Here is a 144,179-nt window from a genome sequence, read left to right as displayed (position 1 = left end):
AGGGAGAGCGGGAGGGAATCATAGAAGTCATTGTTAACCCAAGAAAATCATCTAGTCTGCATTATTCAGCAGCAGGCAGAATGAACCCTAGGGGGACTGAAATGTAATTTAAGAATTGAAATAATACAGCAGCAGGGAAGTCATACGAAAAGAAACTTCGAACAAGGCAGAGAAGATCAGAAATGTTAGTGCTGCAGAGATGCACTGAGGTCAAGGAAAACAAGGAGAAACAAAAAGGGACAGGAGTTAACAAGTTAAAGACTACTTGGGAAACTAAAGCTAGAAATCAAGTCCTGGAGGGTGAGTGGTGAGGAACTGGAGGCAGTGGGTGCAGAGGGAGATGAGAAGGCAGCAGATTAGACCCAGGGTCATTTGCTTCATCCTTTGCAGAACAGGGGATATGGGCGTGAGTGTGGAAGCAAGAAGGGGGAAAGAGACAGAAGATTGGAGATGTGGAAACAGCCCAGAACCATCCTGTCCCCTGCGCCCCCAACCATCAGAGGCTGCCCATGTACCATATATGGCTGTGCCTGGCACGGAAGTGCACCTCAGCTGGCTCTAAACATCTTTGAGACTTTATCTCTAAACCATGCCTCACCACAAGTCATCTCTCCTAATCAAGCCATTCTTGTGCTACTCCCCACCTTCACACACATAGCCTTCTCTAACTCTGGGAATGTTCCTCCTCTGCCCCTTTCTCACGTCCTCATTTCCTGCTATCCTTAACTGTCAGATTCCAGGGCTCATCCGTGGTCCTTGTATTAATCTTCTAGGCCTGCCATAACAAAATACCACAACCTGGGTGGCCTAAAACAACAGACATATTCTCTCACAATTCTGGAGGCTAAAAGTCTAAAATCAAGGTATGGCAGAGCCATGCTGTCTCGGAAGGCCATAAGGAGGGTCTTTCCTTGCTTCCTCTTACCTTTTTGGAGGTCCTGGAAATCCTTTGTGTTCCTTAGTTTATACATGCATTACTTCAATCTCTGCCTCTATCTTCACATGGCTTTCTCCATTGTGTGTCTGTATCTCTGTTTTCTCTTCTCACAAGGACACTAGGCATTGGATTAGGGCCCACCCTAATGCAGTATGACCTAATTTTAACTTAACTAATTACAACCGCAGAGACCCAATTCCAAATAAGGTGACAGGATATGAGGGCGATCTGGCCGCAACATCTGTCACCCCATTGATCACCAGGGCTGATTCGGCTGATCTGGCTGGTTAGGCAGGTGTCCCCTTCCTCCCACAACTCCATGTGCATCCCTCCAGAAGCTGTGCACTCGGGGGAAGAAGACGACCATCTGGATAGAGGAGAACCAGTCTTTGGTCAAGGATATACAAGTAGCTGCATTCCCTTGCTAGAACCTCCAAACAACCCCAGATAAGGTAAGAATCTTAGGTTCTGGGTAGACATAAAATCAGGGGTTGGCGGGGGCGGAACCCTTCAACTCAGTACAGTCCTCATCCAGCCCCAGAGAATGGCCATTCCCCTGTGGTCTCATCTGCTCCCAGTCCATCTATTCTCTGCTTGTTACTATGAAATCTGAATCCCTGGCCTCAAGCTCAATGCCACTCTTTAGAGCCATACTTCCCACTGCCCGCTGGACATAGTTGATTCAGAAATCCACAGGCCCTTTAAACAAAACAGCCACTTCCAAAAGAGAGTCCAAATCCCATCATGGCTCCTGTGTTCTCTATTTTAATTCATAACAAATCTATCTGGCCTCCCAAGTTAAGAAGCCTTGGCATTATCTTCAACTTTCTCTTCTTCCTATTCCCCTCCTACCACATCTGATCAGAAAAATAGTCCCTGTGGATTCTATCTCACAAACCTCACTCAAATTTGACCTCTTCTTTCCACTTCCATTGCTAAGGCTTTAGTTTGCTCTCAACCTTTCCTGGTTTGCTTTCCAACCTTCTAAGGAAAGGTTGCCTATATAGGCAACACAAAGGCTCAATTCAGTAAAATACAGCACACCTATGTGCTAGGTGCTGGACATACCAAGAAGAATTCAACACAATCTTGCCCTTGTGTAGCCCTCAGCCTCTTATCTGGTCTCCCTGCCACTAGGCTTAAATGTATTTTCTTGTCAGAAAACAAATCTTATAATGTCATGCTGTGGCTTCCAATTCTCTTTTCACTCTCTTTTTCCTACAAGGTGAAATGCAAATCCTTCTACAGTCATGGAAGATGTTTCACAATCTGCTTCCCCCTGTGCCACACCCTTCTCATCCAGTACTTCATCTCTGCCATGGTGGGCTTCTTGTTCTTTCCAGATTTATTCCTGGGAGCAGTGTTTTCATTTATCCAAAGAGCCTTTTCTCCCTTCGTGCCCTGGGAAGCTCCTACCTACCTTTAAAGTGCTGCCCAAATGACCTGTCCTTTCTTACCTCTTATCAGAATCCAACAGAGTTCCTCCACACTCCGTGCCCCTATAAGACTTTGTTCAAATCCCTGTATAATCACATTTGCCAGATTGTTGAAATTTATCTTTTTCACTGTGTGTCTCCATCACTAGACCAGGAGCTCACAGAGGACCAGTACCAGGCAGCATTCATGTATCTCAGTCTGAATGAATGAAATTATGAATGCACCCTGCTCTCTGTGTCTTAATCCTACCCAAGGTTTCAGGCCTGGCTCAGTCCCAAGCCCCTTCCCTGGACTTTCTCAGTCACTCACTCCAGGCTATGAGTGTCTCCCTTCTCTGAAATGACCACAGTACTTACTCTACGTATCATCAGCTTGATGTTTACAACATGGTACTTTGTGTGACTGAATGTCCCAGTCTTCCCTTTTGATACACTTCAAAGTTTCTTTTCCAAACTTAGTCCAATAATTTGCACCATAGTAGATGCTCTGTGAATATTTGCTAATTGGTTTTTCAGTTTGGCAATGAGGGGGTAGAGTCCTAAAGAAAATGAGAAAGGGTAAGTCCCAGGACAGGTGGTAGTTTGGGCTATAGAACAGGTAGAGTATATTTTCTCCCATGAAACTAAAAGGAAGGGAAGAAAATTATAGGAAAATTATAGAGGAGAATACAAAAGTCCAAATTAGGATAGCCTTGGTCTTATTTTAAAAATAAGCATGGAAAAACAACATGCCGATTTAAGAACGCTACATAAATCTTAAATACAGCCAAATAAAAACAAATCAATATTTACCATCTACAGCTAGAAAAAGAGAAGGCAAGAGTGTGCGTAGTTTATATAAAATGGAACACATCATGTACACACTTTATGTAAACTTGCCTCTACATGCTTATTGGAAAAGATGTGAGTAAAAGAACTGTAAAGTGTAGGCAATTCTTCCCTCCGGTCCACTGAAGGAGCATTCACTCCCCATGTGCCCCTCGTAGTCTAAGCAGCTCCTGATGCTGATAAAGCCAAGCCCACTTCTTTAGTGATCTGTGTCTATAGCAAAGGAAAAACTAACTGTACGGCACTTGCAGAGAGAGTGTTAGTATCTAATGTAGCACATATTTGTGATGGGATATACTAAAATTTATGAGCAGTTTAAAAAAGGATATTGACTTTGCATAATTTTCATATTGTATATTGACTTCAGTACCAAACCCCTAAGTAAGATGTGACTCCACTGTGTAAGTCAACTGGCCTCTACTGATACGTAACCCCCATTAGGAACTCTTATAGTATTTGCTCTTTATACTACTCATTTTGGCATTTAGTTGTATGTTTAACTGCTGGAAGTTCAGGTGTAAATATGATCTTGTTATCTAGATGATAAGTTCACGTTATCTAGACTGTAAGTTGGTGACTGTAACCACAGATTAAGCTTTTATATCCCACAGTGTGTATGGCACAATGCCAAAGACCAAACAAAAGTTCTTAATTACTGAAAGGCCATTTTATCAATGTCACTTTCTCTCTAATCAAACTCTGAATCTAAAAAATTACTAAACATGTCTTATATTCTCTGTTATGTTTTCTAGGGTCCATTTTTAAGGAAGAGGCCCTTGTTTAACTCAAGGTTACTCCTTAAATATTAAATAATTGGCTGTTATCATATTCAATTAGGGAGGCATGCAGAGGTTCAGTACAAAGAGTAATTTAAAAAGTTATTGTCATCAGCATTTTTCTAGAAAGATAATAAAAATCACTTGGGAAACAAGCCTGCCTTTATTGGTGGCCTGGGAAGAAACATCAAATCAAGCTAAGACCCACCCACTCCTTTAGAGAAAATATAAAACATGAGAGTAAAATCTCCATGGAATAATCAACGAAATACAGATATTTGAGAAGATGAATCAGGATTTCTTCAGGTTTAAATAAATTATCATGTATCATCTCTAATTTAAAAACAACATTTTTAAAGTAAAATTAGCCTTTCATTGCTGATTCCTAGCATACTATTTCCTTAAATCCTTTCACTTCATTAATATAACTCAGTTCACAGTGCAGTGGGGATCAGATGAAGATTGAGCAATTACTGAATGTCATGGGATTATAAAGATAAGCTATTTGGATAATTTAAGCTAAAAAAAAAAAAAAAAAAAAAAACCTCTCCTTTATCTCCAGGGTGGGTTTGGGAACTTTGGTTATTCACTGAATTTGGCCAGCCTACATTTTATATTACCAGAAAAAACATTCTAAATGTGCTTCCAACATTAGAAAATTATTTCTGTTTTCAACATGTTCTGTGATGAAGAGATGTAAGATTAAATATCATCCCAGTTAAAAGTAAGTTTGCTGCCATTTTTACTTTATTGGTCAGCTAGCTCCTTTTAACTCTTGAGTCAAAGTTTGGGGCATTAAAACAAATAAATTCACTGTTTTTTCAAGCATAAATGATATGCAATAAGCCTCAGAGAACAGAGGTTACTCACTCTGGTTATGTTTTACTTTCTTGCAAACACATACTCATGCTCAATTGAACTGCCTCCAAGTGATTTTTAAGCATTAAAGGTGAACACAGCCCTCATTTTTCAGGGATATTTTGGGCAGCTGTTGTAAAACAAAATGCAAATCATTTAAAAAAAAAAAAAAACCTGATGTTAAATTAAAAAGCACTAATCAAGAAATTACCCAAAGTTTAAGCTCACATAAAAACCACCTAAAATGAATGATGGGTAAATGCCTTGTAACACTGAACAGGAAAAACATTTAGAACTCTTGACAATGGGTTCAAATGTCCTGACCTGTTGGACAAACTCCCCTTTCCACATCTTTCCTAGATTCCATCAGATCCTGTTTTTCTCTATATAATAAACTGTCATTTATCTAGAATGCAATCAAGCAGAAAGTTAAAATAAACAGGGTGGTGTTTTCCTATGCTCCCTTTTCCGTTAATTTGCAGGTGTTTATTGAATGCCTACTATGTTCCCAACACTGTGTTGGACACTGGGCATATGAAAGATGTTGCAACTGTTGCTTAGAATTCTAGAATTCTCAGAATTCTTAGAATTCTCTTTAATGAGGAAAGAATAACAAGCAAACAAGCTTTCAGAAATGTAGTTCATAAAGCAACTTCTAATACGTCTGTAAAAGCAATCCTGTTTCCATCCAACCTCTAAACTGCCTTGTTCACCTATAATTACCAGGCTGAGCAGCAACAGTCAAAGCTCTCTGACTGTAAGTGGAAAATACTATAAAATCCAGAAGTTCCAAAGTGGGTCGAGTCTCTTCCATACAGCTTTAGTTTCAAATGTATTTCTATTTTTTGACTTTGTTAATGTGATTAATCATTCATATGTTCTATTAATAAAACTAACCTGTTCTCCCACATTATACATAAATAAGGATTGAAGTCTCTTCCTATTCAATGCAAGGCCCAGCATGGAGTTTCAAAGGATCAACAAATAATTTTTGAATGATAGAGATTATGTCCATAATGCAAAACCCACATTATTCTTACATGGATCTGTGGCAATGTAAGCTACAAGTTTCAATTAGAAGTTAAATTTTACTTCTCAGTACAGTGAATTTCTATTTTGCATGGAAATAATTCCATGGGTAAAGGGAAACTTGACAAAAAAGCACAAATTTAATCTATGAGGAAGGGCATAATAATATTCCATAGGAGTTATCCATGCACCTCTGTCTCCATCTTCATAGCCCTCATTCCTGGGAAAATAAGAAAGTCCAATTTTCCCCATCCAAATTAATACATATCTGTTTCTAATTCTCTACCAGACCACCAATAATTATGTCACATGGGTAAATTCAATATATACAAGATTCCGATTTTACGAAAACAAAAAACATGGAGTCAGCAAAAAATCTTTTGCTCTCCAGAGTCTCCTATTTTAATGTTCCATTTTATAGTATACTGGACATTTTTTAGAAAAAAAAATTTCTGGCCGGGCGCGGTGGCTCAAGCCTGTAATCCCAGCACTTTGGGAGGCCGAGATGGGCGGATCACGAGGTCAGGAGATCGAGACCATCCTGGCTAACATGGTGAAACCCCGTCTCTACTAAAAATACAAAAAACTAGCCGGGCGACGTGGCGGGCGCCTGTAGTCCCAGCTACTCGGGAGGCTGAGGCAGGAGAATGGCGTGAACCCGGGAGGCGGAGCTTGCAGTGAGCTGAGATCCGGCCACTGCACTCCAGCCTGGGCGGCAGAGCGAGACTCTGTCTCAAAAAAAAAAAAAAAAAGAAAAAAGAAAAAAAAATTCTGTTGGAGACACTGGTGAATAAACCAAGGAATTAAAAGTCCACCCTCTTCCAAAGAATACAAAGGACATCAACACACTTTTAAAAAACACAAAATCATTCATTTTCACAATTGGTTTTCCACATTATGCATCTAACAAGTATGCTTGTAACTTCGATTAAAACACAATCCTTTTCATTACTAGTTATACCTTTAGCCATTATCATTTTATATTTCTATTTTTTAACAAATTACCTAGATGTTGGGACAACAAGTTAACTATCTGAGAAAATAAAATAAAATTAGATTCCTACTTTTCACGTTTCATCGAGATTAACTCCAAATGAACTAAATATTTAAACACTTAAAACGTAAAACCATGCAACTACAATAGGAAAATATATGTGAACATTTGGATATTCTTGAAGTGGAGCAGGACCTCCCAAGCTTAACAATGAAAACAAAATTCATAAAAGAAAATACTGATACACCTGACTACCTCAAAATTTTAAATTTTTAAGTTTATAATTCTAACAATATGGTGTATCCCAAGGAATTTTTCTGTACAGGATACCTAAAAATTCTGAACAAAACATTTTTTAAAACCTTTTAGAAGCATAGCTTAGATGGCAAGAAAATAAAGGAATTTGCAGAAGCAAAAATGATTTAAAAGCTAGAATCCAAAAAGGTAACCAAGCACTCAACAGCACAGTTGCCTGGAGGCATTTGCAGAAATCTGTGATTTCTTACAGTTTGGAGATTTCAATTTTAATGAGGAATAGGAAACAGGACCAACCTAAAACAGAAATTAAGATCAAGACATTTCCACAAAGCTGAAATAATGAAAGGAGATATTCTCAATGGAAAAGGTAAACTAAACAAACAAAACAAAACTATCCCACTGACTCACAAAGCAAGGGCTCTGGATTCTGGTTTCTGCATAAAGGAAAAAAAGAAGAGAATTCCTAAGAGCTCACAGTCTCAGGCAAACTTTCATTTTGGTTTGGTAACAGGACTCAAATTATCTATGCAGAGGAAAATAAAAGATTACAGACTAAAGTAGCTCTTGATTTCATTTCCATTTGGCTTGCAGAAGCAAATTTAAATTCTTTCTATAGAAGGTAACTTTAACCCAGGCCTCAGATTTCCCACAGATAGAGTTCCAATGATTATGAGCTCACAAATAAAAATCACAAAACAAATAAGGAAACAAGCCACTATGAACAAGAGTTAGCAGAATAATTATGCAATTCAATCGGACTCACAAAAATTGCTGGTATTGGAATTATCAGATATTATATTTAAAAATACATGAGTTTAGTGTGTTTACAGAAAACAATACTGAAAATGATGAAGAAACAAGGGAGTATAAAAAAATAGACAGTCGTGAAAAAGACAAAACGTTCAACTGTAAAATATCGTAATATTAGAAACTTAATTGTCAAGCTAATCTTCAAGTTAGAGCTGAAGAGAGAACCCATGAGTTAGTAGATAAATCTGAGTACCCATATGCAGCAACAAGAATCAAAGATTGACATATAAAAGAGACGTCAAGAGACTTGGAGAAGAGAGTCAGAAGAGAGAGACATATTTAATAGGATAGTCAAAGATAACAAAGCAAATGAGGAGATGCAAGAGAGTAGAAAGGAATAAATCTTCAGATTCAGAATTATAACAACGCCAAGAAGGAAAAATGAAAATAAATCCACACCTAGAGACATCACGAGAAATTGCAACATACCTGAGTTCAAGAGATCTTAAAAGAAGCCAGAGAGAAAAGAGAGATTATCTACAAACGAACAATTATTAATAAAATGATTGCTGACATCTTAGATCAACCATGAAAGCCAGAAGATTGTGGAGTAACACCTTCAACATGCCAAATCACAATAACTCTCAATTTGGAATCTTATATCCAACAAAAGTATCTTTCAAGATAAGCATGATGAAGACATTTTCAGACAAGCAAAAAGGGAGAGTTTACCACCCACATATCCTTTCTAAAGGAACTTCTAATGGAAACATTATAGAACAAAGAAAGATCTGAAATTCAGAAGGAAATACCAAGAGAGAATATACTAAACATGTGGATGAAGTTAACAAACATTAACTGCAAAGACAACAATGTCTAAATTGTGGGATTTTAGAAAGACAGAACAAATATAAAACAACAGTAAAGGAGATGGTTATCAAAATTAAAGTGTTCTAAGGTCCTGAAGATAGTGATGTCCTTTGAATGTTTTTAAGCTAAATATGCATAATAAAAATTTTAAGATAACCACAAAATTAATAGAAACAGTAGGTACAACTAAAAACTAGAAGAGGAAAAAGTAGAATGTAAAAAACAGCATAACAACAAACCAATCTGAAAGAAGGGAAAAAAAAAAAGTGAAGAGAAAATGAAAATTAAGATGGTAGCAATGAATTCAAAAGCAACAGTAATCACTATAAATGAAAATGACAGAACACTCTCCTTCAAAGAATATACCAGACATGAGGGAAAAAAGACTACAAATTGGCCGGGTGCGGTGGCTGATGCCTGTAATCCCGGCACTTTGGGAGGCCAAGGCGGGCAGATCACCAGGTCAGGAGATCAAGACCATCCTGGCTAACACGGTGAAACCTCGTCTCTACTAAAAAAAATACAAAGTTAGCTGGGCATGGTGGCAGGCGCCTGTAGTCTCAGCTACTTGGGAGGCTGAGGCAGGAGAATGGCGTGAACCCAGGAGGCGGAGTTTGCAGTGAGCCGAGATCATGCCACTGCACTCCAGCCTGGGCAACAGAGCAAGACTCCATCTCAAAAAAGAAAAAAAAAAAGACTACAAATTGAGTTCAGTGTCTACTGCTCAGGTGATGGGTGCACCAAAATCTCACAAATCACCACTGAAGAACTTACTCATGTAACCAAATACCACCTGTTCCCCCAAAAACCTATGGAAATAAAACATTTTTTAAAAAAAGAACATATCAGACAAATACTAACCAAAGAAAACCAAAAGACTTGAGTCATTGCTATATAATAAGAGAGACAATTGGTTTTTATACAGGAAAAAATGAAATTGGATCAATACCTGTATCAGATAACTACTGTTACAAAACAAAACCACCTCAAACTCAGTGGTTTAAAGCAGCAATGGTTGATTATCACAGAAAACTCTACAAGTGACCCGGTTTTCAGTTGAAATTGGGCTTAGCTTAGGCTGTGTGGCCGGTATAGCTCACCCCCTGGGCCTAGTGGACTAGCTCAGACATATTCTTCTCTGAGCAATGGAAGAAGCAGAAACACACAAGGCCTCTTAAAGCCTGGGCTTGGAACTCATGTCTTTCTTGTCACTCTCTTAGCCAAGAAAAGCCATGTGACTAAAGCCAAGAGCTAGAGAAGTATCATCTAAGTTTACAGGAGAAATTTGAAACCACATGCCAGAGGATATGGTTACAGGGAGGGGTAACAAATCGGGATCAATAATACAACTACCACAGCATGTGAAACCATGTACAAAAATTGCAGATGTGTAACTGCAATTAAATAATACAAAATCAATAAATGTGAAAGACAAAATTTTACATCTTTCAGGAACAAACAGAAGAATATCTTTATATCCTCAGGGTGGAAAAAGGCTTTAAAAAATGAATCAAAAGCACAACTCATGAAGTAAAGCTTGATAAATTAAAGAACGACATCAAAAGATATCAAAGGAAATGGAAAAAATAAGTCATAAACTGAGAGATGGCATTTTCTGTCTTTTGTGGGGTGGTGTGTGTGTGTGTGTGTGTGAGAGAGAGAGAGAGAGAGAGAGAGAGAGAGAGAAAGAGAGAGAGAGAGAGAATCTTGCTCTGTTGCCCAGTCTGAAGTGCAGTGGGAGTGATCACAGCTCATTGCAGCTTCAACCTCCCAGGCTCAAGTGATTCTCTGACTTCAGCCTCTCGAGTAGCAGGGACCACACCCAGCTAATTTTTACATTTTTTGTAGAGATATTTTTATGTTGCCCAGACTGGTCTCAATCTCCTGGGCTCAAGTGATCCTCCTACTTTGGTCTCCCAAAATGCTGGGATTACAGGTATGAGCCACTACGCCTGGCCAGATGGCATTTTCACACATAAAACTGACTTAGGATTAGTGTCCAGAATTTATGAAGAATACTTTGGAATCAGAAAAGCAAAGGAAAAACAAACAACCCAATAACAAAGTGGTCCAAAGACATGAAAAGACATTTATCAGAGGACCAATAAATAGATGAAAAAAATGCTTGCCTAATCAGTAATCAGAAAAATGCAAAGTAAAACCACCATGAGCTAGCTTTACAGCCACCACTGATTTTAAAGTCCGAAAATATCAAACATTAACAATAACGTGAAACAACAAGAACTCTTAAACACTGCTGGTGTGAGTATAAAATGATACAAGCCCTTTGGAAAACAATTTGGCTATTTTTAAAGAGGAAAATATGCATCTCTTATGAGCCAGCAATTCTAATCCAGGAATACATCTTTTGCACATATGTACAAGAAAGTTTATTGTCGCATTTTTGTAATAAAAGAAACTGGAAACAACAGAATGAAAAGTGATATGACCATAGAGCATAATAGCATGCATGCATTAAAAGGATGGATGCATCAACATGGATGATACTGAAAGGGTAATGAATTTCCAGAAAAAAAGGAAGTCACAAAAGAATTTGTAAGATATGATTCTAATTACATATATAGTTCAAAAATGAATAAAATTAAATAAGACATTGTTTAGGAATTATCTATATGTGGTTTCTAAAACTACAAAGAAAATAAGAACAAAATCCAAAACATCCATTATCTCTGGAGAGAAGAGGAAATGCAATATAATAGGAGTTCATACAGGCTTCAAAGTTTTGAAAACGTAGTATTCCTAAACTGGAATGTGAGTATAGGGTTACTTGTGTTATTATTATTCAAAGAGTTCATGTATGTTATTTATATAGTCTTTTGTATAATTTATATATTTAATTTTAAGGTAAATGTTAAAAGTTTAAGCTGTATACAAAAATATTACAAACATTAAGACTAATGAAAAACTGAAAAATTTTTGTATGATGTCTAATAAAGAGTTGTTACTTTTTAAAATTCTACAAATAGATTCAATAGAAAAGTAGGCTAAACACTGAAAAAGATAATCCTTCACAATTACAGATATACAAATAAATATATGAAAAGGCATTCAACCTAGTAACTAATAGAAATCAGAGCAACCATGTATATGAGTGAGTATGAGTGATGAGTATGAGTGAAAATGGCTCTTGCCATTTCCAACTGTGAGAATATCTTAAAAAGAAGAGTATGGAATGAATGATCACTCATACTCAGGAGGAGGGATTATCCATGGGTGCAGTATTTCTGGGGAACAATTTGGTGAGATAGCTAACCTCCTGCCTTGGCCTCCCAAAGTGCCGAGATTACAAACGTGAGCCACCATGCCTGGCCTCCACTTTAAAAATGTATATATTTATATGGATAAATAGAAAGATATTAAAGGATGTATTTCAGAATGTTCACACTTGTTACCTCTGGATGGTGAGATTTGAGATGATTTTAACTTATATCTTTTGGCTTGTCATCATCTTTGGCATAATCATGTATAAAGAATAACTTTTATGATGTTAAATATAGTACTTAGGAAAATAATATTGTGTGCAAAAAGCACCAGAAAATACAACTTTTTAAAACTTCACACTTGTCTTTATGGTGAATCTGGCACTTTTCAAAGGGAAGGCCTTCAGGCTCAAGAAGGATTGTGGAATTTCAGAATAACTACAAAATATAATGAAGGTTACCAATGAAATGATTTTTAAATGCCTTAGCATCGTATGGCCACAGATTGAATATAAAGGAGCCAAGAAGTCATAAAAATTAAAATTCACTATCAGGGAAACAATGAGAAACTCTGCAGAAATTTAGCAAATTAAGAAAAAGTTATCTAGAGTTCAATGATGGCATGTATTAAATATGAACACCCTAAATATAGAATGAGGAATAATTCTAAGTTATAAATTGGTTATGCCTTGTGCTTCCATAATGGGAGTCTGATGTATCCCTTGATAAGACACTGTTAATAGTGTAATGAGGAGAAAAAGAGAAGGAACCTAAGAGGCTAGGGAGATTAGTAATAGGACCTATGGACTTTCACTACCAGTTTATTGTTTGGAATTTAGCCTAGATCAACAATGACTTAGAATTATAGCCTGCACTTCATTCCCAGCAGTTGCATGGCCCCCTGCTCAGAGAAAAAATATTCAATGCAAAGAGCTACCTACCAAGGTGGTTCTTCTACCAGTACCCCACAAACACTGTGGAAATAAAAAGGTCAGTCCTGACTTTTGCCCATTCTCTAAATAACTACACATATGTGAAAAGAGGAAATGAGGACATGAAAAGTTTGGTGTGGGTAGCATAAGTTCCAAGCAATACAATCATCCAGTTTTAACTTTTCACACAAGTATTGGTAACTTTTCATAAAACCATTCAATGAAAATGAAACAATTTTCATTCTAAACCATGCTATAATTAGAAGACAAGCCTGGTCAGTTCAAATTCTTTTTTTAGATGTCATTTCAAATTTGATGCCCTATTATAAAAAGTCCAAGATTTATATTGCATTTAAAGCATGGCATAAACTCCCCAATCATTAACTCCCAATAAGTATTCCCACTCACATATTTTATATTTTCGTAGCAAACATTTTCCCAATTGAATTAAAAGTTTTTTTTAATCAGATAATGAACAGTCATACTGCAACTTGCTAAAAAACATTCCTTAAAGTAAAAACCCAATTAGTTGAGTCCATTTGACTCATGCTGGTTTTTCATTCAGAGACTGAATTTATGTGGTTGAGACCTGTTCTTTCCTACAGATATGACTTCGAATGGTGATTGAATAATGCAAAGTACACATGGCTAGGATCCCAAAATCTGACTAATTGAGATTATTGCTTATAGAAATTTAAATTCCAGCTGAGAGCATCTCACAGTTCCCAAGGGCCATCACAAACTGTTATTTATCCATGACTAACTAAGGCAAAATTAGAAGGTAGGGGGTTAGGGAGCAGGGATGGGAGGTTATTGGAAGGATAAATCTGTCAGCTATGTAGGGTAAATATAACATTCAGAAGCCATTCTTTCAGCTATAAAATGATTTGGTAAATTTCTAACAGAAGACTTTTTTTCTGGTTATTTACCAAATACAAAGACCTAAAAAAGTATCATAGAATAAGATTATAGAGTGCCCTCAAAAATTCACTGGTTTCAAACCAATATCCTACCAAACTTCTCAAGAAAACTGTATAATCAGAAAAGAAAAGGAAAAAAGACAAAATCAACTAAACCTACTTAAAAGAAAGATGTTACTAAAACTAAGTCGATTTTGCCTGACCCCAAATGTTGACTTTTTATTTTTTTCCAAAAATCAGACCTCAAATTTGAAATGTAAAAATGAACTATGCTTGGAGTATGGAGTGCTCTTTAAAAATAAAGTATTGCTGGGAGAAATTGGGAGTGGGGAGTTTAACAGTCTTGAAAAGGCCTGTAACAAACAACTAAACCCTTTCCAGGCTTCTAGAAAGCATTCTGAAGACCAGGGACCAGCCTGAAAATACAATCACCACACAAGGATTCAATTAAACATACCCTTGGTTCTATAGAATAACATGACTCCATTTGGGCAATATAAATATTTTGATGGCTAGGCAAAAAATGGGATGAGCTGTTCTTCAGATACTCATGGATGGCTTTAGAATAAATGAGATTCCTACTCTGGTTATGTCTATCACAAGCCCTCCTCACACTGAGTATTTCAGTGACAAAATCAGTCTTAGGCTGTTTGTGTAACAAACATCTGGGTCATATAAAAAACTACTCAAGGGGATTTTTATTGAACGTTTTGTGTTTCTTTTTCCCATTACCATAGGTAATTTGGCCCCATTTCTTTCATTTTATTTTCCCTGTACCCTTCCTTTCTTAAAAAGTTCATTTCTTGGTAATCATTCAAATCTACTAACGAGATTCTGATTATGGACAACCCGTGGATTTTGGGGTTGTCTGATGCCCTCTTGGGTAGAAAACAACAAAACCCCTCTGGTATAAAAAAGTAATCTAAAATGTGCCAATGTAATAAGTTGTCTTTCATATAAGCCAATAATGCCACAGATGGCTCACTCTTAAAGAGAAGTATGTCTGGAGTCCCTTTTCCTGTGTGGTCATGGATACGCCCTGAATCAGCCATGGCCTCTAATAGTTCCCTCTGACCAGAGGCACTTGACTTTAGGTCCATTCTCCATGAAGTTAAGTTTCTTCAGGTATCAAACAGACAACGCTGACCATTTTAACAGTGTATATTTACCATTTGAATAATATTGTACACAGCAAAGTTAAACACATTCTTAACAGGCAGGCTCAGAGTCTCAGTCTACAGGCCTCAGCTTACTTGCCTGTATAATGCAGATAGTAGAAGGCCCCACTTCATAGCATTGCTGTGATTAACTGATGCCTAGCGAACAGTGAGCCTCAAAAATTGTGGGCTCTTCCCAGATAACAAAGCTATGCAACAATAAAATAAATTAGTTGTAGGAATTTCTTCCTTGTTTGTTTCTTTTTTTTTTTTTTTTTTTTTTTTTTTTTTTTTTTTTTTTTTTTTATATACTTTAAGTCTAGGGTACATGTGCCTGACTTTTATATCATGTATAACTCCCCAATGCAATCCCTCCCTCCTCCCCCCTCCCCATGATAGGCCCCGTGTGTGATGTTCCCCTTCCCGAGTCCAAGTGATCTCATTGTTCAGTTCCCACCTATGAGTGAGAACATGCGGTGTTTGGTTTCTCTTCTTGTGAGTTTGCTAAGAATGATGGTTTCCAGCTGCATCCATGTCCCTACAAGGATGCAAACTCATCCTTTTTTATGGCTGCATAGTATTCCATGGTGTATATGTGCCACATTTTCTTAATCCAGTCTGTCACAGATGGACATTTGGGTTGATTCCAAGTCTTTGCTATTGTGAATAGTGCCGCAATAAACATACGTGTGCATGTGTCTTTGTAGTAGAGTAATTTATAATCCTTTGGGTATATACCCAGTAGTGGGATGGCTGGGTCATATGGTACATCTAGTTCTAGATCCTTGAGGAATCGCCATACTGTTTTCCATAATGGTTGAACTAGTTTACAATCCCACCAACAGTGTAAAAGTGTTCCTATTTCTCCACATCCTCTCCAACACCTGTTGTTTCCTGACTTCTTAATGATTGCCATTCTAACTGGTGTGAGATGGTATCTCATTGTAGTTTTGATTTGCATTTCTCTGATGGCGAGTGATGATGAGCATTTTTTCATGTGTCTGTTGGCTGTATGGATGTCTTCTTTTGAGAAATGTCTGTTCATATCCTTTGCCCACTTTTTGATGGGGTGTTTGTTTTTTTCTTGTATATTTGTTTGAGTTCTTTGTAGATTCTGGATATTAGCCCTTTGTCAGATGAGTAGGTTGCAAAAATTTTTTCCCATTCTGTAGGTTGCCTGTTCACTCTGATGGTAGTTTCTTTAGCTGTGCAAAAGCTCTTTAGTTTAATTAGATCCCATGTCAATTTTTGCTTTTGCTGCCGTTGCTTTTGGTGTTTTAGACATGAAGTCCTTGCCCATGCCTATGTCCTGAATGGTACTACCTAGATTTTCTTCTAGGGTTTTGATGGTATTAGGTCTAACATTTAAGTCTCTAATCCATCTTGAATTAATTTTCGTATAAGGGGTAAGGAAAGGATCCAGTTTCAGCTTTCTACTTATGGCTAGCCAATTTCCCAGCACCATTTATTAAATAGGGAATCCTTTCCCCATTTCTTGTTTCTCTCAGGTTTGTCAAAGATCAGATGGCTGTAGATGTGTGGTATTATTTCTGAGGACTCTGTTCTGTTCCATTGGTCTATATCTCTGTTGTGGTACCAGTACCATGCTGTTTTGGTTACTGTAGCCTTGTAGTATAGTTTGAAGTCAGGTAGCGTGACGCCTCCAGCTTTGTTCTTTTGACTTAGGATTGTCTTGGCAATGCGGGCTCTTTTTTGGTTCCATATGAACTTTAAAGCAGTTTTTTCCAATTCTGTGAAGAAAGTCATTGGTAGCTTGATGGGGATGGCATTGAATCTATAAATCACCTTGGGCAGTATGGCCATTTTCACGATATTGATTCTTCCTATCCATGAGCATGGTATGTTCTTCCATTTGTTTGTGTCCTCTTTGATTTCACTGAGCAGTGGTTTGTAGTTCTCCTTGAAGAGGTCCTTTACATCCTTGTAAGCTGGATTCCTAGGTATTTATTCTCTTTGAAGCAATTGTGAATGGAAGTTCATTCCTGATTTGGCTCTCTGTTGTCTGTTACTGGTGTATAAGAATGCTTGTGATTTTTGCACATTAATTTTGTATCCTGAGACTTTGCTGAAGTTGCTTATCAGCTTAAGGAGATTTTGGGCTGAGACGATGGGGTTTTCTAAATATACAATCATGTCATCTGCAAACAGGGACAATTTGACTTCTTCTTTTCCTAACTGGATACCCTTGATTTCTTTCTCTTGCCTGATTGCCCTAGCTAGAACTTCCAACACTATTGGAATAGGAGTGGTGAGAGAGGGCATCCCTGTCTTGTGCCAGTTTTCAAAGGGAATTTTTCCAGTTTTTGCCCATTCAGTATGATATAGCTGTGGGTTTGTCATAAATAGCTCTTATTATTTTGAGGTACGTTCCATTAATACCAAATTTATTGAGCGTTTTTAGCATAAAGGGCTGTTGAATTTTGTCAAAAGCCTTTTCTGCATCTATTGAGATAATTATGTGGTTCTTGTCTTTGGTTCTGTTATATGCTGGATTACGTTTATTGATTTGCGAATGTTGAACCAGCCTTGCATCCCAGGGATGAAGCCCACTTGATCATGGTGGATAAGCTTTTTGATGTGCTGCTGAATCCGGTTGCCAGTATTTTATTGAGGATTTTTGCATCGATGTTCATCAGAGATATTGGTCTAAAATTCTCTTTTTTTGTTGTGTCTCTGCCAGGCTTTGGTATCAGGATGATGTTGGCCTCATAAAAAGAGTTAGGGAGGATTCCCTCTTTTTCTATTGATTGAAATAGTTTCAGAAGGAATGGTACCAGCTCCTCCTTGTACCTCTGGTAGAATTCAGCTGTGAATCCATCTGGTCCTGGACTTTTTTGGTGGGTAGGCTATTAATTGTTGCCTCAATTCAGAGCCTACTATTGGTCTATTCAGGGATTCAACTTCTTCCTGGTTAGTCTTGGGAGAGTGTAAGTGTCCAGGAAATTATCCATTTCTTCTAGATTTTCTAGTTGATTTGCGTAGAGGCATTTATAGTATTCTCTGATGGTGTTTGTATTTCTGTGGGGTCGGTGGTGATATCCCCTTTATCATTTTTTATTGCGTCTATTTGATTCTTCTCTCTTTTCTTCTTTATTAGTCTAGCTAGCGGTCTGTCAATTTTGTTGATCTTTTCAAAAAACCAACTCCTGGATTCATTGATTTTTTGGGGGTTTTTGTGTCTCTATCTCCTTCAGTTCTGCTCTGATCTTAGTTATTTCTTGCCTTCTGCTAGCTTTTGAATGTGTTTGCTCTTGCCTCTCTAGTTCTTTTAATTGTGATGTTAGAGTGTCAATTTTAGATCTCTCCTGCTTTCTCTTGTGGGCATTTAGTGCTATAAATTTCCCTCTACACACTGCTTAAATGTGTCCCAGAGATTCTGGTATGTTGTATCTTTGTTCTCATTGGTTTCAAAGAACATCTTTATTTCTGCTTTCATTTCGTTATGTACCCAGTAGTCATTCAGGAGCAGGTTGTTCAGTTTCCATGTAGTTGAGCGGTTTTGATTGAGTTTCTTAGTCCTGAGTTCTAGTTTGATTGCACTGTGGTATGAGAGACAGTTTGTTATAATTTCAGTTCTTGTACATTGCTGAGGAGTGCTTTACTTCCATTATGTGGTCAATTTTGGAATAAGTGCGATGTGGTGCTGAGAAGAATGTATATTCTGTTGATTTGGGGTGGAGAGTTCTATAGATGTCTATTAGGTCCGCTTGGTGCAGAGATGAGTTCAATTCCTGGATATCCTTGTTAACTTTCTGTCTCGTGATCTGTCTAATGTTGACAGTGGAGTGTTGAAGTCTCCCATATTATTGTATGGGAGTCTAAGTCTCTTTGTAGGTCTCTAAGGACTTGCTTTATGAATCTGGGTGCTCCTGTATTGGGTGCATATATATTTAGGAGAGTTAGCTCTTCTGTTGAATTGATCCCTTTACCATTATGTAATGGCCTTCTTTGTCTCTTTTGATCTTTGATGGTTTAAAGTCTGTTTTATCAGAGACTAGGATTGCAACCCCTGCTTTTTTTTGTTCTCCATTTGCTTGGTAGATCTTCCTCCATCCTTTATTTTGAGCCTATGTATGTCTCTGCATGTGAGATGGGTCTCTGAATACAGCAGACTGATGGGTCTTGACTCTTGATCCAGTTTGCCAGTCTGTGTCTTTTAATTGGAGCATTTAGTCCATGACATTTAAGGTTAATATTGTTATGTGTGAACTTGATCTGTCATTATGATATTAACTGGTTATTTTGCTCGTTAGTTGATGCAGTTTCTTCCTAGCCTCGATGGTCTTTACATTTTGGCATGTTTTTGCAATGGCTGGTACTGGTTGTTCCTTTCCATGTTTAGGGCTTCCTTCAGGGTCTCTTGTAAGGCAGGCTGGTGGTGACAAAATCTCTAAGCATTTGCTTATCTGTAAAGGATTTTTTTCTCCTTCACTGATGAAGCTTAGTTTGGCTGGATATGAAATTCTCGTTTGAAAATTCTTTTCTTTAAGAACGTTGAATATTGGCCCCCACTCTCTTCTGGCTTGTAGAGTTTCTGCCGAGAGGTCTGCTGTTATCTGATGGGCTTCCCTTGTGGGTAACCCGACCTTTCTCTCTGGCTGCCCTTAAGATTTTTTCCTTCATTTCAACTTTGGTGAATCTGGCAATTATGTGTCTTGGAGTTGCTCTTCTGGAGGAGTATCTTTGTGGCGTTCTCTGTATTTCCTGAATTTGAATGTTGGCCTGCCCTACTAGGTTGGGGAAGTTCTCCTGGATGATATCCTGAAGAGTGTTTTCCAACTTGGTTCCATTTTCCCCCTCACTTTCAGGCACCCCAATCAGACGTAGATTTGGTCTTTTTACATAATCCCATACTTCTTGCAGGCTTTGTTCATTTCTTTTTCTTCTTTTTTCTTTTGGTTTCTCTTCTCGCTTCATTTCATTCATTTGATCCTCAATCGCTGATACTCTTTCCTCCAGTTGATCGAGTCGGTTACCGAAGCTTGTGCATTTGTCACGTATTTCTCGTGTCATGGTTTTCATCTCTGTCATTTCGTTTATGATCTTCTCTGCATTAATTAGTCTAGCTGTCAATCTTCACCACTTTTTTTCAAGATTTTTAGTTTCTTTGCGCTGGGTACGTAATTCCTCCTTTAGCTCTGAGAGGTTTGATGGACTGAAGCCTTCTTCTCTCATCGTCAAAGTCATTCTCTGACCAGCTTTGATCCGTTGCTGGCGATGGGCTGCGCTCCTTTGCAGGGGGAGATGCGCTCTCATTTTTTGAATTTCCAGCTTTTCTGCCCTGCTTCTTCCCCATCTTTGTGGTTTTATCTGTCTCTGGACTTGATGATGGTGACGTACTGAGGGGGTTTGGTATAGGTGTCCTTCCTGTTTGATAGTTTTCCGTCTGACAGTCAGAAGGACTGTCTGTTGGTCTGTTAGAGATTGCTTGAGGTCCACTCCAGACCCTGTTTGCCTGGGTATCAGCAGCAGAGGTTGCTGAAGATAGAATATTGCTGAACAGCGAGTGTACCTGTCTGATTCTTCTTTGGAAGTTTCCTCTCAGGGGTGACGCTCCACCTGTGGTGGGGGTATCAGACTGCCCCTAGTGGGGGATGTCTCCCAGCTAGGCTACTCAGGGGTCAGGGACCCACCTGAGCAGGCAGTCTGTCCGTTCTCAGATCTCAACCTCCGCGTTAGGAGATCCACGGCTCCCCCAAAGCCGTCAGACAGAGTCGTTCGGGTCTGCAGCGGCCCGCTCTTTCCCTAATGGACTGCAGCTGTGCGCTGTCCGCAGCGGTAGAGTCTACAGAGACAGGCAGGCTTCCTTGAGCTGCTGTGAGCTCCACCCAGTTCGAGCTTCCCAGCGGCTTGTTTACCTACTTAAGCCTCAGCAATGGCGGGCGCCCCTCCCCCAGCCTCGCTGCTGCCTTGCGGATAGATCGCAGCAGACGGCTGTGTTAGCAGTGAGGGAGGCTCCGTGGGCGTGGGACCCTCCCGGCCAGGTGTGGGATATATTCTCCTGGTGTGCCTGTTTCCTTAAAGCGCAGTATTGGGGTGGGAGTTACCCGATTTTCCAGATGGTGTGTGTCTCAGTTCCCCTGGCTAGGAAAAGGGATTTCCTTCCCCCTTGCGCTTCCAGGTGAGGCGATGCCTCGCCCTGCTTCAGCTCACGCTGGTCAGGCTGCAGCAGCAGCTGACCAGCACCGATTGTCCGGCACTCCCTAGAGGATGACCCCAGTACCTCAGTTGAAAATGCAGAAATCACGGTCTTCTGTGTCGCTCGCGCTGGGAGTTGGAGACTGGAGCTGTTCCTATTCGGCCATCTTGCTCCGCCCCCCTCCTTTTGTTGGTTTTCAAGAATATTCTCTACTGATTAGCACCTGTTGAAAACTTAAATATGTTTCTCTCTTCAGCAGTCTACGTCTGTTTTCTTAAGTTCAAAGTAGAAGCATTAAATAATTACATAAGATTCTCTATCCAGGCATTGTCTGTTATAAAGAAATCAGGGCAGACCTAGATATTTATGGGTTTGAAGCATATGCAATTTGGAGGCCCTCTTTACAAAAAAGAATAAGAGATTATAAATACAAAATTAGGTACATACAAGTAAGGGGCCCTGAAGTTTCATTAACTTCATGGTAAATCTACCCCAAAAGCAGTTTTCACATTAGAAGCATCATCTATTAGTTGCATTTTTTTAATGCTTATAACCTGAAAAAAATATAATTTGTATTAAAAGGTAGGCAACATAGAACCTGCAGCACAAGTAGGCTGCTTTGCATAATATTGTGAAAGTGGAATTGCTGTTAATCAAATAATTTTACATGTATAAAAGAGCCAAAGAAATTCTACAGCCAGTATCTTTTATAATGTCAAAAATTCTTGCATGAAATGAGTTGTCTACTTTCAACAGTTAGATTTCTATGACTTTTTTTCTTTGTTCCTGTGTCTATAATCTACTTTTGAGTTCTCTCAATTAGTCACTATGAGACAGAACTTCACGGAAACTTATTTAATCTCATATGCATCATAATTCTTAAATAAAAGACATTAGCCTTGATCATAAAAAGATATTTGATTTTGGAAGAAACATTTTTTATCACCTAATTTTTTTAATAATGGTCTTGGAAAATAAAAGTGGCATACATTAAGAGAGACATTTACATCTTCTTCAGAAGCGGTCCATAAACTCTGATTCTGAGCTTATTTATTTCAGGTCAGCATCCTCCATTCTCATGCAGTTAGAAAAATGATTAAAATTAACAAATGACAATAAACTAATACAAACTATTGTGTATGATGGTAGACCTATCATTTGTTATTATAGTCAACCTGTAGTTCCATACCTAATTCTGAATATTTCATGACATACCAACCTTAAATATTTCATAAATCAAACAATTTCTGGACTTGACAACAACCACTATCTTTACTCCATCAATTTTTATTCACTTTTCAACCTGATACAGTCTTGTTTCCACTCCCAGTCCTCCATACACACAAACTGTTCTCTTCAAGGTCAACAGTGACCACTGTTTCTAAATCTAGTCTACACTTTTCAACTGAAAAAAAAAAATCTCCCTGAAACCCACAAGATCACCCTTTCCTGGATCTTCAACTTCATCCTCCACTATTCCCCTTACTTTGTGTCTACATTTAAACAAAACACAATACAGCACCTATACAGAACCATGCAGGCCAGCTTGCCTAGTTTAGCAAACAAGGGCCTTCATGACCAACCCCAGTTTACTTCTCTGGCCTTAATTCCCATTTTCCCTTCCTCAATCTCTCCCCTCCTTTCATGATGAACTGCTTATGGATCTCCTGAAGGGTCTCTGCATCTTCACGAAGTCCTTTCCTCCCTTGACCTGGTTGATGGTTAATACTGAGAGTCAACTTGATTGGATTGAAGGATGCAAAATATTGTCTCTGGGTGTGTTGGTGAGGGTGTTGCCAAAGGAGTCTGACATTTGAGTCAGTGGACTAGGAGAGGCAGACCCACCCTCAATCAGCTGCCAGCACCATCTGATCAGCTGCCATCACGGCTAGGATAAAAGCAGGCAGAGGAATGTGGAAGGACTATACTGGCTAAGTCTTCCGGTCTCCATCATTCTCCCGTGCTAGATGCTTCCTTCCCTCAAACATTGGACTCCATGTTCTTCAGGTTTTGGACTCTTGGACCTACACCAATGGTTTGCCAGGGGCTCTTGGGCCTTCAGCCACAGACTGAAGGCTGCACTGTCAGCTTCCATACTTTTGAGGTTTTGAGACGCAAACTGGCTTGCTTGCTCCTCAGCTTGCAGAAGGCCTATCGTGGAACTTCACCTTGTGATCCTGTGAGTCAATGCTTCTTAATAAACTCCCTCTCACGTATACGTCTATCCTATTAGTCCTGTCCCTCTAGAGAACTCTGACTAATATGCCTGGATAACTTGTCCCCTAGGACTCCTCTTAGACGTTCCTCCTTATGGGAAGCAAGCATTCCCTGGACTCCCAACGTTGAGTTGATTACCTCTTCCTTGCACTCTCTGTGTTTGCCCCATCAAATTGAGTTATAATTGCCTGCTCAGATGTTTGATAACCCCTCCAGACTGTAATATCATTAAGAACAAGGTGGTAAACCCTGTGTTTTCCAAGTATCTGTCGGAAACTAAAGGCCCAATAAATTTTTAAAAAACAATTGTAAGTATAAGTAAATAACACAAATCCACACAAACAAATCATCCAGATGATTTTACACAGAAATTTGACTAAGTTTTAATTCTCTTTTTTTTTTTTTTTTTTTTTGAGACGGAGTCTCACTCTGTCGTCCAGGCTGGAGTGCAGTGGCGCAATCTCAGCTCACTGCAAGCTCCGCCTCCCAGGTTCACGCCATTCTCCTGCCTCAGCCTCCCGAGTAGCTGGGACTACAGGCACCTGCCACCACGCCCGGCTAACTTTTTTGTATTTTTTTATAGTAGAGATGGGGTTTCACCACGTTAGCCAGGATGGTCTCGATCTCCTGACCTCGTGATCCGCCCGCCTCGGCCTCCTAAAGTGCTGAGATTACAGGCGTGAGCCACCGCGCCCGGCCCTAAGTTTTAATTTCTACTCATAAAATTCAATTACAACAACCAAAATATATTTAACAATTTCAAATAAAATGCATTAGCAGTGAGCCAGCACATAATCACCTAATTAATTCCGATTATCAAATTAAAAAGTGGTATCTCTGCATAGCAGTAAAACCAATAGTTTAATCTACATGACTGCCCATAAATAGTTTGACTATTAGGTTTTCTTTTTCACAGAATTTACTGACTTAATAAGCTACTTGAAGGTCATACAGTCATTGGCTTTATAATGATTTTATAATTTAGGAACGGCCTCTTAATCAGCTTCAAATCTATAACTCAGAGCTTTCTCATGTAAACCTTATTTCCACAAATTGGAGGCTAGTCAGACTTAATGCATTACTGCTTACAAATAGTATTGGAAATACAAGTTCATTTTAGTTTGCAAAGGACTTCTGCATATGGGTGTGTCTTAAACATTCTATGTGTTTTAAAATCTCACCATTGTCCAAATGAAATAGGGACTCAAAAGAATAAGACACATTTGGAAATATGCACTTCAAGAAATCTAACTGGAAAGACTAGGCCGGGCATGGTGGCCCACGCCTGCAATCCCAGCCTTTTGGGAGGCCAAGGTGGGCGAATCACCTGAGGTCAGCAGTTCGAGACCAGCCTGGCCAACATGGTGAAACCCCATCTCTACTAAAAATTCAAATATAAGCCAGGCATGGTGGCAGGCACCTGTAGTCCCAGCTACTTGGGAGGCTGAGGCAGGAGAATCACTTGAACCGGGGAGGCGGAGGTTGCAGTGAGCCAAGATTGTGCCACTGCACTCCAGCCTGGGCAACAAGAGTGAAACTCCATCTCAAAAAAAAATCTAATTGGAAAGACCAAAACATATACAAACTGACGCTACCACACTTCCAAGATCCATTAAGCAAGCAGTCTCTTCAGGTTTTTCAATATTTCAAAGAAAATGGTAGCAAACTGGAGTCACAAAAGGAAAATGATAAACATTTGTTAAAGTTAATTAACAAGGGAATGGGATAAAGGAAGCAGTTTGCTTGACAATATCCTCATGTTGTGCATTCTGTGAGATTCTTCAATGAAACCACAGCTTCTTAGACAAACCTAGCTAGTCACTCGATAATTCATCAAATAAATTTTTGTTGAGAACCTATTTCATGGCAATGACACAGAAGTAGACAGGACAGAAACAGCCCTTGCATTCACGGAGTTTAGATTTAGATGTAATGAATATCTGACAGCAGCTTATTAGTGCAAAAATCAAACAATCTCTTGACTCTTAGTCCAATAATGTGCCTTTGTCATTTTACTCTGTTATTATAAACAATTCCTCAGGACTGGATAACTATCTTTCAAATGCATATTATGTGTCTTTTTGTTTGTTTGTTTGTTTTTGGAGACAGGGTGTCACTCTCTCACCCAGGCTGGAGTACAGTGTTGTAATCATGGCTCACTGCAGCCTTGACATCCAAGACTCAAGTAATCCTCCTGCTTCAGCCTCCCTAGTCGCTGGGACTACAGATACACACCATCATGCTGGGCTATTTTTTTCTTTTTATAGAGACAGAATCTCACTATGTTACCTAGGCTGATCTCAAACTCCTGAGTTCAAGTAATCCTCCCACCTCAGCCTCCCAAAGTGCTCGGATTACAGGTATGAGCCACCGCACCCAGCCTACGTGTCTTAAAGCCAGTATTTTAGATCCATTTCCAATTAGGAGAATAAACAGTCCTCAGTGCTTGCTCATGAGACTTCAATGGCTTTTCTCTCCTTCTCTTTCATTCCCAACTCTTTTTCTTCTCTGGTTCTTCCTCTAGTCTACTGGCTAATAACACCACCATCCACCTGTTCTCCTGAGAAAGAAACCCAAGAGTCATCTGAACTTTCTTCCTCTCACTATCATCATGTCCTGAACAGCCTGCTTCCTTAACATACCCCAGCTCTGATATCTTCTTTCCATCCATTATCTGAAAATTTCAGATAGGTTTCCAACTGCCTCTAACCTCACACCTCTTCTCAAGAATTCACCCACCACTCCCTCTACCAGCAATGTAATATTATAACATTCAAGTCTGAGTTATCAATCCCCTTTCTAAACTCTTTAATGGTGCCCATCAACCACAGACAAAGTCCAAGCCATTCCTCAGGACCCACTAGTTCACCCTTTCCTGGATTTTCAACTTCATCTTCCACTATCCCCCTCTACCTTGCACCTATATTGAAACAAAGCCCAAGTGTTCATGGTTCCCATAAGAATGTTCCGATGTCTTTGTGCTTTTGCACATGCTGTTTCCTCTCTCTAAAACATGCAACCCTAGAGGGTTTGTGTGGTAAAACCCTATCTTCCTGTGAAATCTGTTTCTGAATGTGTTTGAAAGAAGACTAAGTGAGAGAAACTCCGCATCGAGCATCACTTGCTCTACTAGCCTTTGACTCCTCAAACAGAATTAAGCATTGTCCATCTCCCCTTCCATATTAGGATGGGCCAGAGACTGGGCCTTCTTCGTATCCCTCACACTCAGCTGAGGGCCTGGAGCAATGCAGGTGCTCAAAAAGCCCTCAAGCATGGAGGGAGGGATGAATATTATATGAGATAAGAAGCAAGAAAATGGGATTCCTGACCCAGCTCCGCTATTACATGTGAGAGTGGGTATGTGTCTGCCTGTCTGCCTGTGTTTCAGAAATTCTATACAATGGAGGAGTGGCATTAAAGCCTTCAGATCTGAAGTCGAATCATAAAAAGAACACTAATGGCTTAGGAGGTCAAAGAATTAAAGATCTAGTGCCTGTTTAATGTCACTGGGCCTTTGATAAATATGAGAACATTGGAATAAGAGGGGTCTGAAAAATGATCCTCAGGCTGAAATATAGGAGACAGAAAACCAGCTCCTTTTACACAACTATGAAATGTTTTATTTCACTTAAACTAATTCTTAACTTCTTCAACTCTAGTTTCAAGGTTATTTTTAGAGAAAGAAGTAAGAAAAAAGGAACAAAGGTAAGCCTTATTTTCCATGACCCAGTTGTTACTTATCCCATGTAGGTGCAATGATGTTGGTTTAAGAAACCTGGCATTTAGGCCAGGTGCATTGGCTCACACCTGTAATCCCAACACTTTGGGAGCCTGAGGCAGGTGGATCACAAGGTCAGGAGGTTGAGACCAGCCTGCCCAACATAGTGAAACCCCTACTATTTTTTAGTCTCTACCAAAAAAATATAAAAATTAGCCGGGCATGGTGGCATCCGCCTGTAATCCCAGCTACTTGGGAGGCTGAGGCAGGAGAATTGCTTGAACCCAGGAGGTGGATGTTGCAGTGAGCCAAGGTTGAGCCACTACATTCCAGCATGACAGAGCAAGACACCGTCAAATTAAAAAAAACAACAACAACAAAAAAAAAACCCAGAAATCTGGCATTCCTCAACAGCTAGTAGAAAAATTAATGAGGGGATAAAAGATGTTAGGAAGGAAAGACACATAGAAGATGCTATGAAAAGAAGGAAGATATAGTGATCAGGCACGGCAAATAAGAGCCAGCATATAGCCAGAACAGCAAAACTTCTCAAAGATAATCTCAACAGAAGTCTGAAATTCACAAATATTCAAAAGATCTTCTACTCTGTGATAAAAGTTCAAAATCCTATTTTTTTATCACCAACTAATAGGTCACCTTGCAGACTCAAGTATAATTTGATAGAGATAGTTAAACCATGTTTTCCATTATAATTCAGACATACATGAGTTTGAATTGAACCAGTGAGGTGGGCCTGCTGCAAAGTTATTTGCATTAAGAAACTTGGAAACCTCTTAGGGAAAACCCGCGCTTGATCCAATAACAAATACAGCTGTTGGGAAGGAGGAAAAGAAGGTAGCACCATGAACTGAGTGCAGTATCATCACCCAGATTTGTTCCCCTGACCAAAGCATCACACACTGGTTCTTAAGGAAAGGCGCTTATGGACCGCTAGGTTCAAGAAGGTGGTTCTGCTATTGACTATGTAAATAGTGACATCTAGTGCAATGCCACTTTGGTGCCTATGTGACTTTGTACATAGAAATACATACATAGAATACGTATGGAGAGAGAGAGGAGAAAGCCAATGGAAACACACAGAAACTCTGCAAACAAATACAACAATGTTAATAGTGGTTAATAGTATTAAGCCATTTTTATTATGGATTATTTTAATTTACATCTTTACACTTTTGTATGTTTTATAAAATGTCTACATTGAACATCTGTTACTTTTATAATCAGGAAAAAACAAATATTGCTAATGAGTCAATAGGAAAAAGAAAGCTACAGAATATTGAGAAACATAAGTTCATTTTTAAATGTTGGCAAACCATGGAAAATAAACTTTTAATCAAGGTGGTCATTTTTAAGTCTATTGTTATACTTGCTTAATATACTTCAGAAGAAAAAGAAGTACTATTTTATCTAAAATATAGCTTATTCAAACATTATTTTTAATTTGGCAGTTATTAGTTATGAATTAGCTCTAACCCAGGATTTCTGGAAGTGTTTGAAAGAAGACTAAGTGATAGAAATTTACCATGTATGTATAGTATAAACTCATTTTCTTCACTGATTAGATAATCCCTTGGAGAGAAAAGAAAAGAACTCCTTAATATAGCATAAATTTATATTCAACTAAGTCTTCACAATACACAGAGGAGAAAAATACAGTTATTCATACAATTTTCCAGATATTTAAACCAGCTATCTGGAATTTTAAGACTCAGATTAAGTTTTATTTATGAATCTGAGTGTGACCAACTGAACCATAAGCTATTTTATATCACACGTGTGGTATGTAATATGGTCTCTCCTAGCTAAACATTCAATTAAAAAAAAAATGAGGAGGATGAGGACAAAGATGACATCATGAACTATCTTTATGATTTATTTTTTTTTTTTTTTTTTTTTTGTTGAGACGGAGTCTCGCTCTGTCGCCGGGGCTGGAGTGCAGTGGCCGGATCTCAGCTCACTGCAAGCTCCGCCTCCCGGGTTCATGCCATTCTCCTGCCTCAGCTTCCCGAGTAGCTGGGACTACAGGCGCCCGCCACCTCGCCCGGCTAGTTTTTTGTATTTTTTTAGTAGAGACGGGGTTTCACAGTGTTAGCCAGGATGGTCTCGATCTCCTGATCTCGTGATCCGCCCGTCTCGGCCTCCCAAAGTGCTGGGATTACAGGCTTGAGCCACCGCGCCCGGCCTATGATTTATTTTAATAAACATTTGTGGAGTATCCATCAAGTGTCAGGTCATGTGCTTTTGCTCAGCAATACAAAGATAAGACTATCAATTTCAGCTCCCAGACAGGTGAGGCATGGGCATTAGTATGGGCTGGGGCCAATGTCCTGGAAGTTTGCAGCAGGGGCAGACATAAGGGTCACTAGCCCAAGGTCTGCAGAGCAGAGCATTGAGCAACAATAATGTCAAAGGTCATCTCTAGGAGAGATGCCAGAATTAAAGCCAGGCTGGCCCAGTGAATTGTCTTACAGAGGGGGTATAAGCTGAGAAGAAGACTCCTAGTAGGAAGCAATAGGACAGAAATCAAACAGACAACAGGATTCATAGTAGAGGGTCAGGTGGAGAAATTTCCCAAGCAAAGCACATTCTGCATGAAGCTTTGTCGAGCATATACTGCAATATGGGCTGCTAAGGAAGTAGACAAACATAGTCCCTGCCTTCCAAAAGATCACAGCCTAGCAGAAGAGAGAGATAACATCCATTTCATTCATGTCTACTCCACCCAACAGCTCCCTAAGGGCTGGAAACATGCCTCAGTCAAATGTGAGTTGGATGGATGGATGATGATAAGGAAGATTAATTATGTCAAATAAACAAAAGAGGCTGTAAATAAAGAGATAGGGCAGGGAAGTGGGGAAGTGGAATGCTCCAAAAATGAGGAATTAAGACTTGTGGTCCTACTCTTGGTTCTGCCACTTACCAGAGTTAACTTGGACAAGTCGTCTAAGCTTTAAATGTCATGAGGGAGTTGGAGAAAATGGCTGCTAAGATCTCCTTTTTGTTCTTTTTTCTTTTTACCATAAAATGAAATTCACCAATTTTAAAATCAGATTGAAAAGTCCTTTCTGATCCCAGCATTTTTCCAACTGAATTGAACAAATTGAAATGTTTTATAAATCTTGGCCCTTTTAAAAATTAACTATAATTGAAGCATCTACTTGAACAGAGTTATTTACAAAACACACACACACACACACACACACACTTAAATCCAAGCAATTTCCTTGCAATATCTCTCTGTGGATATGTAAACTTTTAACCTCTTACCTTGAATAGAGTTTCTACATTTGCCCTATTTAGTCAACAATAAAAGTCAAATATGCCATTTCTTATAAAATATCCGCTAGCAGCATATTATAAATTTCAAGCAGGGAAGTTTGTGGGTTATTTTTCAAGTCTTTCCACATTCTACAGTGAGACAGAAGTTAGAAGTTAATGCTAGTTTATCAAAATAATTTATGCTTTAAAGTTCCTTGAAGAGCAGACAGAAAATAATAACATCCATTCCATTTTTAGGCTTTGGTCTCAGCAGTTCCACTGGTATAGGATATGACATACTAAGAGGAAAAAATCATAAATCAGTCTTACTAATGCTATACATTTTTTTAATTCTAAATGTCAGCAAACACAAAATATCTATGATTTTGTTTAAACCATTGTTCTCTAAAAATTAATTTAAATATTTTCAAAGATATTTTAAAATCTGTTTTGTTATCTGAAATCAGCATCAAGATATAAGATTAACTATTCACAAAAAGACAGATGAAGAACATTTCTGTGCTTCTCATCCACTAACTGAAGGAAAAAATAATTCAGGTAAGGTAAAATAAAGTTGGAAAGTATAACAAAGAAAATTCTAAAAATCAACAAAATACTATGAAAAGGTTCCAAACTGGCAAAAGTGGAGTGATGATCCAGTTCTTTAAATTACATATTGAAATAAAATTATTAATTTTCATGGATATTATTTCTAATTTCATGCTCCATAATATAATCATCCTGAAACCCCATCAGCCTTGATTAGCCAAATGAAGTTTCCGGAATATCTAAGTTTGAAAAGAGAGAGGGAGGAATTTGTAGCTGAAAACAACAATTAAATAAAAAAAAAAAGTTTCACATCTGTGTTCGCATCTGAAGTTGCTCTGTAAGATCTGATAACTTGTTAGAAAGCAATCTTTTTGCAAGGCAGTGGATTTACATCATACATTTTTATCTCTCCAAGGAAAATCTAATTACTGGTTCCAATCATTTCTGATTGATTTGCTTTTTATTCTTCCAAGGTATTCTCTGCTTTATGATGAAATCAAGCCTTCAATAAAATCCCAAAAATTTTAGAACAATTTACAAGCTCCAGATGACTGAAAGTTTTCTCATGTCCATTTGGCATTCAGAAAGAGAGTTTCACCAAATATATTCTGAAGAAGAATACATCTGGCACTCACTAAAACAAAGAACTTACCAGTGACATACTTGAGGCAAATTAATGTTGCATAAATGCAAATTTGCCAATATTCTTTGAGGCCAAAGCTGCACTCCAACCTCCATGTATTTCAATGAGTCCTCTTCTAATGCGCAGGCCACCAGTCACATGAGTGAATGTTGGGGGCATATTTTAGCAATCAATTTAATAACTACACATTATCTTCTATGTACAAATTTAAAATTGCTTATGTGTAATGTGGATTTTTTAAAGAAAAGACTTAGCATCTGTTGAAGGCTCACTTAAGTTCATCGCTTCTCTTGGCCTGATGCAAACTCCAAATCACTGACAAAAAGACAATATAGAAACACAGAATTTTAGCCCTAAAAAAAAAATTAAAAACCATCTCTTTCAAAGACTTGTTTCAGTCATATACAGTATATCAGAAATCCAAATGTGTATTCATCATGAGAATATTTTCATGGATAATAATGGTAAATTCTGGTATTCAAAAATATTGAATTTTTACGCATCAATAAGAAAGCAGTCCAAGAAAATAAATAATTTAATCAACATTATTCTTGCAAGAGTCCATTACAGGGCTATCAGCAGTCAATGATCCATTTTTATCAATTCAGTAAGAATACCAGTGTTTTTAAATGAATTCTTTCTGTAAGAAGGAGAGGGTTTTTTCCATCAATTCTGGTTCCAGCCTTGGCTTCTTCTTCAGCAGTTTCCTAGGAGAATATACTTTTACAAATCAAGTGGACCCAAATGTTGCCTGGTTTGGATACATGGCCAGAAACTGCAGGCTAAGTCTGTGATTCATATCTTGGTCTCTAGCATGCCAGGGATACCCAATGTGGGTCCCTGTTGGACACAGTTATTCTACACCTTGATTAAGTGCTCTTAAGACTCAGCCACACTGATAGTACGTTTGATTCAGACACACACTCCAAGGGATACAGAGACACGGAGCATAGTGCTCAGTGTGTGATCATCAACATCTGTGAATCTCTTCTAAAATTATGAATTTTTGTCACCAAATACATCTTCAAATCTTTCTCACTCTCTCTCTTTATTATTATTATTATTATTATTATTATTATTATTTTTGATACAGAGTCTTGCTCCATCACCCAGGAATGCGGTAGCGCGATCTCGGCTCACTACAACCTCCTGAGTAGCTGGAATTACAGGCGCACACCACCATGCCCAGCTAATTTTTGTATTTTTAGTAGAGACGGAGTTTCGCCGTGTTGACCAGGCTGGTTTTGAACTCCTGGCCTTAAGTAAACCACCTGCCTCAGCCTCCCAAAATGCTGGGATTACAGGCATGAGCCACCGTGCCCGGCCCAAATCTTTAAAATCTCAGATTCCTCTGAGCTCAGAACAATTTAGGAAGGTGAATTTGCTGCAATCTCCACTTGCATTCTGCTCAATCCATGCATCGAGTTTGAATCCATAAAGTTGGACTCCATTAAATAAATCATCCAGCAGGGTGCGGTGGCTCACTCTTATAATCCCAGCACTTTGCGATGCTGAGGCAGATGGATCACAAGGTCAGGAGATCGAGACCATCCTGACCAATATGGTGAAACCCTGTCTCTACTAAAAATACAAAAATTAGCTGGGCGTGGTGGTCTGCACCTGTATTCCCAGCTACTCAGGAGGCTGAGGCAGGAGAATTGCTTGAGCCCGGGAGACGGAGGTTGCAGTGAGCCAAGATCACGCCACTGCACTCTAGCCTGAGTGACAGAGCAAGACTCCAACTCAAAAAAAAAAAAAAAAATCATCAAAATTTAAAATGTTTGCTCTCAAGAGACAGCATTAACAAATTGGAAAGACAAGACAAACACCAGAAAGAATGTTCAAAAAATGTAAATCTAAAGAGGACTTACAGGAAGACTATTTTTAAAAACTCTTACAACTAACAAGGCCAAAAAATAAAGAAATGAACAAAAATTTGAAAGAAAATATATTGATGGACAATAAGCACACGAAAAGCAAAATTCAACATCAGAGACATCTGGACATCAGAGAAATGTAAAATAAAACCACAATGAAATACCATTTACACACCCACCACATTGGCTAACATTGTAAATTACTGACAATACCAGGAGTTGGCAATATGTGAATCTCACATATTGCTGGTAAGAACATAAAATAACACACTCACTTTATAAAACAGTTTGACACTTTCTTATAATGTTAAACTTACTCCTACCATATGACTTAGCAATTTCACTCCTAAGTGTTTATCTAAAAGAAAACATATCCCAACAAAGACTTATATGTGAATGTCCATAGCAGATTTATTTGTAAACAATCCAAGTATCTATTAAGATATAAACAAACAAATCAGGGTACATACACACAATGGAATACTACTCAGCAATAAAAAGGAGTGTGCTTCTTATACACCTGATAACAAGGATGCATCTCAAACATGCTGAGTGAAGGAAGTCAGACCCAAAAGAGTATGTACTCTATGATTGCATTCATATGAACTCCCACTGCAAAAAGGCTGCAGGAGAACAAGGTTGTAAACAAGGAGACCAATTAGGAGGATGTTGCAATAATACAGGTGGAAAATGGTGGTGGTTTGGACTAGAGTGGTTGCAAAAGAGGTGATAAGAAGTGGTTCCATTCTGGATATATTTTGAAGGTGAAGCCAACAGAATTTTCTGAAGGATATAATGCAGGATATCTCAGAAAAAGAGAAATCAAAGATGACTCCATGGTCCTGAATCTGAGCAAAAGCAATGATGAAATTGCTTTAACTGAGACGGTGAAGGTGGGTGGAGTAGGTTTGGGGATGATAATAGCAGTTGCATTCAGTTTGAAACATCCATTAGATGCCCAAATGAAGATAGCAAGTTGGCAGTTGGATATATAGGAACAGTTCCAGGCTGGAGGTATAAATTTGAGAGTTTTCACCCCATTTTTCTGGAAAAGTGGCTGAGAACAGGTAGAAAGAGTTTAAGAGAAACAGGAAAAACCATGTGCACAGATCTTCTTACTGTACAAAAAGCAAAGATTCATTTAAAAAAATCTGGAGGTCATTAATGACTTGGGGAAAACACTTACTAGAATTTTTGTAGTAAAAATATTCGGTACCATTACCAAAACCCTGTATACTCAAGTAATGTTTACGGAGGGTTGTACACCTCCCCTCTGATCTCGTCCAATACTGTGTGGCTTGCTACCAAACTGGCAACGTCTAGGTAACCCACACTGGATACCCTAGAGATAAAGAGAGCAGCTTCCACTTGATAACCTCCCTCTCCTGCAGTCTCTACCACCCTCCCACCTTTGGTCAGCAGGAAAGGAAAGGAGCTGTTCCTCTCCTCCTAAGCTCTGCCTCCTGCTCAAGGACAGAGTCAAAGAAGTCTTTAACTCCTTCAGTTTGTAAGTTGTCTCATTCATGAAAATCTATTTGGCCATTTGCTTCCTAGAAGACAGATGCCTTAGAAGCAAGCTATTACTGTGACTTTAGAGTTGGAGCCTTCAGAGGTAACTGCAATTTGTGTGGTATGATTTGGTAAAGACAGAAAAAAAGATTTTTCTCTCCAGATTCCTGAAATTCCACTGAGTATGAAAGGTGAAAGTGAAATGCCCAACTTTGAAAAAGCAGTACTGGAGATTTCACTAAGTCAACAAGTGAAGAAAAGAGAAGCTATAGATGAAAAAAGAAAGCCATAAAAAGGGAGACTTTTTATTATATATTGACAAATTATAGTTGTATATATTAATAGGGTACAAGGTATTATGATTTTTTAATACAATGTGGAATAATTAAACCAAGCTAATTAACATATCCATCACCTCAAATATTTGACATTTTTTGTGATGAGAACATTTGAAATTTACTCTCTTAGTGATAATGAAATACACAGTACTCAATTATCGGCTTTATTCACAACACCGTGCAATTGATCTAAAAAAAAAATCAAACTTATCTTGTCTTTTTTTTTTTGAGATGGAGTCTCACTCTGTCACCCAGAGGGGCGATCTCAGCTCACTGCAACCTCTGTCTCGCAGGGTTCAAGCGATCATCCTGCCTCATCCTTCTGAGTAGCTGGAATTACAGGCACGTGCCTAATTTTTGTATTTTTAGTAGAGATGGGGTTTCGCCATGTTGGTCAGGCTGGTCTTAAACTCCTGACCTCAGGTGATCTGCCCACCTTGGCCACCCAAAGTGCTGGGATTACAGGCGTGAGCCACCGCACCCAGCCCTTACTCTTCCTATTTAATTGAGGCTTACATTCTGTTATCTCTCCATTCCCTGCAACCCTAGCCTCTGGTAATCACCATTCTACTCTCTGCTTCTATGAGTTCAATTGTTTTAAGTTACATTCAGATACTTGAGAACATGTGGTATTTGTGTTCCTGTATTTGGCTTATTTCACTGGGCATGATGTTCTCCACTTCCATTCATGTTATCACAAATGACAGAATTTCTTTTTTAAGGCTAAATAGTATTCCATTGTGTGTGTGTGTATACACACGTACACACACACACACACAATGGAATACTATTCTCTTTTAAATTTTGTATGCCTAATAATTCCTGGTTAAAGGACAAGATAATAACTATTTTTGAGTACCCTGCTGTGGAGACACCATCTCCTTTGATCCTTGCGGCAAAGTGTAAGGTAAGTGGCATCATGGTAGAACTGAAGATCAAAGAGACTGTCTAACTTTCTTAGGGCTACATAGCCAAGTGGTGAAGCTAAACTCAGTCTAGGCATACTTAATAGTACACTGACATTAAATGTCTACAAGTAAATACCAAAAACAAACTGCAAGTCTTCTCTATTTACCATACAGATTATTCCAGTGAACTGCCATTTTTGCCTGGCTTGAAAGATACTTTTCAAAAGAATGGGCTCATATACACACGCGCACACTCACACACACACAATGGAATACTATTTAGCCTTAAAAAGGCATATATATGTGTGTGTGTGTGTATAGATAATATATATAGATAATACACACACACACACACACGTATATGCCACATTTTCTTTATCCATTTATCCCTTAATGGACACTTAAGTTGATTCCATATCTTGGCAATAGTGAATAGTGCTGCAATAAACATGAAAGTACAGACATCTCCTCAACATACTGATTTCAAATCTTCCCAATAAATACCCAGAAATGAGATTGCTGGATCATATGATAATTCTACTTTCAGATTTTTGAGAAACCGCCATACAATTTTCCGTACTAATTTACGTTCCACCAACAGCGTACAAGCGTTCCCTTTTCTCCATTCTCGCCAACACTTGTTATCATAAAGGGAGGTTTGAGAGACCGTAAAACAAACCCCACCTCACAGTTTTGTTAGTGCAAGTTCTATTTGGCCTATTCCCAACACTTAGCACACAGTAGGTGGCAAACATTTGTTGAATGGATGAATTCTCATTTTTCTCCATTTGTGGAAGCAGACACCTCAAAAAAAAAAAATCTGAAAGAAAAGGTAAGGAAACAGTTCTATGAATGGGGTTAATTTACTCTCCTAGCATTCACTTATTGGGAAAAAAAAATTAACAGCAATTTCTAGAGACCCTCTGGTCTCCTCTTGTTCCTTGAAGAACAAGAAAACGCACTAGAGAGTGGGAGTATCCCCAGGCAGAAGCACACCCAGGACATCACATGTCAACGTGTCCTCTCTGGCCTGGGGTCCCCGCGAGTCTGGGAAACGAGGGGCTGGCAAGGGAGAGCAGGCTGGGGCGGCAGAGAAGGCCCCTGGCGCAGGGGGCGCAGACCTCGCTGCGCTGCGCGCTCTACCGCCGGGCTCCCAGCGCTTGGCTCAGCGCTTGCGCCTCCCTCAGCTCTCTCCTCCGCCCCCCTTCGCCCTCCCCCTTTCCCTCCCTTTCTCCTCCTCCTCCTGCCGCCGCGGCCGCTGCCAGACTTCGCCAGATCAGACCCACGGGGCTGCCCTCCCCTGCGCACTCCCCTCGCTGCCCGGGCCCGGAGCGCAGCGCGGCCGCGCAGGTAGGAGCCCCTGACGGGGTGTCGCCCCGAGCGAGCCCAGTGCTCACGGGGCCGCGCGCGGGAGAGTGAGTGAGGTGGGGTGACCTGAGGGGTGCTGAGTACTCGAGAACGGCCCTGGACTGTGCAGGGTGTCTCGGGCAGAGAGGGAGGTGGAGGTGTGCAGCCTCGGAATGCGATCTGTCAGCAAGTGCGAGTACTCGGGTGACATCTGTTGGGATGGGCATGTGTGTGCGCGCCCACAACCAGCCGGCAGGGCTTTGCCCATAAACGTAGTTTTGAAAGTTTAGGGGACCAGTGTGCGAGATTTAAGCCGCACCTGGATTCCACAGGAGCTGGTCAGAAGCTGGGACGGTGAGCAGCTCCACGGGACCGCCGCGTTAGCTTGCTGTTAAGAAACGGGACCTCATCTCCCTGCTGGACCAGGCCGCCCGCCAGAAACTGGTACCTCGGGTGGCGGTGCGATCCCTGGTTCCGGTCCTAGGCAGCCTGATACCGAAGGTAGCTTGTCGGGGACCCAAAGACTGATATGACAAAAGAGAACCACTCGCTTTGGGCTGCCCCTCCACACAACCTGGGACTTTTAAACAAAGCTGTGCGCAGATAAAGGCGTGGAAATGCCACTTTGAGAGGTTGTGCGGGGGGATGTGAGAAGCTCTGAGAGATGTGAGAAGGTCTAGTGTTCTACTGGAACTGTGAGATCGCTCTCTGAATTTTGTATTGTTATTTTGTTTAAAAAATGAAATGCCTGAGGCCAAGGCAATTCATATTGGCTCGCAGGTATTTTTGCTGATCTGTGCAAGGAACTTTGCTAGCTCAAGGTGAGCATACTGGGAAAGCCTTAACGTTCTAGAGAAGAGAGTTTTGCAGCCCCACCTCCATCCCCGGGGGTGTGGGGTTGAGGGGCAGGAACTGCACCGTCCCCTTTGAAATGTACTGTTTTTTCCTTTCGACCCCCTCTTTCTGCACCCTGGTTTGTAGGTGCAGTATAAAATGCACGCTGAATGTCTTTTGTATGTAAACAGTGTAGCAGGATGGAGTAACGTGAAATGCAATTCTGCAGCAGTTTTTACGTCTTTGCTGCCTTATTCGTTGGCCACCGAGAAGGTTCAGGAGGGGGAGGGGAGATGAGAAAGCAGATTGGAAGTTTAGTACGGTGGAGCCTTAGCCTCTCCCACCCTCCCTTCCTCGCTTGTGTTCACTGCTAAAGTTTTGTTACTTTCCCCGCAGCAGATACTAAACATCAGTTTGTCCTGTATTTTCTTTGAGATTCACAATGTTGAAAGCCCTTTTCCTAACTATGCTGACTCTGGCGCTCGTCAAGTCACAGGACACCGAAGAAACCATCACGTACACGGTAAGGGGTGATGGAATTTGAAATAAGTACGGTTCAGCGGGATTCTGTGACAAAAAAAAAAAAGATTTTACACACCCCTGCCAGTGTATTTGGGCTATACTGTGCGGAGGGTGATAAATTAAACAACACTTTATTCATGCTTCATATCTAAGATTCGTTGTAAATTGCCCCCTTGATCCTTTCAAAAGTTCACTGGGCTCACTACCTAAGATAGGAACCAACATGTAATCATTTGTGCAAGGCTAAAAATGGGATCCGTTTAAAAACTAAAACCAAAGAAAGTTACATGTTTCCAAAACATTCAACAAATTAATGGGTGTAAGGAACTGGAAAACCTGGATTCCTACCACATGCAGATAAAACCAATACGTGCAGAATAAGACTCAAGTCAAGTAAGAACATTAAACACCATAAAGACACATGGCCTCCTTTGTGTACATGACATACATTCTCATGTAAGTGGCCTTTATTGAATTTATAAAGGCTGTATATTCATTCTTTTTTGTATAACTGATAATTCTAATAAATAAAGGCAGACACACTTTATGTGTTACTAGGATGCATATTGGCTAAAGTGGTTTTCAAACATAATGTGTGCAACTCTGTTTTGCATTTTCTAATTAGCATCTCTGATATCTCCAAGTAATATTTGATTAGTTAATTGCATAGGTGTAACCAATGTTTAATAAAATATTAAAAAGATCATCTGACCCCTCCCGCTGCTACAAATAGCTGTGGTGAGAATAGAGAAGGACGGTACTGACTTCACTTCTGGTGAGTTTGTTTGCACCTCTGTTTTGTGTTTTCTTGTCTTTAATCAGTGTGAGGCAAATGACATTTGTCCTGGATTGGAATATGAAAAACACATTTTTCTACTGCTCCCAGTTTAAAATTAAGTAATCCTACTGGAAAGAATGTGAAAAATTTCTGAAAAGAAAACTCTTAAAAATGAACTAATGTCAATTACTGATAATAAACATTATCTCACTTTTTGGTACCACATTATCCCTAGAATGTTAGTATTCATCTGGCAAATGTTCCTTTCTGTTGTTCAGATCCACTATAAATAAAATAGCTTAATACAAATATTTTGTTAACTTCATGTTAAATGCAGTTGCTTCCTCTGCTGAAGATAAATAAAGCAAGAAAAATGAAGGCATGTGCTGTTTATCTTAAAATGAAAATGTTTTGTTATTCAGACTAAACTTACTGCCTTCTCAGGGAGCTAAAATTAAATTCACTACCCACTTTTATAATAATCTCATAAAAGATTTTACTTCTTTTCCAATTGCTTATCTTCTATGCCCTTCCCTTTGCTAATCACCTAAATCTTACTCATTTTTACCAGAGAAGGTTCCCTGTGGCTTAAACATGATAGTTTTAAGACCACTAAGGTTCATTGTTATTGTAACAAATTTTCCAGATATGTTACCTTTTGTGCTAAGATTGGGCCTATTCTCCTTTAAATTTTATATGCCTAATAAGTCGTGGTTAAAGGACAAGATAATAACTATTTTTGAGTACCCTGCTGTGGAGACACGGTCTCCTTTGATCCTTGCGACAATGTGTAAGGTAAGTGGCATCGTCTTCCTTCTACTAGTGGTAGAACTGAAGATCTGAGAGAGTGTCTAACTTGCTTAGGGCTACATAGCCAAGTGGTGAAGCTAAACTCAGTCTAGGCATACTTAATAGTACACTGACATTAAATGTCTAGAAGTAAATACTAAACAAACTGCAAGTCTTCTCTATTTACCATACAAATTATTCAAGTGAACTGCCATTTTTGCCTGGCTTGAAAGATACTCTTCAGAAGAAAGGGCTCCACAAAATAGCCTCAAGTCCTCTTCCATATTAAATATGGTGTCCATTCAGCTATTTACTCAACAAGTATCTGCATAAGCAATTCTCAACACTATTAAAAGAATTTATTTGTTTACTAAGAAAATTCAGCCCCCTCTTGGAGAATTTACCCTGGAAAGACAGTGTTAAAAACTACAAAGTTCCTAAGCAAGTACAAATGATACTATTATACAGATTATACAAATTGCCAAGGAAAGGCCGGGCGTGGTGGCTCAAGCCTGTAATCCCAGCACTTTGGGAGGCCGAGGTGGGTGGATCACGAGGTCAGGAGATCGAGACCATCCTAGCTAACATGGTGAAACCCTGTCTCTACTAAAAAATACAAAAAAACTAGCCGGGCAAGGTGGCAGGCGCCTGTAGTCCCAGCTACTCGGGAGGCTGAGGCAGGAGAATGGCGTAAACCCGGGAGACGGAGCTTGCAGTGAGCCGAGATCCAGCCACTGCAGTCCAGCCTGGTCGACAGAGCGAGACTCCGTCTCAAAAAAAAAAAAAAAAATTGCCAAGGAAATAGAAAAGCAAGGAGGTGATTAATGTTGGTGCCGGCATATTAGAGGAGACAGAACTCTGTGCTGGTTCTTGAAGGAAGTGATGACCTCGGTTGGATTGATCTAGAAAGCCTGAAGAGGCACCTGAGTCAGAGAGTGGCATAATCAAAAGCTGGAGCTGAAAGCACCTGAGACCAATCCAGGTGGTGATAAGGTCAGATCAGCTGGAAGTGGGTAGTGGAAAGAACCCAGAGATGGTGATGATGAGAGACCTGGAGGTCACTGTGAGGTCTCAGAGAGAGGAGCAACATAACCAAGAGCACAAGAAAGACCATCATGGGGTCTGTATGCAGCATGTAGAGATACGGGGCCTTGCCTACTCACGGGCCAGCAAAAGACTTATATCTACATGGTAGATGTAGAAATGGACACAAAGTCAGCAGAGATGGAAGGAAAATAAGTGGAGATTCAGCACGAATGTTAAAGTTGGAATCCTGGGTTTCGAGAAAGGTGGTAGTACCTTGAACACTGTTTGGGAAACAAGAAAAAAATTAGTCTGAGAGACAAAGTGAATTTAGTTCTCACTCCAGTAAGTTTCAGACATCAGTAAAGTATCTAAATGGATCTCTGGGCTTCCATTCAGCTATTTCCTTGTCAAGCATCCATTGTGTACATAAGCAGCTCTCAGTTATATTAAAAGAATTTAAGTTTATTTGTTTGTTTACTCCACTTTTGCTCAGTCCTTCCTTAGGCTTCTTCCTCACAGTGACTTTCTCAAGTGAGCGTCTGATCAGATTGCTTTCTGAGCTTAAAAGTTCTTCAGAGGCCTCTTATTGCCTATACCTACATTTCTCAAGTAGTTCCTAGACAACTTGTATGGGAATCACCTGGGATACTTGCCAAGCATTTAGATTCCAGGCCCCCTACCCAGACCTACAGAATCAAATCCTTTGGGTGGGCCCAGGAATCTTCATTTTAACAAGCACCCTGAGTGATCCTTAGACACAATAAAGCTTGAGATTCATTGACCTTCAGGGTAGAATTCAGGCTTCCATTCCTAAAGAAAGGCTTTCTTGATTTGGCTCTGCTACCTCTGTAACCTCGTCCTCCACCTACCCAGAACTCCTTGCAGCTCCTTCCCTTTTCAACAATTTTATGCCTTTGTCACACTAGCCTGTCTTCCTAGAATTCCCACATTCATCTGGAAAAATCCTGCTCATCCTGTAAAGCCTGATTCACTGTCACCTCCTCTGTCAAGCCTTCCCTTCTGCCCTGCCATGCTCACCCATGCCCCGGAGCAGAGTCCATCACTCCTTCCCGTGTACACTTGTAGAAGGCACCTGCCATCTTACTGCAACTTGTCTACCTATCTGTCTCCTCTTCTGGTCTTTGAGCTGCTTGAGGACAGGGACAAAGTCTGCATCATCTTTGCATCCCCAGGCCCTAAAACTGCCTGGTTTCAGAAGGTGCTCCATAGGCTGTTTGTTCAGTGGGTGAACTAGAGAGGAGACTGAAGCTGGGAACTGCTAGGAGGAACACATTTGTTCCCTAGGAACTGAAGCTAGGGAACAGGCCAGGGTGTGAGATGGAGGTAAGAATGGTAAAGAAAGCTAGGTGCTTGCATGCTGTAAGAGGATTTAGAGAGAGAGAGAAGAGCCCAGAGCTGGTTGGGGACGGGGGCGGGGGAGAGGGCAAGGAAAGAGAGAATTTGGTCTTCTTTTTTTTCACATTTACAATGTGGGAAAAAGGCAAATTAATAAAGAGCAGTCAGAGAAGTTGGAGAAGATTAGTCTCAAAACAGAAAAGAAGATGGTACTGGGCAACTGTACCAAAAACAACGGAAGAGTTTAGGCAGCTGATGATTGAGAATGGACCCCTGAAGTTGTCCAACGCACAGAGTTGTCTTTTAAAAAAAAGCGATAGAATGCTAAACCACCCATCTCATCGTATAGCTAAGACTTTAGCGCAAGGATTGTTGCGATAAGAATGAAGCTTTTAGAGTGATTTCTTAGGGAATGGACACACCAATTAACAGTCTCCTGGCCCCACCTTTGATGTTTTCTTTGCAGCAATGCACTGATGGATATGAGTGGGATCCTGTGAGACAGCAATGCAAAGGTGAGCCAGCTTCAAAGACTTCCCATGTGATCATTGCCTTCTGTCTTCATCTCTTGTGTCACTCTTCCTATTCTGTCTGTGTTATACCAAAAAGGCATAAGCATTATATTTACATGTTTGATTTTTCCTTCTTAGAAGATTCCTGACTTATTTTATTACTGACCACAGATATTGATGAATGTGACATTGTCCCAGACGCTTGTAAAGGTGGAATGAAATGCGTCAACCACTATGGAGGATACCTCTGCCTTCCGAAAACAGCCCAGATTATTGTCAATAATGAACAGCCTCAGCAGGAAACACCACCAGCAGAAGGAACCTCAGGGGCAACCACCGGGGTTGTAGCTGCCAGCAGCATGGCAACCAGTGGAGTGTTGCCCGGGGGTGGTTTTGTGGCCAGTGCTGCTGCAGTCGCAGGCCCTGAAGTGCAGACTGGCCGAAATAACTTTGTCATCCGGCGGAACCCAGCTGACCCTCAGCGCATTCCCTCCAACCCTTCCCACCGTATCCAATGTGCAGCAGGCTACGAGCAAAGCGAACACAACGTGTGCCAAGGTAGGAATAACTTATTTTCCTAACCATTGAGAGCTTTTGCCCAAGTGCACCTCGTGGTGAGGATGATAATAATTCACATTTATTAAGGACTTCCCGCATGCCAGACATCATGCTAAGTGCTTTGTCTGCATTATCATATTTAATCATCACAATATTCCTAAAGGGTAGTTGCTGTAGGTGTCATCATTGTTTTAGAAATGGGAAACTGTGGCTTAGAAAGTTCATCAGTGGTTCCCAACCCTAGCTGCCCATATTTAGAGTTACTTGGGAATCTTTAAAACTTCTCAATGGCCAAGCTACACCCCAGCCCAGTTAAATCACAGTCTCTGAGGGTGGGTTCCAGGCATCGGCTTTTTTTTCAGTTCCTCATGTGCGGCCAAGTTTGAGAACCAGACGTCACACAGGTGCTAAGTGCAGAGCTGACCTTCCAACCCAGGAAGGCAGGTGCCAAAGTCACAGCTGGCAAAAGTTGCTGTCAGGTTATTCATTGGGAATTTGAAATTATGCTGTCAAGCTACTCCACAGATGTACCCCTTTGGTTTCTCATGTTTCTTTTCATTGAACTTGCCACAGACTTATTTTCCTCATTCAGGAATAAAGAAATGGGGCTCCTGCTTCTCATTACCTTGGAGGGACTCTCCCCCACTCACATTTATATCTCGTTTAAAGCTCTCATTTGACCACATTTCACTTATATCAATTGCACCATGGCATCATCTGCCTAGGTTTTTCTGTTTATTTTCACAGAGCATACACATCACTGTGTATTCTAGAAACAGCTATAAGCTCATAGTAGCAAAGTGATAAGAATCTGGGGCTTTGAAGACATGTAGGATATTAGCTAACTGAACTGTGCTAAGAGATTGTTTCCCTTTCCTTCTTAGCAAACCGTTTCAGAGCAGCCTGGTGTGGAGATTGTGTTACTGAAATGGGGCCATAGGAGCCTCCAGACTCCTTTCTCCCTGCCAGAGGCTGACTAGGTAGACCCCATAGTGCAGAACTCCATGTCACCACCACATACATGTATGGCACACGTGAGTCAATGGAAAGGGTCCAACAGTTCTCACTTTCTAACTGGTCATGTGTGAGGAAGAGAGCACCTTCCTCCCTTAACACTAAGGGTTTCAATAGAGACCACTGAGCTGCTACATTAAATGAAAGATGCATTTTCTTGTGCCCCTTATTCACCCGTGTTTAGTTTTATCTTCTGTATAAAAGATACTCGCATTTAAATGGCTTAAAAATGAAGCAAGGGGCTGGGCATGGTGGCTCACACCTATAATCCCAGCACTTTGGGAGGTTGAAGAGGGCTGTTCACCTGAGGTCAGGAGTTCGAGACCAGCCTGGCCAACATGGCAAAACCCCATCTCTACTAAAAATACAAAAATTCTCTATGAATGGTGGCACATGCCTGTAGTCTCAGCTACTGGAGAGACTGAAGCAGGAGAATCGCTTGAACCTGGGAGGTGGAGGTTGCAGTGAGCCGAGATCATGCCACTGCACTCCCGCCTGGACAACAGAGTGAGACTCTGTCTCAAAAAAAAAAAAAAAAAGAAGTAAGGAAACTTGTCATGCTCTAAGTTATTTATTTCATATTTTGCTTGTAAGTTGTAAGTACCCCACATCAAGACCTAACCCATGTTGTGACGGTGTCACTTTTCAGAGGGTGCATGGTATTAGCATCTGTTTTGTGTTACTGTCATGAGTCAGAATTCCAGTATTGATGATGAATGCTTCAGCATCTGCTTGATATTCTGATATTGAATTTAAGGATTATGTCAAGGAGATAAAACGATGAGGTTACCCTTATACATGTATTTGGGTTAATACTGATTAAAAAAATCTTGAGTTTATTTAAGATATACCAGCTTTTAATTGTGTTATTTAGTTATATAACTAGACTGGAAAGTTTGGTGGTATTTTTCCCAAAATCAAACAATTTTGCTGAAAAATTCTTAAGTATCAACTTTTATATACTGAATTATTTTGAATACTTTAGATGTATATTTTAATGGTACTTGGGAGAAAAAAAAAAAAAACAGATAAATGAATGAGTCATTTCCCAAAGTAGTTTGTAGTCATTGACATTTATGGTTGAATTCAAGAACAATGCCCAGAACTAAATAAAGAGGTCCTAGAATAAAATATATTCAAGACTTACAACATGCATTGGTTATGGCAGAAACTGTACTGTGATTAATAAGAATAAAATCCTATTTAACTTTTCTCGAAAATATTTAGACTACCTAACTAAGTTACGTTTCACATAGTAAAACATTTATAGTTCTTACTTCTTTGGGCAATTTTTTTTAGTTATAAGCAGACTATTAAGTGCCTTGCTTATGGAATATGCTAAATACATACCTGTTGACTGTGCGCACATAGGTTATTTCCAACCCAAATTGTTCTGTGTAATTCAGCCAGTTTCTAAAATTTGGGATTGGTGTCTATACCATTGAAAGCAGGGTTAAAAGTTTTTTGGAAGGCCTAAGGCTTAAGTTGGATTTCTTCCCACCTCACAATTTTGCAAAGTGCCCATAAATGTGGATTTACTTAATTGTTGATAAAAGAGGGTTATTTCATATGATAACAACAGGATAATCTGTCTAGGGAATTTGACTAACATAAGTCGAGTCACACTTGTGCCCGTTTCTTATTGAGCTAATCAAACATGCAGTCCAGCTTCTTCTAATTGCCTGCAGATGTATGACATTCTCATTCCAGGCCAGCAGCACAAAATAATGTTTTAGCACCAATGTGGAAGTATGGGGACCTCTGTTTAGAACAATAATGTGCTCCAAGGACCTATATTATTGACATCATCATGGAGTTTGAGGAGTCTTCTGTTTTAATAAAGATCTCCACTCCCTTTTAAATGTTGCATATTTATGCCCAGTAATCCAGACACATTTCCTATGGTCTACTGGATAGAATAAATGAATCTTACAGATGAGTCTTATTTGCATAAAAATTATTTCTGTTTTCTGTGTATATTTTTCAGCAGGTATAGTTTATCATTATATAACCTAAAACTGAGGACATTTTAAATGTAAGAACTGAAATCTGTACTGTGTTTCAGTCTTCAAATCAATTGTGCCTTTGAATGCACTATACCAGTCACAGATGGCTTCTAAATAATTTAAATAATACCACTAGATATTTTAAATGTACACTATTTTATAAATATATATTTTAAATAGCTGTCCATTTAATTGTTGAATGAAAACATGATATTTTTACTCCTTGTCATGTATTTTTTGGGGGGTTTTCAGTTCTGTACAAAAACAAGGAGTTCGAAATGCAACATAACATTCAAAGATCAGGTCATAGTGAGCAAGTGTTTTTCAGGGTTTTTGCTAAATGAGGATCATGCTGTGGGAGCCAGTAACACTGAGAGTTTCCCATGACTGACATTATTCTTGGCATCTATAAAATGAAGATCATTTCAGTGTTACATACCTGGAGCCACGTATAGATAGAGTTTTCAAAATTAATTGTTTCCATGAGATACCATCTGCCTCAAAGACAACAGATACTCATCTACACCAAAAAGAAGTTGAATGAATGGGGAATATATTATAACCTGTTGATGGCTCACCTTTAGTTTTCTACACCTTTATTGCATAGTCTCTATATAATCTTTCTCTTTTTTTGAGACAGAGTCTCGCGCTGTTACCCAGGCTGGAGCGCAGTGGTGCTATCTTGGCTCACTGCAACTTCCGCCTTCTGGGTTTAAGCAATTCTTGTGCCTCAGTCTCCCGAGTAGCTGTGACTACAGGCGTGCACCATCACACCCTGTTAATTTTTGTATTTTTAATAGAGACAGGGTTTCACCATGTTGGCCAGGCTGGTCTCCAGCTCCTGACCTCAGGTGATCTACCCACCTCAGCCTCCCAAAGTGCTGGGGTTACAGGCCTGAGCCACTGTGTCTGGCAATAGTCTCCATATAATCTTTCTAAAGGAGATGGAGTTAGAAATTACCAGATAAAGTTGAGAAAGGATTTTTTTAAATCATATATAACTTTCTAAGACTTCCATTCCTGTATTTAAAAAAAAAAAAAAAAAAAGTCATTTGGGAACTGACAAGAAAGAGAAAGCATTGATTGCCCTAATTGAAGAAACTTGTTTGTTTAATTGAACTTTAAAAAAATTAAAACACCGGGCATTTTGCATAGCTGGTAATTAAGCCGCTACTAAACTCTGTTAGGATTTACAGGCATGACTACTAACTTGGTAAAGAAACTGTGCCATCAAGAAGTGAACTCAGTACTAACGCCCAATAAAGTTGATTGTGAAACCAAATCGAGTACAGTACCTGGCTTATATTGTATAAAGTATCATTGAGAAATAGGAAAAAAACATACCCTAGGGTTTCCACCATCTCTGTCTACCAGGACTTTCCGGTTTCAAAACCAAAAGCTCCATGTTCCTGGAAATGCCTTCATCCCAGGCAAATAGGATGGTTGAGCCCCTAGCATACCCACATAGCCATATCGCCTGCACCTCACAGACAAGAGTGAAGAAGTCCTAACATTAGAGCCATTTTTTTCAGGTTGGGGCATTGCTTGTCCAGTGAGACTATTTTTACAATTTATTTTGTACTTTCAAAAGACAAACTGCATTGATTTTTAAGTAGCTGGACAGAATTTGTCTTTGCAGTTGTTGGGATCCCATTTGCCAGTTTGCCAATGAGCAGGTTTCTACATTGTTTTAGATGTTTTAAGCGTAGGATAACTGGACATTAGAACCTGCACACTTAGTTATGTGTCAATTGTGTCATACCATGGGAAAGTTAGTAATCTTTTCACATTCCCACATGGAAAAAATTTCACCACACAGCCAAATTAAATACTATGTTTCACCTATAAATTTTTCAGTTTGCCAAATGTTTTTTTCCCAACTTTCAGCTATATTTTCAATCATTTTATTTTATCATTATTACATGTGATACAGGAGGGATTAGAACACTAAAAAATACATATTTGCCTCCTGTAAAGTCTAAAGGAACAAATTACAGTGTACATAGGGTTAAAATTTAAAAACCTCTATAGTCTTAGGGATCATCCATTATATTCTACACATTTCTTTATAAACATAAGGGTAACTAAACTACTCTTTTGAAAAGGAAAGAAGTTATTATCTGTACATCTATATTTGCAAAGAGGAACTTGAAGTAACATATACAGCTTCTCAGATGCTAGGGATATCTTTCTTTGACTTCTTTCATTTTAAACTTAAATGATCTCATATCCAGAAGAGAATTAGAAAATCATAGTGTAACCAATTAGATACCTGGCATTGTCATTACCAAACAGCTTTCAAACACTGCCTCTTTTGTTGATTCTCATTAATGTCATTAGGGTTGCTGGCTGCATGGGTTAGTTTTGTAAGGAAATGCCTAACTATTCTTCCATATAATTATACAGCCCAGTGAAGAACTGTGAACTCAGAAAATAGACATTTTGCAAAAGGAAGACTACAATTGAGTAAATCATGATGTTAACCTTAAAAAAAAAAAAAGTCAAGCAGTAAGAAAAATGGGCATTTAGCCTGCTTACAGTTCTTCATTGTTTTTAGTTGTTAATTACCTCAAGTACCTGAAAATTCTCTAAAGTTATGTAAATGGATAAGAGTTGAGTTTACAGGGGAGACTTAATTATTTTTCAAATAAGCCGATGCAGTGTATAGAAGTGATTGATTTATTCTTAAAAAAAAAAAAAATCTAGCATTGTTTCATAATTTACTTTTCAATATACTGCAGCCATTGAATTTCTAGTCAATTTATGTCATTTTACTATGCATTTGTGAACAGTATTTATATGTATCTGATTCATAAACAGTCAGAAAGTGTTCTTAAAATTCCTTCATAAAAATTGAATGACAACCGTTTGAGGTGGAAGGATAAAAGAGGTCAGTATGATCGCTCTCCCGCAGCAAGACTGTGCTACGCACCTCCCTAATTCAATGGTTCTCAAAGTGTAGTCCCTAGACCAGATGCATCAAGCATCATCGGATAACTTATTAGAAATGCAAATTTCCCAGGTCCCACCCCAGATCGACTGAATCAGAAACTCTGGGGCCAGGACCAGCAATCTGGTTCTGGGATTATATATATTATATAACATATGTTGTTATAATAAGACAATTAAATATATTGTTATAACAATATAACTACATATAGTTATATAACTATATATTGTTTTAACAATCCCATAATATTGATGCCTCCTCAAGTCTGAGAACCAATGCCTTAACTTAATCTTAACTTCTGCTATATAAATCAGAGGGAAGGGTCAGAATACTTCACATGGGATATGGGAAGCAGTGAAAAAAAACATCAAAAATATACATTCTGCCTCTAGGGTAACTTAGTATTTCTATTTTAACTTTTCTCACTCTTCTTACTGTCATCGTCAGTACTCTGATTCCTAAACATGGGTGGCCATGAGTCCTGATTAAGACTGTATCCCTGAACCAAGGATATGATGTATGCAATCTAAAGGAAAAGGGTACATATTAACAAGAAAACAGGATACACATCTCTATAAAATCTACAAATATGCAATCATATAACTATTCTTAAATTGTCAGTAGGTGAGACTCTAATTTTTGTTCTGGCTATGGCAATGACTGGTGCTAAGTGATACCTATATCTTTTATAAGGCTCCTCCTTAAGTACACGGCACAAACTTGTGAGATGAGGCGATGCTGTTTGGCGGTTCAGTTGGTGTAGAACCACAAAAGAGAAGGAGGTTGACTCTGACTTTGACTGTAAAAGCATCCTTCAGTCACCAAAGTGATATGAGATCCTTTCAATATCAGATGCACAGCTAACCATCTCTTTCCATTTAGACTCTGTGAATATCAGATATTTGAAGAATATTCACATAAGCATCTTCTTTCAATTTAAACTTTATCAGAAATTTACTTCCTATCAAAGACGAGGAGATTCTTTTTAAGACTAATTAACATTTAATCTGTGGAATGAATTTCCTCCTCCCTATTGAAGCAAGAAGAAGTAGATTAGAGTAGAATTGCAAGCCCGGGTAACTTCAGGAAAGTGCACTGGTACTGGCTCATTATTTATTTCTCCAGCAGGAAGTCTCAAGCTATATTCCCTGAAATCAGCAAGTTGCCCCATTTTGTAAGGATTGCTTTTTCACGTGTTGAATTGCTGGCACAATTTTATTCTTTGAAACCGAAGAATAAACAAAAATTTTCCCAATGTGTTACATTTTGCACGAATGTACAAATAAGTAATTCATACCGCATCTGAAATTCATTAGCATGTTGCTTTTTCCAGGAGGTAATTGCAAATTGCACACTCAAAATAAAACTGATCAAGAAAAAATCTGCATTTCAAATATTGGCAAAAGAAAATGCTGTCATTGCAGAAATTTAAAAAGAATTGCAGGTTTGTAGTTTAAACTGAAATGATTTGTAAACATTTAATAAAAATGAAGTGAATAAATGACATGAAAGGAAGGCCGAATGCCGAGCTATTAGCATAACTACAGTTTAAAAGAAGAAACAGTTAATCAATGTATATAAATGTATACTAAATAGACTAAAAAGCTTGAGATTTGCACTAAGTCAAATTTTAAAACTTCAACTACCTTTCAAATGATTGCACATCTATCCCAGTCCAAGGTAACTAGGCAGTATTGCAAGTGAAATTGATCAAATGGAACACAAAACCATTCCATTCCATTCGAGTTCAGTGAATTCAGTCAAGTTTGAGAACCACTTTCTGTTGTAGCTTAATAGAGTCAAAGTAGAAGGAAGGAATGCTCACAGTCCTTAGGGAAGTTGTCATAATTGTCCCATGAGTTATCAAATAACAATAAAAGAAAAAACAACAGTTCGATAAAGTAAAATGGGACATCACTAGAAGTACATGATGAATTGCCAAAAGTAGATGTGACACAGGTAGCACCACAAGTTACTAAAATACATATTTGGACAGAAGAAGAAAACGTGTTCTCAGAAATGTGGTTAAGGACAAAAGTCTGTTTCCTCCCTGGAATGGGGCATTTGGGAGAGAATGCTGAGGAGACACTGGGAAATCTGACAAGGAAATTAACATCCAAACATCAGAGGAAGTAATCATACGGTAGCTGCACAGAACAAAAGAGAAGCATTGTATCATGTCCACGTTCCATCTGTCCTAGAATGATTTCCCAGGAGAGGTCCCCAGAAACAGTGTGCTTCTGACTGGAATGCTAGCAAGATAAGGTGGGGAAGAAAACCAAGTCAGTGAACCACTCTGCAGAGCAAACATCTATGACTGGTTCCATCCTCAGTAACTCCACCAAAATGCTAATGAGTTCATCTTGCTCTGTCTGAACATATTCCAGAACTGCATTCTGTTTTACTTATTATTGAATACGCAATCAGTAGATGTTGTTTGTATAAATGAATAGATTTTAATCATAGGAGAACTCAGACTTAAACCATCCTTGAAAATAAGTTATCGAGTACCATGTGTGTATAAGGTATATTTCCCAACTATAAATGTTATACAATATTAGTGTGGTCCATGAGTAATTTTTGAAAGAGACTGTTCTGTCCCTTTAACACGGAGGTCTCAGATACTTTGTCCCCGTTTTAAGCTTATGCTACTTGAAGGAAGGATTCATAAAACCTATTCTTTATATCCTGGATTACTAGGTTTTCCATAAATATTAGTGACTAAACAAGTTGGTGTTATTCCTAGAGCAAGACTAGTAATTGGGAACACTAGAATTATTTTTTATTTCCCAATAAGCCATTTAACCAGGGAATGTATTTCTGTATCAAATATATCCTTCCTCAGAAATCTCATGGTGAATAAAATGAAAATACACTTTGGGAAAATGTTAATATTTATGATACTTGAGGTCAGATAATCATAAGGCTGAAAAATAGTTTTGTTTTTATAATTTTATTTTTAATTGAAAAATATACATATATATGGGATGCAATGTGATGTTTTGATACATGTATACACCATGGGATGATTAAATCAAGCTAATTAACATAACCATTACTTCACTTGTTTTTTGCAGTGTGAATATTTAAAATCTACTTGCTTAGCAGTTTTGAAATATACACATTATTATTAACTATAGTCACCATGCTGTGCAACAGATTTCAAAATCTTCCTGTTTAACTGAAACTTTGTACCCTTTGACTAACATCTTCCCCATCTCCCTCCATTCCCACCCTCAGCCTCTGGTAACCACATTTTTCCCTCTACTTCTATGAGTTTGACTTTTTCAGATTTCACATTTAAGTGAGATCATGCTGTATTTGTCTTTCTGTAAGGCTAGAAAATATTGATGTGAGCTCTCTGATACTGTGAAGAAACTCAAGGCTTTTGATGAACTTCTGTAAAATAAGATGAAGGAAGAAGGACTGAGCAATCCATCTTATCTTGGACATTTCCTTGGCTAGAAATTATCCTTCTCAAATCTGTTTTTAGAATCCAAGAAAGTCACTTAGTTGGGTACAGGTGATTTAAAAGAAGAGTTTTCTGATCTTGTCGCAAAGTAGAGAAGCTCGAGGGAGCTAGATAAGTGAGAAGGAAAAGTCATAGTTCTCAGGAACCCAGGAAGAAAGAACAGAGTTTACTGAGAGCCCATTGAGAACTGATAACTAGCTGAGACTTGAACTGTTGGTGAAGTAAGAGTGAAGTAGGGAAGGGAATCCAAGACAGCCATAAAAACTGCATGTGCTTTTACGTGTGCCTAGTTAAAATGAGAATCATGACAGGAGCTGGAACTGCATATAGTTAAATCGTTGTGGGGAAAGTGGTGAAATAAATTTTCACTCTGAACAGCTTTGTGTGTTGTGAGGAATCTAATCCTACTCGAGTGAAGCCACAGAACACAATCCAAAGTGGGAAACAACTCTTGGGGTCCAACTCACTGCCCACCTTGCAGACCAAGTCTGTCACAACCCGGGTTACTGAAGAATTTTTACTCAATGATGACGTTAGATTTCCCTTGTGAAACATTTTGCAGCAAAGCCCTCCTCTTGTACATACATTCACACCAGCATGCCATTAAATGAACATTTATACTATTTTCTGAAAACTTATGTATCCCAATATTTTCTCATATACCAAAATTACAAAGAGCAGTATAAGTCTGTTTTTCAGAGTTTGCTGTTGAATCCTCAGAACTGTATTTTTACAATTTGTAAATGTGTGATATCAAAAGATCCCACTTCTAAAAAAGAAAAGAATATCCCAAGAGAAATAACTAAAAGACACTTTAGAAACCTGCCTATGCAGGCTAAATACCCCTTTTCTTGCCTGGTTTATTCTAGCTATTTATGCAACACATGTGCACACACACAGATACCTATTCAAGTACACGCCTATACACATGCATCTGTACAAACATGTGCATATACCATTATTTTCAGTAGGAAGGTACCATGTACCAAAATGAAACTGATCAAAGTTGATGATGCTTCTGAAATAACTGAATGCAGAGAGAGGTTTCCTCTCATTATTCCGGTAACATTAACACTGGAAACTGCTTTCTGAATACATGTGTCTACCTATCACAAGAGAACAGGACACCTTGGACACTTCCTACACTTTTTGCTGAACAAAGAATTGTGTTAGATGGATTAAATAGAAAGGGTTGACAAAAAAGAAGTGAAGGTGCTGAGGTATAACCTCTGAGGCTTTGCCATCACACACTTCTGCAGCATGATGATCACTTCATTACTAATCTTTCTCAGAGATGTGCCTGGATTTCATCCTGACCCATTATTTTATATTGAACAACTTAATTTTTGGCAAAATTGACATTTTTAATGAACTGTCGTTTAAGATGGATTCAAAAATGACTTATCTGGGACTGACACTGAATCTCCAAGCTTTTTCATTCTTCAGACTTTGGTAAACTGTATAGTCAGGAAGTAGTCTGGAATACAACTCCACTCAACAAGCAAGGCAGAAAATTCCAGTCATTCATAATGAATTAAACTTTGCAGTAAAAGCTGTGGGAACCTTTTGTTAAAACAGTTCATGACCTGGAATATCAGAAGAATCTTAATCCAGGGAGGGAGCCAGAGAAAAAGTCCTCCCATACAAGCTGGCGAAGATGACGGGTTTTGGCCAGGCATGGTGGCTCACGCTTGTAATCCCGGCACTTTGGGAGGCTGAGGCAGGCAGATCACTTGAGGTCAGGAGTTCAAGACTAGTCTGGCCAACATGGTGAAACCCTGTCCCTACTAAAAATACAAAAATCAGCTGGGGTGATGGCACATGCCTGTAATCCCACGTACTCAGGAGGCTGAGGCAGGAGAATTGTTTGAACTTGGGAAGCAGAGGTTGCAGTGAGCCAAGATCGCACACTACACTCTAGCCTGGGTGACAGAATGAGACTCCATCTCAAAAAAGAAAAAAAAAAGGTGCAGGGCTTTGTTCTGAACTTCAATCACATGACCTCCCTTCTTCAGTGATTGTCGTGGGTCGGGGGGTAAGCTAATGGTCAAAAGAAACTAAATGGAAGAAGGAAATGTAATTGTGGTGCAATTTAAGCAGCTAAAATATAACAGTTCTGTGAAACAGGAAAGATTAGTTAGTGAATAGCTCATTCAAAAAAATGTTAAATAGCAAAACTATTGTAAATTAGAGCTCAACTCCAAAGAAACTGAAAAATGTTTTCATTGATTTTTCAATTTAAGCAGAAAAATGGATTGTGTAAGCATGCCAGAGCAATAGTTTCCAATAAACCAACCTATCACAGAAGGTTAAAACGCCAAATAGACCACTAGAATATCACTCTGTTAGAAAAATAGCTTATACTATCTAATTGCCATCGTAAAAACTTGGCCACAAACAGTATTAGGATTCTAATAGAGCTTTAAAGAATTACTGGGAAATCAGGCTGGGTGCGGCGGCTCACACCTGTAATCCCAGCACTTTGGGAGGCTGAGGCAGACAGATCACCTGAAGTCGGGAGTTCAAGACCGGCCTGACCAATATGATGAAACCCTGTCTCTACTAAAAATACAAAAATTAGCCAGGTGTGGTGGCATGCGCCTGTAATCCCCAGCTACTTGGGAGGCTGAGACAAGAGAATCGCTTGAACCCGGGAGGTGGAAGTTCCTGTGAGCCAAGATTGCACCATTGCACTCCAGCCTGGGCAACAAGAGCAAAACTCTGTCACACGCACACGAAAAAGAATTATTGGAAAATCTGTTTATAGTTTTGAAGTCAGAAACAGGCAGACTTTACACATTACCAAAAGTATTATGAACTTATTATAAAATTTTCTTAGTAAAATACATGGTTTCTGGTTTCAGATTTAAAGTTTATAGTGACAAGAGAAAAGCAGGACGACCTTAATAAAGAAGATTACAATAATTATTTAATTACAATGTGAATGGTATTTTGCATTTTCTCCATAGCTTAAAAAAACTGAGTAAAAGTCCTGAGAAGTAGATAAAACTAACTGCAAGCAACAGACCTGTTTGTTTTTCAGTGTAAATCTTGATAGGCTAAGAAGATAGGAAAAGAAGCATCAGTGCAGATTCAAATTCATACCAAGCCTTTGCAATTGGAGATCCTAAATTTTGTAATTATTCTAATAGGTAACATATTATTGTTATGCCAAAGCTGTTGCTCAGCAGAAAAAAAATGCCATTATCCCTTAGAAGAGAAGACATAATTTCTCTGTCACAGTTAGGTGAACCTCTGTATTTAGTCAAGGTACTCCAGGAAAAAGACCCAATAGGATACATGGAGAGAAAAAGAGGAAGAGAGATTTACTGTGAGAATTTCTTATGTGATTATGGAAGCCAAAAGTCTCATCATCTGCTGTCTACAAGCTGGAAAACAAGGAAAGCCAGTGGTGTAATTTGCTTTAAGTCTAAAGGGCTAAAAAGGGGGTGGGAGATGGGACCTGCTAGTGTAAGTCCCAGAGTCCAAAAATCTGAGAACCAGGAGTAGCTCAAATGCTCCTTTCTTTTTTTTTTTTTTTTTTTTTTTTTTTGAGACGGAGTCTTGCTCTGCCACCCAGGCTGGAGTACAGTGGCCGGATCTCAGCTCACTGCAAGCTCCGCCTCCCGGGTTTAAGCCATTCTCCTGCCTCAGCCTCCCGAGTAGCTGGGACTACAGGCGCCCGCCTCGTCGCCCGGCTAGTTTTTTGTATTTTTAAGTAGAGACAGGGTTTCACCGTATTAGCCAGGATGGTCTCGATCTCCTGACCTCGTGATCCGCCCGTCTCGGCCTCCCAAAGTGCTGGGATTACAGGCTTGAGCCACCGCGCCCGGCCTAAATGCTCCTTTCTTAAGGGCAGGAGAAGATGGATGTCCCCTCTCAAGAAGAGAAAAAGAAAATTAATCCTTCCTCTGACTCTTTGTTCTATTTGGGCTTTCAATGGACTGGATTACATCTACCCACTTTGGTGAGGGCCATCTGCTTTACTCAGTCTGTCAATTCAAATGCTATATATTCTGGAAACACCATCACAGACACACCCAGAAATAATATTTGAACAGCTATCTGGGCATCCCTTAGCCCAGTCAGGTTGACACATAAAATTAACCATCACAAACTCTGAACCACAAAGATCACAACTGGGTAACAGCAATTGCTGAAAATTCATGACTTGGTGTTGCTTGCCCAGTGGCCAATTTAAAAAATATATACTGCATGTTATGATGATGAAAAACTCATGCTATTGATGATACTTCCTGGATCTTCTGCAAATCTCACGTAACAGTGATACTCACCCTCTAGCACCACCTACCACCACCACACAGCACTCAGGTATGAAAATCAGTCTTCTAAGGAAAAAGCAAAAATTCAGGGAGTACCTGCTAGCGTAGGGGCCAGGACTATATTCAAACATACGTTTGTGGAGAAAAAGCAAAAACGGAGCAAACAACTGAGCCATACCTTTATCTTCCAGGAGCCTCCTCTTCCCCTGAAAGACAGGACCACCTGTAAGAGGAATGACAGGTGGAAAAAAAGATGTGGAATGGAACTGGGAGGGAGATTAAAAGAGAGCAAGACAAGGGAGTAGAGGACAATGAGCAGTCACAAGACTATACCAATGAAAAGTAGATTCTCCTAAAGTATCTCATGAGATATTGTAATTACCAGCTGTCCACTCATATATGTATGTATACATATATATGTAGAAATGCATATATATTTGTATAAATGCATATGTTCCTCAAAAGACTGATGAAGGAAAGTAGAAAAGGTGACACCTAATAAATCAATTTTGCTGTTTTTATAAAATTGGCTAAAGAAGTCTTTAAATTTGGGATTCAATTGTTTAATTTTTTTTAGAATCTCCTATATGCTGTGCATTATAGATTGGTGCTTCTCAAATGTTAATGAACATATCAGTTCCCTGGGGATCCTGTTAAAATGAAAATTCTGATTCTGGGTAGGTCTGGGTTAAGGCATGACATTATACATTTCTAACAAGCTCCCTGGTTTTGTTAATGTATGTAGAACCTGTCTTCCAGTAGTTGACAGTATCCTTCCCACCAAGAAACTGATATGTCTAATGATTCTTCATCCTCTACTTTCTGCAGCACCAAAATGGGGTATAAATTGGATAGAGTCAAATTTGCATGTGGTTACTTTTCAAAAATACATTTTTCTCCTTTGGTTAGATACTCAGTTTCTCCAATACAAATTACATTGTAACAGCTATAGCTATAATTCACAGATATTTCCCTCTCTTACTAATTAATAGAATTTTCTCCAGTAGTGGAATGTTTTTATGCTTGAATGCTCAAGAGAATTCCAGAAAGTAGTCTTTGGCAGCAAAGGTTGGTGGAACCCCCATGAAACTAAGCAAGAGACAAAAGTTCCCATTTGGGTCTTCCCCTAAATGTCTTGCTGACTTTATTAAATGAGTTCATCTTGCTGGATCTCAGTTTTCTCAGCTATTAAAATTAAGAGTTGTCCTTTCAGCTCTTACTTGAAATTATTTACAAAGAACAAGAGAAAGAGACAGAGAGAAAATGAATGCACTTTGTCAAGGCAGTAAGCCTTGTGAATGTATGGTAATGATATGGTTCTTGATTGACATATGCCTGGCATTTAAGCTGTTTCCATTGATAGGAGTTCATCTTTGCCTTTTGGATGGCATTTTTATCAGGAAGACATACTGAGGCAAGTTAAAATCCACCTTGGGAAGAATGCAGGTGCATTCTGTGATTATAATAGCATTAATGACTCAGAAGCAAAAAGACAGCCGGTTCTAATCACCTGAAGCTTTACTGATAAAACAGTTCACACCTACTATTCGTTGTCTGCTAAAAGTCTGGACCAAATCACTGAAGCTTTAAAAGCTAGATCACTGCAGTGTTTTCCCCAGGCACTGACATGGGTAATTACGGTATTGTGGTTCATGCCACAGCCCCAGACTTCATCTTTTTTTTTTTTTTTTTTGAGATGGAGTCTCACTCTGTCGCCCAGGCTGGGGTGCAGTGGCCGGATCTCAGCTCACTGCAAGCTCCGCCTCCCGGGTTTACGCCATTCTCCTGCCTCAGCCTCCCAAGTAGCTGGGACTACAGGTGCCTGCCACCCCGCCCGGCTAGTTTTTTGTATTTTTTAGTAGAGACGGGGTTTCACCGTGTTAGCCAGGATGGTCTCGATCCCCTGACCTCATGATCCACCCGTCTCAGCCTCCCAAAGTGCTGGGATTACAGGCTTGAGCCACCGCGCCCGGCCAGACTTCATTTTAATCCTGGCTTGGAAAGGAGTTATTTTTATTTTGGTGCACAGTAAATAAACTTTTTGCATAAATTAATATAAACCCATTTAAAATGCAAAGGTGCCAGCAAATGTGACCAGCCCTTTATTATGTTCTTGATTCTTGAATTAAGGTTTCCCATCTTCATTGGAGACAAGAGTGCTTTTCAGCAAAGAACTATCTGTTTAAAGTCTATGAATTAGTTCTTTTCACCTTTTGGAATTTCTTTCAGCCTCCAACTCAAACCATGCTTACAACCAAAGCAATGACTCTTGCCTGAGTTTATGTATTATTTTCCATCACATATGAACCATAAGGAAGTCTATGTGCTAGTTAATCTGTTGCTGCATAACAAATTACTCCAATGCTTGGTGACTTGAAACAACAAACATTTATTACCTCACCTTTTCTCTGGGTCAGGAATCAAGTTGTGGCTTAGCTGGGTCCTCTGACGTTGGGTCTCTGACAAGGCTGCAGCTCATTCAAAGCTTGACTGGAAAGGATCCACTCCCTTGCTCAAATACTAGTGGTTGCTGGCAGGATTGACTTCCTGCCTCCGTTTCTCATAAATTCTTCCACCTTCAATTCCTTGCCACGTACACTTCTCCATAGAGCATCTCACAACATGGAAGCTTTCTTAGCAAGTGAGGGGGCAAGAGAAGGTTCCAGCAAGACAGAGGATGCTAATAAGACCAAAGTCAGAGTCTTTAGTAACCTAATCATAGAAGTGACAATCCATCAATTTTGCAGTATACTGTTCGTTGGAAACAAGCCCCTGGTGTGAATGCCAAGATGCTGGCATCATTGAGAGCCATGTCAGAAGCTGCCTACCACAATCTAGAATTAAAATTCTCCCTGAGTTGACTCCAACCATTTCGAGTTAAACCTAGAATTTTAAATGATTTGAAAACACAAAATAGGAATTCAGAGCAAAATATACCCCGTCCCCAGCAGTGCAAGAGGCTGTGTGACTCAGGCAGATAGGCAGCCTAATGGGTGTGGTCAGTAGCACAGGCAAAGAAGAACCTGGCTGTTTCTAGAAGCTACTTTTGAGTAAATGTAGCCTTTTCTTCACTGACCTGAGTCTTACAAAATGCTATCAATCCTCCCCAAAAACACTCATAAATGATTCCATCTCCTTTGATTTTAAAACTCGTTTAAAGTCTTTTACTCCACTCTACAAGTAATATTGATGGAACAAAAACTTTAAGGGCAAGCATAAAAACTCTCTTTATGGCTGATTAACATGTACTCACATGCTTGTTACATAAAACACATTTAATAAACACTGCTCTTGCTTTATGTTACCTTTTGTCCTAGACATTCCGATATTTGTGTTTGTTAGGAAATCATGGATATCATGTTCTTCATCTCTCCCCTAGAAATCCCTGTTCTGCTCACATTTTTCTTCCCACAGTCTATTCAAAAACCTGCTCCTAGAATCATCACCTTTATGTTTAAATATGTTTACATCGTTTCTTTTGCCTCAAAAGTCTACTAAGGAGACATGCACTGAAGATTATCCTAAGATTACAACAAATAGGTTGTGTAAGAGTTAAAACTTCAGAAGCAACAAAATCCAAAATGAATTTTCTTGGGGTCCCAAGGAATAGGTATCTCAATAAGAGGCAGGATACTGGCTTATTTTTCAACAAAGGGGCACTAATGAAGTAGGATAGCACTCTGAGGAAAAGAAGAAAGATATATGACTAAAAATCAGTGAAGGTAGAAACCAATTTAACAATAATAGCAGGACCTATAATATGAGATGGTGACATGAAGGGACAGCTGCCAGCCACATCCACTCTCCCCATGAAGAATACTCTAGTAGCCAGATTGTCAATTAACCAGAGAGAAAAAATGGAGAAAAGGCTAATGCAGCTATTAGAAAGTATAACTAAAATCCAAAGGAAAGTTTTTGGTTTTTTTGGTAAAGAAGATAGAAATAGACCAAACATTATTAAATTGCTTTTTAAAGTGCATAATACAGCTCTGTATGGAGCACAGTACATTTTCTCCTTAGTTTACTGTCCCCCAGATTATTTTCCAGATTTCTCCAGGTGTTTCTCATGCCAATAATTAAAAACCCCTGTGAGCCAGCTGTGGTGCCTCGCAGCCAGGTAGAGGCCAATCCGGAGCATCCCGGGAAGGCTAGTCTAGTCCACGAAGAAGGCAGTGGGGTTGCTCGTGGGTTCAGTCAGATCTGATTCCCTTTACAGTGAAGCCCAGAGGGAAAAAAAGCATTCTGCTCATAAGATTTCCTCATATTCAGCCATCCATTTGCTAATATATTCTCTTGACATAAGTAGCACCACTAAATTCCTCTATCCTCATCACTAACTCTAAAATGACAGTTTAAGGATTATCCTTTCTGCCACTTACCGTGAAACTCAGCTCCAAGCCAGTTTGTTGTAGGTTTCTGAACTTAACCACATAGCTCACAACTGAGTGGCTAATCAATCATTCTATGACTGAATCCATCTGGAACAAATTTCAAGAAGTGGCCGTGTAGGTTTCTTTAGGGGGAAAAAAAAACTAAACTGAAACCAGAGTTGATTTTTTCAAAAGTTCAGAAGAAAAAAAAATTACAAAACTTAGCAATGACTTTCCCCCCAGAAATTGTTCATGCTCTCTGAATAAGACTTATTCTGTCCTGCCCCATTCTGCATCCACTTAATCCTTCAGAGAGGTGACCTGTGAATGTGTTGCAGCAGAGTCCACTTTTCTGAGAATGAGCTCATGGTCATTCCTTGCGTAGAAGGGAAGAGGGATATGGTGTGGCCAGGTGGTCACCATAACCCCACGTTGCTCTTAAATTCCCAAACACACAGTGCTCAACTGAGAGATTATGGAACCAAAAGAGCCTGTTTCTGGTCGATTCTTGCTAGACCACTGGTTTTTGCCCCATAGGCATTAAAGGATAATTTAAATAATGCAGCCGGGAAGATTTAAGTACTAGATGGTTTTTAGAACTCCATCTTTCCTTTCCTTGCTAGACCCAAATTGTTAATGCAAGTTTAGGATATATTTCTCCATATATACCCTTAAGTCTGCACCATTCATGCATTTGTTTAATTTTTAGTGATTTATTCATCAGTTCATGCATCAATGCATTCAATTAACATGTGTTCAAACTGTACGAGAAGCCTAGGCACACCACCTTTCTTGCAAGGACTTTCCAGTCTGTCTGAAGATGTAACATAAGGTCAGACTTTTAAAAATTAAATGATACAAATAATTCAGCTCAATGATTCAAGTCAACAGAACCTAGTTAAGAGCCTCAGTCCCCACATCATCAATGGTAAGTGGTGATTACTGAAAAATTCTGGAGAAGTCAGAGGAGGGATTGGTGCTGCCACCAGGTAGCCAGTTAGGACTTTTCTGAGGGAATGGATGTGATCTAGTTCATGAAGGATGAACCAGAGGTGAACAAACCTGAGAAGAACAGGACAGGCTTGGTGGGGTGGACACCCTAGATGCAGCATAATGTTGACAGTATTGTCCTTGTGTATCAAACTCTCCTTTTATACCTCTTACTAGCATAGTTATCGTATGTACAGTACTTGAAAGTAATGCAGTTGTTTTTTGAGAAACTCACTCCCTTTTCCATAAATCAGACTGATGTAAGCTCTCACACCACTGTTCCCCACCCCAGTCCCAGTGTCACTGTTTGGGATGAGGCAAGGTGGGTACTGCGGGTGCAGCAGGAAACAAGATTGGAAAATTCCACTGGAAGACAGTTTAGGTAGGACCCAGAATTCTTGGTTAAGCCATTTAAATTTATTACTGTCACAATTAGTGACAGATTTTGAGCAAAGAGTGACATAATGAAAACCCTATCTCCAGACAGGTGTCGGATGAGAAGGAAAAAAATACATATACACATATGATTAAATGTGTTAAGTCATCCTAATGGGACTGAGGTGGGGAGCATTGGTGGTGAGGGTCTATGTCAGTCTGATTTATGGAAAAGCGAGTGAGTTTTTAAAGAAAGAATTGCATTACTTTCAAGTACTATACATAAAGTACGCTAGTAAGAGGCAAAAAAAAAAGAGAGTGTGATACATAAGGACTATTTTCTGGACCATAATAATTAGTTTAAAATTATTTCTAATAGATAATTCATCATTTTGCCACAGAGCAGCTTCTCCTGTGTGAAACAGTGATTCTAAACAAGTTTCACTCTAAGTAGAGTGAACAGTTTGTTTCTAATATTCTTGAGCAATATATTTATTCATAGGTATTACAAAGATAAGCATCAATTACAAGTTAACAAGTTGGTGTAATTTCACCCCCCACACTTCATGAAATAACCAATTGGGAGTTAAATAGGCCCTTCAATGATCTACTGAACAATCAGCCTTTCTGCCTCATGCCCACATTCATTAAACTGTAGAATGTTCATTAATCATAATGTATGACTGAAGGAATAGGAATATGGAGCAAGTCTCCAACTATAAACTATGTCTAAACAGGCTGTTAACAGCAGTTACTCTTATTTTAGCATGTATAAGGCAGTCACCCTGCAAAATACAATGAATTCAACGTAAGCAGAGTCATTGTAACAAGGTTTTTGCAATATTGGAAATTATGGCAGGAGGCAATTATCCATAGGTCTATTCTACCCCACAACCCCCCTACCATCCATTCTGCAAATAAGCATGAACTAAAAAGTAATCTGATTGTAGACAGAGGAAAGCAACAAGTTTTCCTGATATATCTAGGGGAAATATTTTCCAGTTAAAAGTTATTTTTATTTAAAAGTAAGAATTTAAAAGGGGTACGGAAAGAGGTTTGGGAGTAGGAGTGAGGCTGGACTGCCGAGCTAATAAAGCAAGAATTTAAGAACATAAGAATAGATAGTTTAGTTTATGGATTGATCCAAAAGAATTCTAACTGGATTTAGATCTCACTTCACTAAGTCTCAACTTTTTTTCTTGGGAGACCCCACAGCTAGTTTGCAAAGGTAAAACACCTGGTTTATCCGTTTATGGACCTATTTAAGTTTCCATTCTGAAACACTTCATTAACAATAGTCATACCTGTACTTTTCCTTCTCAATGGTGGGGGTCTGGTGGAGATGATGTGTTCGTTATCTGGAATTTACTTTTTTTTATTTTCTAACAGATTTAGGAATAATAAGATCGGGGAAAAGTTAATATTGCTTTGTTAGTTACAGTTTGGGAGATAGCACAAAACCCAGTCTAGGTATCCTATAGCTGAATCCCTAAACATCATTTCAAAGTGTGAGACTATTCAATAAGCCTGAATTAAGTAACTAGTATGTGCAACGCATAGGGGGTGCTGAGAATACAAAGATAAAAGCTTATGGGGCCTACCCTCAAAGAGCTCTCAGTCTTTGAGGAAGCAGACAGTAATTACAATGTGACATTTTAAGTCCCATTTTAGTGACTTCCTAGAGTAGGTGACACCAGGCTTCAGTCTTGGGAAGTTGTGGCAATTAGACTTTAGAGAAGTGGGGAAAGGAGAAAGAATGTTCCAGGCAGAGGGAGCAGCATTTGCTAAGGTCATGAGAAGATGGGAAAAGGGAAGAGCAAGTTGTTCTACATAACTTCAGTGTGCAGTACATGACAATCAACAAGAGTCAAATCATGAAAGGCCTTGCCAGTCATGTTTTAAAGTTTGGGTTTGATCCTCAAGATGGCAGGGAGTGATGTAATCAGCTGCCCTTTATACAAAATGAAAGATGCCCTATATCAGTCTGAAACTTGTGTATGCAAATCCACATGAAATCTGCCCTTTTTGCTCACAAAGGAATTAAATGCATCATTTACTTTTAAAATTTATTTCTGAGTTCTCATTTGTTAACCTGTCTGGATAATTTTATTATAACTAATTAAAACTGGTTTTATTCTCTTTTTATAATAGTTCTGCAGTGGCAAAATAAATATGCATTTCATTCAAGAAATGGCACAGGTCTGTCTGTATGTTTAAATTTTTATCAAACATAAGGAGAAGGGAAAACATTTTAGCTCAAGGAAAAGCTACAGAAGTCAAACCAGCCTTAAAAATTGAGTCAACGTTTAGTGCATCGTTTTGGGCCATTTCTGGTTTTTCTGCATAAAGAATATGACTGCAACTCTTAAAGGATTTTTACTGTTTGAGGTTTGCTCCATTTTAGAGCTTGTGATACCACTTATTGGAAGACTGGTTTGAAAACAAAATTGTAATTCAACCTCTGCAGAAGTTGCAAGAAAGTTTTACACATTCACGTGTTTTGTCAGAACATCTCCTAATCTTGTAAGACAGAATGTTGTAATGATGATATAATTGTGTAAATACTATGGAAGCGTCAAGTGTTATTTATCTTAACTCTTTGCCAGTTTATAACATAAACATGCTAGAATTTATACATCCAGCCTAATGGATAGCTCAATTGCCACCTTCAACAAGTTGAGGCTATAAAAATTATATAGGCCACAGATATGTGCCTGGGGTTATCCAGCTGTTAGTTTCCCAGCAGAGAATGCCAGACTTTGGTGGTCAGAGCAAAACTCATATAGGACCCTGAGCCAGCCAGACAAGGTGCTTCATCCTTAAAGGGGCTCTAAATGAGGATGAGGTGGGGAGCAGCCATTGCCCCAAGTCAGTAGAGATTCCAGAGATAGTGAGTTTGCTGCAATTCTCTTTCTTAGAAAAGATAATTTGTGGACACAGCTGTCCCAAAGGTCACCTGAACAAGCTACTTTCTGTGGTGACCTGGAGTTGAGTTGGACCCCCGAGGGGAGTCTTTACTGGTAAAATAGAGAATATAGAGGGAGGCTTACGGACAAAGGCAGACAAGTGGCAAGAATCTGTTGCACGTGGCAGTAGGTGGCCTGGCAGATGTAGAGGGCCATGTAAGATGGCACTGATGAGATGGAGCCCAAGGAAAAGACAGTTTTATGTATGGAACCTCCTGTTATGTGGCAGTGAAGGTTCAGACCAATTATACAGGACCATCTGCATTTTGTTAATACCTGTGTGCACAGTCACAGGCAGGTCTTGGAGCCCTGGGAGCCTGGCAGCAGCCCAGCATCACTAGAAAGGTGAAGATGGCAGGGACAGCCCTGCCAATCCTGCAAGGAGTACACTGGAGAGCCTCAGCACTGGGCCAGGGAAGCAGCCCAAGAAGCAGTGTCCAGGGCCTGCAGACCAGTAGGAGGCAGTCCTCACACCACTTTAGAGGTAGCAGCAGTCGGAGTTCTCAAGTTGGAAGAATGGTCTCCGGGGCAAATGCAAAATTCGGTATTTAAGTAGGAAGGGGTCAGAAATGTAGGACGATGATTGATAGGCTAGGATGACAACAGAGAAGGAGTCAGCCTAGCTACGTGATTCATCACCCTATTATCATAAGCATGGTGCTTTTCCTTGGGCCTTAATTTCTTTCATTTTTCCTGTTTGTTAATACTCTCTCTTACAAGAGTAACAAGAAACAGTCATGTATGCACATATAATTTACCTTCAGCTATAATGAAGGCATTTGAAGAAGGTCATTTTGTGTTCAAAGAAACTAAAATTAACTTTCCAAAAGAATACTTTTCTAATATGCCATGGTTTTACTATATTACTAGTACAGCATTTAAAAAACAAATATTGGCCCAAAATTAAACTCTCCTATCTGATATGACTGAATGAATGTTTCATTAAATACAAGTGGTGCAGATCACCATTCTGCTTAGTGAAGACTCTGCCAACCTGCTCATTTGAAAAGTCAGGCATACAACATTTTCATCTTAAAGTCTAACTCTAAGCTTTGTCCTTAAGAACAAATGACCAGAAATCCTTGTCCTGGCTTTATATGCATTTAACTCTATGACATTTGAAAATATTCCCTGTTTTTTCATAGTTCTGATTGATAATTTTATTATTGTCCTGAAAGAGGGTGACCACAATGTCCTTAACATTCTCAAAAAAAATAAATAAATAAAAGTTGCTGCTGAAATTTACATTTTTCATATCTTTCTCATAGCTAGAACTTGTTCACACAATAGTTCTCTCTCAGAGTTACATGTAGGTTCTAATTAGAGCTCTAGTTAATGTTATGCATGCTAGGTAGTCTTTATAAATATTAATGCTTCATTGCCATGAAGCTGTCCTGTAGCCACCAACAGTCCTTTCCTCTGATAGGACTGATTTCATGAATCAAATATTATGAAATGCAGAAGATGCAAGATTTGTTTTATTTTGACAGATTTTTTTTTTGTTTGAATGTTTGCAATTTTCCTAGTGAGAAATAACTTTTAGCAAAAAAGGGCTGTGTTTGCCTGTTCTTGTATCCATTCATCTGGAATATGCCAAAGGAAGGGAAGGTCATACTATGATGCTCCTGTTGATTGGGTGTTAGTCATAAAGACCATATTGAAAACATGACACTAAGCAACAAAACAAAGGTAGGATATTTAATAATGTGAAAGTATATAGAAAATTACATTAAAAGCCCCAACTTCCTGCAGTTTTCTTGCTTCCTTCCATCTGTATATATCAGAAGTACCACCCTGATTCCACTACCAGTTTAAGTCTTCACACTGTTAAGTATAATTTATTGAACACTTACTGTGGACCAGGTACATCCATTTTGAGTGTGTATTGTTTCAATTAGTCCTCACAGTATCATTATGAACTGAACATTCCCCTACTTGATGGATGTGGAGTGAGATGTGGAAGAGTAGAAAAGTTAAATAACTTTCCCAGGACACATAACTAAAATGTGATGTTGCTTGGATTTGAACTGAGACCTATTTGACTCTAAAACCTGTGATCTTACCCACTCTTCTGTCTCAAGCATATTTCTATCAGTGAGTTGTATAAGAGAAAGGGTTATTCTGTGATTCTCAGACTTTCTAAAAAGATCAACAAGTCCTCCCTTGAACTCTAATTCTTGGTATAATAAATTATATATAAACATTAATTCTTGGTATCAGGCGGCTAGTAAAAAGCTAGCATAAGCAACTACAGAAAGACACAATCTCAAATAAAATAACTTAGAACTTAAAAATACTAGCTGTTAGAGAATAATATGATTCCTCTAATTCTGAAAATCATGAAAAGAGATTCGTAATTGAAGGTCACTGACAGGGTACCTCCTTACACCTATCTGGCAGCCTCACAGTCATCCACAATAACCGCATATGTGCCTGAAGTCAAAGGTTTTCACTTAAAATTTTCTCTAAACAAATTATTACATATCTAGGGGAAAAATAATCCTAGGCTAATTTTAAAATTAATAATCTGAATTGCTCAATTTTTCCATTTTCTTTCAAAGTGAAAACTTGGAATATGATAGACTCCATGGATGTGCTCCATACAGTAACCATTTTAAGTATATATAACAGATCTAAGAACGTAGAGTTTGGTTTTTTTTCATCTGTTTATTCATGCCAAGAAATTCTCTCTAAGATTGACTTAGTTTGGCATCAACCTTTAACACACCGACTGCATAACTGGCTTGGGTCCACCTGCCTTTGTACTCTGCAGACACACGAACCATGTATAAGGCATGTTTCTCCACAAGATTTTTTTTCAGAATTTGCACTGCCAAACAGACATTAAGCTACTCTAAATTCTTGACAAGTATGTAACTTTATAGGTACACAGTAGTGTATTTAAACATTGAAGAGAACTTTCTATTCATCCCACTCTGCTCATAGAGCCATTTAATCCTATCCAGAAAGATGAGTCCATTTTCAGACTCTCCTTTGATCCTACAGATTAGAGGGAGAGAAGAGTTACCACTGAAAATGAAAAAGGAAGGCAAAAGAAATGGAGATCCATGACCATGGCCCCAAGAAAGCAACAGCATATTACTCAAGCTTCCCAGGATCCAAGTTAGAGAGAGGAGAACAGATTAGAGCTAGAAAACAAATACTTTTAAAAACAGCATTTTAGAATTTATCAAAGTAGGCTTTAATTTCAGATTCATAAAACTGAAACAGATCTCAGAGAATGTATTTTCTGAGAAACTTATTTCTGTGCCCAATGGAAATGTAAAGTAAAATGCCCCAGACTCATTTTAAAGTCCAAAGTCTATTTTATATGCTAGCTTTGAGAAGCCTTTAGAATTGCAACACTGACAGGGTCAGAAGTTTTTTTGAACAGATTTTCTTTTGTCCCTTATGGCCTTTAGGCACTCCTTGAGCTAATATTCAGGAGTTATTTGAATGCTGTTGCTTCACAACACTGAAAGTGTTCTAACATAGAGGGAGGAAAATCCCACAGCCTATGTCAACATAATTTATCAACAAATTAAGACCAAGAATGCATGATAATTTATGGATAACTTGGAGGAAATGGTAACTGTGGTATCAATTTGGAACAAAACCAGGAAGTCAAATCTCACTTGGTTTAATGTTATCTGATGGATTTGGGCACAAGTTTAACATTTTGATCACCGAATAATCTAATGCCTTAACATGATGAAGACTGAGTCTTCCTTCCTGAAAAATCGTTAATACAGGACAAGGAATAATGAGTCTAAAATTCTGTAACTGTTTTCCTGCTCAAGGAAGAGGGAAGGAATAAATAACCACTTACAATGAAATCTTTTCTTGCTACACTTTATCATGAGGCAAGTTTTTCAGATGTTGGGAGATAGATTGTAAAGGTGTAAAAGTTAACTTCACAGCTATACAAAGCTGTATGTATATGCACCATGTGTCAAATGAGAGAAAGTACAGATATTCAATGTTGTTGAATCCTCACAATTTTCTTTATTAGAGTGGATGCAGCATCTGTTTTTCAATTTTCAATCATCAACATTATCAAGCTTAGAGAAAAGTTAACCGTACAGTACAATTTACATGGAACACCCACCATTCAGATTCAAAAATTATTAAAACTCTGTCATATTTGCATGTAGCATGTTAACACTGTTTTTAAACACAGATGACTAGCCAAATCCCCCACCTCCTGCTGGGATCCACATTGAATCGTTTGTGTATTTCCAGTGATAGGAAGCTCATTATCTCCTATCAAAACATACATCAAAACAAATAATAACCACATTTTCTCTTACACTGAGCAAAAATCTGCCTTTCATGCATTTCTAGCCATTTATTCTATTTCTGCTTTTTGGAAATACTTGGTCTAGATCTTTTCCTCTTCCCAGGGAGAAGAGCATAAAAAATAACTATTGAGTACTAGGCTTAGTACCTGAGTGACAAAATAATCTGTACAACAACCCCCCGTGACACAAATTTACCTATATAACAAATTTGCACGTGTACCCCGAACCTAAAATAAAACTTAAGATAAAAACATCTTTTCCTCCTTCCCATACAAAGAAAAAGATAAGGATGATGTGAGGAGGTAGAGTGGGGCTATGGGCCTTCTTACGGGCTGGCATATTTTTCCACAAATTTTGATCTGTAGTATTTTCATTTTCGTTCAGTTTGAGATTTCTCAAATTTCAATTTTGCTATCTTTAAACCATGGGTTGTTGTGAAATATGTCTAATTTTCCAAAAGAAGGGCTTTTTCTGGTTTTGTTGCTGTTGTTGTTTCTATCTTATTTGCATTGTAATTGGAGAACATAATCTATATATTGCAAATCTTGGAAATTTATTCAGACTTACTTTAATGCCAGCATATAGCCATTTTCTTTTAATGTTCCCTCAATACTTAAAAAGGCTATGCATTCTGTACTGTGCTCTCTATGTGTCAATTAGTTCAAACGTTTTAATCACATTTTCTACTCATTTCTGAAAACTTGTGCTTATTCTTTCAATTACTAGGAGAAGTGTTTTAAAATCTTACTGTAACTGTGCTTGTCAATTTTTCCTTTTAGTTTCATTCATTTTTTTATTTGCCTCTACTGAGGCTATATTATGAAGTGCATTTAAATTTAGAATTTCTACATATTCCTAGTAAACTGAAACTTTTATCATTAAGTAGTATTTTTTTATTCTCTAATAATCTTTTTTTTCCTTAAAGTCAACCTCTTCTAATACTAATATTGCAAAGCCAACTTTCTTTTGGTTAGTGTTTGCATAAATATTTTCCATCTTTTTCCTTTTAATCTCTGTGTGCTTGTATTTAAATTATGCCTCCTGAAACAGTATATTTGGGTTTTGTTTTTTAATCAATTTGACAATTTTTGGTTTTTAGTGAGGGCATTTAGTCCATTTACATTTACTGTAACCACTGATATGTTTAGGTTTAAAATTACCTACCATTCTATTTGCTTTACATTTGTCCTGCACATTTTAGTTTCCTTTTCTTTTCTTTCTTGCCTTCTTTCTAAATTGATGGAGTATTTGGTATTATTCCATTTTCCCCTCTGTTAGCTTTGTAGTTTTATTTTTTTTTTCTTTACCATTCCTTTATTGCTTTTCCTAGGGATCATTTGAACATGCATCCATGACTTATCAAAATTTAAGATAAATTAGTACTTTTAGCTCTTCCTGCGTGATTCAAGGACCTTAAAATATTTAAACTCTATTCCTCTTCCAGCCAAACTATATATGCTATTATTCTCATGTATTTTAATTCTAAATATTTTGTAAATCCCAAAATACTTCACTATTATTGCTTTAGGCAGTCAGTATTTATTTAGATTTATCCACATCTTTATTCTTTTCATTGCTTTTCATTGTGCTGGAATTTTGAATCAAAAAGAGAACAGAAAAAAGAATTTAGTGCAAATAAGGGCCCTGAGGCATATGGAGAAACACTGCACAGAAAGATCATAAGTAAGATATAATGAAATGGGCAGGAAAATACACACAAGAAAGTAACATTCTCTGAAGGCAAGAAGCACAAAGATATTCTTTATTGAAAAAGCTTTAGGCAGTTAATGAGTTGGAGAAGTATTGCCAAGTTACACTCACCAAATTTAGTAGTATGCCTCAATTTAGTGGGCACAAAAGCTGCTTATTGTTGAATGAACAACAAGCATAATGTAATTGGTTTCATACAATTAGGAGGTCAGCAAGCCATGCTTGTTATAATTGGCACTGCCATAGCCAGGGGCTTATGCGACCTCAAGTGATGATTTGCCTGAAGGAATAAGCCAGGAATGTGTGTGCTTTGGGCTCCAGAGACTTGACTAATCTGGCTGCAAGGCCTCAGGGAGGGAGGCCAAGAATCAAGTCACAGTGCTCAGGCAGGGCTTGGTAGACTCAGTTGAATGTAGTCAGTCTCCATTCAGTTCATCACTCACCAGTGTTTGATCCAGAGCCGGGGAAGTGGGAGATAGAGGAGAGGAGAGATGAAGTGGCCGAGAACCAGGAAAACACAATTGAAATGTCAGTGCAGAGGCATCGCATAATAGGGTGGGATCTTAATTCCTCCCAAGGCCATCCACTTTGAAACAGGTCTCCAGCCTGTATGGAATGGGCTTAAACCTTCACACAAAGGGTCTTTAATTCCTAGTACTGAGCCACTCTGGAGCAAAGACTGATAGTGCTGTTTGTTTCAAAATACAGGTTTACCTCCACAAGCTAGCAGATTGATGATTGGTTGTTAATATCCCAAATATCAGGGTTATCTTTTCCCAAACATTTTCTAAATTAATAATTAAGTTTAAGAAGGCCTGTAATCCCAGAACTTTGGGAGGCCAAAACAGGTGGATCACAAGGTCAGGTGTCTGAGACCAGCCTGGCCAACAGAGTGAAACCCAGTCACTACTAAAAATACAAAAAATTAGCCAGGCATGGTGGTGGGTGCCTGTAATCCCAGCTACTCAGGAGGCTGAGGCAGGAGAATTGCTGGAACCTGGGAGGCGGAGGTTTCAGTGAGCCGAGATCGCGCCACTAAATGCCAGCCCGGGCGACAGTGTGAGACTCCATCTCAAAACAAAAAAAAAAAGAAAAAAAGTTTAAGGAGGAAAAAAAAGAGAGTTTAACTGGGTATGACATATTCACAAAAATGCCAGAAAATACTCCTAACAATCATTTATCAGTAGACAATGTAGTTTCCTTGAGATTCTGAAAGCATAAGGTTCACGTTGCCAGTGGGCAAAAACCGCTGAAGAATGAGAAGTAAAGCCTTTATTTCTTTGCTCTTCTTCTGTTTCAGCCTATGACCCATTGGTTCATCTGGTTTGAGTGTAGTACAGATGAGTCACAGATTGGTCGTTCACACGTATTAGTTAGTTTTCTTCCCCATGTTCATGAACTATATGCCTAACCTCATCCAATCATCTGACAAATAAACACTATTGTCCACAGAGGAAGCTACATGGGGAGGGGGTGGGGGGGTCCGTTTGCAATGCAAATCCATCATCATTGCTAGAAAAGCAATTCGAAGTAGCATGATTTTTTTCCTATGAGAACAGCATATTGTAAAGTTCTGATAGAACATAATGCAATGCCAAGGGCTTCTAGGACACTTGATTCACCACACTCTAAAACAAAGAAATGAACTATCAGGGAGGCTGATAATTTGTTGATTTTGGTGATATTTTTGTTTATCATTTAAAGCACACCAAATGATTAACAATCTGTTTTGCCAGAACTGATAAGAATCTAGAACTATAAATCTACTGCTGGCCATCGATTAAGACAGTTCTCTCTTGTTACTTAATATTAGTATTTATTTTCTTCACTAGAACTGCTTAGCTTGAGTGAATTCTAGCTGATAATTTCAGAAGGGTGAAAAGCTAACTAGAACTGGGCATTTGGCCCAGATAAATCTGATTCCAGTACTATGAAAGAAACAGCAAGGGAACTAGAAAGTCTTTGACAAAAAATTGTTGATAATTGGCTAAAAACTGGGGAGGGAAACAGAAAACTTGGAGAGCTATGAATGTTATTCTAAGCAGAAGAAAGACACAAGGGAGGAATCAAGGTGCTGTGACATTAACAACCCTACCTTTAAGGCTAAAAAAAATTAAAAACACCTATACTTTCACTTAAAACTAGTCTCCAGAACTCTTAGGAAACAAGTCTTCCTCAAGACCTAAATTGCAGAAACAAAATGGAAATCTTGGGTTTGAATCTCTGCTCTGTGTGACCCTGGGCAAGTTCCCTCAACAGAGTCTACATTTCAGTGACATCCTTCTTCCTCATCTGTAAATTGTGGATGAAGTAACCACCTCTTCCACAAGGCTGTTATTAGGATTAAATCAGAAGCTTTGTAATTCTGCCTTCCCAATCAAATAATAGATCTTTTTATATTGCTAAGAATTTACCTATTTTTATACCAATTAATTTTAGAATGTTACCAAGTTTGTATATGAAGCTGTATAAAGTATTATACACTTTCTTCTAAATCAGATTTCACTCTATATAATTTATTATATTAATTACTCAGGTTATCATTATCAATAGCAATTACTGGATGAGTAAAACGGTAGTAAACTGTAGTGCCCTCAGCTCTTGCTGAAGTAGTTCTTACCTTCCAGGATTATATTGAAAAACAAAATACTCCAAATACCTCTAAGACCTTCACTCAATGAGTCCCTTTTATTTAAAAAGTTTCACAGAGTAAAAAAAAAAAGAGTACTTTGGTAGGAACTAGTTTATCACCCTGTCCCTAGAAAGGACTGGAATCAATCATTTTGAGCAGGTGGGTATCTAAATCATTAAGAATGTTGGGAGGAAGGAGGTCAACGGTAAAGAAGCTCCTCCTTCTAACAAACATGAATCCTTGACCGTGACCTTTTTTCTACTTTACTCCATTTATGAGATTAAATCAGTTTGATTGAGGAAGCTAGGTATAATAAGGTTTTAAATCCACACAGATCAGGAAGTATCACCAACTTGAATTTAACCACTATCTTTTCTTTAACCACAAGAGTTCACAGGATAGCACTATTAAATAATATTTGCAAAGCATGCACCATGTCCCACACAGAACTAGTAAAGACACGGTTATTTTACTACAGGAATTTACAGTCTGGAAACAAAAAAAAAAAGGTATGTTATGAAGAATCTGAATACTTTTAAAAATCTGTGTGTTATTGTTAAGGATAGACTGTCTCTTTTAGAGATGGAGAAATACAGAGAAAAAAAATGGGTACAATGACCCTAGATCACATAGGGAGTGACAGATTCAAAATCATTTCAGTCTTCTTTGTCCTATTACTAGTGCATTCTCATCTCTAGTCTACAGTGGCTTATTCAAAAGTAGTTCTAAATTATTTCTTAAACCAGAAGCAGCACAAATTATAAAAGTCTAAATGGTCCTCAACACCATTCAAGGTGCAGATAATTTTTGCCCATGAAAACATGCTGAAGGGACTCCATGTTGTGGTAAGTTATCAAATTATGGAAAGAACATTGCAGAGATTAAAATGTTGCATAAGAGAGAGAAAGCAGCATGAGTCAGGGGTTTGGGAAATATGAGTCAGACTGAAGGGAAGGAGCCAAAAACATAGAGAATGAGGGCCTAAGCAGGGACTTAATGGACACCACAGAGATGTGGACATAGTTGCCTCCATTAACTTTGAGAGAAAATCAAATGTGCCGTTCCCTAGACTTGGGGGTCACTGTGGAAAAGAGGCTAGAAGTGAGAGCTGAGCAAAGATTAGCCTGCGTTATTTAAAGCAACTAATGGTGCCAAAGTCAGCAAGAGAGGGACCTACAATAGTATAAATCACTAGGAGGGAGTGCGTGGGCACATTTTTGAAAAATGAGGCATCACCAAATATTGCCATTAGCTATTCTTAATGTATTAGAATGATGAAATGTGTTGTGATATTTTAGGAAGCACATTCTATTATTTTGTTCTTTGGTAATGTTAACATTAGGCTCTGTCTACATAGTTCAGAGAGACTCCTTATGTTGTTCAATCCAGACTCTCTAATCTTCCCTTTAAGGCCTTGAATTTTGCTCATGACAGAGCTAGCATTTCATGATACTCTTCAACCAGGCACTGTACCAGGCTCCCCACACAGAGCCCCTGCAGCTGTGCTGGCTCCATCTGTCTGCCATTCTTCTCAGGGAAACCAGTTTTGTCTTATCAGCATTTTCTAATGTGAGCCGCTTTCTGCCTAGAAACAGCTTCCTTTTCCTGGCAACCCATGTATCTCGTCTTCTTCAAAATGCAGTGGAGAACCCACCTCTTCTGGCAAATCTGCTTTATACCTCATAGCCTCTGCACTCCTGGACTCATTATTTTTCTTTTACTAACATCTTACTGATTTTGCTGTGTTTCTCAGATATTACCTGTTACTCTGCTTTATACATTTTTAGCTCCATTAGGTGAAACGCTGATCCTACTTTTCCTGAAACTTTAGGTACCAATTCTCAGCAAACGGTAATAACTCATTTATCCATTTATTGAAAATCCACCATGTTTCATGCATGATCCTAGGCACTGGGAATACGAGGGGGGAAATAAGACAGATCCCCTACCCCCACCCAAAGAGCTTGGTCCAGGTCCCAGGAAATTTATTAACTGACTGCCTGAAAAACCAAGTGAGCTTAACTGTCAAGGATAAATTATAATCATGCAAAAACAACAAAAAATTTCTCCCCACAACAATTTGTCTTAGATTATCAGGAAAATCATGGCTGACCTGAGTAGTTTCCCTTATAAATAAAACATTGCTTTTGCTAATGCAGACATTCTCCCATACAAATGTAGGAAACTGATTTTTCTTACACACCATGGAGATACCTACAAAAGGCTGTGTTTGCACTATGGGAAGTCAGGAGCAAGTAGAGGGCAGTGGACTGTCATCAACACTCCTGGGACAGCCAGCTTTTCCAGAGCATCTGCACAGGGATGGGTATTCTGCTTTGAGTTTCTGACATCATTGTCCATTTTAGTAATTTTTGTATCATAGTGAGCTTTCTGGTATTTACGACAAATGGAAATGCACAGAAGTAGAAAAGCCAAACACAGTAGAATTTAACAATGTATAATAATTTTATATGACTTTGCATAGATGTGTAAATAAGTAATTCCAGGATCTCAAAGTACAATTTTCAAAATAAAATTGTGTTATTTAAATACACTAATAAATTGACATTAATATCATTGAAAATAGGTCAAAGAAATTCAGTCTGTTTATAGCCTTTAGCATTAGATAAACCGCCAACAGCAAGGGAGAGGATAAATATTCTAAACCACAGTCAGAGAAGCCGTAAATGGAAATGCAGTTAGTAGCTGCTTCCTGGTCACAGAGGTCACTCTTTTGACGATTTTATGAGTCCCGGTAAGTAAAATGTGTAATCACCAGTCAGTCCTAGGTGAGGCAAGTCTTGTTGCAGCTTTGTTTGGGTTTTGGTGGAGAAAGGGAAGGAAAGTAGTGGCATTGAGCACAGTGATATTTTATTTGTTTTTGTTGTTGTTGTTTTTATTGAATTAATTTAACTCACCTAATATTTTTATTAAATAACCCACTCAGAAGGTAAACAGACCTCATTCTTAAGAAGGAGTAGCACAGGTTTTTGTGTTTAAAATCTATTTAATGATATATTAATTCCACTGGAAATGTTAGCCTATTTATGAGACACTAAGAAATGAGCGACAAGAAAGTAGGAAGGAAGTCATAGGGCATCAGTTGTAGGAATGCAGCGGGGTGGAGGCAGTTTGCAGAGAGATGTCAAAAAGAAAAACCTCAGTCACTGCTGAGGCCTCCCTTAGAAAATGCAGCAGCGAGCCCAGGGCCTTGATCTTCTGCCAGAGGAAACTTGCCACATCTGAATCTAACATTGCCATATGTCTCAGGACTGTTATCACTGCAAACGCTGGCAAATGTTCTTGACATAAAACAATAGAAATTCTGCTGTCATTTCTGCATTAACGAGTCATAAAGCTCTGAAGAAACCCCAGTAGAAAGGTTTTCATCAAGTGCATCTGAGAAAATAATAAAAGACACAAAGAACAGCAGATAATTTCAAAGCAAGATTGTTGCACCATCGCATAGTACCTAAAAAGGACAGTTTGTAATCACTGACTTGAAAATAATACTAGTAGTAATTATAATAAATTTCAAAACAAAACAAAGTGACAAAAACCTTAGCCAAAACTTTAAAACTAAGTTCAAAGAATTACGTAAGTGGATGCTTTATAGATTATTATCCAATAAATAGCCATACATCACTCAAGTATTTTTCATCTCCCCTCCCTCTTTCTTATGGAAAGAATCTCTCTTATCATTTCCACACCCAGCTAAGTGAAGCCGATCTCTGAGGACAACCCTTTTACAATCTCAACTTCATGTATTATTATACTGCATAGTGTAAATGTGGCAATCCTCCTTGAAAATACAGAAAAGTGAAAGGCAAACCAACATCAGGGGCTACTCTCTGAGATTCTTAGAGGGAAGACAGAAATTGGGTAAATTTTTTATTATTGATTCTTTCCCTACTTTTTCTTCCAAAATACTGCCCTGAGTCTGCCACAGTGATTATCTAAGACCCCTGAAAACTGCCTCAGGGGTCTTAGATCATCACTGTGGTAGACCCAGGGTAGTCTTTTGGTTTTTATGCAAAAATTGTCATCTAGGAATCACAAGTTTTATGACATTTTTTAATGAAGCTTAGAGTGGTTGTTGAAGAATGATGAAATTATATGATCCTTTCTTGTGTGCTACTTAACTTCATGATCTAGGAGAGCTGAATGAATATAAAGGTGATACAGATAAGGCAAAATTAGATTGTACTTATAAATTATTGTAAATATGAATGTACACACACACATGTATATCACCTTTTGATCCCAAAGAAATTTCTTATAACTGGTTTGTTATGCTATCACTGAGCATTTTTTACTTTTCTAGAACTGTAACCTGCATACTCCTTAAGGCACATTTAGCAAATTATTCCCAGAAGTACACTGCTTTGAGAAAATATGGATTTTTAAACTACACAGGCTAGAGAAACATGACCAAATTGAATCCTTTGCGTTCTGAAATTTGCAAATAAAAATTTATACGTACATGTTACCCTGCTGTTTGTAAAAACAAACAGCTACAGGGAACGTATAATATTAAAGGTTGATTACACTGTTATTGCTCAGATTGTTAGAAATTTGTCAATGGAAATTATCTCAAATACAATATATTGGATGGAAAAAGCAAGTATCATACAATCTATTTAAATTTTTTTTTTTTTTTTTTTTGAGACGGAGTCTCGCTCTGTCGCCCAAGCTGGAGTGCAGTGGCCGGATCTCAGCTCACTGCAAGCTCCGCCTCCCGGGTTCACACCATTCTCCTGCCTCAGCCTCCCGAGTAGCTGGGACTACAGGCGCCCGCCACCTCACCCGGCTAGTTTTTTGTACTTTTTAGTAGAGACGGGGTTTCACCGTGTTAGCCAGGATGGTCTCGATCTCCTGACCTTGTGATCCGCCCGCCTCGGCCTCCCAAAGTGCTGGGATTACAGGCTTGAGCCACCGCACCCGGCCTAAATTTTTTAACATACAAAACAATATAATATGTTCTAATGGATGCATCCCTGTCTAATGAAAGTACAAAAACATCTCAGGGAAGGATTCCTTCCTACCGAGACAGTGGTAGGTGATGGGTCAAGGGATGAGGATGGTGTGAGGCTTTGTATCTGAAATGTTTCTTAACAAAACAAAGTGAGCCAAGACCAACATGGCAAAATGTTAGCATTTGTTAAGTCTGAGCAGTACTCACTGGTATTTGCAAAATTATTTTCTGAACACTTGAAATAATTTATAATTTTAAACACTTCCAATGTAAGAACATTATAAACTTTTAAGAATAAAGTAAAAATTTAGCTTAAGAAGTGGCAAAATGGAGGAAATATCAACATCTTCACAACTGACAATTCTTTCTGTGTTGCGTGTCTCTGACAGACATAGACGAGTGCACTGCAGGGACGCATAACTGTAGAGTAGACCAAGTGTGCATCAATTTACGGGGATCCTTTGCATGTCAGTGCCCTCCTGGATATCAGAAGCGAGGGGAGCAGTGCGTAGGTAAGTACCACAGTGCAGTGAGCACGGTCCTGCCTTGAGTACCTTAACTGTTTCAACCTCAAGCATTCCAATCAAAGCATTCACATTTCTTTGGAGAGTGGTAGCCAATAACTCCTTATTCTTTTACAGACTACCAATCCATTTTCCACAATAACAAGAAACAACCTTAAAGGTTGAGCCTATTCTGGATAACAAAGTGTTGGCTAAATGTTAGACGAAGCAAGAGCAGAAATTCGGGGTATGAATGGGACCATAAAAACAACCAAAAAAAATTTAAATTTGCTGTTTTGGGGGCCATTGTGCTAGCACACTGGTACTGTGGGCTTCACTCACCATCCACTGCTGCAGAGCATAGCATAGCACAACACATAGAGCAAATGGTGGACTTGCATTCCAAGCACCAACCCCAGTTCACTTTGAGACCTTGAGTAAGTTACTTAAATCCTGTGTCTCACTATGTTCACTTGTACTGTGGACATTAATACTGGTCCCTATCTCCAGAGCTCATGTAGGGAATGCTTAGAACAGTCCCTGTCCCTGTGCAGTAAAGCTCTTTGCTATCATTGTGTTCTAAGTCAACAGATGGGTATTAAAGGCTCTTTATGCTGCAAGCCTTTGTAGGATACCAGGAGTACAAAGCCAACTTCACCATGTGCCTGTGTTGGAGGGCCTAAGAGCATGAGCTCCCTGACAGCAAGACCAGGTCAGCTTGTGTCACTGTGGTCTCCCCAGTCCCTAAAGCATGCCCACCATGTGATGGAGGCTCTATGCACGTGTTTTGAGTGAATGGAAGAACAAAGTATGAGGAAGCCAACTTGCAGATAGTGAAGTAAAATACAGTACTCTGGGCTCAATCATGAGGCCCAGCACTAGGCATGAAACTCTGACTGTCCATTTATTTACATACCCCTCTTATCACAGACCAGTGAAGAAGCCTTATTTCCTCTTAGGAACAGAGAGTGAGGATGTGGGGACAGACAACCAGTGTCAGTTTTTGCCTGAGAATGTGAGCTGTTGATGTTCACATGTCAACACTGAGTTCCATGTAGGCCCCCACCCAGTTCTGCCTGCCATAGGGCTATGCCTAGATGCTGGGGTTAGTGCCCAGCCTCTGAGGAAGGCCCAGGGTTTGCTGTAAATGAAGCTGTGATTTAAAAGAAGAGTGCGTAGAAAACTCCAGAGATACCAAAATTTTGCCATTGTATTAGACAGGAAAATAAACATTTGAGGGCATAAAAAGTACAGAAAAAAAGAACTAATCCAAAGTAGTGTGGGGTGAATCAAAGATAATGGAACATATGGTCACAGCCCTTTTAATGTGGTAGGAGGAAATATTCCTAAACTCAGATCTAATCATGTGTCTTCCCTCCTGCTTCCCTCACCGAGAGAATCAAGTCTACATTCCTCGACAGAGCATGAAAGGTCTTGCTCAATCTGATCATTGTCCAGTTCTGTTGCATAAACACCTCTCCCCCACCACAAAATAATATTACACCCCAGCTTTATTCCACCAGTTCCCCACACATATCACACAGTGTTACTTACACTTTGGTGCCTCTACACAAGCTCTTTACAGCACCAAGAACATTCCCTCATGGCAAACTCTTATTTCACTACCAAATCCTAACTTAGGATCACTTCCTCTAGGAAGCCCGCTATGATCTACCCAAATTTAATTAGTTGCTCCCTTCCCTGTGCCAGTACTTCTCAAATTAGGATGAAGGATACTTTTTTGTAAATTTCCAATCTGTGGCAGACCAATACTTCTGTAAAGTACAATAAAAATAATGTTGCAGTAATGTCAAATTGCTATTTATAAACATGTACTCTCAGTTTCTGTTTTATTCATTGCAGACTAGTCCAAATAGCCCATGAACCAGCAGCAGTCAGCAGGCCACACTTCAAGTAGCCTGGTGCTCCCTGGGTTCCTTACACTCCTTTCTATTGTTGATCTTCTCATTCCATGGAATAATTTGTTCTATGCCTGTCTTTCATACTAGACAGGGCAGAACATATGTATAGTGATTATCATTATAAACTTGCGGTACCAAACACAATGCTAGCAAATAACAATGGTTCAATGAATGTTTATTAGTTAAGAAGACATGCATCATTTATTCACCAAATAGTTATTGAGGGCTTAATGTGTAACAAGCATTGTTCTAGGCACTGGGATAGTAGTAAACAAATTTTACAAATTCATAGTCCTCGTGGGGCTATTAGAAAGTATAATACCACTCATACAAGTTAGCTATCAATACTAGCACCTGATGATAGTACTGAGGACTAGGAAGCACTATGCTAAAATTGGTCTTAATTAGTGTGAAGTTTCGATTCATTCAAATAGTATTTATTGAGCACCTACTATGCCAGGCCCTATTCCAGATCTAACAATGAACAGACAAAAAACCCTCTATCTCCACCTCAAGGGGAGAAGACAGTTCTTATTTGCCATGCACTATAGTGAAGGAACACACAAGAAGCAAATAAACACATAACACAATGTTGAGTACTGTTAAGGACTACAAAGAAGTCTAAAGCAAGGTAAGGAAACAGATAGGGCAGAAGAACCTATTTTATATTGGTGGGAAGGGTGGCCACCCTGAGGAGGTGACATTTGAACAGACACCTGAACAAAGTAAGAGGAAAGCCATGTGAACATCTTCTTACTATTTATTTCAATATTCAAGTTAAATCAAATATATCTTGCAGCTTATTAGCTCCCACTTATGTTTACTTGCTTTGTGCCAGGAACTTTGCCTACATTATGTCATATAACTTTCCCAATAATTCTACTTACAGAAGAGGAAATGGAAGCTCGAGAGGTTAAGACCAAGCTAGTAATTGCCAGAACAAAGATTCAAACTCAGGTTACCCTGTTTGAGCATACTACTTCACATAATTTTAGTTATTAAAGTACCAAAAGAGCCCAGCATAAAGGTTTGTTTTGGTTTGGTTTACCACAAGGCAGTGTCACTATATAGCGTTACATTGTATATGCATAATGGTTGTTTTAAATTACACATGCCATGTTAAAGTTGTCACAAAGTGTAGAATCATGAATTAACGAAATTTTATTACACTTCTAAGATGTTAATCCTATTTTGCAAGTTCTCAGTTGAGCATTTTATAGTTGAAAATATTTATATGAGAAGGACACAGGCTGGAACACTTCATCAAAGTGTCAAAAGAGCACTCTCAAGAGGTAACTTATTTAGCATCCTATTCTTCCACAGTGTTCTTTTATTTGATACACAAAAACGTCCTAAGATACACATGGCAAGCTGTGCTATCCACATCTTGCAGAAGAAAAAACCAAGATACTGAAGGCATAAGTGACTTAGCCAAGGTCACCAGCTGAGCACAGCCCACAACTCTTTCTTTGTTTTGTGCTGCACAATGTGCTTCAGTAGTTCTTTTTCACTTCTGTAATTATATATAAGCTTTTAGCTCCCCAAACTGACATCTTATATATATGTGCAAGAGTCTCAATTATTTTGTTTTCTTTAAATCTCAACCCACCCACCAAGTTTATTTACCACTGAATGGCATGAACATTGAGTCTTTGTTCTTAACATCTTAACTGCAGAATACAAAGTATATTTAAAATATATATATACTCTAATTTTAACAAAATAGAGAGGAAAGTATTACTTTTAAAAAGAGATTTTCTCTAGATAGGTTTTCTAGATAATGCTTTACAGAGAGTTTGAAAGCAAACAGCAATGCTAATTCAATAATTTTGTTCTCTTTGTGTATGTGCCTGACAACCTAGACATAGATGAATGTACCATCCCTCCATATTGCCACCAAAGATGTGTGAATACACCAGGCTCATTTTATTGCCAGTGCAGTCCTGGGTTTCAGTTGGCAGCAAACAACTATACCTGCGTAGGTAAGCCTTTTGAGAACTTGCTGATTTCTGTCTTCACAAAAGGAAACCCCATGCCATGTTGCAGTATTTCCAGTTTTCTATGTTCTTGAGTAAATAGTTTCCATCGACTTCCCTTCAGCAATCATAAAGCTTAAAAGATAATAACCAATCTGTGTCTTAAAACACATCAAGATGTGAATGGAAAACTTTTTAACTTTGGTTTTAGTTCTCCTTTGTGGCTATATCGACAAATTTAAAACTACAAATCAATTGATATACATACACCAATTAGTCAAAAGTGTGTGATATAATACTGAAAGTGCCAAAGAGGTTACTACAAGTTCAAGTATATAAACTTTCCACTACAAGTGCATCTGATTTTTACATGCTTCTTCTCCCCTTTCAGAATGCAATGTCACGGCACACAATTAAAAGACTGGCATGACTTGGAAAAAATCTAGTGTAGGAAAAATGCCTTTTCACAATATTTTCAGTGCTTTAGAGCACTGCAAAACTCCGTATGGGTCTCAAAGGCTTATGTTATAATTGTAATGGAATTTAACAGAACCCATTTAAAAAGTAATAAATAGCACAGATAAATCTTCAGTACAGCATGCTGAGAGACCGTATCAGTGTGAGTGTCTTATACCAATTATTTATAGAATTGGCATTTTGTATCTGAACAACAAAAGAAAATAGATACTGGAATGTGTATTTATTAGAAGCATTAAATTCCTTTGGAAAGATTCATCAAACATCAAACTAACTGTCATTCCTAGAAAAAATATTTTGGTATTTCCAAAAGAAGTATATGACAGACATTTGAAGTTGTTCCAACAAATATGAAACCTAAATGGATGTTCTCCAGTGAGCTTCTGCAGGGCAAATAATTCAGCTAGGGAATTATTTATCAGCAGATGACATAGGTACAAAAGAGCAAGGATGTATTTAAAGTCTCTCTCTCTCTCTCTCTCCATATATATATATATATATATGTATATAAAACTTTTTTTCAGATATAAATGAATGTGATGCCAGCAATCAATGTGCTCAGCAGTGCTACAACATTCTTGGTTCATTCATCTGTCAGTGCAATCAAGGATATGAACTAAGCAGTGACAGGCTCAACTGTGAAGGTAAAACTCTTCCCAGATAGTATGGAATAAAGTCCAATCCCTGTGATTGCTGTTGTTTTATCTGATTATGTACCCGTTTATGAAAACAAATGTTTACCCATGGGAATTCTGTTTTGAAATCCAGTTAATGTAGTTCAGTTGTTACATTGCCTTTTTAGTGTGTTACCAAGAAAAAGGAAAGGAAGTAAAATAACTGAAACATTAGGTGCAAGCTGGCTCTAATAATTAGAAAGAGTGCTCTAGCATGTTGCTTCTCAGTGTGTTATCCAGTGAACAGGTGTGTCAGCACCTCCTGGGAGCTTATGAGAAATGCAGAATCTCAGGCTCCAACCCAGACCTTCTAAGTCTGAATCTACATTCAACAAAAACTCCAGGTGACTGGTGTGCACATTTAAGTTTCAGAATAGCCAAGTGCATGTCAAAATATTAAAATAAAAATCAAGAGATCTGGCTTCTGGTTCTGTGCCTGCTACTGTGTGACTTGGGCACCTTTCTTAAGTTGCCTGGGTTTCACTTTCCACATGAACAAGAGGAGGGTCATTTAACTAGACTGATGACCTTCAGAGTCCATTGCGCGTGCACATTTTGTTGTATAATCCAAAAGGCATTAGACATCCTCATAGGGAAGCCACAGACACTTGATATCCCTGACCTCCTCACAGTTCACTCAGCTTTACACAAAGCTCAAACCCCAACGAGAGAAGCCTCACATCATGCCATTACGCTCAAAACTGGAAGAGGCTACCTCAGGACAGCTGCGTCTGCCCTTCTGAGTAAACTGTAGGGACATCACTATTCAGAAATGCAAAGCACTCTTCCCCTGAAGGCCAGCTCCTGCCAAGTTGTCATTCTGGAAGCTTGCACAGGTTAGGGGACTTGGAGTTCAAAGCTCAGATGAACTTGGCGTCAAAGTCACCCAATTTCTGAGAAGACAAACATGCACTCTGCATCCTGGATGGGTCTGCAGAGTCCAAAATGAAGACCATCAACCACAAGCCAATTCATTCAGTAGTGTAGTTAGGTCCAGGATTAGCCAAATTGTCAGTAACGATTCAGTAAAAGTCATGATAAGAAAAACTCTTTGTGCTGTGAAGTCATAGAGGGAAATAAGCTGATATTGTTAGAATTTACCTTTCAGCTGCTTATAAAGTTTTGTATTTCTATTTCAGAATTTGCAATATTTTTACTCTCTTTAGCTCACCTCAAAAGTATATTACTTCCCCGGGACTGTTGAGCAGGAAAAAAAATATATATATATATATATGTGTGTGTGTGTGTGTGTGTGTGTGTGTGTGTGTGTGTATGAAACCCAGGCAACTTAAGAAATGTGCCCAAGTCACACAGTAGCAGGAATAGGATCAGTAGCCAGATCTCTTTATATATATAGATATAATTTTTCTCCTTAAAATATAATTTTAATTATATATAATTATTTTAATATAAATATTTTTAATCTTTATATATATGTGTGTGTGTGTGTGTGTGTATATATATATATATCCAAAGTAGTGGTGAATAAGCTTTTCATCTCTGTGTCCTTGCTCTTGTCTGATTCAACAGACATTGATGAATGCAGAACCTCAAGCTACCTGTGTCAATATCAGTGTGTCAATGAACCTGGGAAATTCTCATGTATGTGCCCCCAGGGATACCAAGTGGTGAGAAGTAGAACATGTCAAGGTAAGTTTTTTTTTTTTTTTCATATGTTAGGTATTTAGTTTTAACCAGGAAGAGATGAGAAGTTGTTACAGGATTCTCCCATAGACTTTCATTTTTCCCACTTTGAATATACAATTTAAGCTCTTTTTTCCCCTGTTCATCATAAAATATATACATCTCATAAAGAGGCAATTCTATGCTAATGCCGACTTTTCTTGAAATTCAGAGTAATCATTTTTCATCCTCAAAAGATAAATAATTTTAATAAAATATTGATATTTCTTCTATGTAACCTACATAATCTCTTTGAGATACATCTTCAAATCATCCACTGGAAAAGATTCAGTTATTAAAATGTTTCACCTGTGAGTTTGAGTATAGAGCATAAGCTCAATATGTGAATTAAACATACCTCCATCCAGTCTCAGTTCTCTAAAACACAAGGATTATGCATTGGGTAAGAATGTAGGTGCTGAGAAAAGTCAGCCTAATATGTCGTAAAATATACTTGAATATTTTAGAGAAAAACTACTAACCGCAAAATAGCTAATGACCTTGGATCCAGTTTCAAAATAAACATTCAGATGATCTTCACACCTATACATAAGTGGAAGAGGCCGCTCCCTATAATGGTATGATTTCAGAGTCTCAGGAAAATCTAAAAAAAAAAGGACCCTACCTCCAATGTTGCATGTGGTTGAAAATTTTCTTTACAGGGAAAGGACTGTCAGATAAAACCAAAAATGTAGAAAATCCTGGAAAGTTAGTACAAACACTTAAATTTACACAAAGCAACAAAAGAATGAAAAAAATGACTGAACTTGAGGACAAAAAATCTGTTTGAATCCCAGCTCCACTGTATTCGGTCTGCACAATCTTGAACAAATTATCAAACTGCTTTGAGCCTCAGCTTCCTCATTTGGAAAAGGCAGTTGTGGGAATTTAGTGGAATGACATACATAAAAATAATTTGCAAACTATAAAGGCTGTACAAGTCAAGGTGTTTTTATGAAATTTACTTACCAATGTAAGTGGCCAGTAGTAAATCTTCTGTAGAGAGTCCTTTTTAATCAGAGTTGGAGTGAAGGCACACTAGGACAATAAAGATCCTATTAAGAAAAGAAAAGATCAAGGAAAGGAGACACTGGGGATTCTCAGTCTATATCATGATTTTACAGGAAAGTATTAACTCAGAGGAAATCCATGACCTGGGATTTTATAATAGGCACACAATTATTCAACTGGACTCCTACCAATGAGTATGAGCATAATCAGAATGTAGTTCATTGCGCAATGAACATCTTTATAACCCTTTCCAGGTTACTAGAGACTTTATAAATGTTAATTGTGGGAAAACATTGCATTCCAATGGTTTTATTTACTGAACCCTAATTGCGACTTTCAACATGCATATTACATGCAAGAAAACGTTAGCTAGTGGAATGTCTTAACAAATTTCTCTGGAGTCCTTCAAACAAGTATCTATGTGTTTCTAATCAAAAATTGATTTGATGCTCAGCAAAAGACAGAAGCAGATGAATGCACAGTGGGCTCCTACCTGCTTAGCCTATCTATCTGGAAACATTTATATCTATTGTAATTAAAGGTGGAAAATGCACTAAAGTTGCAAGTGGGGGATTCATAAATGTTGTATGTTGAAGATATACAGCTTCAGAATGTTTGGTTAAGCCAAAACATTTTTTGTGAAAAAGATTTAGCATTCTTCTAAAGTATAAAGCAATTGCTTTCCCCTACTGAAATCATTCCTTTGAGCCTTGTCCACAGGAATAAAATGAAATTAAAAAGGTTTGGATTCTTAACTTTCTCCAAAGACTTATTTTGGGGATGAAATAACTGTTCTCATTTCACAGGCCTATACAAATGAAAACTGTGTGTGTGTGTGTGCATGTGTGTGTGTGTGTGTGTGGAGAGAGAGAGAGACAAAGAATACACATACAAATAGACACACACTCATCAAATATTTTGAGAGTATTAATTTCTGAAAAATCTTCCAGAATTATTAAGGTGATGATTATGCTAGGCTCTACATTACTGGAATAAATGAAATTATAAAGTTGTCTTTTGCTTCTGTTGGACTCCATATAACAAATCAGTATTAGTTTTCCCTGTACCTAAACAGTATCTCTATTTTTCAAAAAAGTGGAAAATACTGAAAGGATAAGTCAATTGTGATTTCATCCGAAGAATCTAAGTTTTCTTTCTTTAGCCATAGCCAGCCCAAGAAGACACTTTTTGTAACTGTCTCCTGGAGACTACCTAGCTTTTCCAGTCTCCTCTTGAGTTCCAGATAACTTTAGCCAGTTTAGAAGCTAAAATACTTTTTTTTTTCTCCAAAGTCAAGGCATGAATTATTTAGAGTATGTGAACTTGAATGAGCCACTAAACCCTTATTTGTTTTTCATCCATATCAAGTGGAAATATCTTTCTCACCTACCTCCACAGTTTGTGTGAAGAGCAACTTAGTTCAATTAATTATTTCTTAAAAGCCGGGTGCTCTATTGCATTAATGCTAGGTGATTAAAGGATTAAAAGATGGGTACAATAACCCTTGCCCTCAAGGAGTTTACAAGCTAATAGAACAGTTAAGCTAGACATGCAGATTTCAATAATGCAAAGCAGAAAGCAATAAAGGCCCTTAAAAAAGAACACCAGATACGAGAATTCAAAAGAGACCATATCCCAGCACCTAGCCCATGCTTGGCTTAAAGTAAGGATTCAGTAAATTACTTACAGAATGAGTAAATTCATGAATGAAAATATCTCATTGTGGAGAAGGAATGATTCAGAAAAAGTTTACATTGAATAAAATATAAATCACTATTCAAATGTAAAGGGAGACAGACATAGAGATGTAGATATTAATTTTATTTGTATTGTTGTTATAAATGTAATGGCTCTCTAGTAAAACTGTTCTCTCAGATGTCATCTGGAGGCTTCTGATTCACAAATCTAAAGTCAATCTTTGTCCAGCCTGAGGTAAACACAGCCCTTCTTCCCAGGACTCTCTCTCCCTCTGACTTCTTTGGCACTGCCTTTTCCTGGGTTGTCTCCCTCCACTGACAGCCTCTTCCTTAACTTCCTCTTTTTCCCTACAGTCCTAAAATCGCTATGCTCTACGAGGTGGAACACTTCATAATTTCACTTCTTGTGCTGTGCTTCCTTCCTCTGGACAGTATAATCCACTCCCAGCATGCTTCAGCTTACTGAAACCACATTTCTAGCTTTCTCCTTTCTCCCGAGTTCCTGAAAGAAATGATAAGCTGCCCTCCATAGTTTACGCTTGCTGATTTCTCAGCTTGGAAAGGCTTCCCTGCCCCAGCCATGAAAACTCCATCTAACCATCACCCTTTAAGACCACGTTGAGATGCCTCTTCCTTCAGCCTTCCCTAATCTCCCTGGCAAAATGACCCAACTCTGCTCCACATCCCTCAGTATACTTATCTGTCTCTTACTTAATTCCACTTTACTTTCAAAGTAACCATATGCATATTCCCTTAATTATAATGTCCCTGAGGACAGGAACTGGTGTTTATTTAACTTTTATATAGGCAGAGTCAATGGTTAACATTGGGCTTTGAATTCAACAGATGAACAATAGGTGCTGGATAAAATATCATGAAATGACACTTATTAATCTGCCTAGAATGTCTCAGCTCTATCTGTCCTCAATTCAATGCAATGAACACCCAGTCTTGTGTCTAAAAGCAGGTTGAACACAGTCCAGATGCCCTCACACCTCCTTCCTTGCAAACAGAATCTGCCAGTAATATGATTTAATTAGATCAGTTCATTAGTCTAGTTAGTAAACTCTTTGACCCTACATCTCTACAGATATAAATGAGTGTGAGACCACAAATGAATGCCGGGAGGATGAAATGTGTTGGAATTATCATGGAGGCTTCCGTTGTTATCCACGAAATCCTTGTCAAGATCCCTACATTCTAACACCAGAGAAGTAAGAAAAATCAGAACTTTTGACAGTGAGGATTTTCTGGTCTTACCAAGCCAAACTGCTGACTACTTTTGTCTGTCTCTGCAGCCGATGTGTTTGCCCAGTCTCAAATGCCATGTGCCGAGAACTGCCCCAGTCAATAGTCTACAAATACATGAGCATCCGATCTGATAGGTCTGTGCCATCGGACATCTTCCAGATACAGGCCACAACTATTTATGCCAACACTATCAATACTTTTCGGATTAAATCTGGAAATGAAAATGGAGAGTTCTACCTACGAGTAAGTATCCTGAAGACAGCCTTAACTATTGAGAAAGATGGGAGTTTGTTGTTGTTGTTGTTGTTGTGTGGTATCCACATGTGGAAGGAAAGCAAACATTTGAAGAGTCTTATGTGTAGGCATTGTGTAAGCCCTTTCAGGTACATTATTTCATTTATTCCTCTTGGTAACACTGCTAGATAGATATTAATATTCATCTCCATTTTTTTCGGGAGAGAAAAGTGAGATGCAGAAAGTTTAAGTAGCATCCCTGAAGTCACTCAAATTATTAAGTTTGGCAGACTCTGATAGAGTTGTGTGTGACTACCAAAATACAAGCCTCCCATCCCCCCGCCTCTACTCCCTGCCCCAAACACCCCCCAAGTAGGTATCACTAATCATTGATGGTTAATTAATTATATATAGACATACATATAATTCAAATCCAAAATAATTCCTGGAGCTCCTAAAGCGTTTTCCAGAAATCATGAATTCATCATTGTTACATTCACAAGACAGTTTACATTCACACCGAAACTGAAACCTGTAAGTATGTGAGAAGTGACCACACCTCCCCGCACAGTATGTGTCAGTAGTTGTACCATTCTTGCAAACTTCTGGGCTGACAGTATGGAGTCACCTTCCTGTCTTTTATTGCCTGTGTGAAGTCTACTTTCTGAATTCTGCCATTTCCCTCTTCACACTGTCTCCTGGGTTATCTTTGCTTCCTCACATCCCTATCTCTCTTCCTATAAACTGGCTCCTGTCATTTCCATGATCCCTTCAGTGGCTTCTGAGCTGGTCTCCCTGACCCCAAAGCCTCAGCCTTCCAGTCTCTCTACAAAATCTCAGCAAGTTCATTTTAGGTTAAAATTTGGACATATTTTAAATACGGCTCACCACTTCATGTGAAAATGATGGCACCCTACCAAGCAGTTTGCAGAGTTACGGTAACTGTTTCATGCTAATGATGTTATTCATCCAGTTACAATTTTCTCAAAACTCCTTTGGGCACTCTTTATTTTTAATCAAATTTTAAAGCCAATATTTCATTTTGGGAATATGAATTAAATTGGGAAATTCGTCCTTGTGGCACACTTTACAGATTTTTAATGTTTACTCATTTATCCTGTTTTTTGATATATTAATTTCCCATATAGCTCCAGAGTTATGTGATACTATTTCTTTGCCAGTATATTAGTAAATGATTAATTTCTCATGACCAGCTTCTGAAAAGACGCAATGCAAAATGCAATCTATTACAATTATTTTTTCTAACAAAAAAGAATATAGTTCTTTAACATTTGATATTTTAAATTTGACATATTCTTGCTATTTATAAGAAATTTCCACTAAGTGAATTTTACACAGTTCAGATACTACCAATTAACTAATTCTAGCCTAAACAAATAACATTATTTTTAAATAACAAAATCTTTAAAAATAATTTTCTATTTTGAACTTTTAGCCATAATGTAAGAAAATAAAATTTTCTAGCAGAATAATCAAAGAGTGAAACAAAGTTCCAACATGTTTTTTCTTTGCAATTAAACATGGCACTTTTACAGTTATTTACTATTCATATCAGTGCATTTACTGACTTGATATTTTCAAATAAAAATAGTGTTTTTCGCCAGTGAAATCCTTATTCTCATGACTGATAGAAAACATTGCCAATTTTGATAGTTCCAGAGTTAAATAATGTTAAATTATTTGAAAGAAAATTATTTAAAATAATAAAAATAGACATTTCAAGACTATTTCTTGTCACATAATTCAAAAAGTACTTGGATCAAACCCTACAGAGTTTCTCCACTAAAATTCTACTTGTGCAGAGGGCACTGAAATGCATCAACAGCAGGTTAAATAAGTTAATTAGGTTAATTAATTAGCTTAATTAAGCACCTACTACATGCTCAGCTCTATGCTAGGTGTCATGAGGAATTAAAAGGACATGTAATGCACATTTTCTGATTTCAAGGAACTTTAAATATTATTGTATAGAAAAAATTAACATCTATGAAAACAGAAAGGGGGCGATTTTGTGCTCAATTCTAGGGTCCAAATAAAACGTGGGCTGGCAAAGAAGATTTCTTGATAGTCATGAGAAGCCTGATTCTTGAAAGGATATGTGGAATATAAAATTTGATTTATATTCCTTTTGAGAAAACACTGAGAAAACCATCTTCCCTGGAAAAGAGAACATATTGTAAAGAAAGTACATGAAACTGAAGGTTGAATATCCAACATACTCCCCAATACTCCAGTGTCTCTGCTCCCTTACTGAGCCTTACTATTATTATTCATAGCCCTATCATTGCCTAGTCTAGTGTTCACTGAACTATGTCATCCACTAGAATATGAGCCTAATGAGAGCAGAGACTACACCTGTCTGTTCACTCTTCTATCCTCAGCACATAGAATGGTAGCTGGCACATAGCAGATGCTAAAAAAATATTTTAAATGAATAAATTAATTCAATCAACACCTTCAAGGTGTTATTATGACCTACAACTATTGTTTACAAGAGGTATGCACCATGGAAGATCCTGGAGACATAAAAATGAATAAACCCAAGCCAGTTCCTGCCCCCATGGAGCTTGTAGTCAAGACATTGAACAAGTGATCAGAAAGATGCTGACTGCTGCAGCAGAGGGTCGCAAGCTGCTCATGAGTATATAGCAAGTAGACCTAACCAAAGCATTCTCTCCCTTGGTTTAATGTCCACCCACTGAGGTAATTGCTAAATCCTAATCCATGACTCTATCCCTTGGCATTCAAACTCATACATACACTTACCTGCCTCTCCAACCTCATCTCCCTCCACTCACAAGAACCCATCACATTCTTCATCACAATGAAACTGCACCCAGTTCTTCTGAACATGTTACTTTACAAAAACTTTCAGTTGTCCCTGGTGACTCTCCTCAGGCATTCAAAAGCTTTCCGTCAGTGCTTCAGGGCTCTTCATTTTCTTCCCTGTATACATACACGTTTATGTATCTTCATACGTGCCCTGGGTAACCCCATATATCTTAGCATTTACCACATTCTGTTGAAAACTGTTTCCATTTCTCTTTACTTACTAGAATGTAAACAGATGCACAATGTTGAGAAAATGAAAAGTGACAACTTTGTTTACAAGTTCAGAAATTATCAGATTCTCACTTAAGCTCTAGTCTCTGTAAAGTCCACAACTTCTCAATAAAAGTGAAGAAAAATGTTAACAGAGAGGGAGGAATCAAAAACAAAGAACTATTTTTTTTTTTTTAAAGCAAGTCCTTGAAAGTTGGAACTAATGACTGTATTAGACAAGGGATAAGAGCCAAGAAGAGTTGAAACCAAGAAGGGACCAAGTAGTGGCTCTTGTATACCACCCTCAAAATTCTCCCCCTAATTCTTATAGGAGGTATACTAACAAAGCATAGAAACTCCAATGCAAGGAAAATTATTCTTTCCTTTCTCTTTTTTCTTTTATTTTAGCAAACAAGTCCTGTAAGTGCAATGCTTGTGCTCGTGAAGTCATTATCAGGACCAAGAGAACATATCGTGGACCTGGAGATGCTGACAGTCAGCAGTATAGGGACCTTCCGCACAAGCTCTGTGTTAAGATTGACAATAATAGTGGGGCCATTTTCATTTTAGTCTTTTATAAGAGTCAACCACAGGCATTTAAGTCAGCCAAAGAATATTGTTACCTTAAAGCACTATTTTATTTATAGATATATCTAGTGCATCTACATCTCTATACTGTACACTCACCCATAATTCAAACAGTTACACCATGGTATAAAGTGGGCATTTAATCTGTAAAGATTCAAAGTTTGTCTTTATTACTGTATGTAAATTAGACATTAATCCACTAAACTGGTCTTCTTCAAGAGAGCTAAGTATACACTGTCTGGTGAAACTTGGATTCTTTCCTGTAAAAGTGGGACCAAGCAATGATGATCTTCTGTGGTGCTTAAGGAAACTTACTAGAGCTCCACTAACAGTCTCATAAGGAGGCAGCCATCATAACCATTAAAGAGCATGTAAGGGTAAGAATGAGTTTTTAACTGCTTTGTAAGAAAATGGAAAAGGTCAATAAAGATATATTTCTTTAGAAAATGGGGATCTGCCATATTTGTGTTGGTTTTTATTTTCATGACCAGCCTAAAGGTGGTTATCCATTACATAGTAATAAATCATTGTTGTACAATATGCTGGTTTCTGTAGGGTATTTTTAATTCTGTCAGAAATTTTAGATTGTGAATATTTTGTAAAAAACAGTAAGCAAAATTTTCCAGAATTCTCAAAATGAACCAGATATCCCCTAGAAAATTTTACTATTGAGAAATCTATGGGGAGGATATGAGAAAATAAATTCCTTCTAAACCACATTGGAACTGACCTGAAGAAGCAAACTTGGAAAATATAATAACATCCCTGAATTCAGTACTTCCACAAGATGCGGAACCAAATGAATTAAAGGTATTTCACTGGAGAAGTCTTAATTTCTAAATAAAATTTAAATCCTAACACTTCACTAATTTATAACTAAAATATCTCATCTTCGTGCTTGATGCTCACAGAGGAAGAAAGCGATGATAATTTTTATTCCTGGCATCTAGAGTGACAGTGAACTTCAGCAAATTACCCTCCTACCCAGTTCTCTGGAATGTTTGCTACATCTCCTTGTTTAAAATGTCACTGCTTCACTTTGATGTATCATATTTTTAAATAAAAATAAATATTCTTTTAGAAGATCACCCAATCTTTGGAGGTTTTCAATGTAGTCAATAGCCCCCAGTATAATTTTTATATCTGGGAAAAACGTCAGTCGTAGGTGCCAGCGCAAGAACTACCATTAGATTTTTTTTAATAAATAAACTGGGAGATGAGGAAGCAAAAAGACAGTTAAAATCATGCCACAAAACAGGCAACTTTTTCTTATATCTAGTTTCACAGCATATATGAATAACCTCTGTCACCAGGTAATCTTGCCACTAAAACAAATATCTCTCAAAGACTTGACTAGTGTGCAGAAATTGCCAAAAAGAAAGTTCACCAAGAGCCCAAGGAACAAAACACAAACTCCTTGTGTGAGAGTAGGGGATGGGCTCTTAAAGGTTGAAGGGGTACAGAAACAGGAGAGAGAACAGATCTGACCAAGGGACAGGACAGAAGCAGAATCAACAGCCACAACACAGCAAGACTGTTGAGTTCATTCCTCTTACCCTGTCTACATGATTGCTTACAGTCAAGATAAATTACAGCTTGATCTAAATGTTTCCATTTTTAATCAGTCTAGTGATTTTCCTACATACAAAAACAGTTCTCAAGTGAGAGCTGGGAATAGCAACAGTTAAAGAAAAAAAGCCCAAGACCTTCTTCCAACACATTTTTCCCTCTTAAACAAGAAGACCGGTCTTGTCTATAGCTCCCGAGGGAATTGTAGAAGAAACAGGAATCTCTGAAATGTTTATGCTAAGCTCTGGCCCTCAATTTCTACCTCCAAATATATATACGTATATTCTGGGTCTACGGAAGCCATTAACTGCAGACAAGATGTTTGCCCTTTTATCCCAAAGCCTAGTCCTACCCACAAATCACAGACACATGGAAAGGGTTGATACTGAAGTTTCACTGAGGCAATTTCTTTGTTTTGTTGTGGTAAAATTTACCATTTTAGTCATTTTAAAGTGTACAGTTCAGTGGCATGGAGTACACTCAGAGTTTTGTGCAAATATCATCACTATCTGGTTCAGGGGTCCCCAACCACTCCCCCAACAACCGGACTGCAGACTGGTACCTGTCCATGGCCTGTTAGTAACCGGGCCGCACAGCAGGAGGTGAGCAGTGGGCGAGCATTACCACCTGAGCTCTGGCTCCTGGCAGATCATCCCAGCATTAGATTCTCATAGGAGCATGAACCCTATCGTGCATGCAAGGGATCTAGGTTGTGTGCTTCTTAAGAGAATCTACTACCTGGTAATCTGAGGTCTGAGGTGGTACAGTTTCATCCCAAAACCATCCCCCACCCCTCCCCACCCTCACCTCCCACTATCCCCACCCATGGAGAAATTGTCTTCCACCAAACCTGGTGCCAAAAGCTGGGGACCACTGATCTAGTTCCATAACATTTCATCACTCAAAAATAAAACCCCATACCCATTAATAGTCACTCCCATTTCCCCTTCCCATAAGCCCCTCTGGGAATTAACATTAATCTACTTTCTATGGATTTGCCTATTCTGGATGTTTTATGTAAATAAGTTCATACAATAATATGTGGCCTTTTGTGTCTGGCTTCTTTCACTCAGCATGTTTTCAAGGTTTAGCCATGTTATAGCATGTGTCAGTACTTCATTTCTGTTTCCAACTGAATTATATTCCATTGCATAGATCTGTCACATTTTGTTTATTCATCAGTTGATGAACATCAGCTGATAAGCTGTTTATACCTGTGATTATTCCTTTTCAATTTTGGGTGTTGAAAAGAAACTGTTTCCTAGACTATTCACCCACTAGTTTCACAGCCTAAATTCACCCATTTTTAGTTTGGCTTTTGACTAAAAAGAATAGCAAGTTAAAAAAAAAAAACTTTTTTTAATTCATGGAAGCAAAAACCTAGAAAAAGCTTTGAGAAGCTAACACGAGTTCCTTTACAGGTGCAGTCATCCTCAGTAAATGTAAATATCTCATGCTCTCTTACTTTGAAATCGAAAATAAGTATCATGTCTAAAAACAAATCAAAGCAGTAAGACAAAATTCTGCTGTTTTCAAACTACACATGATTCTTTCCTTCCCTCCATGAAAATCACTGGTTTAAGCCTGCTCCCATAGATGAAAATTATGGAAATAATTTATTGTCAGTCATTTATTATTGTAATTTTTCTCAGCATTTATTGAGAAAATCCTAAAGTAATTCCTTCCAATGTCTACTAGTGTGATGGTATAGAAGAACCAAGAGTCTATCTAGTCTTGGGGAAGTCACTTAGCTTCTCAGTACCTTGGTTTCATCTATAAAAGTGGGATATTGAAACAACATGTTCTTCCAGCTTTGAAAACCAGGTGTGGTGGCTTCCACCTGTAATCCTATCACTTTGGGAGACCGATGCAGGTGGATCACTGGAGCCAGGAGTTCGAGACCAGCATGGACAACATAGCGAAACCCCATCTCTACAAAAACATACAAATATTACCGAGGTTTACTGGCATGTTCCTGTAGTCCTAGCTACTTGGGAGGCTGAGGTGGGTGGATCGCTTAAGCCCAGGAGGTAGAGGTTGCAGTGAGCTGTGAGTGCACCACTGCACTCCAGCCTGGGCAACAGAACAACACCCTGTCTCAGGAAAAATAATCATATATATATATATATATATATATATATATATATATATCCCAGGAATGCACCACTGAAAGAAGAAGCTGTATTTGCCAAATCTTTGAAAGCATCTGAGTCTTCTTTGTATGCAATGACTATTGGAAGGCATTAGTCATTGGTGGAATAAAAAAATGAATAGTGCCCACCCAAAAAAAACATATCTTCACTTTATGGGCTCATTATTAATGCTGAGGACATAATAAATAATCCAATTTAACTATGTTTTTTAAATTGCAATTCAAACAACAATTACTGTTAGTATTCATTCTTATGCATGTTTTTGCTCCTTTCCACTGAAGCTAATTGCAATCTGATTACTCATGTTAAATTGGAAGTCATTTTACCTTATTTCACCAGTGGAAAAAATGGCTAGTCATGAGTTCCCACACTTCCAAACATGCTTTCAGGGAAATGCCTATGTTTTTACTCAGTGAGCCTCAGTAATGAGGACTGACGTAGATGTTTCCAACACTTCACTGTTCTAATACCTGTGGCCTGGGCTCTGAGACTTCCGTGCTCTCTGACTGGACACAGTTGTTTTTTGACAGTGGTTAGGAAAGACCTCTTCGTTGTTAAGCTCTCAAAAAGAGAATAATTTCCCTTCAGCTGCCAAATTTCCCTCTTAACTAGTTTCTTTAACAACTGGCAATCTCCATCTCCTCCAAACATAAAATATCTCCTATTTCATATCCTTATTTTTAATAATAATAGGATTCTAGAACTTAGATACCATCCTGTAAAAATCTCTTATTTTTAAGACTTTCACAACATCGCAGTTTGTTAAGCAAGAGTGCTATGCCTAGAATGCAGTTCTTATGACTTAGATTAGGGCTCTTTTCATTGGTCATACTCCAAATTTCAACACCAACGAGCAATGTCTTTCCTTTTAAACCCCTTCTTGAACAGTGTTCACTCCACATCACGGGCCAGCCTTGCTGGTTGCATGATTTTTTTTTCATCGCTGCTTTCACATGCAATCGGATGGAAATAACATAGATACCACCAACCTGATTCTTATTTACTTTCTTAAACTGTAGCTTATTGTTCTCTTTAACTCCAGAGAGGCAGAAGTAATCATGTTACCCAAAATACTCCTGAATTCTGGAAACTGAAATGCACAAACACCAGTCATGTAGACCTCACTATACTTGAGAGGACAGCAGTTTCCAGAAGAAAAAAGGCTATTAGTAGAAATCAATTTGGATCTCTACTAATAACGGGGAGCTCTGAGAGCAATAGTGATTGATATGGTTTGGATGTTTCTCCCCTCCAAATCTCATGTTGCAATGTGACCTCCAATGTTGGAGGTGGAGGCCTGGTGGGAAGTGTTTGGGTCATGGGGTAGATCCCTCATGATTGGCTTGGTGCCCTCCCTGCAGTAACATGTTCACATGAGAGAGGATTATTTAAAGGAGTCTGGCTTCTCCTCCTGTCCTTTGCTCCTGCTCTGGCCATGTGATATACCTGCTTCACTTTCCACCATGATTGTAAGCTTTCGGAGGCCCTCACCAGATGGTGATGGTGGTATCACGTTACCTGTACAGCCTGCAGAATCATGAACCAATTAAAGCTCTTTTCTTTATAAATTACCCAGTTCGGGTATTTATTTATAGCAATGCAAGGACAGCCTAACACAGTGGTGAAGATAGAATGAGTCTAACACTCCCCTGGTCCAGGAGCTGGACAAAAAAGCATACAGTGTCCTTCCTGCTGTAAGGATTATTATAAGGTCAAGGGTTAATATAAAAAACATTGCCATTCCTTGACACTGGTTAACATTCATTAGGTGATTTTCGAAGGTGCAAATATGTACAAGGAACATCATCACCTAACGGCTTCTGTTTTAGAGGCCTAGAGTAAGACAAGGTACCACACTATTAACAACTCAGTCCTCAATGGGGCTTTAGGTTCTTTCACACGTGAAAACGGCAAAAACACATAGGTATTTTTTAATTATAATTTAAAAATATAAGTATTGAAGAATAGAAATCAGCTAGAAACCAATCCCCATATCTAATACATGTAGTAATTTCTACCACTCTTCATTTACAAGGGAGATGCTTTAGTGAATTCAAATGATGGAAATGGAAAGATTGTTCAATACCCCAAGGCCACCTGAACACAGCCCAGTGGGATTATTATTTTTGGGGAAGCTTCACAAATAAAAGTTTATTGTTGAATCTTGTTTCCATGACTTCAAGCAGTTGCTTGTGTTTTGAATAGCTATGTATGCTTCTAACTTTCTCTCCTTTTAAAATCTAGAACAGCTGCTGGTCTGCTCATATGTTATGCATAAGAAGCCCACAAGAGACAAGGCCCTCTGTTAATATGTCGAATTATTTTTAACACAGTTATATTTCTATCCCAAATCATCATCTCTGAAAGATGGCAAGCTTCCATCTTCCCAGCTGGGGGGAGCACCTGCAAAATTCAAACCCAAATTGTGATACATCTGGTACCAAAAAACCAGTCTTGTTTCATCTGGCCAGCAGACTAAAATATCAAGATCGTTGAACAGAAACAAGGCAAAAAGTTAACTGCCTCTTATATGCAGTCAACGCAGATGTCTAGTTAAGCTGTTTATATAATAAGCGCATGTGTATGTTAACGGAGCACAGACCCCTTTAATAAGCCAGAGTTGGAATATAAATGCAAGAGAATTTTAAAGACCTGAATGCAATAACTCAGTTCTTTTTTATCTTCCCATAGAAACTAGTTTCTGCAAAATCTCAGCATGATATTTAAACAGACGCATATAACACAAACAAATGATTTTGTTGAGTTATTTGAGTATCTCCAAACTGTTTATTTCCTTTAAAAACTCCATTTTATGTTTTTGCATTTTAATATTTAGATTATGTTTCTTTAAGCGATAAATTACTTGCATATGACTTAAACAAGGTGTCTTGGTTTGTGTTGCCCCAAATGCAGATTCTGACATAAAAACTGAGTTCTGGTAGGTTGAGAGGTTCTCTTGGGAAGCAAACTTGAGGGAGTAGGGAAAGTGACCCAGGGAAGGGAAAGATGCCAGTGAATTAGTGAGTAAATGAGTGGATCATCTCTATAAGCAATTGTAGCTCAATTCCTCTGACAAATCATATGGAACTCACCTGAGAAACATTCCACTAGAGGCCACATGGGCTGGAGCATTTATCCACCAACTCCCATCCCTGTGGTAAGTGTTGCCCATACACACTGCATGCAGGAGGGTGTGCTTCCTCATACTGGAGAAAGCCCTCAGGCAGAGGGTAAAAAAGACAGGGGTTTGACAGGGGATGCTGTTGGCAAACTAGAAACTTCTACTGCACCATGCAGTAAACTCATGTGGCTAGGGAGATCTGGGGCAGACATTAACATTCGCTAATTGAGGCCAGTGCAATGCTTGATGATTCTGACAAATGGAGCTTCTGTTACTTACTGGCTTGATGGCTTCATATCACATAAATCTCTTCCTTGACCTTCTTCTGTTCATTCTCCCATCTTTTCTTCCTTTTCCTCTCTCATTCTCTTCTTCTACTCAGGCACTAACCATGTCCAAGGCACATGATACCGAATTAGATTCAAGGATACATATAATACTATGCAAAATGGTATTGTTGAGCATATCTGATTCTAGAGCTTATCACAAGTCCAACTGCAGAGTACTAAATAGAATGAGTAGCCCTTCAAAAGTGAATCTTCAGGGAAGCTAATGAAGCTTAAGCTTCAAGGCTCGTCCCTTGCACCAGCCCCTTCCAAGGTCCTGAAAGGGACTCTATGTTCACATAGTCATATATTTTTGTAAAATTTGTATAATACATTTTAGCCGAATTGGTTAAAATTGCTCTTTCATCTTGGGCTCCCCCCCATCACACTTCACATGTTGCGTGGCTCTGAAGTGGGTCAAAACTATGTTTGGGATCCAGCCTGGGAAAGTTGAGTTAGGAGAGTACATTTAGTTTGGATTTAGTAGGCTATATTTATATAGTTAACATTCATTTCTATGTATGGTTAATTTGAGCTCCTGTCTGGGGTAAGAATATTCTAGAAATATTCCCACCACCCTTTGTGTTGACCATAGCTGACAGCATACCCAAAAGTTCAGGGCCAGGAGTCCCATCACACTATAACATTCTATAGCATCCAACAATGGATGTAAATAGCAGAGGAAAAACAAGTTTTGAAATATGTAGAGCTATAAATTAATCTAAGGAAAATTTTTCCATTCACCAGACATGTAAAATAATAAGCAGAGGATGTGGTTTTTAATCAATGCCTAGTCATGAATATACCTAATTATGCAGCATATAAAATTATAAATGCACCATACCATGAAAATATTTTCATATATTTCTCTAGGAACTCACCAGAAATTATTCTGAGAATAAAAAGTGACTTGTAACCAAAAAGACGGTCAGATAATACCAAAAGTGATCATTTTTGAGAAGAAGAAATAAATTTCAAATGGAATTAATAAATAGACTCTTGAGTTGATTGATAAGTTAATGGAGAGGACTGTGAATCATATGAACACACTGGGGAAGAACATAAATGTCCTGCTATTTCGATCTAGAACACTAATATCAGTGAAGGTAACAGAAAACTGGTAATTATACACCACAACAGGACATCAACAACTCACTGGCTAATGAGTGTGACCATTTCAAAGGATATTTAAGATTAGTCCCTGAACAAGAACACTTGGAGTGATCTGAACTCGTATAGATCTGATATGACAGAAACCCGATAGAGGTTTCCCAAATCTAAGAGCAATATTAAAAATTTGCATGATATTGTAATAATGACTTGTGAAGTCAAAGAAACTTTTATAAACTACCAATTAAAAAAAAATCTTAACCATGCTAGAGGAAAACCTGGATTATTTTACTATTCTTTCTGTAGAAAATAATATAAAATTGCACTTATTGGCAACCAGAATATGCATCAAAAAATGTAGGAAAAAAAAAGTATTACAAAGGAGTGTTAGGCAGCTAATTAACAAAAAAAGTTATTTTCCCAGACTTTGAGATTTTTGCTGTATTTGTCAGCTTTTAAAATTTATAATTTATTATAATTTCTTACATCATTCTAAATAAAAATTTACTTTCGTGTCTAATTTTGTACTTACAATTTTATATTTTTTTCCTTTAAAGTGAGCCTTCAAATACATATAAGCTTAATTCAAAACCTGGATACATCCCTGGAATAAGAGCACAAAGCAGTTCTGCCACTAGCTTAAATGGTGCTTTTGTGCAAATTAAAAAGGACACATATTCTGGGTCTTACAATATTTGACTAGGCAGAAAAAAGGTACATATTGCAGGTACACGAAGTGGCCCTTTATTTCAAACTTTCCCCACTGCCTATAGCATCATTTACTCTTGTTCATAGCAATTGTAGATTTAAGAGTTACTGATGTCTGACTCAAGTTCAAGAGTTGAAAAATATATTTCAACCCTTGGTCTCCACAGATGAGTTTTTCTCATAGTGCTTCAACATTCTCTTACCCCCGCTTGTCTCAGCAGTGATTATCTGCCTTGATTTCCCTTTAAGATCTATTGACCAGCCATTAAAAAAAGGCAAAGACCTCAAAGAGGTCAATCTGTGACTGTCTAAACCCCTGATCATACCCCAGCTCCTGGATCTTGCCTTATAATTCTAGTATCATTCACTTCAATAAAGATTTCACTGGGCATCTGCCATGTGCCAGGCACTGTGTTAAGTACTAAGGAAGCAAAGATAAAAATGGCATGGTCTCTGACCTCAAAAAACTTACAATGTGGTGGGGAAAATAAACAATTTTGGGGGTTCAATTTTTTTTAAGTCACTATTTCTCGAGCATCTATTATTCATAAGCTGCTTTCAACCCATTATCTGACTCCTCACATTCACCCTATGAAGAAGGGATTATTAGTTTCATTTTACTGGTGAAGAAACGGATTCAGTGATTTGTTTAGGCCCAAATATCAAGCAGGGGCAGAACCAAGACTGGAAACAAGATCCATCTTTCTCCAAAGACTGAATATGTTCTTAGGGGAGCATAGCTGAGGGCAGTTAACTCTGATCAGAGCAGCTCAGTGAAAGGACGACTGTGCTGATCTTAAAGGTAGAATAGAGTTTCTTCAAGTAAGAAAAGGGTGTTTCAGCAGAAAGGAATTTATGCACAGAGGCAAGGAAGCAAAACACAACAAGCAACATGTCAAGAAGCCTCGTAAACCTTGTTGTTCCAAGCACTCAACCAAGATCCTGATTCCTAATAATGAATCATGTGGTGAAAAATCTCACTCCGGAGATCCATCAGTTTATTTCCCTAATCTTTTTTCTCTCTTTCCTTACTCCTCTTCATAGTTCATTCTTTCCGCAAACATGGATACAATGGCTGTTTAAACACCATATCTACTTTTAAGGAATATACAGTTTATTGGAGAAACAAATTAATCAATCAAATAATCCCACAGACAAATGTAATTTTTGAAATTACATGTAAATATACTTTGCACATTGCAACTGTGACAGGTGCTACAAAAAAAGGAATGAGGTGCTACAGGAGACTATAAGGAGAAACTCAAATGACCTACTTATGTTTCCCTGGAAAAGTGTCTCTTGAGCTGATATCTTAAAGATGAATAGGTGTTAACTACATAAAATAGGTAGGGAAAAATATTCAGAAAGGGATCTGCTCATGCAAACACCCTTTGGAGGGAGGGAACATTTTCTGGGACCCAGTCCAATCAACCAAAATACCAGTGTAGCTGGAGCCACAGATAAGGCTGGAGAGATAAGTAGATACCATTGACAAAGTTGTGTCCTCACTCTTATATCAATGGGAATGTATTTAAATATTTTAAGCAGGTAAGTAACAATCAGATTCACACTGCGGAAAAATTCGCTTTAGCCTGGAGATAGGTTGGAAGCAAGCTCAGATGGATGCAGGCTAGAAAGCTATTTCAGCAGCCAGGGGAAAGATGACATGTTAACTTGGGCAGGAGTGTTGCTAGAGAGCATGAGAAGTGAACAGATTATACTGTATACAGGAGATGAAAACTAGTACTTAACAATAGATTGGATGCGGAAAGTGAGGCAGAGGAACATGTTGAGAATGAGTATAGGTTTCTGGCTCCCATAATCTGATAGGCAGGCAATTGTTTCCAAGTAGAGATTCATGGATCCATCTGAGCTTCTCCCATGTTGGGGCTCTATCGCCTTCAACAGCTGACTTCCAAGGTCACTGTGCTCATCCCACATCAGGAGGTGGGTAGGAAAAAGCATGAAGGATAGAATCTGAGAACTTGTTAGGGGGAAGGTGTGGAAGCTGCTTACATCACTCTGCTCTTCCTCCTCTGGCTGCCAGGAAGGCTGGGAAACAGAGTCTGGCTATCTGTCCAGGAAGAAAAGCAAACAGGTTTGGTCACTCGTTAGCAGTCTCTGCCTCAACGGGCAAGCTAGAAAATGAGCATATTCTTTTTATTCCGGTCATGGAAGTGTTCCATGGGGACAGAGAACAGTTTTCTACCTTTCAGATTTATGTTTACTTTCAGTTATTTCTCCTTATCCCTATAGCTCTTTTCTTTACAAAAGTAAATAGAGTTCCACACTTGGATATATTCATTTTTAATGGGGGCAAATCACCTTTCCAATACTATTTATTCATTTAGTAGATATTTAGTTGTCTGCTATCTTAGCCTAGTTGTTTACTTCATGTCTAAGAATGGCAGGAACAAAGACAACTAATCTTTTATCCTCAAAAAGGGGGGAGGGGAGGGGTAATTAGAACTGGGTTTTTAATTTATAAAAAAAAAGTAGGCACTAATATCATTTCCTTAGTGTTATTTCTAATGACCAAATAAAAACAGTTTAAATGTACAATAATGAGAAATGGCTAAGTTAAAATTATGGTACACCTCTATGTAGAATATTACACAGTGATTAAAATCATATTTATAAAGAGATTTTTTAGAGTGGGGAACATTTACAATACAGTGCTAAGTGGAAAATAGCAGGAAGTGCTATTTCAATTACATAAATATATATGTAAAGAAGATAGTTAAAAGAAAAGATTTTGAATGTTCCCAACACAAAGAAATGATAAATGTTTGAGGTGTTTTATATGCTAATTAGCTTGATTTAATCATTACACATTGTACACATATATGAAAATATCACTCTGTACCCCATAAATATGTACAAGTATTATGTGTTACTTAAAAATAATAATTTGATTTTTAAAAAAAGAAGAGCGCACAACCAAATGTTAACTGTAGTTATTAGGTCGGTGCAAAGTAACTGCAGTTTTTGCCATTAAAGGTAATGAGGTAGGATTATATTTCTGAGGTAGGATTAAAGGAACAGTATATTCCCCTCTGTACTTTCCTGTGTCAGAAAGTTTTTTGCAGTAAATTTCAGAGCAGATTTAAAAGTTCTTTTTAAAAAAAATCAAAGAAATTCAAGGAAGCCACAGCCTTGTCATATGTATGCTTCCCAGGCAAAATGGACATTAAACTAAATTGGAGGTTCAGTCCCAAATCTTCCACGCGAGAATCTTCCATATGAGTGCTTGTTCAATACTGTTGTAGTATAGATTCCACCAGTCCCATTAACTGAGGACTTTAACATCATAGTATCATACATGGAGTCCATGGACAGATCCATCAATTCTGACCTGGCAGAGAGGGCAAAGTGAAAAACAGAACTCAGGCCAGAGGGTCAGGCTTGGTGATACGTTTTGAATCTGTGTCCCCACCTAAATCTCATGTTAAATTGTAATTCCCAATGTTGGAGGTGGGCCTGGTGGGAGTTGATTGGATCATGGGGGTAGTTTCTCTTGGTTTAACACCATCCCCCTTGGTGTTGTCATAAGAGTGAGTTATTTCAAGATTTAGTTGTTTAAAAGTGTGTGGCGGAGAGGGGTGGAGCAAGATGGCTGAATAGGAACAGCTCCAGTCTCCAGCTCCCAGCGCCAGCGACACAGAAGACGGGTGATTTCTGCATTTTCAACTGAGGTACCGGGTTCATCTCACTACGGAGTGCCGGACAATCCATGCTGGTCAGCTGCTGCAGCCCGACCAGCCAGAGCTGAAGCAAAGTGAGGCATCGCCTCACCTGGGAAACACAAGGGGGAAGGGAATCCCTTTTCCTAGCCAGGGGAACTGAGACACACAACACCTGGAAAATCGGGTAACTCTCACCCCAATACTGCACTTTACCAAGGATCTTAGCAAACAGCACACCAGGAGATTATATCCCACACCTGGCCAGGAGGGTCCCACACCCACGAAGCCTCCCTCATTGCTAGCACAGCAGTCTGCGATCTAACGGCAAGGCAGAAGCGAGGCTGGGGGAGGGGCGCCCACTATTGCTGAGGCTTAAGTAGGTAAACAAAGACCCTAGGAAGCTCGAACTGGGTGGAGCCCACAGCAGCTCAAGGAGGCCTGTCTGTCTCTGTAGACTCCACCTCTGGGGACAGGGCACAGCTAAACAAACAAAAAAAAAGGCAGCAGAAACCTCTGCAGATGCAAACGACCCTGTCTGACAGCTTTGAAGAGAGCAGTGGATCTCCCAACATGGAGGCTGAGATCTGAGAACAGACAGACTGCCTGCTCAAGTGGGTCCCTGACCCCTGAGTAGCCTAACTGGGAGACATTCCCCACTAGGGGCAGACAGACACCCCACACCTCACGTGGTGGGGTACACCCCTGAGACGAAGCTTCCAAAGCAAGAACCAGACAGGAACACTCGCTGTTCAGCAATATTCTATCTTCTGCAGCCTCTGCTGCTGATACCCAGGCAAACAGGGTCTGGAGTGGACCTCAAACAAACTCCAACAGACCTGCAGCTGAGGGTCCTGACTGTTAGAAGGAAAACTAACAAACAGGAAGGACACCCACACCAAAACCCCATCAGTACGTCACCATCATCAAAGACCAGAGGCAGATAAAACCACAAAGATGGGGAAAAAGCAGAGCAGAAAAGCTGGAAATTCAAAAAATAAAAGCGCATCTCCCCCTCAAAAAGAATGCAGCTCATCGCCAGCAACAGATCAAAGCTGGACGGAGAATGACTTTGATGAGATGAGAAGAAGTCTTCAGTCCATCAAACTTCTCAGAGCTAAAGGAGGAATTACGTACCCAGCGCAAAGAAACTAAAAATCTTGAAAGAAGAATGGAAAAATGGATAACTAGAATAATCAATGCAGAGAAGGCTATAAACAAACTGACAGAGATAAAAACCATGACACGAGAAATACGTGACAAATGCACAAGCTTCACTAACCAACTCAATCAACTGGAAGAAAGAGTATCAGCGATTGAGGATCAAATGAATGAAATGAAGTGAGAAGAGAAGTCTAAAGATACAAGAGGAAAAAGAAACGAACAAAGCCTTCAAGAAGTATGGGATTATGTGAAAAGACCAAATCCACATCTGATTGGGGTGCCTGAAAGTGAGGGGGATAAACACTCTGCAGGATATCATCCAGGAGAACTTCCCCAACCTAGTAAGGCAGGCCAACATTCAAATTCAGGAAATACAGAGAACGCCACAAAGATGCTCCTCCAGAAGAGCAACTCCAAGACACATAATTGCCAGATTCACCAAAGTTGAAATGAAGGAAAAACTGTTAAGGGCAACCAGAGAGAAAGGTCGGGTTACCCACAAAGGGAAGCCCATCAGACTAACAGCAGATCTCTCGGCAGAAACTCTACAAGCCAGAAGAGAGTGGGGGCCAATATTCAACATTCTTAAAGAAAAGAATTTTAAACCCAGAATTTCATATCCAGCCAAACTAAGTTTCATAAGTGAAGAAGAAATAAAATCCTTTACAGATAAGCAAATGCTTAGAGATTTTGTCACCACCAGGCCTGCCTTACAAGAGACCCTGAAGGAAGCACTAAACATAGAAAGGAACAACCGGTACCAGCCATTGCAAAAACATGCCAAAATGTAAAGACCATCGAGGCTAGGAAGAAACTGCATCAACTAACGAGCAAAATAACCAGTTAATATCGTAATGACAGGATCCAGTTCACACATAACAATATTAACCTTAAATGTCAATGGACTAAATGCTCCAATTAAAAGACACAGACTGGCAAATTGGATAAAGAGTCAAGACCCATCAGTCTGCTGTATTCAGGAGACCAATTTCATGTGCAGAGACACACACAGGCTCAAAATAAAGGGATGGAGGAAGATCTATCAAGCAAATGGAGAACAAAAAAAGCAGGGGTTGCAATCCTAGTCTCTGATAAAACAGACTTTAAACCATCAAAGATCAAAAAAGACAAAGAAGGCTATTACATAATTGTAAAGGGATCAATTCAACAGGAAGAGCTAACTCTCCTAAATATATGTGCACCCAATACAGGAGCACCCAGCTTCATAAAGCAAGTCCTTAGAGACTTACAAAGAGACTTAGACTCCCATACAATAATAATGGGAGACTTCAACACCCCACTGTCAACATTAGACAGATCAACGAGACAAAGTTAACAAGGATATCCAGGAATTGAACTCATCTCTGCACCAAGCGGACGTAATAGACATCTACAGAACTCACCACCCCAAATCAACTGAATATACATTCCTCTCAGCACCACATCGCACTTATTCTAAAATTGACCACATAATTGGAAGTAAAGCACTCCTCAGCAAATGTACAGGAACAGAAATTATAACAAACTGTCTCTCAGAACACAGTGCAATCAAACTAGAACTCAGGACTAAGAAACTCAATCAAAACCGCTCAACTACATGGAAACTGAACAACCTGCTCCTGAATGACTACTGGGTACATAACTAAATGAAGGCAGAAATAAAGATGTTCTTTGAAACCAATGAGAACAAAGATACAACATACCAGAATCTCTGGGACACATTTAAAGCAGTGTGTAGAGGGAAATTTATAGCACTAAATGCCCACAAGAGAAAGCTGGAAAGATCTAAAATGGACACTCTTAACATCACAATTAAAAGAACTAGAGAAGCAAGAGCAAATACATTCAAAAGCTAGCAGAAGGCAAGAAATAACTAAGATCAGAGCAGAACTGAAGGAGATAGAGACATAAAAAACCCTCCAAAAAATCAATGAATCCAGGAGTTGGTTTTTTGAAAAGATCAACAAAATTGATAGACTGCTAGCAAGACTAATAAAGAAGAAAAGAGAGAAGAATCAAATAGACGCAATAAAAAATGATAAAGGGGATATCACCACTGACCCCACAGAAATATAAACTACCATCAGAGAATACTATAAACACCTCTATGCAAATAAACTAGAACATCTAGAAGAAATGGATAATTTCCTGGTCACTTACACGTTCCCAAGACTAAACCAGGAAGAAGTTGAATCCCTGAATAGACTAATAGCAGGCTCTGAAATTGAGGCAATAATTAATAGCCTACCAACCAAAAAAAGTCCAGGACCAGATGGATTCACAGCCGAATTCTACCAGAGGTACAAGGAGGAGCTGGTACCATTCTTTCTGAAACTATTCCAATCAATAGAAAAACAGGGAATCCTCCCTAACTCATTTTATGAGGCCAACATCATCCTGATACCAAAGCCTGGCAGAGACACAATTAAAAAAGAGAATTTTAGACCAATATCCCTGATGAACATCAATGTGACAATCCTCAATAAAGTACTGGCAAACCGAATCCAGCAGCACATCAAAAAGCTTATCCACCATGATCAAGTGGGCTTCATCCCTGGGATGCAAGGCTGGTTCAACATTCACAAATCAATAAACGTAATCCAGCATATAAACAGAACCAAAGACAAGAACCACATGATTATCTCAATAGATGCAGAAAAGGCCTTTGACAAAATTCAACAGCCCTTCATGCTAAAAACGCTCAATAAATTCGGTATTGATGGAACGTACCTCAAAATAATAAGAGCTATTTATGACAAACCCACAGCCAATATCATACTGAATGGGCAAAAACTGGAAAAATTCCCTTTGAAATCTGGCACAAGACAGGGATGCCCTCTCTCACCACTCCTATTCAACATAGTGTTGGAAGTTCTGGCTAGGGCAATCAGGCAAGAGAAAGAAATCAAGGGTATTCAGTTAGGAAAAGAAGAAGTCAAATTGTCCCTTTTTGCAGATGACATGATTGTATATTTAGAAAACCCCATTGTCTCAGCCCAAAATCTCCTTAAGCTGATAAGCAACTTCAGCAAAGTCTCAGTATACACAATTAATGTGCAAAAATCACAAGCATTCTTATACACCAGTAACAGACAAACAGAGAGCCAAATCAGGAATGAACTTCCATTCACAATTGCTTCAAAGAGAATAAAATACGTAGGAATCCAACTTACAAGGGATGTCAAGGACCTCTTCAAGGAGAACTACAAACCACTGCTCAGTGAAATAAAAGAGGACACAAACAAATGGAAGAACATACCATGCTCATGGATAAGAAGAATCAATATCGTGAAAATGGCCATACTGCCCAAGGTTATTTATAGATTCAATGCCATCCCCATCAAGCTACCAATGACTTTCTTCACAGAATTGGAAAAAACTGCTTTAAAGTTCATATGGAACCAAAAAGACCCCGCATTGCCAAGACAATCCTAAGTCAAAAGAACAAAGCTGGAGGCATCACGCTACCTGACTTCAAACTATACTACAAGGCTACAGTAACCAAAACAGCATGGTACTGGTACCAAAACAGAGATATAGACCAATGGAATAGAACAGAGTCCTCAGAAATAATACCACACATCTACAGCCATCTGATCTTTGACAAACCTGAGAGAAACAAGAAATGGGGAAAGGATTCCCTATTTAATAAATGGTGCTGGGAAAATTGGCTAGCCATAAGTAGAAAGCTGAAACTGGATCCTTTCCTTACTCCTTATACGAAAATTAATTCAAGATGGATTAGAGACTTAAATGTTAGACCTAAAACCATAAAAACCCTAGAAGAAAACCTAGGTAGTACCATTCAGGACATAGGCATGGGCAAGGACTTCATGTCTAAAACACCAAAAGCAACGGCAGCAAAAGCCGAAATAGACAAATGGGATCTAATTAAACTAAAGAGCTTCTGCACAGCAAAAGAAACTACCATCACAGTGAACAGGCAACGTACAGAATGGGAGAAAATTTTTGCAATCTACTCATCTGACAAAGGGCTAATATCCAGAACCTACAAAGAACTCAAACAAATTTACAAGAAAAAAAAAAACAACCCCATCAAAAAGTGGACAAAGGGTATGAACAGACATTTCTCAAAAGAAGACATGCATACAGCCAACAGACACATGAAAAAATGCTCATCATCACTGGCTATCAAATAAATGCAAATCAAAACCACAATGAGATACCATCTCACACCAGTTAGAATGGCAATCATTAAAAAGTCAGGAAACAACAGGTGCTGGAGAGGATGTGGAGAAATAGGAATGCTTTTACACTGTTGGTGGGAGTGTAAACTAGTTCAGTCATTGTGGAAGACAGTGTGGTGATTCCTCAAGGATCTAGAACTAGAAATACCATTTGACCCAGCCATCCCATTACTGGGTCTATACCCACAGGATTATAAATCATGTTGCTATAAAGACACATTGCACACGTATGTTTATTGCAGCACAGTTCACAATAGCAAAGACTTGGAATCAACCCAAATGTCCATCAGTGACAGACTGGATTAAGAAAATGTGGCATATATACACCATGGAATACTATGCAGCCATAAAAAAGGATGAGTTCACATCCTTTGCAGGGACATGGATGAAGCTGGAAACCATCATTCTCAGCAAACTATTGCAAGGACAAAAAACCAAACACCACATGTTCTCACTCATAGGTGGGAATTGAACAACGAGAACACTTGGACACAGGATGGGGAACATCACACACTGGGTCCTGTCATGGGGTGGCGGGAGAGGGGAGGGATAGCATTAAGAGATACACCTAATGTAAATGAAGAGTTAATGGGTGCAACCCACCAACATGGCACACGTATACATATATAACAAACCTGCACATTGTGCACATGTACCCTAGAACTTAAAGTATAAAAAAAAAAAAAAAAAAAAACTTCACTGTTTATGGCATTTCAGCAAAGAGCGAGAGGGAAACAAGTCTTAAATAGCTTTCAAACTAGTTACAAACTATTACAGCTCCATAGTAATCAACAATCCAGACCTAAGAGTCACCATCCCCCCCCTTTTTTTTTTGAGACAGGGTATGTCTCTGTCACCCAGGCTAGAGTGCAGTGGCCAGATCATAGCTCACTGCAACCTCTAATTCCTGGACTAAAGGGATCCTCCTATCTGAGTCTCCTGAGTTGTTGGGACTACAAGTCCATGCCACTAATACTGGCTAACTTTTTTTATTATTTTTTGTAGAGACAAGGTTTCACTTTGTTGCCCAGGCTGGTCTTGAACTTCTGGGCTCAAGCAATCCTCCCACCTCAGTCTGCCAAAGTGCTGGGATTACAGAAACGAGCCACTGCACCTGATCCTTCCCTTTTAATGTAAATTTAGGTTTGCCTAGCTAACAATTTTTTAGGTGGATGGAAGAGTTAATTGAAGAATTGACCATCTAAAAAAGAACTAGATAAATGTTTATACAAATTAAGCTCTTAGATAAAGCAGGTCAAAATCTTGAGCTCACAGCAATAATATAAGGTATCTCTGTCTAGCATAAAAATTGCTTTCGTCCACCATGCAGGGATCAAAAAGAAAATGGCAGAAAAAAAAAAAATGCTTTTAAAGTACTTCTTTACCTGCATTGACTAGTCAAGAAAAACAGAGTAGCAAACAAAAAAATAGATTCAAGGCTACTTGAGAATTTTGGTTTTTTATACAATTCAGCCAGTCTCAGCTAAAATGTAAACATTGAAAATTTAACCCTAAACTCATCTGAAATTAAAAAACAGTGTGGTAACTGCTTTAGTCAAGATTTTAGTCCATAGCTTTCATTACATTACCTATTTGGACAAATAAAGTTTAGCCATGTGAACAAATCTTCTTTTTTCAGAAACATAATTTAGATCCAACTATCTTTTATAAACCAGTGAATTTGTACATATTACTAATATTCTAAAATGAAACCGATAAGATCTTTATGTGTGTATATATATATATGTTTATGTGTGTTTATACATATGTACATGAATTATATGTTGTGTCTACATGGTGAAATAGGACATTGTTGGCCAAAAATTCCCTAAGGAATTCTATTCAGCTTGGCTTAAATGAGCACTCACATAAAATACATACTGATTAATGTAAATGCATTTTAGTTAATGTGACTTAAGCAAATCTTTAATAAATAAGCTGGTTTTAAAATTATTGGCAAAATCAAAATAGAAATGTCTTCAGAATTGTCAGCACACATTTTTTTCCTGGGTTTACTGATCAAACGATTTTATACATTTGCCCTTGCTAGATGTTTTAAGGTATCAAAATTTGACACCAAGTTTATAAAATTATAAGCCCAACCTAAAAGAGAATGATCTCCGCTTGTGCAATTTTTTGAGAAGACTAATTTAATATTCCTGGCTTAATAAAAATGACTGTAGCTTCTGAGTTGTCAACAAAATACCAATGTATTTAACTTTAAGGTTCTTACTTGGGTGAATATCTGATATTAACAGGCTATAAAAATGTTTAACAGGGATAATTTTAAATGACTAGCTTTGTCTAATATTTCAATTTGCACACATAATTTAGGGAAATTGTTAAAAAACAAATAAATTAGATAATGTAAAAGAGATAAATGTTTATCAATAAACTTTTCATGTAATCTGAGATTTTAAAGTTACATTGAATTAAGCAATAGATATCCACTAAATGTCTTGGATGAAATTTCCAAATAAAACCAAAGCTAAAACATAAATTTCTCCAGCCTGGACAACATAGTGAGACTTCATCTCTACAAAAAAAGAAAAAAATGTAAGTACCTGAGCATGGTGGTACATGCCTATAGTCCCAGCTGCTTGGGAGACTGAGGCAAGAGAGGGTTGTTTGAACCCAAGACTTTAAGAGGCTGCAGTGAGCTATGATCATGTCACTACTCTCCAGCCTCAGCAACAGAGTGAGATTGTCTAAAAAAAATTTTTTTAAACCCTTAAATTGCTGAATATAAATATAAGGGTTTTTATAGAAAGACTAAATATAATTGCATTGATATGCAACAGAGTGAGATTGTCTAAAAAAATTTTTTTAAACCCTTAAATTGCTGAATATAAATATAAGGGTTTTTATAGAAAGACTAAATATATTTGCATTTATTAATATACATAAAAATGATGTTGTAATTATAAAATGGTTCTCATCTATAAAATATTGATATGTCACAAAGAGTTCAAAATTACTCAGGACCTTATTCAAGATTACTAAGAGCTAAAATTCTAATTAATATATATAATTCTGTATACAAAGTGTACCAAAAAATATGGGATGAGAAAAGTTATAAGAAAGTCATTAAAAAATGTGTTCTTGGCCGGGCGCGGTGGCTCAAGCCTGTAATCCCAGCACTTTGAGAGGCCGAGACGGGCGGATCACGAGGTCAGGAGATCGAGACCATCCTGGCTAATACAGTGAAACCCCGTCTCTACTAAAAAATACAAAAAAACTAGCCGGGCGAGGTGGCGGGCGCCTGTAGTCCCAGCTACTCGGGAGGCTGAGGCAGGAGAATGGCGGAAACCCGGGAGGCGGAGCTTGCAGTGAGCTGAGATCTGGCCACTGCACTCCAGCCTGAGCGACAGAGCGAGACTCCGTCTCAAAAAAAAAAAAAAAAAAGTGTTCTTACTAGAAAGAAATAATTTTGTCTAATTCAGAGGTTATTTAAAGGTTGTTTTAAAATATGGATTTAGGAAGAAATAGAAATAAGATATAAAGAAAACAGTAAGTAAGAGTGAGAGCTATGAAGCAAGTTATGAATATTAAGATGTATTTTTAGCAAGGAAGTTTTTTAAAAAGAGAACAATTTTGTGTGAGGAAGAATCTTGTGTGATAACTTTTTGTCCTAAAGTAAAATGACTAACCAGTCATTTATGAAAGAGAAAATACAGGACAAAGCAGAAAGTCTAAACATGTCACATAAGGTCTCAGTAGGACATAATAAAGTTTATGAAGGATGAATTATGAATTTATGAAAGAATTTTGAATATGATCTAATTGGCTATAATCAGAAAGGAATTATTTATGTCTTTCCAAAAATTGCATTTGATATTAAAAATACACTAATACAAAACTAAAACTGTGGTCCTCTGTGTTAGAACAACTTTTTTTTTTTTTTGGACAGAGTCTTACTCTGTCATCCAGGCTGTAGTGCAGTGGTGTGATCTCAGCTCACTGCAACCTATGCCTCCTGGGTTCAAGGGATTCTCCTGCCTCAGCCTCCCGAGAACAAAAACTTTTTTTAAAGTACTGATTTGCTCATAGTAAAATTGCAAGAGGTTTTGATTTTAAAATCTAAAATCTGTTTCTTTTATGGCCATCTTCTAAACTGCACACAGTTTCCATGTCTGCCACATTTCTTTCCTGAGCTCAATGTTTAATTTCCCTAGTTTCAGGCTGGGAGTGCTATTCTCTTCATTTAGAGTAGTACTTTCATTTATTCAGGTACAATTTTCCTCATAAGCTTCTCCAACTCATATCTCAGAAGTTCAACCTTTGCTGTGTCTCGAATCACGTGATTTACAGGTTATGCATCATTGCCTTCAGCTCTTTCTCCCCTTGAGAAGGTCCAGAATGATAACTTTCTCCTCCAACCCTTCATTAGCTGGTGGAACATCTTTCTTCCCACTTCTAGCTCTACTGTTATTGCCTGACACTAAAATGCTTATCTTGAGGCCCAGAAAAGCAATGTTTTGCTCCAGTATAACTTGATTCTGGACTCTTGGCATTTGTTGATGTGGCTGAATTTTCCATGTAACCAGTAAACTTCCTGTGCTGTTACTAAGAACCATATATTCCCCTGCTCAAAGTACTAGTTTTCTTGTTTACATTCCTCTGTAGTAAAGTGTACACTTAGGACCTTGGACATACTTCTTCCTGTGTCTGATTAAATTCAGATACTCTTTTTTTAAAACCAAGTTCATCTTCCAGTTTATCTAAATGAGCTTCCTACAAGAAAAAGCAATCACCTTCCTGTAAGAAAAAGCAATCACATTGCAGGGGATTTTTCTTTCCCCTTTTTTGTAACTGGACTAAAAAAAAAAGAATTTATATTTCATTAGGATAATTTCCTGTGTCCTCTTTGTTAGGTTTTTTATTACTTAGAAAAACTGAGCTTTGAAATAGTTAAGGTTTTGCATACACCTAATTTTCTGTGCTGTTTTCAAAGACTTTTGATTATCACTTTAAATAAATGACTTATTTCAGCATGACCTGTGATCCTCTTTTGAGTGGGTATTTTTGACCTTTTAATATTTTTGTCAGGCTTACCCAGGATCGCAATTACAAACAAGGTCTTTTTGATCTAGAATTCACTTTGAGATTTTCCAGTTGAGCCCCTGGAGAGCTTCAAAGAATATACCTCTTATTTTGTAGAGATATTAAGTGATTAGTATTATTTGGTAAATTATATAGGAAACATTGTCAAATAATAGGTGACTCTATATCCTCTTTCAGTTACATTTATGGGTATATTATTGAAAAAAGTATTTGGGAAATTATATAAATTCATAGAAATATGATACATTAGTGATAATTTTGGTTATGTTAAATTTTCTTAAAAGTTGTATTTGTGTTGATGTTATTGATGTGAATATTCTAAAGATTATATGGAATTTATAAAAGTCTTGATGTAACTCAGTCATGATTCTGGTTGTTAATCTTAAAATATGTAATAGAAATAACTAAGTTTCCTTGCCAACTGTGAACTCTCACCAGTTTTAACCATGACTATTCTGTTTGTCATCCACAGGTATTGTTTTGATTTTTCTCTAAAAGCATCTGAGATCAGCTATAGTTGCTTTTTTTTTTTTTTTTTGAGACAGAGTCTCACTCTGTCACCCAAGCTGCAGTGATCTGCAGAGCCACAATTTTGGCTCACTGCAACCTCCACCTCCCAGGTGGAGTGATTCTCCTGACTCAGCCTCCCAAGTAGCTGGGATTACAGGCACCCGCCACCATCCCCAGCTAATTTTTGTACTGTTCATAGGGACAGGGTTTCACCATGTTGGCCAGGCTGGTCTAGAACTCCTGACCTCAGGTGACCCACCCACTGATACCTCTCAAAGTGCTGGGATTACAGGCATGAGCCACCACACCTGGCCTATAATTGCTTTTCATGAAAAAGATTCTAACAGTATGTTTAAGATAACATAGGTTTCCAATAACTTTAAGATCAATAGACTAAATAAAATTTTCAGAACTATAATAAAGAAACTGCAGAATCGTGAAACTGCTAATCAAGATCAAACAGAACAAAAACTAATTACACAAGATTAAGTAACTAATGAAAATAATGTTTTTATTACTGTTACTAGAAACATTACTGGTTCTATACATAAATGTGTTGTTTTCCAGATTTAAGGAAATTTTCTCTCTTGAGCTATCTATAGTTTACAGCAATTTGGTAAAATATACTTTTGCAAACAAGAATGAAAGCATTTGCTTTTGCTCCTTACTTGATTCCTCCAAAATTCAGAAACTATTTGTAAGTATTCTGATGGCAATATGGTTACTTGCGTAAGTCTAATAAAAAGCTGCTCTCTCTTTATAGCAGGATGCAACTGGAAACATTGGTTATATTGCCAAGACTTTAGTGTCATATTTGAGAACGTGCATAGAATACCTGACTTCCCAGCCTTACAGTGAGTACATTTAAAATGTCACTCTCTGACAGGCCCAGAAACCTGAAGACTGTAGATAAAAATCTAAAGTCTGCCTTGGCTTGGCTGCCTAGCCTCAAGAGGCTCATAAATCTGAAGTTTCTATGTGATTAACATAGAAAGAAAAAGTTACGTTTCTAAAGAAAAGCTACAATACACTTGTTATTAGATTGTAGCCCTGTGCATTGTTTTTGAGTTCTTGCTATCTGCCTATAGACTAGACTATTTTCTCTTTTTAAACTCTGTGTCTGGTACTTGTTAAATTTTTGCAGAAATATAACTCCTAAATGCTGTCCCAGTACTTTGAGATGATGGAAAAAGACTACAGAACAAATTTAAACTTAATAATGAACTCCAAGTAGGCTTAGCCTGAGAGCCTCTCCCTTCAAATCTCCTTTGTTGCTCAAATGTGGCTAAAAGAGTTTTAACACTGACTGCTAGCTGAAATTCACTCTCTCCAATATGGGACCAGACCAGACACCCAGGACAGGCCCATCCTGGCACAAAGGGCCATCAAACTCTAACTACAGGATGATTGATCAACAATGTGTTCAGAGAGAGACGTTGATCAAAAGGGGGAAATGGGCCAGGTGCAGTGCTCACGCTTAAAATCCCAACACTTTGGAAGGCCAAGGCAGGAGGAGTGCTTGAGGCCAGGAGTTCAAGACCAGCCTGGGCCACACAGAAAGAGCCCATCTCTATAAAAAAGTAGAAAAATTAGCCAGGTGTGTTGACACACACCTATAGTCCTAGTGACTCAAGAGGCAGAGCTGGGAGAACCACTTGAGCCCAAGAGTTCAAGGCTACAGTGAGCTATGACTTTCCAGCCCAGATGACAGAGCAAGACTTTGTCTCAAAAAAAAAAAGGCAGCAGTGGGTGAAAATCTGAAAGTTGTTAGAATCAAAATATAGTCACCCATGTTAAAAAAAAAAAAAAAAAAAAAAAAAGCCCTAACAAATAAGGCCAGGAATAAATATGAAAAGGGCAGTTCTTACTCATAAATGAATAATAAAAACTATCACAAAAGATTTTGCAAAAACTGCAAACTTGCACACACAAAAATACTTCTTCAAGGACATTTCCCCAGCAAGTGCCTGTCTAACTTTGGGCTGCTGTCATCATTATTGTTGATCCTTGTAACCAAGGATAATTATCTCAAAACAATTATGTAATTCTCATTTTTCCTTTAAAAACTTTTGTCTTCCTTTACCTGCCTGAGTATGCACATCGTTTACTATGGCACATGTAGAGCAAAGATTGCCTCATGAAAGTTAAACAAAGACTGTGCAATTCCCACTGCAATGCTATATTCCCAAATAAATATCATTTTCTTTTAGAGGGCCTCTCTCTGTGATTTAGACTAACAGCAATAAACCAAAAGTAGGGCTGGTAGACATCATGAGTAAGTAAAATGCATTAAGGTCTTTGGTCTCTGTCAAAGTAATTGTACTAATAGAAAACTATTCATGAAAGTTAATTTAGAAAATACAGAAGTCTTTTCAGCACCCCTAACATCACATGATGGGGACTGGAAATGACTATTCTTCCCCATCTCTAGACAAGGCAAATAGGGAAAAAAACTAACTTTACACTAGGAAGTGCATGCCTGTAGTCCCAGCTACTTGAAAGGCTGAGGCAGGAGGATCGCTTGATCCCATGGTTCAAGGCTGCAGTGAGCTATGATTGTACCAGTGCACTCCAGCCTGGGCAACAGAGTAAGACCCTATTGAGGAAGAAGAAGAAGGAGAAGGAGGGGGAGAAGGAGGAGGAGGTGGAGGAGAGGAAGAAAGAGGAGGAGGAGAGAAAGGAGGAGGAGGAGAGGAAGGAGGAGGAGGTGGGACAGAAAGAAAGAAAAAGAAAAGGAAGGAAGGAAGGAGGGAGAAGGAAGAGAAAGGAAAGAAAAGGAAAAAGGAAGGAAGGAAGGAAATATCTAGGCAGCTATGAAAATTAGTCTGTTTTCAGGAAGGATCTAAATGGAATAGGTAAGGCATTAAGCAGTTACAATGTCTAATTTAAATTGAAAACACAAGTTCTCTTTCCCATCTTGCAAGATGGCGGGTGAAAAAGTTGAGAAGCCAGATACTAAAGAGAAGAAACCCGAAGCCAAGAAGGCTGATGCTGGTGGCAAGGTGAAAAAGGGTAACCTCAAGGCTAAGAAGCCCAAGAAGGGGAAGCCCCATTGCAGCCACAACCCTGTCCTTGTCAGAGGAATTGGCAGGTATTCCCGATCTGCCATGTATTCCAGAAAGGCCATGTACAAGAGGAAGTACTCAGCCGCGAAATCCAAGGTTGAAAAGAAAAAGAAGGAGAAGGTTCTTGCAACTCTTACAAAACCAGTTGGTGGTGACAAGAACAGCGGTTCCCGGGTGGTTAAACTTCGCAAAATGCCTAGATATTATCCTACTGAAGATGTGCCTCGAAAGCTGTTGAGCCACGGCAAAAAACCCTTCAGTCAGCACGTGAGAAAACTGCGAGCCAGCATTACCCCCGGGACCATTCTGATCATCCTCACTGGATGCCACAGGGGCAAGAGGGTGGTTTTCTTGAAGCAGCTGGCTAGTGGCTTGTTACTTGTGACTGGACCTCTGGTCCTCAATCGAGTTCCTCTACGAAGAACACACCAGAAATTTGTCATTGCCACCTCAACCAAAATCGATATCAGCAATGTCAAAATCCCACAATATCTTACTGATGCTTACTTCAAGAAGAAGAAGTTGCGGAAGCCCAGACACCAGGAAGGTGAGATCTTCGACACAGAGAAAGAGAAATATGAGATTACAGAGCAGCGCAAGATTGATCAGAAAGCTGTGGACTCACAAATTCTACCAAAAATCAAAGCTGTTCCTCAGCTCCAGGGCTACCTGTGATCTGTTTTTGCCCTGACGAATGGAATTTATCCTCACAAATTGGTGTTCTAAATGTCTTAAGAACCTCATTAAATAGCTAACTACAAAAAAAAAAAAAAGTTGAAAACACAATACACATACCTTTGAGATTCTTTTTTAGATCACTGAAATGCACTTCCTTTAGACCAAACATCTAAAGGACACTGTTAAATATAAAGTTTAAACATAAAAAGCCCTTATAATGCAGTAAACATTTATGTGGGCTGAAGAATATATTCAATTGTGTAAGACTGAAGAATTGATAAAACAGTAAGTGCTCCTTTGTATGCTACTTAGAGATTAATATAGAGCTGTTGAATATCAGTTGCAACTTAACATGCTCAGATTTTTGCGTTTTTTTTAGTTGCTCAAGATTTGGCACATTTTTTTCTGTTGCGTGAAAGCCCATGCATGCAATTACCTGTGAGGAAAGCTACAGACAAGGTAGGGCCACTTTGCCTTAACAGAAGTAGCTGTACATTATCAACTGCATATTCTCCATCTCTGGTCCTAAATCTAGCAGGCCATCCCAAAAGCTTCCATGGGGGCTTCAGCATGTATCATTTACTTCCTGTTCAAAAAAATAGTTCCTTAAACAGCAATTCTCTTCCTGTGGCCAAAAACTGTTTCAAACACTCTATGATGAAATTATGCAAAAGAAACAAAACAAGTGATCCTGTGGATGTTACAAAATGGCAATCAGGAAGTCTAATAGCAGCCTAAGACCACTTGGAAGGAGGATAAAATTAAACATCTGCTCAAAGACACAAAAGAAATTTTGTTGACAATGTTTTTTTAACGGTCCAAGTGTCGATCTGAAGATTCCATTTTGAAGTCACTGAAGTTATACCAAGATACATTTTTTATTCAATGAAAGTGCTCAGAGGTGGGTGGGGCAAGTTTCCATGTCAAACAAATAAAAGTAGATGATAAATAAAAAGAAGAAATGAAAAATGATGTAATACAAAGCAATTTAGCTCTGCCAGATGCTTCTGTAGCAAACAAGCAATCCCAGCAAGTCAAATGCATGTCCTGTTATCTTCCCAATAGCTTCAATAACGAATTATTTGGTGTGAAAGCAAGCTTGGGCCCCAGCTCTTGACAGTTTTATAGTCCTTGGTCAAAGTTTTCAACAGCATTTGGGGCAGGCGTCACTAGGCAGCTAGATTACACATACTGAATTTCCACTTACAGATACACAATATTTACTTTTCAGGGTGAGCCAGTAAACCAGATCACCAATTAGGCCACACATTCTTTGTGCCTCATGAAAGCTAAGCAAAGACTGTGGATGTAAAAGCCTCAAAAACACATGCAGCTGGAATTCCCTCCAATGTGCCTTCATACAATCTCCATGAAAAAGACTCTCAGTGACCACTAGTCTTCTATATCAAAAGCACTTAAGTGTGAAAACACTGAGAGTGTCTCTCAAGTGGAGAGTTCTAGTTCTGTGGGTTCTGAAGACCCACATCCAGGTGGCTGAAAGGATCAAACTTCAGAAACAGAGGCAAAGTTTTACCAAAAAATCACCTAAACTCTTTGTGCTCCCTATCACTCAGCCTGTCATTCAAGTTTCTCCGCAATCAATTCAACTTTTTAAACCAAAATTTCCTTAAATGAATCCTATGTTCCAATCAAACTGATCTTCTCATGGTCTTCTAAATATGTAGTATGTATTTCTACCTCTCTGCCTCTGCTCAAACCATTGGCTCCACTCAGAATGTCATCATCCTGCCCTCCCTATCTCTTCTTCCTCATCATAAATCTAACACTTGCATCCAGACCCCGTTCAAATGCAACCTCTGCCATGAACACTTCTTGACTACAGTGATTTCTGTCTTCTCTGGCCTCTTGTAGCATTAACTGCTTTTATACAAATTTGATGCTAATACTGCTACATGAACATCTTCATATCATTATAGAACTTTTTATGTATGTGTATTTTGCCCTCCCAAAAAACTGCCCAGGCACCTGTAAGCCAATTCTACTTGGGTGGCTGTCATACTGCAAATTCAACAAATCTACACCAAACCTATATCCTTCTTAACTATCTACTGCCAGAACCATTATTCATACATTTCAGCTAGGCTCAAAACTATGAAATCACCTTGGATTTTTCCATATTTCCCATATTCAATTAGTCACCAGGGCCTGGGAATTTTAGCATTGTCATATGTCTTGCAACCACTGCTTTTTCGATTTTTGCTGCCAACACCCCTGTTCAGGCCTTTATTTCCTCATCTGGACTATTTCAATAGTCTCCCAATGGCCTCTCTCTCTGTAGTTTATCTACCACCTCCAATCCAATCTGAGCATACAACTAGACATCTTCTCAAATACAGCTCTGACTCACATGATTTCTCTGTGTAAACATCTCCAACGGCATCCCAAGGCCTACCAAATAAAGCAAAAATTCCTCAATTTGGCCTGAACTAGGCCCAGTGTAGTGGATGTGGTCATGCCACCCAGATCCTCTACCAGGATAATCATTCCCCTAGATACCAGCAATGTTGGCTTCTGCCAGGTCATAATTGAATCCCTTGCCAGAAATCGCCCTTAGCAAAAGAAGCAGTTTGTCCTAAGTTTGCTCCCTCCCCAGAGGTAGCCCACATTCAATGACTGATTGCTGTGAAGATACACGGCCCCAACCCCCTTGCCTCAATTCAGAACTTTATAAGGTTATGCCAGCTTCTAATTACCACATGGGATCAGCTGAGAGCCCTGTTGCAATTTCATTTCAGTTCAACTTCACCCTCTGCCATATCCTGCCCCCATCATTCCCTCAGTCTCTCACAGGAGTTAATCCCAAGAGCATTCCCCAATAAACTGCCTGCACTGGAATCTTCATCTCACAGTTTGTGCTCAGGAAACCCAGTCTAAGACACCCAACCACCTTTCTTTCATATCTTCCACTCTTGTCTTTTGTATGTCCTTCCTTCCAGTCTGGGTGATCTGCCATTCCTTTAAGCCATCTCATGCATTACCACTCATTCATCCAAAAAGTATCTACCGATTATTTAGAATGTTCCAGACTCTATAAGGAGTACTGGCCTAAATGAATATAGACAAACAGGTCAGTTTGCTACAGTAGAAGCAGTGATTTCCCAGTTGAGACCAGAGAAAGAGCAAAGGAAAAGAGTGTGCTATCTAGGGAAGAGTGTGCATGGAGTCTGAGAGACAGGAAAACCTGCCTGGTATGTGAGTAAACTGCAGGTTCACTTCAAAATGTCTGAAGCTCAGGGAGCTTGAGGAGTGGTGGCAAGAGATGAGGCCAGAGAGGTCAGCAGGTCCAGAATGAGAAAGACAAAGAAGCCTTATTGGGGACTTGGACACTATCCTTAGAGCAAAGGGGAGATACTAGAGGGCTGTAAGGAAAGAAAACACAATGATCATATTTGTGCCCTAGAAAGATTCCTTTGGCTACAATGTAGAGAAAGAATTACCTGGAGGAAAAGTTGAAGGGAAATGGCTACTGCAGTCATCCAAGCAAAAGATGATGGTGACCTGACCCAAAAAGGTAGCAACAGAGATGGAAAGACCTGGACAGATACAGAGATATAAAATACAATAAAATATAAAAGATCTAGTGGTTTCTTATATGGAAGGTGTTGGGGAGGGAGGAGTCAAGGTTATACCATGGTTCTGAATTGAATAACTGGGTGTACATTATTCACTAAGGTAGGAAACTGAGGAAGATGCAGATTTGAGGAGAAAGATAATGAGTTTGGTTTTGGACATGCAGAACTTAAGGCATTTAAGTAAGAGTTGTATATATGAATGTGCACAGCAGAAAGTTAGCTATATAGGTCTGAACTTCAAGAGGGCAGCCTGGCTAGAGACATAGGCAAGGCATCATCAGTATATATATACAGTCATAGAAACCTGGAGATGAGATTGAAAAAAGCCATCAGAAAAGCAGAAGTAAACACAGCAGAATGTGGTGTCCGAAGCCAAAAGAATACTTCAAGATGAAGCAAGTGGTCAACAGCATCAAATATTGCTCAGTCCAAATAGAATAAGGACTAAAAAGAGTGTCCACTGATTAGAAAAACCTCTGTGCCTTTGCTCAAACTATTCCCCTGGTTTGGAATGTCCTTTCCCACAACCAGAGACCAAAGAAACATTTTCCATCTTTCAAGGATCTCCTCAAGTTACCTCACATTTGCATATGGCAGTTTAGTGAACATCATTACATGTTACCTCATTTACTGACAGTAAGATCTTTTTTTTTTTTTTTTTTTTTTTTTGAGACGGAGTCTCGCTCTGTCGCCCAGGCTGGAGTGCAGTGGCTGGATCTCAGCTCACTGCAAGCTCCGCCTCCCGGGTTTACGCCATTCTCTCGCCTCAGCCTCCCGAGTAGCTGGGACTACAGGCGCCCGCCATCTCGCCCGGCTACTTTTTTGTATATTTTAGTAGAGACGGGGTTTCACCGTGTTAGCCAAGATGGTCTCGATCTCCTGACCTCGTGATCCGCCCGTCTCGGCCTCCCAAAGTGCTGGGATTACAGGCTTGAGCCACCGCGCCCGGCCGACAGTAAGATCTTGAGGGTTAAGACCATCTCTTAGATATCTTGGCATCCCCTTCAGCTCATTAAAATGTAGATGCTGTAGGTTCAGAAAAGGAGTCAAATGTGCAGGAAAAGGTTCATGAAAGAATAGAATCTAAGAGTTGGAAGAGCTTATCCACAGGGCAGAACCATTGCCTGTCCCTGTCAGCAAGAGTGCACACATAGGACAAGCCCCTGCCCATGTGGGAAGAGTGATGAAGAAATTCTCTTTACTGTTTAGAAAGGAACTCTATATAGTCTTTATCCTTATATGCAAACTAAGTAAATGAAATGGTAAACAAGACTTTCCTGGCTTTTCATTGTGACATTAATGTTGTGGACCAGTTTAGTGTTAGATCTGGAACAAAATACCCACATCTTCCAAAGCCTGGCTGACATGTCTTACCCAAAAGGGAGGCCATGAATAGTCACTGATAGCAGGCATTCATCTTCTGAGAGTTTTTTGTTTTCTTTTTTTTTTTCTGGAGCGTAAACATCTAAAAAGGAAAGCCTTTTTGAACTAGGTGCAACTGCCAACTTCATTTACCCCCTCATACTTAATGAGCCTATTTTGTTTTATGGGTACTTCAAAAGAGCTGACAGAGAGGAGGCGGCTATGAATAGAAAACATGAAGCAACTTGCTGAGCCCTCATTGTGAGATCGACAGCTTGCTTTGTCACACCCTCACAGACCTATGTTTTCATGATTCCTTTTTCAAACACTTATTGAAATCCGAACCAGAAGAGAATTCTTATCTCCTCCAACGTGTCAACATGAAAGAGAATATTTTAAGGCAGCCTGAGGGAGATGCAGTCACCAACATACTAACAACAATCAAGGCGGTAGTAATGCGGTACATTTTTTTGGAGGCATTCAGCCCAGTCCTCCAAAATTTGCTGCACAGCTGCAGGGATAGGAATTATTCTGTCCTTCCCCCATTCCTGCCTAAGCAACATTCCTGTTGAGCTGTCAAGAGGCCCTGGCATTTAGAACATTGGCAAATATTTACTCAACACCAGTAGAGTACTTTAAATACGGTGAGTCCTCAATGGTGGAGACACTCAGCACCGCTAACAAATAGCCCTTTGAGCAGCAGCTTTTTATAAATGTAGGGAGGAGAGAGTAGAGGAGATAAAAATTAATAAGGGTAGAAATTCCCAGCAGCTTCAATCTGGAATATGATGCCTAAAGGAATTTCAAGTTAATAAGTTTGCAAATATCTATTAACACTAAGTACTGCAGGATTCTGGGTGGCCGCCTCTTTTCCTCACCTCATTTTGCCATTTTGGCACTGCTTTCATATTAATATTGTGTATAATATTGCACACTTCAATTCTGGGTGTCTTTACCCCCTATAGTGTGGTTTCCACTGACAACCTGAGCAGGTTAAAAACAAATGATCCACTTTACACTGATCTATCCTACAAGTGCTCAAGGATGAATAGCATCATAAAAGTGGAACAAGCTATATAAGGAGAGCATTTCAGGTAGGAGAAAAAGTCCACTAAATCTGACACCCAGGAAGGAAATTAGGATTTAGTCCAATGCCAGTATTTTACATGATGTGTTTTTAACTTAACAAGCTGAGACATGAGTTTTACCAAGATCATATAATTATAAGCATCTTCTCAGAATTAGTTTTACTCTCTGTGTTTCCTCTGTTTTTAATACCTATAATATTAGAACTCAATCACAATATAATTGCATGCTACACTTCACAATCTTGTTTAAAAAAACATTTATTTTAGATTCGGGGTAAATATGCAGGTTTGCTATATAGGTAAATTGTGTGTCACCGGGGTTTGGTAAACAGATTATTTCATTATCCAGGTAATAAGCATAGTGCCCCATAGGTAGTTTTTGTATCCTCTCCTTCCTTCCACCCTCCCTCCTCAAGTAGGCCCCAGTTTCTGTAACATGTAGTATTTGACATTCTGCTTCTGCATTAGTTTGCTTAGGATAATAGCCCCCAGCTCCATCCATGTTGCTGCAAAGACATGATCTCATTCTTTTTTATGGCTGCACAGTATTCTACGGTGTACCACATTTTCTTTATCCAGTCTACCATTTGATGGACATTTAGGTTGATTTCATATCTTTGCTATTGTAAATAGTGCTGCCATGAACATACCTGTGCATGTGTCTTTATAGTAGAATAATTTACATTCCTTTGGGTATACACCCACTAATGGGATTGCTGGGATGAACGGTAATTCTGTTTTAAGTTCTTTGAAAAATCACCACATTGCTTTCCACAATGGCTGAACTAATTTACATTTCCACCAGCAGTGCATAAGCATTCTTTCTCTGCAATCTCATTACCATATTATTGTTTTACTTTTTAATAGTAGCCATTCTAGGCCGAGCATGGTAGCTCACACCTGTAATCCGAACATTTTGGAAGGCTGACGTAGTTGGATCGCTTGAGCCCAGGAGTTCAACAGCAGTCTAGGCAACATGGCAAAACCCTGTTTCTACAAGAAATACTAAAATTAGCCAGGCATGCGTAGGCCCAGCTACTTGGGAGACTTAGGTGAGAGGATTACTCGAGTCCAGGAGGAGGAGGTTACAGTGAGCCAAGGTTGTACTGCTGGAGTACAGTGGTAAAATAAAAAAACAATAATAATAATGGCCGGGTCCATTCCAAGATGGCCAAATAGGAACAGCTCTGGTCTTCAGCTCCCAGCGTGATTGACACAGAAGATGGGTGATTTCTGCATTTCTAACTGATGTACCTGGTTCATCACATTGGGGCTGGTTGGACAGTGGGTACAGCCCATAGAGGGCTAGCCAAAGCAGGGCAGGGCATCGCCTCACCCTGGAAGTGCAAGGGATTGGGGGATGTCTCTTTCCTAGCCAAGGGAGACCGTGACAGACTGTACCCGGAAAAACGGGACACTCCCACCCAAATACTGTGTTTTTCTCATGGTCTTAGCAATGGGCACACCAGGAGATTCTCTCCTGTGCCTGGCTTGGTGGGTCCCATGCCCAAAGAGCCTTGCTCACTGCTAGTGCAGCAGTCTGAGATCGACCTGCAAGGCTGCAGCCTGGCGGGGGGAGGCGCATCTGCCATTGCTAAGGCTTGAGTAGGTAAACAAAGCGGCCAGGAAGCTCGAACTGGGAGAAGCCCACCACAGCTCAGCAAGGCTTACTCTGCTATAGAGTCCACCTCTATGGGCAGGGCATAACTGAACAAAAGGCAGCAGAAACTTCTGTAGACATAAACGTCCCTGTTTGACAGCTCTGAAGAGAGCAGTGGTCTCCCAGCATGGCATTTGAGCTCTGAAAATGGACAGACTGCCTCCTCAAGTTGGTCCCTGACTCCCATGTAGCCTAACTGGGAGACACCTCCCAGTAGGGGCCAACAAACACCTCATACAGCTGGGTGCCCCTCTGGGACAAAGCTTCCCAGGGAAGGATCAGGCAGCAATATTTGCTATTCTGTAATACTTGCCGTTCTGCAGCCTCCGCTGGTGATACCCAGGAAAACAGAGTCTGGAGTGGACCTCCAGCAAACTCCAACAGACCTGCAGCTGAGGGACCTAACTGTTAGTAGGAAAATGAACAAACAGAAAGGAAAGCAACAACATCAACCAAAAGGACATGCACCCCAAAAACCCCATCTGTAGGTCACCAACATCAAAGACCAAAGGTAGATAAAACCACAAAGATGAGGAGAAGCCAGAGCAGAAAAGCTGAAAATTCTAAAAACCAGAGTGCTTCTTCTCCTCCAAAGGATCACAACTCCTCACCAACAATGGAACAAAGCTGGACAGAGAATGACTTTGAGGAGTTGACAGAAGTAAGGTCAGTAATAACAAACTTCTCCAAACTAAAGGAGCATGTTCTAACGCATCGCAAGGAAGCTAAAAACCTTGAAAAAAAGGTTACACAAATGGCTAACTAGAATAAACAGGTAGAGAATACCTTAAATGGCCTGATGGAGCTGAAAACCATGGCACAAGAACTTCGTGATGCATGCACAAGCTTCAATAGCCAATTTGATCAAGTGAAAGAAAGGATATCAGTGATTGAAGATAAATTTAATGAAATAAAGCAGGAAGACAAGATTAGAGAATAAAGAGTAAAAAAAAAAAATGAACAATGCCTCCAAGAAATATGGGACTGTGTGAAAAGACCACATCTACATTTGATTGGTGTACCTGAAAGTGATAGGGAGAATGGAAACAAGTTGGAAAACACTCTTCAGGATATTATCCAGGAGAACTTCCCCAACTTAGCAAGGCAGGCCAACATTCAAATTTGGGAAATACAGAGAACACCACAAAGATATTCCTTGAGAAGAGCCACCTTAAGACACATAACTGTAAGATTCACCAATGTTGAAATGAAGTAAAAAATGTTAAGGGCAGCCAGAGAGAAAGGTCGGGTTACCCACAAATGGAAGACCATCAGACTAACAGGAAATCTCTCGGCGGAAACTCTACAAGCCAGAAGAGGGTGGGGGCCAATATTCAACATTCTTAAAGAAAAGAATTTTCAACCCAGAAGTGAAGGAGAAATAAAATCCTTTACAGACAAGCAAATGCTGAGAGATTTTTGTCACCACCAGGCCTGCCTCACAAGAGCTCCCGAAGGAAGACTAAACATGGAAAGGAACAACCGGTACCAGCCACTGCAAAAATATGCCAAAATGTAAAGACCATCAATGCTATGAAGAAACTGCATCAATTAATGGGCAAAACAATCAGCTAACATCATAATGACAGAATCAAATTCACACATAACAATATTAACTTTAAATGTAAATGGGCTAACCACCCCAAATAAAAGACACAGACTGGAAAATTGGATAAAGAGCCAAGACCCATCAGTGTGCTGTATTCAGGAGACCAATTTCATGTGCAGAGACACACACAGGCTCAAGATAAAGGGATGGAGGAAGATCTACCAAGCAAATGGAGAACAAAAAAAAGCAGGGGTTGCAATCCTAGTCTCTGATAAAACAGACTTTAAACCATCAAAGATCAAAAGAGACAAAGAAGGCTATTACATAAGGTAAAGGGATCAATTCAACAAGAAGAGCTAACTATCCTAAATACATATGCACCCAATACAGGAGCACCCAGATTCATAAAGCAAGTCCTTAGAGACCTACAAAGAGACTTGACTCCCACACAATAATAATGGGAGACTTTAACACCTTACTGTCAATATTAGACAGATCAATGAGACAGAAGGTTAACAAGGATATCAGGACTTCAACTCAGCTCTGCACGAAGTGGATCTAATAGACATCTACAGAACTCTCCACCTAATATCAACAGAATATACATTCTTCTCAGCACCACATCGCGCTTGTTCTAAAATTGACCACATAATTGGAAGTAAAGCACTCCTCAGCAAATGTAAAATAACAGAAATCACAACACACTGTCTCTCAGACCACAGTGCAATCAAATTAGAACTTAGGATTAAGAAACTCATTCAAAACCACACAACTACATGGAAACTGATAAACTGCTCCTGAATGACTACCGGGTAAATAATGAAATGAAGGCAGAAATAAACATGTTTGAAACAAATGAGAACAAAGACAGAACATACCAGAATCTCTGGGACACATTTAAAGCAATGTGTAGAGGGAAATTCATAGCACTGAATGCCCATAAGAGAAAGCAGGAAAGATCCAAAATCAACACCCTAACATCACAATTGAAAGAATTAGAGAAGCAAGAGCAAACAAATTCAAAAGCTAGCAAAAGTCAAGAAATAACTAAGATCAGAGCAGAACTGAAGGAGATAGAGACAAAAAAAAAAAACCTTCATAAAATCACTGAATCCAGGAGCTGGTTTTTTGAAATAATCAACAAAATTGATAGCCCACTAGCAAGACTAATAAAGAAGAAAATAGAGAAGAACCAAACAAACACAATAAAAAATGATAAAAGGGATATCACCACCAATCTGACAGAAATACAAACTACCATCAGAGAATACTTTAAATATCTCTATGCAAATAAACTAGAAAATCTAGAAGAAATGGATAAATTCTAGTACACACACATCGTGCCAAGACTAAACCAGGAAGAAGTTGAATCTCTGAATAGACCAATAACAGGCTCTGAAATTGAGGCAATAATTAACCGGCTACCAACCAAAAAAAGTCCAGGACCAGATGGATTCACAGCCAAATTCTACCAGAGGTACAAAGAGGAGCTGGTACCATTCCTTCTGAAACTATTGCAATCACTAGAAAAAGAGGGAATCCTCCCTAACTCATTTTATGAGGCCAGCATCATCCTGATTACAAAGCCTGGCAGAGACACAATAAAAAAAAAGAGAATTTTAGACCAATATCCCTGATGAACATCAATGTGACAATCCTCAATAAAATACTAGCAAACCAAATCCAGCAGCACATCAGAAAGCTTATCCACCATGATCAAATTGGCTTCATCCCTGGGATGCAAAGCCAGTTCAATATATGCAAATCAATAAATGTAATCCACCACATAAACAGAACCAATGACAAAAACCACATGATTATCTCAGTAGATGCAGAAAAGGCCTTTGACAAAATTCAACAGCCCTTCATGCTAAAAACTCTCAATAAATTAGGTATTGATGGAACATATCTCAAAATAATAAGAGCTATTTATGACACACCCACAGCCAATATCATATGGAATGGGCAAAAACTGGAATCATTCCCTTTGAAAACCAGCACAAGACAAGGATACCCTCTCTCACCACTCCTATTCAACATAGTATTGGAAGTTCTGGCCACGGCAAGACAAAGAAATAAAGGGCATTCAATTAGGAAACGTGGAAGTCAAATTGTCCCTGTTTGCAGATGACATGATTTTATATTTAGAAAACCCCATCATCTCAGCCCAAAATCTCTTTAAGCTGATAAACAACTTCAGCAAAGTCTCAAGATACAAAATCAATCTGCAAAAATCACTAGCATTCCTATACACCAATAACAGATAAACAGCCAAATCATGAGTGAACTCCCATTCACAACTGCTTCAAAGAGAATAAAATACCTAGGAATCCAACTTACAAGGGATGTGAAGGACCTCTTCAAGGAGAACTACAAACCACTGCTCAACAAAATAAAAGAGGACACAAACAAATGTAAGAACATTCCATGCTTATGGATAGGAAGAATCAATATTGTGAAAATGGCCATACTGCTCAAGGTAATTTATAGATTCAATGCCATCCCCATCAAGCTACCAATGACTTTCTTCACAGAATTGGAAAAATCTACTTTAAAGTTAATATGGAACCAAAAAAGAGCCCGCATAGCCAAGACAATCCTAAGCAAAAAGAACAAAGCTGGAGGCAATCACACTACCTGGCTTCAAACTATACTACAAGGCTACCGTAACCAAAACAGCATGGCACTGGTACCAAAGCAGATAATATAGACTATTGGAATAGAACAGAGCCCTCAGAAATAATACCACACATCTACAACCATATGATCTTTGACAAACCTGACAAAAACAAGAAATGAGGAAAGAATCCCCTATTTAATAAATGGTGCTGGGAAAACTGGCTAGCCATATGTAGAAAGCTGAAACTGGATCCCTTTCTTACACTTTATAGAAAAATTAATTCAAGATAGATTAAAGACCTAAATGTTAGAGCTAAAACCATAAAAACCCTAGAAGAAAACTTAGGCAATACCATTCAGGACACAGGCATGGGCAAATACTTCATGACTAAAACACCAAAAGCAACGGCAACAAAAGCCAAAATAGACAAATGGGATCTAATTAAACTAAGGAGTCTCTGAACAGCAAAAGAAACTACCATCAGAGTAAAGAGGCAACCTACAGAATGGGAGAAAATTTTTGCAACATACTCATCTGACAATGGCTAATATCCAGAATCTACAAAGAACTGAAAGAAATCTACAATAAAAAAGAGCAACTCCATCAAAAAATGGGCAAAGGATATGAACAGATACTTTCAGAAGAAGACATTTATGCAGCCAACAGACATATGAAAAAATGCTCATCATCTCTGGTCATCAGAGAAATGCAAATCAAAACCACAATGATACCATCTCACACCAGTTAGAATGCCAATCATTAAAAAGTCAGGAAACAACAGATGCTGGAGATGATGTGGAGAAATGGGAACGCTTTTACACTGTTAGTGGGAGTATAAATTAGTTTAACCATTGTGGAAGAAAGTGTGGCAATTCTTCAAGGATCTAGAACTAGAAATACCATTTGACCCAGCTATCCCATTACTGGGTCCACACCCAAAGGATTGTAAATCATGCTACTATAAAGACACATGCACACGTATGTTTATTGCAGCACAGTTCACAATAGCAAAGACTTGGAACCAACCCAAATGTTCATCAATGACAGACTGGATTAAGAAAATGTGGCACATATACACCATGGAATACTATGCAGTCATAAAAAAGGATGAGTTCATGTCCTTTGCAGGGACATGGATGAAGCTGGAAACCATCATTTTCAGCAAACTATCACAAGGACAGAAAACCAAACACCACACGTTCTCACTCATAGGTGGGAATTGAACAATGAGAACACTTGGACAGGGGGTGGGGAACATCACACCGGGGCCTGTTGGGGGATGGGAGTTGGGGGAGGGATAGCATTAGGAGAGATACCTAATGTAAATGATGAGTTAATGGGTGCAGCAAACCAATATGGCACATACCTATGTAATAAACCTGCACATTGTGCACATGTACCCTAGAACTTAAAGTATAATAATAAAAATAATAATAATAGCCATTCGACTGGTATGAGGTGGTATCTCATCGTGGTTTTGATTTGCAATTCTCTAGTGATTAACAATGTTGAGTATGTTTCCATGAGCTTGTTGGCTGCATGCATGTCTTCTTTTGAAAAGTATCTGTTCACATCCTTTGCCCACTTTTTAATGAGATTGTTTGTTTTTGCTTGTTGATTTGTTGTTAAGTTTCTTATAAATGCTGGTTACTAGATCATTGTCAGATGCAGAGTTTGCAAATACATTCTCCCATTCTGTAGGCTATCTGTTTACTCTGTTGATAGTTTCTTTAGCTGTGCAGAAGCTCTTTGATTTAATTAGGTCTCATCTGTCAATTTTTGTTTTGTTGCTATTGCTTTTGCCATCTTCATCATGAAATCTTTGCCAGGGCCTATGTCCAGAATAGTATTTCCGACATTATCATCCAGAATTTTTATACTTTCATTTAAGCCTTTAATCCATCTTGAATTGATTTTTGTATATGGTTTAAGGACAGCATCTAGTTTCAATTTTCTGCCTATGATTAGCCAGTAATCCCAGCACCATTTATTGAACAGGAAGTCCTGTCCCCATTGCTTGTTTTTGTCAACTTTGTCACAGATCAGATGGTTGTAGGACTGCGGCGTTATTTCTGGACTTTCTATGTTGTTCCATTGGTCTATGTGTCTGTTTTTGTACCAGTATCATGCAGCTTTGGTTACTGTAGCCTTTATTGTTTGGAGTCAGGTAACAAGGTAACAAAATGCCTCCAGCTTTGTTCTGTTTTTTTTAGGACTGCTCTGGCTATTCAGGCTCTTTTGTGGTTTTCAATGAATTTTAAAATAGATTTTGTAGTTCTGTGAGGAATATCATTGATAGTCTGATAGTCTGAATCTGTAAATTGTTTTGGGCAGTATGGCCATTTTAACAACATGGATTCTTCCTATCCATGAGCATAGAATGTTTCCCCATTTGTTTGTGTTATCTCTGATTTCTTTGAACAGTGTTTTGTAATTCTCATTGTAGAGATTTTGTACCTCCCTGCTTAGCTATATTCCCAGGTATTTTATTCTTCTTGTGGTTATTGTGAATGGGACTGCATTCTTGATTTGGCTCTCAGCTTAGATGTTGTTGGTGTATAGAAATGCTACTGACTTTTGCACATTAATTTTGTATCCTGAAACTTTGCTGAAGTTGTTTATGGGATCTAGGAGTTTTGGGGCAGAGATTTTGGGGGTTTCTAGGTAAGAATAATGTCATCTGCAAGGAAATTGGCCTGAAGTTTTATTGTTTGTTGTTGTGTCTCTGCCAGGTTCTGGTGTAAGGGTGATGCTGGACTCATAGAATGAGCTGGGGAGGAGTCTCTCCTCCTCAATTTTTTGAAATAGTTTCAGTAGGAACAGTACCAGCTCTTCTTTATACATATGGTAGAATTCAGCTGTGAATCCATCTGGCCCTGGGCTTTTTCTGGTTGGTAGGCTTTTTATTACTGATTCAATTTCAGAACTCATTATTGGTCTGTTCAGGGATTCCATTTCTTCCTTGTTCAATCTTGGAAGGTTATATGTTTCCAGGAATTTATCCATTTCTTTTAGTTTGTGTTCACAAAGGTGTTCCCAGTAGTCTCTGAGAGTTCTTTGTATTTCTGTGGGGTCAGTGGTGAAGTCCCCTTTGTCATTTCTGATTATGTTTACTTAGATCTCCTCAATTTTTTCCTTTATTCATCTAGCCAGCAGCCTATCAATCTTATTTATTCCTTCAATGAACAAACGACTACATTTGCTGATCTTTTGTATGGTTTTTCATTTCTCAATTTCCTTCAGTTCAGCTCTAATTTTGATTATTTCTTGTCTTCTGCTAGTTTTGGGGTTAGTTTACTCTTGTTTCTCTAGTTCCTCTAGATGTGATGTTAGCTTGTTAGTTTGAGATCTTTCTAACTTTTTAAAGTGAGCCTTTAGCACTATAAACTTGCCTCCTAGTACTCCCTTAGCTGTGTCCCAGAGATTCTGGTATCTAATATCTTTGTTCTCACTAGTTTCAGAGAATTTCTTGATTTCTGCCTTAACTTCTTTTTTTACCCAAAAGTCATTCAGGAGCAGGTTAATTTTAATGTACTTGTATAGTTTTGAGTGATTTCTTAGTATTGATTTATATTTTAATTTTTCAATGTTCTGAGAATATATTTCATATTTCAGTTTTTTTGAATTTGCTGAGGACTGTTTTATGGCCAATTGTATGGTTAATTTTAGAGTATGTGCCATGTGCACATAAGAAGAAGAATGTATAGTCTGTTGTTTTTGGGTGAAGACTTCTGTAGATAACTGTTAGGCCCATTTGATCAAGTGTCGAGGTCAGGTCCGAAATATCTTCATTAGTTTTCTGCCTCAATTATCTGTCTAATACTGTCAGTGGGGTGTTGAAGCCTCCCACTATTACTGTGTGGTTATCTAAGTCTCTTTGTAGGTCTCTAAAAACTTGCTTCATGAATCTGGATGCTCCTGTATAGGGGGAAAATATATTTAGGATAGTTACATCTTCTTGTTCAATTGAACATCTTACCACCACATAATACTCTTGTCTTTTTAAATCATTATTGGCTTAAAGTCTGATTTGTCCAAAATTAGAATAAGCAACCCCCGATTTTTTGTTTTCCATTTGCTTGACAGATTTTTCTCCATCCCTTTACTTTGAGCCTATGGGTATCACTGCATATGAAATGGGTCTCTTGAAGACATTATATAGCCAAGATTTGCTTCTTTATCTAACTTGCAACTCTGTGCCTTTTAATTGGAGTACTTAGCCTGTTTACACTAAAAGTGAATATTGATACGTGCAGATTCGATCCTGTCATCACATTGTTAGCTGGTTACTATGCAGACTTGATTGTGTGGTTGCTTTATAGTATTAATGGTCTATATACTTAAGTATGTTTTTGTGGTGGCCAGTAATAGTCTCGTTTCCATATTTAGCATTTCCTTAAGTACCTTTTGTAAGGCAGGTAGGTCTGGTGGTAACGAATTCCCTTAGCATTTGACTTTCTGAAAAGGATCTTATTTTTTATTCACTTACGAAGCTTAGTTTCGCTGGATGTGAAATTCTTGGTTGAAGTTTCTTAAGAATGTTGAATACAAGTCCACAATCTCTTCTGGCTTATAGAGCTTCTAGTGAAAATTCTGCTGCTATCTTAATGGGTTTCCCTTTGTATTAATAGGAGACCTGCCCCTTCTCTCTAGCTGCCTTTAATATTTTTTCGTTCATGTCAACCTTAGAGAACCTGATTATATATGTCTTGGGAATGATCATCTTGTATAATATCTCACAGGCTTTCTCTGCATTTCCTAAATTTAAATGTTGGTCTTTCTAGCAAGGTTGAAAAAAATTTTTTTTTTTTTTTTTTTTTTTGAGACGGAGTCTCGCTCTGTCGCCCAGGCTGGAGTGCAGTGGCCGGATCTCAGCTCACTGCAAGCTCCGCCTCCCGGGTTTACGCCATTCTCTCGCCTCAGCCTCCCGAGTAGCTGGGACTACAGGCGCCCGCCATCTCGCCCGGCTACTTTTTTGTATATTTTAGTAGAGACGGGGTTTCACCGTGTTAGCCAGGATGGTCTCGATCTCCTGACCTCGTGATCCGCCCGTCTCGGCCTCCCAAAGTGCTGGGATTACAGGCTTGAGCCACCGCGCCCGGCCGAAAAAAATTTTGTAAACAACATCCTCAAATATGTTTTCAGAGTTGCATATTTTTTCTTCCTCTCTTTCAGAGACACCAATAAGTCATAAGTTTGAAACTGTCATTGCAAAATTATAACTGAGACAGTGAAAGAGATCTGACCTAACCGAATCCATCTAGGCGCTAATCTTCAAGCTGTCTTTGTTCATTCCTAGGCAAAGGCCAAACTAACTTTGGGAGGAACTTAGTTTACAGTTCAGCTTTGAAACAAAGATGATAATGCCCTTTCCCCAACCCCCTTCCTACCTGGGGAATAGACTGTCTTTGCAGGACTAGCAAATTAGCCATGAGATTAGAAATTATGGTTTAGGAGTCATGCAGCTGGAGGCTGCAAGATTCTAAACCTCCCCAAATTGCTCCTCCCCAAATAACACCACTATTACAAAACCTAAGATCAGTGCTTGAGATATTTTGCAGACCCTATACTGGATAGATCAGCTGGCTCCACCTAGATCAATAAACTGGCCCATCTGGTCTGACTCAGGAACTGACTCAGCACAAGAGGACAACTTCACCTCCCTATGATTTCATCTCCAACCTGATCAATCAGAACTCCCGATTCACTGCCCCCCACCCACCCACCAAATTATCCTTAAAAATGCCAACTCCCAAATTCTCAGGGATACTGATTCGAGTAATAAAAAACTCTGGTCTCCCCCATAGCCAGCTCTGCATGAATTACTCTTTATTGCAATTCCCTTGTCTTGATAAATCAGCTCTATTTAGGCAGCAGGCAAGGTATAACTGTTGGGTGGTTACAGGTTTGGTCTCTTCACATAATTTCATATTTCTTGGAGGTTTTGTTCATTCTTTTTTCTTTATTTCTGAGGTAATTTGAAGACCCAGTCTTTGAGCACCAAGATTGTTTCCTCAGCTTGGTCTATTCTGCTGTGAATACCTGTGATTGCATTATGAAATTCTTGTAGTGTGTTTCTCACCTCTATCAGATCAGTTCTTTCTTATAATGGCCATTTTGTCTTTCAGCTCCTGTATCATTTTATTGTAATCCTTAGATTCCTTGGATTGAGTTTTGACTTTCTCCTGAATTTCAATGATCTTCATTCCTATCCATATTCTGAATTCTATGTCCATCATTCTAGCCATTTCAACCTGGTTAAGAACCCTTGCTTGGCCGGGCGCGGTGGCTCAAGCCTGTAATCCCAGCACTTTGGGAGGCCGAGACGGGCGGATCACGAGGTCAGGAGATCGAGACCATCCTGGCTAACACAGTGAAACCCCGTCTCTACTAAAAAATACAAAAAAAAACTAGCTGGGCGAGGTGGCGGGCGCCTGTAGTCCCAGCTACTTGGGAGGCTGAGGCAGGAGAATGGCATAAACCTGGGAGGCGGAGCTTGCAGTGAGCTGAGATCCGGCCACCGCACTCCAGCCCCAGCGACAGAGCAAGACTCTGTCTCAAAAAAAAATAACCCTTGCTAGGGAACCAGTGCAGTCATTTGAAGGAAAAATTTTGAGTTTCCAGAGTTCTTGCACTGATTCTTTCTCATCTGTGTGGGCTGATGTTCCTTAACTGTAGTGTAATTTGAAAATATAATCAGTTGACTTCATTTCTGAATGGTTTCAGCATTCCAAAGCTTTGTGCAGGATTTTTATTTTAAGCTGAATTCTTGTCCTTGGTTTCATGAGGGGTTGTATTAGCAAAGTATTTTTGGTGTTGAACTTTGGACTGCGATCTGGTAGATGGCGGTAAACGTAATGGCCAGTAGGTAGGCGCTTGCTCAGTCACATGGCTCCTCTGCATCTCCTCATGTTTGCAGCTGTGCTCTCTCTGTTTTCTTGAGAGTGTGGGCTCCTCTTCCACTCAAGTGCTGACTGCAGATCTTGGCTTGGCACTCTTGGGCTACACACTGCAGCCCTCGAGCCAGCTCAGGTTTTGAGGTCAGTTGAGGTCAGCCACCTCAAGTGACCTTGGCAGTGATGTGGCATTTGTCTCCTGGGACTCCATCCCAAAGAAACGCAGAGCCACTACCAACTGGTGCGATCAGTCCATGGTGGGGCAGCTATGTTGTGGGCCCGAGCCAGGAGGCCCTACCTGGTGATAAGCAGGAGGGTGCAGGGGGCTCACAAGGGAGATGGACTGGCTTCTCCTTAGGGCAGCTGTGGCTTGCTGGAAGTGTAGGTAAAGCACTTAAGGTCTTTGTTCCTTCCTCAGTCCAAGGTCAGCAGGAGCAGTACCAGTGCAATGGCAGTGGCAGAGGGGCTTTCAATTGCCCCTGGGAGCTCCACTTCAGAAAAATGCAGAGCCGCTGCCAGTGGGAATGTTCAGTCGGCGGGGTGGGGCGGCTGTGCGGCTGGCCCAAGGTGGGGGCCAACTGGTGAGGAGCAGGCAGTTGGGGGCTCACAGGGAGCACAGACTGGGCTCCCCTCCATATGGCAACTTTGGCATGCTGGTGCCACAAGTAAATCTCTCAGGCTCTTTGTTCCTTCCCCAGTCCTAGGACAGCGAGGGCAGAACCGCTGCAGTGGCAATGGGGCTCTCGGATGCCTCAGGGAGCTCCACCCCAGGGAAACACAGAGCCACTACCAGTGGGAAAGCTGAGCTGGGAGTGGGGTGGCTGCTCTGTGGTCCCGAACTGGGGGGTCCTGCCTGGTGAAGGGTGGGAGGTAGGGGCTCACAGAGAAGAGAGACTGGGCTCCTCTCTGTATGGTGGCTGCAGCATGCTGGAGGTTCCAGCAAAGCAACCAGGTCCTTTGTTTCTTCCCCAGCCTGAGGGCAGTAAGGGCAGTGCCACAGCAGCTGCAGGACCCAGGGACTGCCAGGGACTGTGGATCATCTCTGGGATTTCCTCCCCAGAGAAACACAGAGCTGCTACCAACGGAAGTGTTCAGCAAGGGCAAGGTGGCTGTACTGGGGACCCAAGTCAAGAGATCCTGCCCAGTGAGGAGTAGCAGAGACAGGCACCCGCATGGAAAACAGTCTGTCTGCTTTTCCGCAAGGCAGCTGCACTGTGCTGGAGCCCTGTGTGAGTCCCTAATCACTGCACTCCTCAGCCTGAGAGCAACAGGAGTAACGGCTGTGCAGCAGCGAAAATGGCGACCCACCTGCTACCCCTGGGAGCTCCATTCCAGGTAAGTGCAGAACTGCTACCAGCCCAATGGTCCAAGCAAGGGGTGGCTGGGATCCCAGGTCAAGAGTCCCTACCCAGTGAGAAGGAGCAGGGCTGGGGAACCCATGTGTAAAACAATCTGGCCGCTTTACTGTAAGGCAGCTGTGCTGCACTGGAGGTCCCTCTGAGTCCCTAATCACTGTGCTCCCTCCGGGGCCTGAGGGCAACGAGAGGGGCTGCTGTGGAGTAGGGAAAATGGCGACCTGCCTGCTGAGGTCCATCCCAGGGAAGCGCAGAGCAGCTAGTGGCCTGAGAGATCAGCAGGCGCTGGGTGGCCACGCTAAGGTCCCAGGCCAGTGGACCGTGTCTGAGGAGGTGCAGTGCAGGGGAGGCCTGCAGTGTGTCCACTGCACACCCCCATGGGTTTGGTCTCTATCCTGGTGATGTGGGAAGGAGCCTGGCCTTCCCCGTTGCCGGAACTGCAGCCACTGCTGTCGGGGTGCCCTGGGATCCAAGGCCACCAGGACTCTGCATGTGCCTGAGTGGCGGCTCCACCCAGACTCCACCTAGCTCTCGGCGTCAGTCTGCAGGCCCCGGCTGGGAGAGGTCATGGGTGTTCTCCTGAGCCCAGTGTTGCAAAAGCCCCCTAGTACAAGCGTGGGTCCCCAGGCACTCTCACTCACTAACCGTTTCCCCATGTTGGGAGCCTCCCCTGGCTCCGTACCACTGCCAGTGGGCGGTTGTCCTGTCTCACTCGTCTCCGCTCTCCATAGGTGGCGTTGCTTCCTTGCTGAATCCCAAAGTGTCCACCTGGATGATCTAGTTAAAGAGCTAGTGTCTACTTACCGGTTTCTTCTGTCTGTGAGTGGCGCACACTAGCTGTTTCTAGTCAGCCATCTTTTTTTTTTTTTTTTTTTTGACACGGTCTTGCTCTGACGCGGAAGCTGGAGTGCAGTGGCGAGATCTCGAGTCACTGCAACCTCAGCCTCCCGGGCTCAAGTGATCCTCCTGCCTCAGCCTCCACAGTAGCTAGGATGACAGGCACGCAACACCAGGCCTGGGTTTTTTTTGTTGTTGTTGTTTTGTTTTGTTTTTTTAATTTCCTATAGAGATGAGGTTTCCTTATGTTGCCCAGGCTACTCTCGAACTCCTGGGATCAAGCACTTGTCCCGCCAGGCCTCCTAAAAGTGCTGCTGGGATTGGCATGAGTCACCGCCCCGGCCTAGTCAGCCATCTTAAGTAGAGAGATCCACAATGTATTTTCAGTTTTCTAATCTTAATCACGCCAAACACACACAGCCCACAGCTGACTCAGAGGCCTTCAGAAAGAACATGGACATAAAGAATAAATAATTTAGGCAGGAGAGAACATTCTCAAGACACCAACTATATATTAAAATGAAGAGAAAGTTATTTGAATTAAGCCAGAACATTGTCTCCTATAGCTAGCAATAATAATAAGTAGAAATTTTTAGATGCATTATGACATCTAATCCTGACTAAAATCCTGTGAAGTAGGACTGTTATCCCCATTTTAGAAATGAGGAAACCAAAGCTTGAAGAGGTTAAGTAATTTCCCAAGGTCTTGGAGGTCCTGTAGCTAATAAATGAGAATACAAGGATTTGAATCTAATCAGTCAGGCTCCAGTGGCTTCCTCTTCACTACTAGGCTGCACTGCCTAGGTTTAGGCTTAACATACACAAGTAAACAACATGCACGAAAGTGATTT

General features: G+C 39.0%; 2 protein-coding genes across 2 annotated transcripts; both read left to right on the top strand.

The window, feature by feature from the left end:
* Positions 1 to 37,115: 37,115 nt before the first annotated feature.
* Positions 37,116 to 95,549, top strand: EFEMP1 (EGF containing fibulin extracellular matrix protein 1). Its single transcript, XM_033239102.1, has 11 exons — positions 37,116 to 37,514; positions 38,781 to 38,868; positions 43,283 to 43,331; positions 43,500 to 43,886; positions 80,320 to 80,442; positions 84,218 to 84,337; positions 85,333 to 85,452; positions 87,013 to 87,132; positions 90,964 to 91,087; positions 91,172 to 91,367; positions 94,830 to 95,549. Exons 2-11 carry the CDS (start codon positions 38,788 to 38,790, stop codon positions 94,989 to 94,991), a joined length of 1,482 nt encoding a protein of 493 aa, XP_033094993.1. The 5' UTR covers positions 37,116 to 37,514; positions 38,781 to 38,787; the 3' UTR covers positions 94,992 to 95,549.
* A 25,981-nt stretch (positions 95,550 to 121,530) lies between these two features.
* On the top strand, positions 121,531 to 122,463 carry LOC117099665 (60S ribosomal protein L6-like). The gene has a single exon (XM_033239101.1). The coding sequence runs from the start codon at positions 121,550 to 121,552 to the stop codon at positions 122,363 to 122,365; it is 816 nt and encodes a 271-aa protein (XP_033094992.1). The 5' UTR covers positions 121,531 to 121,549; the 3' UTR covers positions 122,366 to 122,463.
* Positions 122,464 to 144,179: the final 21,716 nt, after the last annotated feature.

The sequence above is a fragment of the Trachypithecus francoisi genome, unplaced genomic scaffold (assembly GCF_009764315.1).
Source record: "Trachypithecus francoisi isolate TF-2019V2 unplaced genomic scaffold, Tfra_2.0 Lachesis_group17, whole genome shotgun sequence".
Taxonomy (NCBI): domain Eukaryota; kingdom Metazoa; phylum Chordata; class Mammalia; order Primates; family Cercopithecidae; genus Trachypithecus; species Trachypithecus francoisi.
Note: the sequence above shows the minus strand (reverse complement) of the source record. Positions and strands in the feature narration are given on the sequence as shown.

What these genes read in the sequence shown, in the direction of transcription:
- LOC117099665 (XM_033239101.1), top strand. Translation starts at nt 121,550, where the DNA reads ATGGCGGGTGAAAAAGTTGAGAAGCCAGATACTAAAGAGAAGAAACCC.
- EFEMP1 (XM_033239102.1), top strand. Translation starts at nt 38,788, where the DNA reads ATGTTGAAAGCCCTTTTCCTAACTATGCTGACTCTGGCGCTCGTCAAG. An exon ending in AAGAAACCATCACGTACACG is followed by an intron (nt 38,869 to 43,282) that starts GTAAGGGGTGAT and finishes TTTTCTTTGCAG; the next exon opens with CAATGCACTGATGGATATGA. An exon ending in GCGAGGGGAGCAGTGCGTAG is followed by an intron (nt 80,443 to 84,217) that starts GTAAGTACCACA and finishes CTGACAACCTAG; the next exon opens with ACATAGATGAATGTACCATC.